At 47.2% G+C, this 144,179-nt stretch overlaps 3 protein-coding genes across 4 annotated transcripts in view; all 3 read left to right on the top strand.

The window, feature by feature from the left end:
- The first annotated feature begins 2,262 nt into the window (after positions 1-2,262).
- Positions 2,263-13,357, top strand: LOC120944308 (E3 ubiquitin-protein ligase DTX3L-like). The gene is made up of 2 exons (XM_040358342.1): positions 2,263-3,108; positions 12,621-13,357. Exons 1-2 carry the CDS (start codon positions 2,859-2,861, stop codon positions 13,340-13,342), a joined length of 972 nt encoding a protein of 323 aa, XP_040214276.1. The 5' UTR covers positions 2,263-2,858; the 3' UTR covers positions 13,343-13,357.
- A 24,996-nt stretch (positions 13,358-38,353) lies between these two features.
- On the top strand, positions 38,354-101,425 carry LOC120944302 (protein mono-ADP-ribosyltransferase PARP14-like). The gene is made up of 17 exons (XM_040358335.1): positions 38,354-38,625; positions 44,151-44,281; positions 54,262-54,292; positions 55,790-55,975; positions 61,708-61,944; positions 62,686-64,952; positions 66,801-67,034; positions 67,757-67,978; positions 80,964-81,045; positions 82,930-83,079; positions 84,757-84,819; positions 87,823-88,002; positions 88,288-88,494; positions 94,159-94,761; positions 96,447-96,589; positions 97,468-97,642; positions 101,009-101,425. Exons 1-17 carry the CDS (start codon positions 38,436-38,438, stop codon positions 101,287-101,289), a joined length of 5,382 nt encoding a protein of 1,793 aa, XP_040214269.1. The 5' UTR covers positions 38,354-38,435; the 3' UTR covers positions 101,290-101,425.
- Positions 101,426-115,593: 14,168 nt separating this feature from the next.
- LOC120944301 (protein mono-ADP-ribosyltransferase PARP14-like) overlaps positions 115,594-144,179 on the top strand; it is a 575,277-nt gene continuing 546,691 nt past the window's right edge. The window contains exons 1-6 of one of the 2 annotated variants that reach the window (XM_040358334.1): positions 115,594-115,900; positions 117,235-117,365; positions 123,909-123,942; positions 126,987-127,172; positions 134,397-134,633; positions 139,079-141,342. In XM_040358334.1, the coding sequence (XP_040214268.1) occupies positions 115,711-115,900; positions 117,235-117,365; positions 123,909-123,942; positions 126,987-127,172; positions 134,397-134,633; positions 139,079-141,342 (3,042 nt within the window). In that variant the 5' untranslated portion in view covers positions 115,594-115,710. The remainder of the gene's footprint in view (positions 115,901-117,234; positions 117,366-123,908; positions 123,943-126,986; positions 127,173-134,396; positions 134,634-139,078; positions 141,343-144,179) is intronic. The other variant, XM_040358333.1, reaches the window with a different exon arrangement.

Below are 144,179 nucleotides of genomic sequence, written 5' to 3'. Positions count from 1 at the left end.
ACCCCCCCTTATGTATTTATACATGGAGATCATATCCCCCCTTATGTATTATACATGGAGATCATACCCCCCCTTATGTATTTGTACATGTTGATCATATCCCCCCCCTTATGTATTTATACATGGAGATCATATCCCCCCCCCCTTATGTATTTATACATGGAGATCATATCCCCCCTTATGTATTTATACATGGAGATCATATCCCCCCCTTATGTATTTATACATGGAGATCATATCCCCCCCTTATGTATTTATACATGGAGATCATATCCCCCCTTATGTATTGATACATGGAGATCATATCCCCCCTTATGTATTTATACATGGAGATCATATCCCCCCCTTATGTATTTATACATGGAGATCATATCCCCCCTTATGTATTTATACATGGAGATCATAGCCCCCTTATGTATTTATACATGGAGATCATACCCCCCCTTATGTATTTATACATGGAGATCATATCCCCCCTTATGTATTATACATGGAGATCATACCCCCCCTTATGTATTTGTACATGTTGATCATATCCCCCCTTATGTATTTATACATGGAGATCATATCCCCCCCCTAATTCTCCTCTTCTCAGGAGAGAATAAATTCAGTTCCTCTAATCTTCCCTCATAGCTGAGCTCCTCCATGCCTCTTATCAGTTTGGTTGCCCTTCCCCCCTCCCCCCCCCCCCATATAATAATAAAAGTTGTACTTTGGGATTTCTAGGTAAATATTTTGAAACTTTTAGAAACAAATTATCAAACACTTTGTATTACTTTGTTTACATCTATCAGTGACACCAGAGAGGAGAATTCAGGGGGTCTGTATACCCCGGAGGGTAATAATCTGTGATTTTAGGGTGTGGTGGGGGGGGGTGCTCAGGGGGGTTTAGGGTGGGGGTGGGGGGGTGCTCAGGCCGGGTGATCCGGGTGTGCAGGAAGTTCGGGTGACTCGGGACTTGAAGGAGGAATTTTACTTTCTGTTTCTGTTCTCCTCCCCCAACCCGACCGACCCCGCCCTTTACTGGAAATAGAAAGTAAAGTCACACCGATAGAGAGGAGGGCAGCCTGGCACAGAGAGGAGGGCAGCCTGGCACAGAGAGGATAGAGAGGAGGGCAGCCTGGCACAGAGAGGATAGATAGGAGGGCAGCCTGGCACAGAGAGGATAGAGAGGAGGGCAGCCTGGCACAGGGAGGAGAGAGAGGAGGACAGCCTGGCACAGAGAGGATAGAGAGGAGGGCAGCCTGGCACAGAGAGGAGGGCAGCCTGGCACAGAGAGGATAGAGAGGAGGGCAGCCTGGCACAGAGAGGATAGAGAGGAGGGCAGCCTGGCACAGAGAGGATAGAGAGGAGGACAGCCTGGCACAGAGAGGATAGAGAGGAGGACAGCCTGGCACAGGGAGGAGAGAGAGGAGGACAGCCTGGCACAGAGAGGAGAGAGAGGAGGACAGCCTTGCACAGAGAGGAGAGAGAGGAGGACAGCCTGGCACAGAGGGGATAGAGAGGAGGACAGCCTGGCACAGAGAGGAGGACAGCCTGGCTCAGAGAGGATAGAGAGGAGGACAGCCTGGCACAGGGAGGAGAGAGAGGAGGACAGCCTTGCACAGAGAGGAGAGAGAGGAGGACAGCCTGGCACAGAGGGGATAGAGAGGAGGACAGCCTGGCACAGAGAGGAGGACAGCCTGGCTCAGAGGGGATAGAGAGGAGGACAGCCTGGCACAGGGAGGAGGACAGCCTGGCACAGAGAGGAGGATAGCCTGGCACAGAGGGGATAGAGAGGAGGACAGCCTGGCACAGAGAGGAGGATAGCCTGGCACAGAGAGGATAGAGAAGAGGGCAGCCTGGCACAGGGAGGAGGACAGCCTGGCACAGAGAGGAGAGAGAAGAGGGCAGCCTGACACAGAGAGGACAGAGAGGAGGACAGCCTGGCACAGAGAGGAGGATAGCCTGGTACAGAGAGGAGAGAGAGGAGGACAGCCTGGCACAGAGAGGAGGATAGCCTGGCACAGAGAGGATAGAGAGGAGGGCAGCCTGGTACAGGGAGGAGAGAGAGGAGGACAGCCTGGCACAGAGAGGAGGAAAGCCTGGCACAGAGAGGAGAGAGAAGAGGGCAGCCTGGCACAGAGAGGAGGATAGCCTGGCACAGAGAGGAGGGCAGCCTGGCACAGAGAGGAGGATAGAGAGGAGGGCAGCCTGGCACAGAGAGGATAGAGAGGAGGGCAGCCTGACACAGAGAGGATAGAGAGGAGGGCAGCCTGGCACAGAGAGGAGGATAGCCTGGCACAGAGAGGAGAGAGAAGAGGGCAGCCTGGCACAGAGAGGAGGATAGCCTGGCACAGAGGGGATAGAGAGGAGGGCAGCCTGGCACAGAGAGGATAGAGAGGAGGGCAGCCTGGCACAGAGGGGATAGAGAGGAGGGCAGCCTGGCACAGAGAGGAGGACAGCCTGGCACAGAGAGGATAGAGAGGAGGGCAGCCTGGCACAGAGAGGATAGAGAAGAGGGCAGCCTGGCACAGAGAGGAGGATAGCCTGGCACAGAGAGGATAGAGAAGAGGGCAGCCTGGCACAGAGAGGAGGACAGCCTGGCACAGAGAGGATAGAGAGGAGGGCAGCCTGGCAGAGAGAGGAGGACAGCCTGGCACAGAGAGGATAGCCTGGCATAGAGAGGAGGATAGCCTGGCATAGAGAGGAGGATAGCCTGGCACAGAGAGGAGGATAGCCTGGCACAGAGAGGAGGATAGCCTGGCACAGAGAGGAGGATAGCCTGGCACAGAGAGGAGGATAGCCTGGTACAGATATTAGGTGGAGCAGCAGAGACAGTCTTAGACAGAGTGAGAGGAACTTCTAAAGCAGGTCTAATGTCTAGTAAAGGAGTTCTGGGAAAACCGGGATATGATATTGGGGAGGAGGGATATCCTGATCAGGAGGAAGAGGAGAAATTCATGGACAGGGGACACCCCATCCTGGTGAGAACTTTACCTTCAGAGAAAAATTTATCACTAAAACTGATGAGATATTTTGGATCCAATTCGAAGTCTGGCGGAGGAGAGTGCGAAGTGACCCGGGTGGATGGACAGACATACTGCGCCGTCTTCCAGAATCAGGATGGTGAGTCCCGTTATCTGCCACCATAGAAGATGCCAACACTGACCAACATACGTGACCTGACAGCATATTGACCACTGAGAAGTAACCAGTTAGATGTGAGGCCCCGTACACACGACCGAGTTTCTCGGCAGAATTCAGCCAGAAACTCGATCGGAGCTGGATTCTGCCGAGAAACTCGGTCGTGTGTACACTTTTCAGCGAGGAAGCCGACGAGGAACTCGTCGGGCCAAATAGAGAACATGTTCTCTATTTCCTCGTTGTTCAATGAGGAAAGTTGGCTCGCCGAGATCCTCGGCGGCTTCACACAGAACTCGACGAGGAACTCGATGTGTTTGGCACGTCGAGTTCCTCGGACGTGTGTACGGGGACATAGACTTCTACGGAGGCTTTGAAGCACCACTAACTAGACATGCAGTATCATTTTTTAAGTGAGGCAAAGCAAACACAAGGGCCCATATTCTCTGTAAAAATCCGCGGGCTGCGCTTAAGGCACTTACACTCCGCTGTCCCAACTTACAGGAGCAGGTGTTGTATTCCTCAAACACTTGCTCCATAAGTTGGGACGGCGGAGTGTAAGTGTCCCGGCGTAGCCTGGCGGATCTCCAAGGGGGCGGCTTGCATTCAAATTAAGCGCGCCCCCGATTCTAATGAACTGCGCATGCGCCGGGCTTCAAAAAGCCCAGTGCGCATGCTCCAGTTCTCGGCGGAAAACGTCAATGACGCCGACGTGTGCGTCATTGACGTAAAGTCGTATTCAAGAACGACTTACGGAAACGACGTACCCGACGAAAAAACACGACGCGGACCCGACGCCATCCGTAACATGGCCTACGCGAGACTTGCGGAAACTTAATCCTCATATAGCAGGACTAAATTTCCGCTTACGCAAATGACGTTAGCGACGGTTACGCGACGCGAACTCGTTCGGGAATCGGCGTAGAAGGATCATTTGCATATGCAAATGAGTCCTTCACGTAAATGCCATCTAGCGGCGGCCGGCGTCATTGCATTTAAGATCCGCCAGTGTAAGTGACTTACAGATGGCGGATCTTAAGTGTATCTATGCGAAAATTATTCTAAGAATCAGGAGCATAGATACACGGGCCAAAAAAGGGAGATACGATGGAGTATCCTGAGTTACTCCATCGTAACTTCACTGAGAATATGGGCCAAGGTGTAAACAGGACTGTAAGGTAACCATTTTATTTAGTGGCAGGGGCTTTGATTGGCGTTCAGAGAGCTTTAAAAAAGCCTGTCCGAAGCTTTGTTTTGAAGCAAAGTGTAAATGAGCCCCCTACCTTATCATTTGTATGGAAGGTTTGAAAGCTGGAATCTGATTGGTTGTTCTCAGGGCTGGACTGGGACAGAAATTTGGCCCTGGACTTCATCCAGACTGGCCCACTTTGACAGGTCTCTCCCATGGCGGCCGGACAACTCCCGCACCCCCCCTTCCACCCAAGCCCCCCCCCTCTCCCCCTTCACTAGCCACTAGCCGTTCTACTTTATTAGAGTAGAACGGCTGGTACTGGTACTCTTATAGGCAGTACCAGTGGGGAAGCTAGACATTATTTCTCCCGGGGCAAAGAATCAGTTTGGTGCCCCCCCCCCCCTTATGGGACAAGATTAGGCAGAAGTGAGAAACTCCCAGACCATAGCTGTTGAGTCAGCTGTCTGTCCCCTCCCCCATGCTCCTCTGGTCCCCCCCATGCTCCCCTGTCATCCCCCCTGCTCCTCTGTTCCTCCCCCCTGCTTCTTTGTTTCCCCCAGGTGAGCACTGCGGGAAGGGAGAGACAGAGGAGCGGAGGGGGGCGGCAGTCCGCTGTCACTGAAGCCGGCCCCCTGAGCCATCGGCCCACCGGGAAACTCCCTGTAGTCCCAATGGCCAGTCCATCCCTGGTTGTTCTGGAATCCAGGTAATGCAATCGGAGGAGCAAGCATGTGGCTGGATGTTAGGACATCGGGCGGTCCTAGCAACCAACCACAGTTCTTTATTGTCCTCACAAATGTATTGGAACACTAGTGGGGGGCAGCGGCGATGGGTGGAATCTGTATTGCAGGATATTCCACTCACTGCACTGTCAACCCTGACTGGGCTCTGGAATTCCTGCCTGGATCTGCGGGATGTTTGGGATTTAGTTGAAATCTCGGGACAGTCCAGCAGGATCCGGGACGGTTGGGAGGTTTGAGTTCATGAAAACGTGCCACATTGTTAAACAGGAAGAAATGCAGAATTACCAAACAAAAAACCAAAACCAAACAAAAAAATAAATAAAAACAAAGGGGGGTTGCCATCCGGGCCCCTGGAGACCTCCGGGCCCCTTACAGGTGTACTGCCTGTACCCCCCTGATGGCGGCCCTGGGAGTATGTAACATACAACATACATTGTGAACCCCCCGCGAGCCCAAAGTGACTCCCGTCACACACTGATAATTGGCACACAGCGGAGAGATGCGGTAATAATTTGGAGGTCCATGGAGAAGTGTCCTGTAATGGGACGGTAGCCTGATCACCTCCTGTCATTTAGCAGCCCCTGGAACTCTGATGCCAGATCCATATCTCCGCCGGGGTGACCGAAGTCTGCTATCCTGATCCTGGATCCTGGTGGAGGTTTGGACGTGTTCAGAGCCAGGAAGCACGATCCCACCGCTGCTAACCAATTGTGACGGACCCTCGTCCTCAACAGGACTATGTCCGCTGTAAATGCTTCCTTTGTCCAGAACCAGCGCCATCCAATACCCTTTAGCCCCCCCAAGTCACTAGTCGTAATACAGTGTAGGGTTAAATATCAGACTCTTTTATCCAAGCACATGTTACTACAGATATACAACTCAGGGATATTACCCCCCTCCCTCGGATTCAGGGCGGGGTAAACTGTCCAATAACAATAGACACACAGGTCAGGTGTATTCAAAATTCTCATCAGTAAACAGTCTTATCAGCAGGGAGAGCTGTTTCCAGGAATCCCCCCTCTACATACATCCCATAATATCCAGGGCAGACAGACACTATAACACAATAGAATACAGCCACACCCCAAACAATCCCAGCAGAGTACACAACAAAATGAGACAACACACATTGGGCTAGATTCACAGAGAGATACGATGGTGTATCTCCTGATACGCCGTCGTATCTCTGCGTCCGGCCGGTCGTATCTATGCGCCTGATTCATAGAATCAGGTTACGCATAGATATGCCTAAGATCCGACAGGTGTAACTGTGTTACACCGTCGGATCTTAGGCTGCAATTTAAAAATGGCCGCGGGGGGCGTTCTCGCTGATTTACGCTGAGAAATATGTAAATCAGCGAGATACGCCAATTCACGAACATACGCGGGCCCGACGCAGTGTTGGTACGATGTTTCCGTAGCGTTTTTCCCGGCGTATACTTACCCCTGCTTCTATGAGGCGCGGCCAATGTTAAGTATAGCCGTCGTTCCCGCGTCGATTTTGAATTTTTTTACATCATTTGCGTACGCCGATTCAGAAACACACGCGCCGCAAGTTACGCTCACGCCAAAACCACTGACGTCCTAGCGACGTCAGTGGGAGCAATGCACGCCGGGAAATTTCGCGGACGGCGCATGCTCATTTAAATCGGCCTGATTTAATTAGTACACTCCCCCTAGCCGCGGAATTTGAATTCCGCCGGGGGATTTACAATCCGCCGCCGCAAGTTTGGAGGTAAGTGTTTAGTGAATTAGCCACTTGCCTCGCAAACATGCAGCAGCGGATCATAAATCACATAGATCACGCGGATCTATGTGAATCTAGCCCAATATATATATATATATATACCGTATTTGCCGGCGTATAAGACAAACCCTGAATTTTCCAGCTAAAATTTTGGGATATACTCACTGTATAAGACGACCCCCTTCCTACTAGTCATGCCTCGCCTCACCTCACTGTGCCATTACATGCCAGACTGTGCCACCATTACATGCCTCACTGTGCCATCATTACATGCCAGACTGTGCCACCATTACATGCCTCACTGTGCCATCATTACATGCCAGACTGTGCCACCATTACATGCCTCACTGTGCCATCATTACATGCCAGACTGTGCCACCATTACATGCCTCACTGTGCCATCATTACATGCCAGACTGTGCCACCATTACATGCCTCACTGTGCCATCATTACATGCCTCACTGTGCCACCATTACATGCCTCACTGTGCCACCATTACATGCCAGACTGTGCCACCATTACATGCCTCACTGTGCCACCATTACATGCCTCACTGTGCCACCATTACATGCCAGACTGTGCCACCATTACATGCCTCACTGTGCCACCATTACATGCCTCACTGTGCCACCATTACATGCCTCACTGTGCCACCATTACATGCCTCACTGTGTCACTGCATGTCTCGACGATCCCTTACCTTATCCCTGACATGCAGAATCTGTCAGACCGCAGCCGTCCATTTTTCAAAAGCCGCGCCTCCTCCTCGTGCTGTTCCGTGATAGGCGGAACACTCAGCTTCCCAGGAGACACTGTGTTCAGTGTTCCGCCTATCACGGATGCCCTCTTGTCAGAGACCAAGGACGAGAGGGCATCCGTGATAGGCGGAACACTGAACAGAGGCTCTGCTGGGAAGCTGAGTGTTCCGCCTATCACGGAACAGCACGAGGAGGAGGCGCGGCTTTTGAAAAATGGACGGCCGCGGTCTGCGTGTTAGGTTACCGGCGTATAAGACGACCCCCGACTTAATTGAACAATTTCATAGGTTAAAAAGTCGTCTTATACGCCGGAAAATACGGTATATAACATTCCGGTGTGGCTGTACAGTGAGTCCAATTAGTACAGATCATAATGGGGTTCTCAGTCACCCTGTACCCCTAATGGACACAGGGTGATGTACACATAAGAGGTTCGGGGAAGCTTGGCTCAGAGTTTCCAGAGCTCTCCAAGGTAAGCTGAGTTAGCGATGTAGCGATGCAGTGGGTGTCAGATGACCCCCCCCCCGCTCTCCTGAGTGATACCCCGTCAATGTCAGCAGCATGATCCTGTAAGCCCGGATTTCACAGAGCAAACTTTGCGCTCCTGCTTACTTCATTTGCCATCTACAGGCCACTGTAGTGGTATCCCTTCAACTCTGAACCAACAAAGACACTGCCACGTCTCAGGACACGTTCTCAGTCATTGGTTATGCCTACCAGGACTTTCAAGTTCCCCGGCAATTACAGCCCCCATGGCATGCCTTGCAGGCGTGGGACATAGGGCACGACCACAGACACAAACCTCAGGAAGGGTAAGATTCCCTCACGGACTTGCTTTATATACCTGTGCTCCCTTTGAACGTGTCCCTATACTGAGACTGCCTGTGGGACCAGAGCACAACCTGTATTGCATGCATGAACTGTGATCGAATCAGCTATTAAAGGGTCACTAAAGGAAAAAAAAAATTTGCCTAAAATTAATGGCCCAGATTCAAGTAGAATCGCGCAATATTTGCGTGGGCAAAGAGCAAATTTTTTTCTCTGCGCCCACGCAAATATTGCGCTTTGCCCGCGATTCACGGAGCAGTTGCTCCGTAAATTGCGCGGGCAATATGCTAAGCAGCCGGGCGCAAGGCTGCCTAATGTAAATGATCCCGCCGGGGGCGGGAATCATTTAAATTAGGCGCGCTCCCGCGCCGAGCGAACAGCGCATGCTCCGTCGGGAAACTTTCCCGACGTGCATTGCGGCAAATGACGTCGCAAGGACGTCATTTGCTTGTAAGTGAACGTGAATGGCGTCCAGCGCCATTCACGGTTCACGTACGTAAACGACGTTAAATTTGAACGTCGCGAGCGGGAGGCGCAGCTATACTTTAGCATTGGCTGCGCCTGCTATTAGCAGGAGCAGCCTTATGCTAAAGGCGCCGTACGGAAACTCCGTACCTTGCGTAGGCAGGGCCCGCGCAACTTTTGTGAATCGGTGGTAGTATGCAATTTGCATACTACACGCCGATCACAAAGGCCGCGCCCCCTAGCGGCCAACGCAAGAATGCAGCCTGGGATGTGAAGGCATAAGGAGGCTTATGTCTGTCACATCCTAGGCTGCAGTCCGCGTAGCGAGGTTCCTGAATCAGGGGCATTCGCTACACCGGAGCAAGTAAGCCCTTGCGCCGCGCAACTATGGTTGCGCGGGCGCAAGTGCTTCTTGAATCTGGGCCAATGTCTGCAAGGTAGACAGACAGAATAGTGTAATGATTCTGTTAAAAAACGAGTAAATACCTATTAAATTCCTTCATCTATATCACCTCCGGCATTCTAGTTTCTGTTCTCTCATTCACTTCCTGGTTTGCATCGTTTGTTCATGTAAGAACTACATTTCCCAGTATGCATTGCGGCACGCCCAGTAATTCACACCTCCTTGAAGTCTCTAACACGTAGAGAGAGTCCTGCCGCACAGATGTAGTTCCCAGGAGGGGGCGGGGCACGTTACTGACCACCGCAGAAAAGCCTCCCGTCACGGTGGTGAGTAACAATCAGACAAACAGGAAGCGAACAGAACAGAGAAGAAATAGAGCAACTTCTGAGCAAAAACAAACAATGAGGAAGTGAAAAGAGGAATGTCTGCAGGTAAAGGATGCTCATTATGAAAACATTTTTTTTTCCTTTACAACCCCTTTAATGTGCTTCATTGTGGCATCTTAACCACTTCAGCCCCGGACCATATTGCTTGTCAAAGACCAGAGCACTTTTTGCGATTCGGCACTGCGTCGCTTTAACAAAATTGTCCTTTTTTTCCCACAAATAGAGCTTTCTTTTGGTGGTATTTGATCACCTCTGCGGTTTTTAGTTTTTGCGCTATAAACAAAAATAGAGCGACAATTTTGAAAAAAAAGTCAATATTTTTTTTACTTTTTTCTATAATAAATATCCCCCAAAAAAGATATAAAAATTTTTTTTTTTTCCTCAGTTTAGGGCGATGCGTATTCTTCTACATATTTTTTGTAAAAAAAATCGCAATAAGCCTTTATTGATTGGTTTGCGCAAAAGTTATAGCGTTTACAAAATAGGGGGTATTTTTATGGCATTTTTATTAATATTTTTTTTTTACTAGTAATGGCGGCGATCAGCGATTTTTTTTTTCTGGTACTGCGACATTATGGCGGACACTTCGGACACTTTTGACACATTTTTGGGACCATTGGCATTTTTATAGCGATCAGTGCTATAAAAATGAATTGGATTACTATAAAAATGCCTCTGGCAGGGAATTTCCAAAATGAAGAATTTTAGAATTTCCAAAATGAAGAATTTTAGAATTTCCAAAATGAAGAATTTTAGAATTTCCAAAATGAAGAATTTTAAAATTTCCAAAATGAAGAATTTTAGAATTTCCAAAATTCGAAATTTTGAAAATTTGAAAAATTTAAAAATTCGGATACACTAGGGGGCGGGGAAGGGGTTAAGTATGTTCCCTGGGTGTGTTCTAACTGTAGGGGGGGAGGGGACTCACTAGGGGAAATGACAGATCACTGGTCATACATTGTATAAACAGCCAATAAGGCATTTCTCCCCTGACAGGACCGGGAGCTGTGTGTTTACACACACAGCTCCCGGTCCTCGCTCTGTAACGAGCGATCGCGTGAGCCCGGCGGCGATCGCGCCCGCCGGGCACGCGCACGGGAGTCGGGGGCGAACGAGGGGCGCGCGCCTCTGGTGGTGCGCACGCGCCCCCTAGTGGCCGCGTCGAGAGCCGACGTATAGCTACGGCTCTCGCGCAGGGGAGCCAACCTGCCACCGTAGAACTGCGGCGGCTGGTCGGCAAGCAATTAATGTTCAATATCAGGTTTTTGATATTTTTATTGAACTATTGGAAAACGCTGGGATGAGGATGAGCGCCCCTAGTTTAGCGCTGTTGTATAGCTATTATGGGTGGATTTTTCTCAGCTACCTATATACCCAGCGGTCACATTCCACAATTTCGGGCATTTGCTGATTCGCTGCACACCTTGGAGATCATCCAGCCCACAGTCCTCATTAGAACGGGACTTATACATCATGTGATCTACAACAGCTAACAGCCTTTATTTCACAGGACTGCTACCTTTGAATTTTGCAATTTAGAATTTTCGAATCTTGAATTTTCAAAATTAAGAATTTTAGAATTTCCAAAATTCAGAATTTTAGAATTTCCAAAATTCAGAATTTTAGAATTTCCAAAATTCAGAATTTTAGAATTTCCAAAATTCAGAATTTTAGAATTTCCAAAATTCAGAATTTTAGAATTTCCAAAATTCAGAATTTTAGAATTTCGGAAATTCGAAATTTTGAAAATTTGAAAAATTAAAAAATTCGGATATTTGGAAATTAACGAATTTGTCAAAATTTGTAAAAAAAACTAATTAGAAACTAGACGAATTGTACATGTCTAGTTTTTAAAGATAATTGATACTCTGGAGGAACGTGTCTCATCTGGGGGGGGGGGGGGGGGGTCTAAGCACTACCCCAGTGGGACTTATTTATACTTTGTGTGCATTCATCAATAAAGTCTATTTATATTTCTGAATTACACTGCGGTTTATTCTCCCCTAGACTTTATTTTGAGACTTTCGTTTGCCCCTCTTCTTCATCAGTTTCCATTGTCATAATGGAGGTATCCCGTCTACAAGACGAATTCAGTGTTTCGGATATTATGTCATGTCACCCAAGCTTGGATTCCAGTACTTTTTATTATATTTACACAAAACCCCCCCACCCAAAGTGACTCCCGTCATAGGGCCAGATCCACAAAGAAGTTACGCTGGCGTATCTATTGATGCGCCGCGTAACTTCTACTTTGCTCCGGCGTATCTTTGTTTTGTATCCACAAAACAAGATACGCCTGAAGCTGGGCCTAGATCCGACTGGCGTACGTCTTAGTACGCCGTCGGATCTAAGGTGCATATTTACGCTGGCCACTAGGTGGCGTTTCCGTCGATTTCCGCGTTGAGTATGCAAATTAGCTAGATACGGTGATCCATGAACGTATGTCCGGCCGGCGCATTTTTTTACGTAGTTTCCGTAAGGCTTTTTTTGGCATATAGTTACCCCTGCTATATGAGGCGTATCCTATGTTAAGTATGGCCGTCGTTCCGGCGTCGAATTTTGATTTTTTTTTTACGCCGTTTGCGTAAGTCGTTCGCGAATAGGGCTTTGCGTAGAATGACGTTCACGTCGTAAGCATTGGCTTGTTGCGGGTTCATTTCGAGCATGCGTACTGGGATACCCCCACGGACGGCGCATGCGCCGTTAAAAAAAAACGTCATTTACGTCGGGTCACGACGTATTTACATAAAACACGCCCCCATCAGATCCATTTGAATTAGGCGCGCCCTTACGCCGCCAAAGTTACACTACGCCGCCGTAACTTACGGCGCAAATTCTTTGAGGATAAGGAAAATACGCTGTAAGTTACGGCGGCGTAGTGTATCAGAGATACGCTACGCCGGACGCAACAATGCGCCGCACTATGAGGATCTGGCCCAATGTGTTCTTCACCGATTATCTTTCCTTCTCGCAGATCCGAGAAGAGTTCTGGGAAGAGGAAACCATGTCATAGAGGTCACCGTGCCGGTGACGGTTCATGATATCGGAAGAGAAGATCTTGCCAGGATCCGGCAGTTGTCCGGTGATGAAGAGAGACTGAAGATGTTGCATCGATTGGCCGTCAGAATTCCCAGAATTTCCCGAAGTGCTTCCTCTGTAGAGAAAATGGACACCGGACGTTCCTCTGCCATGGACACCGATCGTTCCTCTGCCATGGACACCGGACGTTCCTCCGCCATGTACACCGATCGTTCCTCTGCCATGGACACCGGACGTTCCTCCGCCATGGACACCGATCGTTCCTCTGCCAATACACAGAAAGTGGAAGAGCCAGACTTGTGTCCCATCTGCCTGTGTGAGCCAGAAGATAAGGTGATATTGGAGAAGTGTAAGCATGCGTACTGTAAGGAATGTCTTAGACGAGCCACGGCCAAGAAACCTGTGTGTGCGATATGTGGAGACGCGTATGGGACAGTCACAGGAGACCAGCCTGATGGAACTATGAGTGTGCACACAAGCAAATACCAACACCTACCGGGATATCCTGGGTGTGGAATCATAGAGATCACCTATGACATCCCATCGGGCACCCAGCAGGTGAGTGCAGACCTCAGAGGTAATGATAGACTTCTCCTGAGAGACAGGGATGGATTCCATAGAGTTCTAGAGATCCTTCATTTTATCCATTCAGAGTAAAGTGAATGAACCCCCCCCCCCCAATAAATACTCACCTTTCCTTCACCCTCTGGCTGCAGGAGCTGAAGAAACCTCCAAGTATGGATGAGCATGTGACCCCCCCCCCCATGTGACAGCTCTGGTGCTCTGTAATTGGCCTAGCACTGTCACATGGGGGGCAGGGAGAGTCCTCGGTCCTGTGTAAGCTCTGATGAGTTGGAGCTTACACAGGGCTCTGCCCTCTTTCTCAGCAGCTGAACATAACAGCGGGGGATGGAGGGAAAGGTGGGTGATGTTGTGTATGGGTGGGGGGGGGGGGCAGTAAAATACCTGTAGGGGAATGAAAACTGTCAATTATAGCTGTGAGTGCAGCACTCCCTCCTCCCTTCTCATGACTCCCATTGTCTCATTATCCAGAAGAATCACCCTCATCCTGGTAGATCTTTCTCAGGTGCCAGACGTACGGCTTATTTACCGGGTAACAAGGAGGGGAATGAGATCCTTAGTCTGCTGAAAAGAGCCTTTAATCAGCGACTGATCTTCACTGTGGGAGATTCTCGTAGAACCGGCGCCACCGACACCGTCACCTGGAATGATGTCCACCATAAAACCAGTACCCACGGGGGCCCCCAGGAGTAAGATGAATGCATATCATATACAGAGAGATGTGTGTGTTATATACAGAGGGGGGTGTATGTGTGTTATATACAGAGGGGGGTGTATGTGTGTTATATACAGAGGGGGGTGTATGTGTGTTATATACAGAGGGGGGGGTGTGTGTTATATACAGAGGGGGGTGTATGTGTGTTATATACAGAGGAGGGTGTATGTGTGTTATATACAGAGGGGGTGTATGTGTGTTATATACAGAGGGGGGAGTATGTGTGTTATATACAGAGGGGGGTGTATGTGTGTTATATACAGAGGGGGGAGTATGTGTGTTATATACAGAGGGGGGTGTATGTGTGTTATATACAGAGGGGGGTGTATGTGTGTTATATACAGAGAGGGGGGTGTATGTGTGTTATATACAGAGGGGGGTGTATGTGTGTTATATACAGAGGGGGGTGTATGTGTGTTATATACAGAGGGGGGGGTGTATGTGTGTTATATACAGAGGGGGGTGTATGTGTGTTATATACAGAGGGGGGTGTATGTGTGTTATATACAGAGGGGGGGTGTATGTGTGTTATATACAGAGGGGGGTGTATGTGTGTTATATACAGAGAGGGGTGTATGTGTGTTATATACAGAGGGGGGTGTATGTGTGTTATATACAGAGGGGGGGTATGTGTGTTATATACAGAGGGGGGTGTATGTGTGTTATATACAGAGGGGGGTGTATGTGTGTTATATACAGAGAGGGTGTATGTGTGTTATATACAGAGGGGGTGTATGTGTGTTATATACAGAGGGGGGTGTATGTGTGTTATATACAGAGGGGGGAGTATGTGGGGTATATAGGAGGGGGGAGTGTGTGTTATATATGGGGGGGGTATGTGGGGTATATAGGAGGGAGGGGGGGTATGTGGGGTATATAGGAGGGGGGGAGTATGTAGGGTATATAGGAGGGGGGAGTATGTGGGGTATACAGTATACAGAGGGGGGTATGTGGGGTATACAGAGAGGGGGGTATGTGGGGTATACAGAGGGGGAATATGTGGGGTATGTGTTATATAGGGGTTGTATGTATATACAGGGTCGGGTATACAGAGGGGTATATGGGGTATATAGGAGGGAGGGGGGTATGTGGGGTATGTAGGAGGGAGGAGGGTGTGTGGGGTATATAGGAGGGAGGGGGGGTATGTGGGGTATATAGGAGGGAGGGGGGGGGGTATGTGGGGTATACAGTATACAGAGGGGGAGTATGTGGGGTATATAGGAGGGAGGGGGGTATGTGGGGTATATAGGAGGGAGGGAGGGGGGGTATATAGGAGGGAGGGGGGGTATACAGTATACAGAGGGGGTAATTGATGAGTATTGATTATTTTCCTCCGGTAGTTTCGGTTACCCGGATCCGGATTATCTGACCCGTGTGCGGGATGAGCTGAGAGCGAAGGGAATCCAGTGAATATTCCGGAATCGGATCTCCCCTCCTCCTCTGATGAATGGAGATTGGTGGGCGGAGTCAGGAGTGCGCTGAGATGATCGCGTCTTCCAATCACTTCCTGTTCTGTATTTGGACACATAATATCATCCTCATCATTTATAATCCATTAATAATGATAGGAGGGGGGAGGGGGAGGGGGCGGATCTTCATCGGGGGGATCCTCTGATAATCTTGTCCTATAAATGACGGCGATCGCTCTGATATTAGAAATGTAATAAATCGGCCGGATTGGAGGGTCTTTGTGTGATTTGTTATAAAATTAAAAATGCCAAATTATTTTTCTAAGTCAATTTAAAATCTGAGAAGAATTCACACAGATCTGCAGAGGAAATGACATTATATTAGAGGCGGAGATGGGGGGGGAGGGGGAGGGGGGCGACTGTCCAGGAATTGCACACAGGATACATCTGTTGGGGTATTTCTGTGTTTATAGATTACATTTTCTATCATTTATTTATTTTTTTTTTCATTTTTTTTTTTTTTCGGGGGAGGAATAATATATAAAAGGCGGAAATATTTTTTGCTTTTTTTTTTTTCATTTTTTTATTTCGTTTTTTTATTTTGGGGGGGGGGTAGGAACGATATATAAAAGGCGGAAATATTTTTTTTTTATTTTTTTATTTAGTTTTTTTGGGGGGAGGAACGATATATAAAGGGCAGAAATATTTTTTACTTTTTTATTTTTTTCATTTTTTATTTTTTTACTTTTTTTTTATTTAGTTTTTGGGATTTCATTGGGATTTCTATACTAAATGTACATTATGTGAGCTCATTGGGCCAGATCCACAAAAACCCGGCGCAACGTAACTTTTCCGATTTAAGTTACACCGCCGCAAAATTCCCAAGTTAGTGCCCGATCCACAAAGCACTGCGGAGGTGTAACTTAAATCCGTCCGGCGCAAGGCGTGCCTAATCCAATGGGGCGAGTCCCATTTAAATTAGGCGCGCTCCCGCGCCGGACGTACTGCGCATGCTCCGTCGGGTAACTTACCCGACGTGCATTGCGCTAACTGACGTCGCTCCGACGTCATTTGCTTAGACGTTAACGTAAATGGCGTCCAGCGCCATTCACGGACGTCTTACGCAAACGACGTAGAGTTTTAAATTTCGACGCGGGAACGACGGCCATACTTACCATGGCTTAGTCAAATAGGACTCAGCCCTAGTTTTAGGCGTAACTCGACGGAACGTTCGGGGATCGTCGTAAGTCTTCATTTGCATATTCTACCCCGGCCGCAATGGCCTCGCCACCTAGCGGCCGGCCTAGAATTGCATCCTTAAGATCCGGCAGTGTAAGTCCCTTACACATGTCGGATCTTCTGCCTATCTGTGGGAAACTGATTCTGTGGATCAGTTCCATAGATAGAAACAGGGATACGACGGCGTATCTCTTTTGAGGATCTGGCCCTTTATTTCCTTTTAATAAAGTTGTTTATAAGTGAGTTCACCACAGAGCTGGCTCTCTTCTATCTGAGGTCCTCTCTATGGTGGGGGGGGGGGGGAGGAGCTTTCTTGTTTGGGGACAGAGCTGTAACGCTTGTTTAAGTTTGTATTGGACCTTTTACAATTGGCTGGTCATATGTGGGGAGGAACAATTTGTAAAAGGCGGAAATATTTTTTGCTTTTTTTAATTTTTTTATTTTTTTTTTCTTGGGGAGGAACGATATATAAAAGGCGGAAATATTTTTTGTTTTTTTTTATTTTTTTATTTATTTTTTTCTTGGGGAGGAACGATATATAAAAGGCGGAAATATTTTTTGCTTTTTTTTATTTTTTTATTTATTTTTTTCTTGGGGAGGAACGATATATAAAAGGCGGAAAAAATATTTTTTGCTTTTTTTTGTATTTTTTTATTTAGTCATTTCTTGGGGAGGAACGATATATAAAAGGCGGAAATATTTTTTGCTTTTTTTAATTTTTTTTTTTTTTTTTTTTTTTTTGGGAAGGAACGATATATAAAAGGCGGAAATGTTTTTTGCTTTTTCTTTTCATATTTTTTTTTCTTGGGGAGGAACAATATATAAAAGGCGAAAATGTTTTTTGCTTTTTTTTTTCATTTTTTATTTAGTTTTTTCTTGGGGAGGAACGATATATATAAAAGGCGGAAATGTTTTTTTTTTTTTATTTAGTTTTTTTGGGGAGGAACGATATATAAAAGGCGGAAATATTTTTTGCTTTTTTTTTATTTTATTTTTGTGGTGGAACGATATATAAAAGGCGGAAATGTTTTTTTCTTTATTTTTTATTTTATTTTTGTGGTGGAACGATATATAAAAGGCGGAAATGTTTTTTTATTTTTTTTTATTTTATTTTTGGGGAGGAACGATATATAAAAGGCGGAAATATTTTTTGCTTTTTTTTTATTTTATTTTTGTGGTGGAACGATATATAAAAGGCGGAAATGTTTTTTTCTTTATTTTTTTCATTTTTTATTTATTTTTTTTGGGGAGGACCGATATATAAAAGGCGGAAATGTTTTTTTATTTTTTTTTATTTTTTTTATATTTGGGGAGGAACGATATATAAAAGGCGGAAATATTTTTTGCTTTTCTTTTTCATTTTTTATTTAGTTTTTTGGGGAGGAACGATATATAAAAGGCGGAAATATTTTTTGCTTTTTATTATTTTTTTTTTATTTTTTTTTGGGGAGGAACGATTTATAGAAGGCGGAAATGTTTTTTGCTTTTTTTTTCATTTTTTATTTCGTTTTTTCTTGGGGAGGAACGATATATAAAAGGCGGAAATGTTTTTTGCTTTTTTTTTTATTTTTTTATTTTTTCTTGGGGAGGAACGATATATAAAAGGCGGAAACGTTTTTTGCTTTTTTTTTTTTATTTTTTATTTCGTTTTTTCTTGGGGAGGAACGATATATAAAAGGCAGAAGGGGTAGATTTTTTTTTTTCTTTTTGAGAATGGATTTCAGTCTGACCAATGAGGGATCATCTCTGCAGGAATAATAATTCCCATAAGTTTGGATCTTTCTCCAGCTGACGTGTGAATCTATTTTCATTTTCTAGGAGAATCTTTTTATTCTGATTGCAGACATTATAAATAAAAGGTGTAAAATTCTGCGCTCAGGTAAAGTGAACAGAACTAAAATACAAAAAAGACAAAGCAGCCTGTGTTCTATCAGAAAGCCGCTACCCATCAGATAATGCAACGGAAGTGACGTTCTGTCGCGGGCATCTTGGTACACCCCTCACTCGTCCGCAGTAAGGATACAGTGAGAAGGGGCAAGCGGCCATCTTGGTACACCCCTCACTCGTCCGCAGTAAGGATACAGTGAGAAGGGGGAAAGCGGCCATCTTGGTACACCCAGCGCTCGTCCGCAGTAAGGATACAGTGAGAAGGGGGAAAGCGGCCATCTTGGTACACCCCTCACTCGTTCGCAGTAAGGATACAGTGAGAAGGGGGAAAGCGGCCATCTTGGTACACCCCTCACTCGTCCGCAGTAAGGATACAGTGAGAAGGGGGAAAGCGGCCATCTTGGTACACCCGGCACTCGTCCGCAGTAAGGATACAGTGAGAAGGGGAAAGCGGCCATCTTGGTACACCCAGCACTCGTCCGCAGTAAGGATACAGTAAGAAGGCGGCAAGCGGCCATCTTGGTACACCCAGCACTCGTCCGCAGTAAGGATACAGTGAGAAGGAGGAAAGCGGCCATCTTGGTACACCCCGCACTCGTCCGCGACCCGCCCCCTGCTGCTTGCGATTCCCGGTGTTCTGACAAGACAATTGGTTCTGACTCTTCTTGCTAGTAGGGGCGTGACGTCACGGGTGCGACCCGCCCCCTGCTACTCGCGGTTCCCGGGTCCTGTCTCCTTATCTTGCAGCTTCTGCCCCTTCTGTTGTGCCCTCATTCAAGGTATGTGGGCCACAGCAGTATATTCTAATATATCTCTTTACAGTTAAATACATGTTTTATTGTGTATGATTTATTATTATTGTTTACTAAATTTTCTTTTTACGTTTTTTGAGCTCTGAACTATTCCTTCAAATATGTGGAGGGTCCCTTGATGCGGGGGGAGGTCGGACTCTGCACAACCTTGGTGTGGCCAATCACAGGTCCCAACACAGGGGGCGCGCTTTCTCTGACGCCTCCCGTTCCCATCATTAACAACAGATGGGACGCGCGCGCACATCCAGCCAATCTCTCTTCTCTGGCTGGTTTGAGACTGTTAGTACATGTCTCCTCCCTATGCGCTCCGGCTTACGTCATCACGCTGGAGCGCATGGGGTGCGCGCGCAATTGTTTTGGGACACGTGGACCGGAGGTGATGCCAGGGGTCAATCTTGACTCTCTTCACTTCCGGTGGAGATGTTGCTTTTAAGGTCAGCGCTGACGCAATGTATGTCAGACGCTGACCTGGACGGCTTGAGGGAGGATATCACACCACATGCGGGACGCTGCTTCACTCAGCCTTATGTTGTTAGGATTCAACTAAGGTAATTACTTTCTAGTCTATCTTTTTAAGACTTAGTGCTCTACGCAGGCTTTTCTTGCTATATGCACAAATTTAATTCACCTACTGTTCTGTCTGTTTATAGAATTGGAAACAAAATATATATCATTGCCCTTGGACTATTCTGGCAGCATTTTCTTTAACCATAATACCACTGGGATAATATACCTTCCTAGGACAACAGCATATATCATTTTATGCTCCATGTCATTAATTATCTAAGGTAAATTCTCTTCCCTTTCTATTTTCTTCTAATAGACGGGTGCTACATTGTAATGTAATAGCCATCGGTACTGAGTTCATGTATTTTAAATCGAATTCATTTATATACATATATGCATACACATTTCTTACTTTACTTATTTATAGAACTTACTATAAATCCAGTATGAACTTCATTGGACTCTATTGGTAGTATTAACCCAATATCCAAACTTCACTACTATTAAGGTAATATTCTCTAAATATACTTTTTACACTTTATCTATACCCATTCAATACATAGATATTTACTCTGTCTATGTCCATTTAATACAAGATACTTACTCTTTTTAAAAATGTCTAAAAATATATATATATACCTCCTTAATCTACTTTATCATTTTTTCATTATTTCCTTAATTTTGTGACCTCTTCCTTAGGAGAGAAATAGATACAACGTACAGACACCTGTATCTCTTCCTCTTTAACTGTGGTGAACCCTTCATATACATCTCATTGTCCGCACCTGCTCAAATCAAGTGGATCTGGCTTCCACTGATTGAAAGTGTAGCAGTCAAAATCTCCTGTCCGCATCAGGTTCGCCTTCGCTATTTTCTAGGCAGCTCTCTTTGTTCTGCCGGGTTCTTTGAGCTTTTTAACGTAATTGGTAAGCGCATTATATTCTATTATATGTACATGTGTTGAACACTTATTTACAAAGTTTAAAGACATTTAATTGATTATACCTGCATTAATGATGAATTTCTATGTCATACACAGACCACCACATGTAATTAAGGAACAGAAGTATTATGCAAGCCCTGATGAAGCACATCTAGTGCGAAACTAGTTGGCAAAATCGCATCTGCTTTTCTTCTAATAATAACCCCTTTTCCTTTTTTGTGTAAATCATGTGAATCTGGTCGTGATCATGTATATTTCATTTTGCTAATTAATTTTATGAAATGTGAAACTTTATATTTATATAATTAAATTATTTTTGATATTACTAAAAACCTTGTGTTTTGTGCGCCTACCTTCGATACCAAGAGCAACACACCTCACGTAAAAATCCCTATATTTGGAGAGGAATTTTCTTTCTTCCCCTTATATAAGCCAACCTTTTTATTTTCTACAACTTTGATGGGATTGTGAGTGACTGTTGCTCGAGAGGAAGTCATTCATTCACCTACATACTTGTTTCTATGTGGGCCACATGTTAGCTGGTATTTACTGCTGGGCATATTTTTTTTATGTTAAGGGGCACTCTGATGGACATTTTTTTTTTTTTAAGGGGCACTCTGATGGGCACATTTTATTTTAAGGGGCATGCTAATGGGTATATTTTTAATGTGCACACTGATAGGCATATTTTGTTAAGGGGCACACCGATGGACACATTTTGTTGTGCCCATTAGAGTGTCCCTTAACATAAAATTTGCCCACCAGTGTGCACATTAAAAATATACCCATTAGCATGCCCCTTAAAATAAAATGTGCCCATCAGAGTGCCCCTTAAAATAACAGGTGCCCATCAGCGTGACCATTATTTTATGTTAAGAGTCACGCTGATGGGCATATTTTATGAGCAACACTGATGGGCACATTTTGAATTAAGGGGAACGTTTTGTTGTGCCCATCAGAGTGCTCCTAATATAAAATGTGTCCATTAGCGTTTCCCTTAACATAAAATGTGCCCATCAGCTTGACCCTTATTTTATGTTAAGGGGGACTCTGATGGGGCATCTGATGTAAGGAGGCATTCTGACGGGAATGCCTGATGTAAATTAGCACCGTGATTGGGGACCCCTGATGTAAAGGGGCACTGTGATGGGGACCCCCTGATGTAAAGGGGCACTGTGATGGGGACCCCCTGATGTAAAGGGGCACTGTGATGGGGACGCCTGATGTAAAGGGGCACCGTGATGGGGACGCCTGATGTAAAGGGGCACCGTGATGGGGATACATGGGGACTTGAGATTCGGACCTCGACCCCAAAAATTTTTTAGTGACCGGACCTCCTTGAATTTTAATTCAAGACCCCTGCTCTACACCATAGGCGTGCACGTGGGGTGTGCCGGGTGTGCCTGGGCACACCCTAATCCCATGCTGTCTCTCCCATTCACTGTCAAATGTCCCACTCAAGCAGTGTGTGGACCGCACTGCCTGTGAATCACTTTCACATACAGCAGATCCGATCGTGAGGAGAGAGCCGCTCACTGTGTGTAAAACTTCTTGCACGGTAGAGAGGAGCTGTCAAAGTGATTTCGGGGGTGGGCGTGCCCGAACAGCCATCAAACACCAGCCAATAGGCTGCTCCACCCCTCCACTACCTCCTTAGCCAATAGGAACATGGTGTACACGCCCCCCTTTCCCCCGCGCGGCTTCTTTGAATACAGAGCAGGAGAAGATTGCCGGTGACTTGTCCTCAATGTTCCCCTATGGGGGAAGTTCCTTCACTGACTGCGCAGGCGCAAACTTCCCGACGGAAATCCCCGAACCTCGCCCGGTGATCTGCCGTGCTGGTTCCAGGTATCACGGAAGTTCCAGCGCATGCGCGAACTGATGCGCAGAGATGGTTCCATCCATCGGGAAAGTTCCTTCAAGCACTGTGCAGGTGCAAACTTGCTGACGGAAATCCCCGAACGGCGGCCGGCATCCAGGGCGATGTGGACTTAGAGGAAAGTGGCCAGTCGGCCTCACGTCCTCGCTGCGCTCGGACGGCTCGCTTCGCTCGCTCGGCCTCCTGGCTCTTTTTATAACATCGTCCAATCAGCAGGGATGTTAAAGAATGAGCCTGGATGCCGGTGACTTGTCCTCAATGTTCCCCTAACGGGGAAGTTCCTTCACTGACTGCGCAGGCGCAAACTTCCTGACGGAAATCCCCGAACCTCGCCCCGGCATCCAGGCTCATTCTTTAACATCCCCGTGGATTGGAGGATGTTAAAAAAAGAGCCAGGAGGCCGAGCGAGCGCAGCGAGGACGTGAGGCCGACTGGCCACTTTCCTCTAAGTCCACATCGCCCTGGATACCGGCCGCCGTTCGGGGATTTCCGTCAGCAAGTTTGCACCTGCGCAGTGCTTGAAGGAACTTTCCCGATGGCTGGAACCATCTCTGCGCATCAGTTCGCGCATGCGCTGGAACTTCCGTGATACCTGGAACCAGCACGGCAGATCACCGACAGCTGGAGGAGAGGAGAGGGAGGGGGACGCAGCATGGAGTGTGGGATGGACTTCAGGCTGATCCAAGGTAAGTAAAATGTCATTTTATTATTATCAGTGCTTTCTCTGGTGAGGGGGAGGGGGTTATGTTTCCTCTAACAGAGCGCCTGTCTCTGAGACTGTTAGATGGTGTTTCTGTGTGTGAGATATGCACTTCTCCGGGGGGAAACATGGTCTGAACTTCTCCCCTAATCTCTGCTACATCTCCCTACTGACTGCCTGCCCATCAATACACAGGCTAACCCTCCACTCCTGTATTACAACTAAATGTGTCTGTATACTGCTGGGGAACTACAAGTCCCAGCATGCCAGGATATGGGGGCAGCAGAGTGTTCAATTAGGCAGATTTCTAGATGAAAATTGTGTATACTGTGTGTGTGTGTTTAATGTGTGTGTATGCTTAATGTGTGTGTGTGTGTGTGTGTGTATACTGTGTCTGTATACTGTGTGTGTCCGTGGCTGTATACTGGGTTTGTATACTGTGTGTCCGTGTCTGTATTTTGTGTCTTTATACTGGGTTTGTATACTATGTCTGTATACTGTGTGTGTGTCCCCGTATACTGTGTCTGTATACTGTGTGTCCGTGTTTGTATATTGTGTGTGTCTGTGTCTGTACCCACATACTCTGTACATTACACTGTACATAGACCTAACCAATGTGTTGTCCCAACAGTTGCTGGTTTTAATTAAAAGGATTGTAAAATCTTGTTTTTTTATTTATTTTTACAACTTCAGCTCCAGGCCATTTTGCTGGACAAAGACCGGGCCCCTTTTTGCGATTCGGCACTGCGTCGCTTTAACTGACAGTTGCGCGGTGGTGCGACGTGGCTCCCAAACAAAATTGACGTCCTTTTTTCCCACAAATAGAGCTTTCTTTTGGTGGTATTTGATCCCCTCTGCGGTTTTTATTTTTTGCGCTATAAACAAAAATAGAGCGACAATTTTGAAAAAAAAAATGCAATGTTTTTTACTTTTTTGCTATAATAAATATCCCCCCAAAAAAAAAAAAAAAATATATATATATATAAAAACTTTATTTTTCCTCAGTTTAGGCCGATACGTATTCTTTTACATATTTTTAGTTAAAAAAAAAATCACAATAAGCGTTTATTGATTGGTTTGCGCAAAAGTTATAACGTCTACAAAATAGGGGGTCGTTTTATGGCATTTTTATTAATATTTTTTTTTTACTAGTAATGGCGGCGATCAGCGATTTTTATCAGTACTGCGACCTTATGGCGGACACATCGGACACTTTTGATACATTTTGGGGACCATTGGCATTTTTATAACGATCAGTGCTATAAAAATGCATTGATTACTGTAAAAATGTCACTGACAGGGAAGGGGTTAACACTAGGGGGCGATCAAGGGGTTATTATGTTCTAACTGAAGGGGGGGTGGGACTGACTAGGGGAAATGACAGATCGCTGTTCATACTTTATGTCATTTGATCAGTCATTTCTCCCCCTGAAAGAACCGGGAGCTGTGTGTTCACACACACAGCTCCCTCCTATTGAGTGCCCCCACAGCATGCAGCTTGCTGGGGGGGCCCCATAATCTCCAATTCCCGGGGCCCCATGAGTTGTCAGTCCGCCCCTGGTTGGGAGCATGAAATTGTCCAAAATGTCTTGGTATACTAACGCCTTAAGAGTTCCCTTCAACTAAGAGGCCAAGCCCAACCCTTGAAAAACAACCCCCACCATAATCCACCTCCACAAAATGATTTGGGCCAGTGCACAAAGCAAGGTCCATAAAGACATGGATGAGCGAGTTTGGGGTGGAGGAACTTGACTGGCCTGCACAGAGTCCTGATGAATTAAAGTGGGGACTGTGAGCCAGGCCTTCTCGTCCAACATCAGTTCCTGACCTCACAAATGCTCTTCTAGAAGAATAGTCAAACATTCCCATAGACACCCTCCTAAACCTTGTGGACGGCCTTCCCAGAAGAGTTGAAGCTGTTATAGCTGCAAAGGGCGGAGCCAACTCAATATTGAACCCTCCGGAGTAAGACTGGGACGCCATTAAAGTTCGCATGTGTGTTTTACCTCTGGGGTGCACACCCTAATGCAATAGGCTGCGCACGCCTATGCTCTACACATTCATAAGAAGTCAAGCATTTCTCAAATGTTGATAAGTCAACTAATCCAAATTCCAAAGCCAGAAGGGTCTCCGATGATGTAATATATGATGAAATGCGTAGGGCAGAGCCAGGACATGTGACGTCATCACGCAAACCAGCGACCATTGGGATTTCTATACTGAATGATTTATTTATTTTTTTACTTGCAGCCGTACTAAATGTAGATTATGTGAGCTCATTATTTCCTTTTAATAAAGTTGTTTATAAGTTTGTACACCACAGAGCTGGTTCTCTTCTATCTGAGGTCCTCTCTATGGTGACGGGGGGGGGGGGGGGGGAGCTCCCAGCTGTAACGTTGGTTTTACCACTTTACCACCGAGCCAATTCTGGCACTTCTCTCCTTCATGTAAAAATCACATTTTTTTTGCTAGAAAATTAATCAGAACCCCCAAATATTATATATATTTTTTTAGCAGACACCCTAGGGAATAAAATGGCGGTCATTGCAACTTTTTTCCTTGCACGGTATTTGCGCAATCATTTTTCAAACGCCTTTTTTTTGAAAAAAAAAAATGGTTTCATGAATTAAAAAATAACCTACCAGTAAAGTTAGCCCAATTTTTTTGTATAATGTGAAAGATGATGTTACACCGAGTAAATAGATACCTAACATGTCACGCTTTAAAATTGCGCACACTCATGGAATGGCGCCAAACTTCGGTACTTAAAAATCTCCATAGGCGACGCTTTAACATTTTTTACAGGTTACCATTTTCAAATTGCAGAGGAGGCCTAGTGCTAGAATTGTTGCACGCGCTCTAACGCACGCGGCGATACCTCACATGTGGGGTTTGAACGGCGTTTACATATGTGGGCGGGACCTGAATGCGTGTTCGCTTCTGCGTGCGAGATAACGGGGACAGGGGCGTTTTGAAATATTTTTTTTTAATTTTATTTTTATTTTACTTAATTTTTTTAATTTTTACACTTTTTTTTACTTTTTTTTTTTGATCACTTTTATTCCTATTACAAGAAATGTAAACATTTCTAGATTGTAAGCTCTAACGAGCCGGGCCCTCTGATCCCTCCTGTATTGATTTGTATTGTGACTGTACTGTCTTCCCTGATGTAAAGCGCTGCGCAAACTGTTGGCGCTATATAAATCCTGTATAATAATAATAATAATAATAACATCCCTTGTAATAGGAATCAGAGTGACAGGTCCTCTTTATGGAGAGATGTGGGGTCAATAAGACCTCCCCCTCCCCCCACATCTCTCCTCCAGGATTACAAGCATGAGATCGGTGAAAAAAAAAAAATCACCGATCACATGCCGACAGCCGCGATTGCGGCTTTGTTTACTTCCGGGTACCGGGCGTGACATCATAACGTTGCGCCCGGGCCTCCGATGGTCATAGAGATGACTGGTGACCATCTGGTCACCAGTCATCTCTATGCTTGCCAGCAGCGCCGACCGATTCGCTCTCCGGGGCCCCCAATGGCACGGGAGAGCCCGGAGAAGCACAGGATGGCGGCGGGACGGCGGGAGGAGGGGGGACGTCCCCTCCCGCTGCCTATAAGAATGATTAAGTAGCAGGAACCGCCGCTTTGATCGTTCTTATTGTGCAGAGAATCGGCGGCTGAAGACGGTGATATCTGAATGATGCCTGTAGCTGCCCCCATCATTCAGATATCACCGCACAAAGTCCACCCGTATGATGAATGCCAACAACGCCCTACCCCCCACGCCAAAAAAAAAGTTTGTCTGGGTCAGAATTTGTCTTTTCACAAATTTGTTAATTCTGAAAATATCCGAATTAATGAAAACCCATTTAACAAATTTTTCCTAATATTCGTAAATTTAAAAACCCCGAAAATGTGAAATAATAACTTGACTATTACTATTTAATTCTAGGTATTGGAATTTCCTTTCAAATGTGGCTGTTAGTGAACATAAGGAATACGAATTTATCCGAAATAACTAATGTCGCAACTAAACGGAACAAACAAATAATAAAAAGGTTATTTATTATTATTAATTAGTTACGTTCCATTCGTTTAGATACGACATTCGTTATTCTGGATAATTCATAGCTTCGGATAAATTCGTATTTGTTACGTTCACTAAAAAACCCCCAAAAATGTCTTAAAGCGCCCCGTCCTGACGAGCTTGTGCGCAGAAGCGAACACATACGTGAGCAGCGCCGCATATGAAAACGGTGTTCAAACCGCACATGTGAGGTATCGCTGCAATCGTTAGAGCGAGAGCAATAATTCTAGCCCTAGACCTCCTCTGTAGCTCAAAACAGTTTTTTAAACGTCACCTATGGAGACTTTTAAGGGTAAAAGTTTGTCGTCATTCCACGAGCGGGGCGCGTGACACGTTGGGTATCAATTTACTCGGCTTAACATTATCTTTCACAATATAAAAATTGGGCTAACTTTACTGTTGTCTTATTTTTTAACAAAAAAAAAGTGTTTTTTTTTTCCCCAAAAAAAAAGTGCGCTTGTAAGACTGCTGCGCAAATACAGTGTGACAAAAAGTATTGCAACGACCGCCATTTTATTCTCTAGGGTGTTAGAAATTAAGGGCCAGATTCACGTAGAATAGCAGCGGCGTAACGTATCGCCGCAAGTTTTTATCGCAAGTGCCTGATTCACAGAGCACTTGCGATGAAAACTACGCCGGCGGCCTCCGGCGCAAGGCGGGCCAATTCAAATGGGCGTGTGCCATTTAAATTAGGCGCGCTCCCGCGCCGGACCTACTGTGCATGCTCCGTTTCGCAAATCCCGTCGTGCTTTGCGTGCCGTGACGTAATTTTTTCGAACGGCGACGCGCGTAGCGTACTTCCGTATTCCCGGATGTGTTACGCAAATGACGTTCATTTTTAAATTTCGACGCGGCAACGACGACCATACTTTAGACAGCAATACGTTTGCTGTCTAAAGTTAGGGCACCAAAAACGACGCCTAACTTTGCGACGGGAAACTAGACTAGCGGCGACGTAGCGAACGCGAAAATCCGTTGTGGATCCGCCGTAACTCCTAATTTGCATACCCGACGCTGGTTTACGACGCAAACTCCCCCCAGCGGCGGCCGCGGTACTGCATCCTAAGATCCGACAGTGTAAAACAATTACACCTGCCGGATCTTCTGGCTATCTATGCGTAATTCTATGAAACAGCCGCATAGATAGAAACAGAGAAACAACGGAAAATCTCCACTGTGAATCTGGCCCTAAATGTATAATGTTTGGGGGTTCTTAGTAATTTTTGAGCAAAAAATACTTGTTTTTAACAAATCTCAGAAAGAGGCTCGGTCCCAGGGGCTTCTCCTCTCCTATGACTGGGGCATGCGTACCTACAAACAGTTCAAATGTCCTACTTTATGAGTAGGAAGGGCACTTGGGGAAACTCTTATGTCCAATGTCAGTGTTCTAATCATAGTGTAGACAACCTGGCTGGGTCCGGGGTAAAATGAAATGCGGAGTCCAGTGTGGTTGTAGTGGGAAAAAAAGGGGGGGAAGGGTAGGGAACCAACGAAATAAAGGTACACATAGGGGTACCGCCGGGTAATTATCCACACACTCGAATCGAGTGGAATTTAGTGGCCAAAGGGAAGCATATGAAAATATTAGTGCACTATACCAAATATAAGGCAAGTGCTGTGTGCCACATGGAAAGAGCCCAGGGAAATAGTACCACAGATAATTGTTACGTTTAAATAATTTATTAGAAATATGAAAAAGAGTATACCAAATACCATAAAAAAATTATGTAGTGGTCAGTATAGGAATCAGGTAGGTCAGTGCAGTGGTCAGTTTAGAACTCAGGGAGGTCAGTGTAGTGGTCAGTGTAGGGATCAGGTAGGTCAGTGTAGGGATCAGGTAGGTCAGTGTAGTGGTCAATGTAAGGATCAGGTAGATCAGAGTTGGAATCAGGTAGGTCAGTGTAGTGGTCAGTATAGGAACCGGGTAGGTCAGTGTAGTGGTCAGTATAGGAATCAGGTAGGTCAGTGTAGTGGTCAGTATAGGAATCAGGTAGGTCAGTGTAGTGGTCAGTGTAGGAATCAGGGTAGGTCAGTGTAGTGATCAGTATAGGAATCAGGTAGGTCAGTGTAGTGGTCAGTATAGGAATCAGGTAGGTCAGTGTAGTGGTCAGTGTAGGAATCAGGGTAGGTCAGTGTAGTGATCAGTATAGGAATCAGGGAGGTCAGTGTAGTGATCAGTATAGGAATCAGGGAGGTCAGTGTAGTGGTCAGTGTAGGAATCAGGGAGGTCAGTGTAGTGGTCAGTATAGGAATCAGGTAGGTCAGTGTAGTGGTCAGTGTAGGAATCAGGTAGGTCAGTGTAGGAATCAGGGTAGGTCAGTGTAGTGATCAGTATAGGAATCAGGGAGGTCAGTGTAGTGATCAGTATAGGAATCAGGTAGGTCAGTGTAGTGGTCAGTGTAGGAATCAGGGAGGTCAGTGTAGTGGTCAGTATAGGAATCAGGTAGGTCAGTGTAGTGGTCAGTGTAGGAATCAGGTAGGTCAGTGTAGGAATCAGGGTAGGTCAGTGTAGTGATCAGTATAGGAATCAGGGAGGTCAGTGTAGTGGTCAGTATAGGAATCAGGTAGGTCAGTGCAGTGGTCAGTATAGGAATCAGGGAGGTCAGTGTAGTGGTCAGTATAGAACTCAGGTAGGTCAGTGTAGGGATCAGGTAGGTCAGTGTAGGGATCAGGTAGGTCAGTGTAGTGGTCAGTGTAGGAATCAGGGTAGGTCAGTGTAGTGGTCAGTGTGGGAATCAGGGAGGTCAGTGTAGGGATCAGGTAGATCAGAGTAGGAATCAGGTAGGTCGGTGTAGTGGTCAGTGTAGGAATCTGGGTAGGTCAGTGTAGGAATCAGTGTAGAAATCAGGGAGGTCAGTGTAGTGGTCAGTGTAGGGATCAGGTAGGTCAGTGTAGTGGTCAGTATAGGAATCAGGTAGGTCAGTGTAGTGGTCAGTGTAGGAATCAGGGAGGTCAGTGTAGGGATCACGTAGATCAGAGTAGGAATCAGGTAGGTCAGTGTAGTGGTCAGTATAGGAATCAGGTAGGTTAGTGTAGTGTTCAGTATAAAACTCAGGTAGGTCAGTGTAGGGATCAGGTAGGTCAGTGTAGTGGTCAGAGTAGGAATCAGGTAGGTCAGTGTAGTGGTCAGTGTAGGAATCAGGTAGGTCAGTGTAGTGGTCAGTGTAGGAATCAGGTAGGTCAGTGTAGGAATCAGGTAGGTCAGTGTAGTGGTCAGTGTAGGAATCAGGTAGGTCAGTGTAGTGGTCAGTGTAGGGATCAGGGAGGTCAGTGTAGTGGTCAGTGTAGGAATCAGGGAGGTCAGTGTAGGGATCACGTAGATCAGAGTAGGAATCAGGTAGGTCAGTGTAGTGGTCAGTATAGGACTCGGGTAGGTCAGAGTAGTGGTCAGTGTAGGGATCAGGTAGATCAGTATAGGAATCAGGGAGGTCAGTGTAGTGGTCAGTATAGAACTCAGGTAGGTCAGGGTAGGGATCAGGTAGGTCAGTGTAGTGGTCAATGTAAGGATCAGGTAGATCAGAGTTGGAATCGGGTAGGTCAGTGTAGTGGTCGGTATAGGAATCAGGTAGGTCAGTGTAGTGGTCAGTGTAGGAATCAGGGTAGGTCAGTGTAGTGGTCAGTATAGGAATCAGGTAGGTCAGTGTAGTGGTCAGTGTAGGAATCAGGTAGGTTAGTGTAGTGGTCAGAGTAGGAATCAGGTAGGTCAGTGTAGTGGTCAGTGTAGGAATCGGCGTAGGTCAGTGTAGGAATCAGGGAGGTCAGTGTAGTGGTCAGTATAGGAATCAGTGTAGAAATCAGGTAGGTCAGTATAGAAATCAGGGAGGTCAGTGTAGTGGTCAGTATAGGAATCAGGGAGGTCAGTGTAGTGGTCGGTGTAGGAATCAGGTAGGTCAGTGTAGGGATCAGGTAGATCAGAGTAGGAATCAGGGAGGTCAGTGCAGTGGTCAGTATAAAACTCAGGTAGGTCAGTGTAGTGGTCAGTGTAGGGATCAGGTAGGTCAGTGTAGTGGTCAGTGTAGGGATCAGGTAGGTCAGTGTAGTGGTCAGTGTAGGAATGAAGTTGGTCAGTACTACTGTACTAGTGGAAGAGACTCTGAGTGCTAAAAGTCTGGCGGGGGGGGGGGGGGCATGCAAATTTCTTGCCCTATCCCGGGCACTGACACCCCACGCCACACCACTGACTACATATATAATTTGAGGAAAATATGCATATAAAATAGTTTACTATTTGCCAATAAAAAAATATGTCCCCGGATTTCATTTAGAAAATCTGGTCACCTTAACATAGGAGGAGCCTGGGGAGCTGAAAAATATGTTTCCTGACTCCTCTAAGTAAGCTGGATTCCGTAAACCCCCCCCCCCCCCCGCCCAAAGTGACTCCCATCACACACTATATCTGGTGTAGCACCCTCTTATGTGCTAAAAGTGTAATTCGTTTTTTTTTTTCTGGTTAGCGTAAGTACATTTCCAGGCTTGGATGGGAGCCAAGCCTGTGTATTCTTCTGGGTCAGGGATTGAGTGACTCAGGGAGAGCTGGGTGACTCACAGGCAGCATCACTGAGACCCCCCCCCCCCTACATCTTGAATTTGCTAGAAGCCTCCAGAAGTATTGGAGGGTAGGTAAGGTGGAGCTGTCTGAAGTATTCTGAGGGTCCTGACCAATCCCCAATCTGGGTTGGCAGGGGGAAGGCCCCCTAAAATACTCTGGGTCAGCCCAGCTGGGGAGAAGTTGTTCAGGTGGAAGCTGGAGATGGAGTGTTAGGCTGTTGTGGCCTTTGAAGGAGCCCACCAGTCTGGGGGGGGGGGGGTGACCTTGGACCTGAGCTTTTGTGCAGACAGGACCCTCCCAAGTCACACGGAGGAGTCCTGGCCAAAAGGCATGGGAGCAAGAAGAGGACAGTGGGAGAACACTGCCAGGCAAGTCTCCAGGAGGAACAGCCAGGAGGGCTGGTGAGTGACACACAGTCAGGAGGACTGGGTGGCACGCCTGAGAGGGCTGGGATAGGTGCAGAGCCAGCCAGGGGGACTGTCGTGGCACGGGCAGTGGAAATGGGCAGCTGCAGCCAGGAGTGGTACTGGGAGCAGTAGCCACACATGGGGACAGCTAAAGGCTTCCATTTTTCTGCTACACCATAGGGGCCCACGGTCCCTGCCTGCAAAGGGCATTTCCACAGACTTAGCTGAGATTGTGCGAAGTCTGAAGCCTGTGCCAGCTGGTCCTGGGAGTGATAGTCTGCAAGCAAGTGTGTGCTGGAGGTAGAAGGGGAGGCAATGTATATACTGGACTGTATATAGTGGAGTCCCTACAAGTTCATTGATCCGGTGGGCATCCCATATTCACCCTCCCCCATCCAAGTTCTATTCCCTAAATAAACAAAAAACAAACAAAGCTGCAAGGATTTCTTCTCTGAGTGACTGGAAATTCCTGTGCCTGGCTGTGCAGGGTGGGAGATGACCACATTCCCCAGCAGCCCCTATGGGGTGGGGGGGGGGGTACCGCTACACTGCTCTCCCCACAGTACACGGAACATGGAAATGCAATTCTTTTCATAAATATAAACTGCTAAATACCTTTTCTCATTGGCAGTATAAAGCAGTCTTGTGACTTATATCAGTGTCTGGTTAAAGCTTGTAGGAGGAGTTTTCATTTTGTCAAAGAATTTAATGAATATATTATTATGCAACTAACTGCTAACCAGGATAAATTAATAATTCAAGGAGACTTCAACGTTTGGTTGGAGCAGACTGAAGAACCACACGCCAAGGACCTCCTAGAAGACCTGGAGGGTATGGGGTTCGAGCAGAAAGTTCAGGGGCCAACTCATATCCTTGGACATCAGCTTGACGCTATACTCTCTAATGATCTTCAAGTCACAAATCTATCTACAACAGTAACAGGATGGACGGACCATTATCTATTAAAATACACTCTGCCAGACTTAGCCCCCAGAAAAAATACCTCAGGCCCCCCGATGGAAAGATCAAAACCTTTCCGAAAACTTACAAAAATCAGCGATGAAACCTTTCATTCAGTCTATATTAACAGCCAAGGCAATTCAGAACAGAAGTTAGTCGACATTGAAAATGATTTGGAAAAATTAGAACAGGCCATGGACGCATTCGAACAAAAACTAAAAAACACCCTTGACAAAGTGGCGCCCATCACTACGTCATACAATAGGCCTAGGAAATCTAAATCATGCCCTTGGTATTCATCCTCACTGGGAGAGTTAAAATCCAAAAGACGTCAGCTTGAACGCAAATGGATCAGAACTAACCACCCGCAGGACAAATTGGCCTACAGGAACCAGTGCAGAGTGTATAGCAAGCACGTAAAATACCAAAAAATAAGCGATTATAATGCCCAAATAACCCAAGCAATTAATAAAGAGGCTGAACTATTCAAAATCACATCCAGCCTCTTTAACAACAAAAAATACTTTTCTTCCATACCATCTTCAGATAAAATGTGCTCCAGCCTTCTTCTGTCATTTGAAGCCAAAATACAGAAAATCCGGACATCTACCAACCAGGCTGTGCGACCCTTAGACCAACCAATATCATCTGGCTTCCATTCAGGTCTTATGCGATTTACAGATACTACCCCTGGGGAGATACTGAAAATTATGAGAGACTTAAAAGCTTCATCATATCCGGATGATATCTGTCCCAGGTGGCTCATGAAGGCCAACGCAAAAACATTGGCCCTGGACATCTGCAAAGTTATTAACCTTTCTCTGCAATTAGGCATCGTCCCAGGAAAAATGAAGCATGCCATAGTAACACCCCTTCTGAAAAAGATGACATAAATGACCCGCTCAATTTCAGGTCCATCTCCGCCAGGGCCGCTGATAGAAATCATGGGGCCCCATACAGCCTACCTGACGGGGCCCCCTTCAGCTCCACCCCTGGTCCCGCCTTTAGCTCCACCCCTGGCCCCACCTTGAAACTGTCGGGAGGGGGGGGCTGCCGCGAATTGAGAAGCGGAGGGGGGCCCTTTACAAATTATTAATAAAAATGAAAAAATAAAAATAAAATAATATATAAAATAAATAAATAAACATTTATTAAAAAAAAGGGGGGGGGGGTTGCCATTCAAGGCCCTGGGGACCTCTGGGCCCTTTAATTAAAAAAAAAAAAAAACATTTATAAAAAAAAGGGGGTTTGCCACATGGAGACCTCATGAGCCCTTTAATATATATATATACATATATAAGGAATAAAAAGAAAAAAAAATGAAATAAATTAATATGAAAATAAAAATAATTTATTAAAAAAAGGGGGATTGCCATCCGGGGCCCTGGGGACCTTTAATAATATATATATATATATATATATATATATATATATATATATATATATATATATATATAAAATAAAAAAATATATAAAAATGTATTTATTTTTTTTATAAAAAAAAGGGGTGTTTTCATCCCGGGCCCTGGGGATCTCTGGGCCCCTGGGGACCCCCGTACCCCTAAGAAAAAAAATTGTCCCTTTTAATAAAAAAAAATATATATTAGAAAAAATATATATTTTTTTTATAAAAAATAAATAAAAAAAAGGGGGGTTGCCATCCGGGGCCCTGGGGCCTTCGGACCCCTGCGGACCCCCGGACTTCTAAATTTTTTTAAAAAAAAATGGCCCTTTAATAAAAATTAAAATAAAAATATATTAAAAAAAATATATATTTTTTTTATAAAAAAAAAATAAAAAAAAGGGGAGTTGTCATCTGGGACCCTGTGGGCCTCCGGGCCCCTGGGGACCTCCGGACCCCTAAAGGGGGTTGCCATCCGGGCCCCTGCTGGCCCGGGGCCCCCTACAACAGGGCCAGTTGTACTGGCTTATCAGCGGCCCTGATCTCCGCCATCCTCTTCCTGGCAAAAATCCTAGAGCAAGTAGTCTTCAGGCAGCTACAAAACTATTTTGAGGGGGGTAACCTCTTCCATGACACCCAGTCAGGGTTTCGTCCGGGAAGAGGAACCGAGATATCTGTGCTGGCCATGCGAGAAAGACTATTGACAATCCGTGACGCAGGGGGGTCGGCAGCCCTGATTTTTCTAGACCTCTCCGCAGCATTCGACACTGTCGACTATGATATACTGTTGGACAGATTAAAAAATATTTTTGGTCTTAACGGGGTGGTCCTGAGCTGGATACGCTCGTTTCTCCATGAGAGAACACAATGTGTCAAGATGGGAACACACCGGTCTACCCCAAGACCTCTGACATGCGGAGTTCCACAGGGGAGTGCTCTATCGCCACTCCTCTTTAACTGCTATGTTCGTCCTCTTGCTGACATCATCCAGAACAATAACTTGGAGTGCCAGCTTTATGCCGATGACACACAAATTCTGGTTGATTCAGCAGGAGGACCTCAGCAGCCAGTTCAGTTGGCGAAATGCCTGGTAGAAATACAGGACTGGATGGCTGGCAATAAGCTTGGACTGAACGCAGCTAAAACTGAAGTTCTATTAATTGGTCCTACTAGCCCCCTATCGCTGGCTGCTTGGCCTCTGTCTTTCGGACCCACACCCATTCCAGCCAAGCAGGTAAAAAACCCAGGAGTCATAATTGATGACACCCTTTCGTTTGTGCCCCACTTCAGAAACATCCTGCGGAATGCCAATTACCATCTAAGGCTCCTCAGAAAAGTAAAACATCTATTCACGCAAAATAACAGATCACTACTTGCCCAGGCTTTTATCCATTCCCGGTTAGACGGGGCAAACGTATTCCTATTGGGTGCCCCGGAGAAATGGGCCCATAAGCTTCAGGTGGTTCAGAACCACACTGCTCTCTTTGTACTCGGTCTAGCGAGAAGAGGAGATCACTTCATTGGCTCCCTATCGAGCAGAGAGTGATCTTTAAAACGCTCTGTATCTTCTTCCGTGCATACTGGGGACAGGGTCCCAAGTACTTACACAGCTTGGTGGTGCACTATGAACCCTCGCGCCTATTAAAGCGGATGTGCCACGGGAACAAAATATTAAAAGCCAGCAGCTACAAATAGTGCAGCTGCTGACTTTTAATATAAGGACACTTACCTGTCCTGGAGTCCAGCGCCGATCGCAGCAGAGCACGAGCGATCGCTCGTCACTCTGCTGCTCCCCCCGCCATCCACGCTCAGGGAACCAGGAAGTGAAGCGCTGCGGCTTCACTGCCCGGTTCCCTACGGCGCATGCGCGAGTCGCGCTGCGCCCACCGATTGGCTCACACGCTGTGTGCTGGGAGCCGAGTGTTCCCAGCACACAACGGGCGAAAGACGGGATGTGACGGAATGCCCGTCTTTTGCCCGTAGCGTGTGGCCGGAAGTGGGTGCAAATACCTGTCTTTAGACAGGTATCTGCACCCCCCTCCCCCCTGAAAGGTGTCAAATGTGACGCCGGAGGGGGGGAGGGTTCGAATCAGCGGGACTTCACTTTAGGGTGGAGAACCGCTTTAAGATCCAAGACCCAACATTTAGCCACAGTCATTCCATCTAAACTTTCTTCCATGGGAGGCAAACGACTCCAGAGTAGGGGTGCCATGCTGTGGAATGCCCTCTCCTTGGAACTTAAGATGACACCCAACCTGCTCCTCTTCAGAAAGAAACTAAAGACGGAACTGTTCATCCAGGTCTATGGATAAATGTATATTCTTTTCCCTCTCACAGTCCGCCCCCTCATTGAAGGGGCCACTTGCCTCTCCTTCGGCCCCGTACACACGACCAAACATGTATGCTGAAACTGGTCCGCGGGCCAGTTTCAGCATACATGTTCGGTCGTGTGTAGGCGCGAGCGGGCCGAATTCCAGCAAACATTTGCCCGCCGGGCCTTTTCCCAGCGGGCAAATATTCGTGGACGTGTTTTAAAACCGTCCGCTGGAATCCTGCCCGCTCGGACATGTACGGTCGTCAGTACAGACCTACCGTACATGTCCAGGCGCCCGCCGTCCCTCGCATGCGTCGAATGACTTCGACGCATGCGTGGAAGCCTTTAAATGGCAGGCCTGCCCACGTCTCCGCGTCATCGCCGCGTCATCGTCGCGGCGACGACGCGGACACGCCCCGCGTATTGTTTATGCGCGGACTTCTGTACGATGGTGTGTACAACCATCGTACAGAAGCCCTCTGGCAGACATGTATGGTGAAAACGGTCCGACGGACCACTTTCACCATACATGTTTGTTCGTGTGTACCGGGCCTTATAACTATGATGTCTTCTACCCCTCCTCTAGTATCCCCACTGTTCCTTTTTTCTTTCATACACTTCACGGCTCTTTCCTTTTGCTCCCCTAAGGGCTGGATACCCTTTTCTTTCACCGCCCTCTCTTCTCTCTCTTCTTCACCACGGATAGATTCAAAGTTACATCTCACCAGCGGCGCTTAGACGCTCACTTCACAGTGGGCATTTGGCGCCAAACTAAGCTCAAAAATCAATCAATCATTCCCGTCCCACTGTCCTATGAGGCTGCAGGACCCCTGACCCTCTGCCTGCAGTGCTGATTGGCCCTGTGCAGATCACATCCAAGAAAATGAGCATGTGCAGAATGCCTCCAAGGATCTGTACTATCTGTACTATCAGCAGATGGATTGGGGGCTAAGGAAGAAGGGGGGGGGGGTTCAGAGAAGACAGGATCAAACAGCATTACACAATGTGGAGGAGGGTTAACCCTTTAGGTCATGGGTCTTCAAACTACGGCCCTCCAGGTGTTCAGGAACTACAATTCCCATCATGCCTAGTCATGTCATGGGATTTGTAGTTCCGCAACAGCTGGAGGGACGCAGTTTGAGGATCCCTGCTTTAGGTTCTACAGTGAGCATAACATGCAAGTTTTACTGTTGTGGGTTTGGTAACACTTTAAATAGGAGGAGAAATCTCAGTGAGAGCGAGAAATGAAACAGAAAGTAAAGAGCTCCGAGCCTTTCCCTCCCCCACACCCAGAACACCCAACGTACGTCTCACCGACCTTCATCTGGGCAGACCCACCGTCACCACCAGAGGGATGGGGGACCCCCAGTACCCGCACCCCGTCTCCCTCCAGTGGGGTGACGACCCCCAGAGGCTGAAGAAGCTAAAAAATAAAATTCTGCTGTATTTCCAGAAGAGGAGCGAATCTACCGGAGGAGAATGTGAGATCCGAGACACCGACTGCACCCGGGGATACATCCTCATACACTTCAAGGAGGAGGAAGGTAGGTACTGGGGGGGAGGAGGATACCCATATATTACAAGGAGGAGGGAGGTAAGTACTGAGGACTGGAGGGGGATCCTCATACACTACAAGGAGGAGGAAGGTAGGTACTGAGGACTGGAGGGGATCCTCATACACTACAAGGAGGAGGGAGGTAAGTACTGAGGACTGGAGGGGATCCTCATACACTACAAGGAGGAGGGAGGTAAGTACTGAGGACTGGAGGGAGATCCTCATACACTACAAGGAGGAGGGAGGTAAGTACTGAGGATAGGAGGGGGATCCTCATACACTACAAGGAGGAAGGAGGTAAGTACTGAGGACTGGAGGGAGATCCTCATACACTACAAGGAGGAGGGAGGTAAGTACTGAGGACTGGAGGGGATCCTCATACACTACAAGGAGGAGGGAGGTAAGTACTGAGGACTGGAGGGGGATCCTCATACACTACAAGGAGGAGGGAGGTAAGTACTGAGGACTGGAGGGGATCCTCATACACTACAAGGAGGAGGAAGGTAGGTACTGAGGACTGGAGGGGATCCTCATACACTACAAGGAGGAGGGAGGTAAGTACTGAGGATAGGAGGGGGATCCTCATACACTACAAGGAGGAGGGAGGTAAGTACTGAGGACTGGAGGGAGATCCTCATACACTACAAGGAGGAGGGAGGTAAGTACTGAGGACTGGAGGGAGATCCTCATACACTACAAGGAGGAGGGAGGTAAGTACTGAGGACTGGAGGGGATCCTCATACACTACAAGGAGGAGGGAGGTAAGTACTGAGGACTGGAGGGGAGATCCTCATACACTACAAGGAGGAGGGAGGTAAGTACTGAGGACTGGAGGGGGATCCTCATACACTACAAGGAGGAGGGAGGTAAGTACTGAGGACTGGAGGGGGATCCTCATACACTACAAGGAGGAGGGAGGTAAGTACTGAGGACTGGAGGGGGATCCTCATACACTACAAGTAGGAGGGAGGTAAGTACTGAGGACTGGAGGGGGATCCTCATACACTACAAGGAGGAGGGAGGTAAGTACTGAGGACTGGAGGGGGATCCTCATACACTACAAGGAGGAGGGAGGTAAGTACTAAGGACTGGAGGGGGATCCTCATACACTACAAGGAGGAGGGAGGTAAGTACTGAGGACTGGGGGGGGTCCTCATACACTACAAGGAGGAGGGAGGTAAGTACTGAGGACTGGAGGGAGACCCTCATACACTACAAGGAGGAGGGAGGTAAGTACTGAGGACTGGGGGGAGACCCTCATACACTACCATGAGGAGGGAGGTAAGTCTGATATTTCTGGTATGGGTGTTGCCTATCCCTGTATATAGTACTCTCTCTGTACAGATGATGGGGGTTGTTGTATCGGAGGTGTCAGGTGAATCTGGGGGTGTCACTTGTTGTCCCCCGAGGGAGGAATGAGAAGTTATAAATGTACTTTCTGTGACAAATGGAAGATATTGGTTTCTGGAAATTCCGGGTTGATAATTAGAGGAGAGGAATGAAAAGAGTCCATTGCTGAGCTGCCTCAGGGAATGCCGGTTGCCTGGCAGTGATGAAATGAACATTCCTGGGTTGGGTCGGGTTGGAGGCGGAGTCACAGAATACAATTAAAGCTCAGGTGCCGAATCCAAACCCACTGATGCCAAAAGCCAGGAAATCTTCTGCTTTTCTGCACTGCGCTAACTTAAAGGAGTTGTAAAGGAAAATGTTTTTTCACCTTAACCACTTAAGCCCCGGACCAATATGCTGCTACATGACCCAAGGGGTTTTTACAATTCGGCACTGCGTCGCTTTAACTGTCAATTGCGCGGTCGTGCGACGTGGCTCCCAAACAAAATTGGCGTCCTTTTTCCCCCACAAATAGAGCTTTCTTTTGGTGGTATTTGATCACCTCTGCGGCTTTTATTTTTTGCGCTATAAACAAAAATAAAGCGACAATTTTGAAAAAAATGCAATATTTTTTACTTTTTGCTGTAATAAATATCCCCCAAAAACATATATACATTTTTTTTTCTCAGTTTAGTCCGATACGTATTCTTCTACCTATTTTTGGTAAAAAAAAAAATCGCAATAAGCGTTTATCGGTTGGTTTGCGCAAAATGTATAGCGTTTACAAAATAGGGGATAGTTTTATTGCATTTTTATAAATTATTTTTTTTTTTACTACTAATGGCGGCGATCAGCGATTTTTTTCGTGACTGCGACATTATGGCGGGCACTTCGGACAATTTTGACACATTTTTGGGACCGTTGTCATTTTCACAGCAAAAAATGCATTTAAATTGCATTGTTTATTGTGAAAATGACAGTTGCAGTTTGGGAGTTAACCACTAGGGGCGCTGTAGGAGTTAGTGTTCACCTAGTGTGTGTTTACAACTGTAGGGGGGTGTGGCTGTAGGAGTGACATCATCGATCGAGTCTCCCTATAAAAGGGATCACTCGATCGATGCGCCGCCACAGTGAAGCACCGGGAAGGTGTGTTTACATACGGCTCTCCCTGTTCTTCAGCTCCGGGGAGCGATCGCGACGGAGCGGCTATAAACAAATAGCAGCGCCGTCGTCCCGGATCGATCCCAGAGGGAACCCGACTGCCGCATGTAGCGGGGGGGGGGGGGTCCCGATCGGACCCCCCACCCGCTAGAAGGCAGGGACATACATGTACGCCAATGTGCCCGTCCGTGCCATTCTGCCGACGTATATATACATGCGGCGGTCGGGAAGTGGTTAAAGCAATCTATGCATTAAGGTGAAAAAACATCACTGTATCACGAGAGCGCGCTCGCAATTACTCACCACCATGCGAGCTCTCTCGCATGACTGTGGTGACTAATTGCGGGGAGGACCAGAGACAGCCGCCGTATCTCTGAGATACGATTGTCGTATCTATGCGCCTGATTCATAGAATCAGGTTACGCATAGATAGCCCTAAGATCCGACAGGTGTAACTGTGTTACACCGTCGGATCTAAGGCTGCAATTCTAGGCCAGCCGCTAGGTGGCGATTCCATTGCGGTCGGCGTAGAATATGCAAATGACTGACCGATTCAAGAACGTCCGCTTTGCCCGTCGATCTAAACTTATGTCGTTTCCGTAGAGATGCGTCGCGTAAAACTAAAGCTGCCCTCTAGGTGGTGTAACCAATGTTAAGTATGGCCGTCGTTCCCGCGTCGAAATTTAAAATTTCACGTCGTTTGCGTAAGTCGTCCGTGAATGGCGCTGGACACCATTTACGTTAACGTCGAAACCAATGACGTCCTTGCGACGTCATTTAGCGCAATGCACGTCGGGTAATTTTACGGACGAAGCATGCGCAGTACGTTCGGCACGGGAACGCGCCTAATTTAAATGGTGCCCGCCCCATTTGAATTAGGCGGGCTTGCGCCAAGCGGATTTACGCTACGCCACCGCAAGTTTACTGGTAAGCGCTTTGTGAATCAGGCACTTACGCTGTAAACTTGCAGCGGTCTCACGTAAATGGGATACGTTACGCCGCAGCGTAACAGATTTCTACGTGAATCTGCCCCTATATTTTCAATTTTCTGTTCTAAAACATTCAATAAAATTAAATTTCTTCATAAATTTAGGCCAAAATATTTTCTCCTATTTGCCTTTGGTAAAAAAAAAAAAAAAAAAAAAAACACAATAAGTGTATATGGATTGTTTTTTGTGAAAGTTATAGTGTCTAACCTCTATGGTATACAGTATATACTGGAGTTTTTATTTACATATTTCTTTATACTAGTAATGGTGGTGATCAGCGACTTATAATGAGACTGTGATAGTGTGGTGGACAATCTGACACTAACCATCGCTGCAATCTCAAATACTATGAATAATTTACTAGCTAGCTGCTGTCACTCAGAGTACAGGTACTGAGGACTCCAGTGATAAATGTAGCTTTTTCCTTTCCAATCACTTCCTGTTCCAGTGATAAATGTAACATTTTCATTTCCAATCACTTCCTGTTCCAGTGATAAATGTAACATTTTCATTTCCAATCACTTCCTGTTCCAGTGATAAATGGAACATTTTCATTTCCAATCACTTCCTGTTTTGGTGATAAATGTAACAATTTGATTTCCAATCACTTCCTGTTCTGGTGATAAATGTAACATTTTCATTTCCAATCACTTCCTGTTCCAGTGATAAATGTAACATTTTAGATTCTCATCACTTCCTGTTCCAGTGATAAATGTAACATTTTCATTTCCAATCACTTCCTGTTCCGGTGATAAATGTAACATTTTCATTTCCAATCATTTCCTGTTCCAGTGATAAATGTAACATTTTCATTTCCAATCACTTCCTGTTCTGGTGATAAATGTAACATTTTCATTTCCAATCACTTCCTGTTCCAGTGATAAATGTAACATTTTCATTTCCAATCACTTCCTGTTTTGGTGATAAATGTAACATTTTCATTTCCAATCACTTCCTGTTTTGGTGATAAATGTAACATTTTCATTTCCAATCACTTCCTGTTTTGGTGATAAATGTAACAATTTGATTTCCAATCACTTCCTGTTCCAGTGATAAATGTAACATTTTCATTTCCAATCACTTCCTGTTCCGGTGATAAATGTAACATTTTCATTTCCAATCACTTCCTGCTCCGGTGATAAATGTAACATTTTCATTTCCAATCACTTCCTGTTCCAGTGATAAATGTAACATTTTCATTTCCAATCACTTCCTGTTCTGGTGATAAATGTAACATTTTCATTTCCAATCACTTCCTGTTCTGGTGATAAATGTAACATTTTCATTTCCAATCACTTCCTGTTCCAGTGATAAATGTAACATTTTCATTTCCAATCACTTCCTGCTCCGGTGATAAATGTAACATTTTCATTTCCAATCACTTCCTGTTCCAGTGATAAATGTAACATTTTCATTTCCAATCACTTCCTGTTCTGGTGATAAATGTAACATTTTCATTTCCAATCACTTCCTGTTCTGGTGATAAATGTAACATTTTCATTTCCAATCACTTCCTGTTCCAGTGATAAATGTAACATTTTCATTTCCAATCACTTCCTGCTCCGGTGATAAATGTAACATTTTCATTTCCAATCACTTCCTGTTTTGGTGATAAATGTAACAATTTGATTTCCAATCACTTCCTGTTCCAGTGATAAATGTAACATTTTCATTTCCAATCACTTCCTGTTCCAGTGATAAATGTAACATTTTCATTTCCAATCACTTCCTGTTCTGGGTGACAATGGTGATCGGGGTCGGTAGTGACGGTTCTCTCTGTATTACACTCCATCCAACACTACAAGGAAAAGTTTGACCTTTACATACATGTTATCATTGATGTTATACAATTTTCAATATTTATCAATGTGGGTGGAGCTGTGACACCATGAGGAGGTGTGGCCTATGGCATGGCACAGTTATCCTAATGTGGGGGGAGGGGCACACCTGACAGGCAGCCCTATGGATATAGGTGGTCATGTGACCGGTGACATTCCCAAAGAAAATCCTCATCATGGTTCTCCTTGTCTTCCAGTCCGGGATCGGGTCCTCCAGAAAGGGCGCCATCTGCTGAAACTGCCCAATGGGGAGGAATTACCTCTGACCGTCTCACTGCCCAACACTGAGAGTCCGGACACCGCGGGGAAAACACCGGGATCGGCAACTGTAAGTGAATCTGCCGGAGACCAGCTCCACATTGGGGTTCTAGAATTTTATGTCAAGTTCTCATAAAATGCATTTTCCATGAACTCTGCAATCACCTGAAGGGGCCCCTAAACACGGGGGGCCACAGTCACCCCATTCCAACATTTCCACCAATATTCCCATTTGTGTGTCTGCAGACGCCATCACCTCCCGCTCTTGGGGGGGGGGGGGGTAATTGATCAGATACATAAAGCTGTTCAGTCAGTATTGAACCCCCGAGATCAGCGACACTGGAAGCCCCCTCCCCCTCTGCATTAAAGAGGAACTCCGGGAAATATAAACTCTAAATATATTCTGTGTTTTTTTGAACAGATATAACAAAACACTCCCAATGGGATATTTAACAGACCAAATGGGAGGAAATGAGAGAAGATGATTGTTGGGTTGTGCATACACATTTACCCTACGTTCACACCTGTGCGTTTTTTTGTGTGTTTTGCAGTTCGCAGAAACGCACTGCAGTCCATGTAAAATGGTTTCCGATGGTACTAGTTCACATCTTTACGTTTTGCGGCTTGTGTGGAAAGGGTTGGGGAGTTTTTTCCCACGATTTGTGGCTAATAGACCAGAAACGCAAGTGGTGCATTTTTTATGTGTTTTGCGTTTTGCGGTTCTTATTTTACCACTGTATATAGCTGGTTGCTAAGAAGGAGGCCGGCCGCTGTGTCCTTAGCAACCGATGAGTCATTAGCTGTCAGGTTCCCGGCTAAAGCCGATTGTAACAAAAAAATTTGCCTGCAAAAATGTTTATTCTATACCAGGCCCTTCGGGTCTAGTATGGATTCAGAGGGGACCCCCATGCCAAAATGAAAAAAACATTGGCGTGGTGTCCCCCCCCCCCAGGTCTATACCAGGTCCTTCGGGTCTAGTATGGATTCAGAGGGGACCCCCATGCCATAATTAAAAAAACATTGGCTTGGGGTCCCCCCCCAGGTCTATACCAGGCCCTTTGGGTCTAGTATGCATTCGGAGGGAACCCCATTCCAAAATTAAAAAACATTGGTGTGGGGTCCCCCCCCCCCAGGTCTATACCAGGCCCTTTGGGTCTAGTATGGATTCAGAGGGGACCCCCATGCCAAAATTAAAAAACATTGGTGTGGGGTTCCCCCCCCCTCAGGTCTATACCAGGTCCTTCGGGTCTAGTATGGATTCGGAGGGGACCCCATTCCAAAATTAAAAAACATTGGTGTGGGGTTCCCCCCCCCCAGGTCTATACCAGGTCCTTCGGGTCTAGTATGGATCCGGAGGGGACCCCCACGCCAAAAAAACACAAATAAAAACCCATACCAGACCCTTATCAGAGAATGCCGCCCAGCAGGTCAGAAAAGGGAGGAGACAAGCAAGTCCCCCCCCCCGAACCATACCAGACTGCATGCCCTCAACATTGGGGGGATGGGTGCTCTGGAGAAGGGGGGCTTTGCTCCTCACGTCGCCATTTTCTTCTTCCTCTTCGCGCTGCCGTCTTCTTCTTCTTTCTCCTCACCGCCCAATCGGCAGCTATTGCTGGCAATGGCACCGTCTGAATCTTGTCGGAAATTCCGATCGTCTGTATGCAATTCCAACGCACAAAAACCCACGCACGCTCAGAATCAAGCAGAAGAGCCAAACTGCCTACTGAACTTCATAGGTCTTCTCGGCTCGTCGTACGTCTTGTACGTCACCGAGTTCTTGACGGTCAGAATTTCCGACTACATTTGTGTGACCGTGTGTATGCAACACAAATATCCACGGTTTTCTTGTCGGAATCTCTGATCGCGTGTATGCGGCATTAGAGTTTTTTTATCCAGCGTTTAGTGTGCATGGAGCCTAAATCAGCGGTGGTCAATTAATGAGGTACAGGGGGCTTCAACTGTGGCCTCTGACATCTCCAAGGGGTCACCACACATAGTATTCAACATATTATATTACAGAGGACTTCAGGAGAAGGTCAGGCTCTGTGGAAATGCTACAGGTGAGGTTGGAGAATGGAGACCTGCTGTAGGACGTGGACAAGGAATGGTGACACGTTATAATGGACCGCTAGAGATCAGTGAGATTACAGTCCATTTACAACTCAATGCTCCCACTACAGTCTGCCATGGGCCAAGGGCCACACAACAGGTACCAAAGGGCTGAGGGATGGTGTAACGGTCACCACCATTTACGATATTCCATCCCATCGCCCCACGACAGCTTATCCGACAATCCATGCCGACAGGACCCATTCCATTCCCCAGAATAAACGAGACAAGCAAGCTCTGTTCTTTCTGGTTTCAAAATGAATGAATCTTTTAATGGTAAAACTCAGGTTTTTATACAGTTCACAATCAAAAAGCGTGTTACAGGGACAATGAAACTCTCCACCCCCAAAACATCACACAATGAGGCTTCATACACATTCTTTTAGTTAATGACATTCAGATGAGTTAATTATCCCCCAGACGTCCTGACTCCGACAATAAGCGATTCACCTGCATAATACACATTCCTATGTCAGACGTTCTGTCTCCGACAATAAGCTATTCACACCTGATCATCAATAGGCTTTTCACACCATAAAGTGTCATAAGCATCCACAATGAAAGGTCTTTCAGAAGCCAGACTCAATTAACACCTCAAAGTTAGACATCTGACATTTACAGACTTAATTAGTACAATAGACACAAAACAGTATTAGCATCACACAGGTGTGATCACCCCCAGGAATCGCTAGTGACCGTCCTTTTCAGGACAGCCACTCCAGCGATCCAAATTGCGGCTCTCTTAGAGCCGCATGCACCCCAATCAGTCACCCATAATCACCCCGGCCACCCGCCGCGCACAGCAGCGCTTTTTTCTGGCGATCTGCGGCTCTTTCCCGCATCCGCGCCAGACCAGGCCTTATTCGCGGCCGCCGCAATTAGGAAAGACCGCGGCTTCAGCCGCGGCCTAGCGGTGCGCCGCAAAAAGGAGCACTGACAGCCTGGAAATTTTCCTGGAATTGTCAGGGATCATCCCCCTATCCCTGGAGGATCCCATCCTCCCCTGGATTAACAACCAGCTCATACCCACCAAGCCAAACAGCCCCCAAACCTGAGGCCTGTGGCCCGGTCGGCGGCCATCTTGGTACTCCTCAGCTACAGTGACACCCTTCTTCCCCCCCTTCCCCCCCATTCCAAACAGTACTTGATCCAGGGTTTCGTCCGATCGCCTTTCAGGGATCAGGAAGGAATTTTTTTCCCTGCGGCAGCAAATTGGCTTAGCACTGCCAGGGTTTTTTTGCCTTCCTCTGGACCAAGGCCAAGCGAGAGGATTCAGCGAATCTTCCCTCTATTGCAATTAATCCCCCCCCCCCCGGTGACTGGCAACAATGGTTAAACTGCGATACTCTGCAGAAACGATTTGGGGTCTGAGACAATTCGCAACAGTATTACCAGCCGTCACCAAAAAGGCCTTAAAAATAGACCAACTTTTGAGATTCGATCAACGATCGACCATCAAAAATTTCAACCATTTAACCCAGCTCAAGCACATATCATGTGCTTTGATCAACACAAGATCGGCAGTAAAACACCGATCAGAAATCCACGATTTCTTACTACAAAACGATCTAGACTGCCTCTTTATCACAGAAAGCTGGCTTTCAGACGACTGCAACACCATTCTTGGAGAATTGGTGCCAGAAAATTATCGAATTATAACGGAAAACAGAATAGGGCAAAGAGGAGGAGGCCTGGCGGTGATCCATAAGTTTCATATTGCAATCACTAAGCCGGTCCTTCAAAATCCTCTTCCATTTATGGAAACCCTTACTCTTCAACTTCAAACTAACCCCCAGGAGACTGTTCACATTCTCCTCTGCTATAGGCCACCTGGGCCAAAATCGCAGCTTCTACCATCATTAACGGAGTTCATATCCACTTATACCCTTAACAGCAAACATCTTTTGCTGCTCGGGGACTTCAATCTGTGGGCCAACTCCTCACAGGATCCCATTGCGGATGCCTGCATCGATCACCTGGAAGGATTAGGACTACAGCAACTTATATGCGGTCCCACGCATGCTTCAGGTCACACACTCGACCTAATTTTCAGACAAAATCTGAAAATAAACATTTTGGGAAATGAACCTTTGCCATGGACAGACCACCATGCAATTAGTTTCATAATTTCCAAAATTCCACCAGTTATAAAAGCACCCAAGCCGGTGACAATACACTGGGCTAGATCTCAGAAGAAGCTCCTTTCGGAACTCTTCAAATCTACCTTGGGAAACCGAATCGAAACTATTCATCCTCAGTTGACAGCCTCAGATACACTGGATGCCATAAATGCAGCTCTGCTACAATCAGCCGACTTAGTAGCACCGAAACGCAAAGTCCGCATCCGGAAAAAAAAGTCCGGCTGGTTCAACAACCAGCTGTCCCTACTGAAGCAAGAGCGCAGAAGGGCGGAAGCCGCCTGGAAAAGAAGCCCTTCAGAAGATCACCTCATCATCTACAAGGCAATAACAACACAATACCATAAAGAAATCTTCAAAGCAAAGAAACATCATTTTTCTATGACGATTAACAGCGCCATGAACCGCCCCCGAGAACTATTCAAGATGGCCACCCAGACCATGAATCCAGGATGTCTTGAAGTCCCCAATTTAGACACCCAAGAGTTCTGTAATGAACTATCGGATTTCTTCATCGACAAAATCGAAAGAATCCGGGTAAGTATTCTGCAAAATAATACCCCCCTCAGCCCCCTCTTCAATCAACTACAAAACACCAACAGAAACCTTCTACAATCAACTAAGTTCACTCTGGAACCCATCTCCATCGATACCACCAAAAATATCATTGGTGCGTTGCGGAACAGCACAGCACCCAATGACATCATTCCCACCAAGCTGCTGAAGGAATGCGCCGACATTCTGGCGCCTCCCATCACACAGCTTATAAATCAGTCATTTAAGGAAGGCATAGTGCCATCCCTGCTGAAAGAGGGCACAATCCAGCCCATCCTGAAAAAACCTAACTTGGATCCCAAGGACCCAACTCACCGCCGCCCCATAACAGGCCTAAATATTCTCTCCAAGATAATGGAGAAAATAGTGGTACAACAGCTGCAACAGCATCTGGATACCCACAATCTACTCGATCCATTTCAATCAGGTTTCCGTCCCGGACACGGGACAGAAACGGCCTTACTCAAAATATGGGACGATGCCCTCGAGGCCGCAGACGAGGGAGAATCCTGTCTCCTGGTTCTGCTGGACCTAAGCGCAGCCTTTGACACAGTAGACCACAAAATGTTACTGATGCGACTGGCCGAGGTAGCCAGAATCGCAGAAGGTGATTTACCATGGTTTTCCTCCTTTCTTGAAAACCGTTCACAAACAGTGAAACTGGGATCTTTCACGTCGGAAAAACGCACGGTGCCATGTGGAGTCCCCCAAGGATCCCCCCTGTCACCGGTACTGTTCAACATCTATCTTCGCCCTCTCTTTGATATTATCAGTAGCCAAGAACTACTTTATCACTCTTATGCAGACGATACGCAATTGTATTTTCGCATCTGCAACAAAAAGGATCATCATCTCAGTTTAGAGAAATGTCTCTCTTCGATAGAAAACTGGATGACTAAGAGTTATCTTAAACTCAACAGTTCCAAAACAGAACTTCTTATGTTTCACGCCAGCCGCAAGAGTCAACTGGCAACAACCTGGACACCGCCGCCCATTCTGGGCCAAAGCATCACCCCTAGCTCCAAAGTCAAAAGTCTAGGAGTCATTTTTGACACCTTCATGACAATGGACGCACAAATAGGGTCAGTAGTCAGCGGATCGCACCATTTGTTGCGCCTACTACGCAGACTCATTCCATTTATTCCCAAAGAAGACGTAGCAGTCGTGGTGGGAACAATCGTGAATTCCAGACTGGACTATGCAAATGCCCTTTACCTCGGGCTCCCAAAGTACCAAATCGCTCGTCTGCAAGTCGTACAGAATACGGCCGCCAGACTGGTGACTGGGAAAAGGACATGGGAATCAATCTCACCTTCGCTGAGAACCCTTCACTGGCTGCCAGTAAAAGACAGAATTGCATTTAAAGCACTCTGCCTGACACATAAGTGCATCTATGGGAAGGCGCCGCAATATCTTTGCGACAAGATAGAACCTCACAATTCTAATCGCGTTCTGCGATCCAGCGACCAAAATCTGGTCAAGGTGCCAAAAACCAAATACAAGTCCAAAGGAGAAAGAAGGTTTGCTTTTCAAGGTCCGAGACTATGGAACGCTTTACCAACCAGCGTTCGGTTGGAGGAAAACCACCTGACTTTCAGAAGACAGATTAAAACTCTGCTCTTTTGATGTCATGAGACACGAAACATCAAGCGCCCAGAGGCGATTCAGTTCGCATGTGCCGCGCTATATAAGTTTTTCATTCATTCATTCATTCATTCATTCACACAATGTACAATGGAATATCTTAGGAGTCTATTGACCTGTTCTGGGTCAGCATGAAATCACCTGTAATATGTCCAGATCTCCTGCAATACATGAATTATCATTTCTCAGCCATCCTATGCCCAAAAGGGGCACAGGATGACCCTAGACCCAATAGTCATTAGTGACACTGGCACAGGAGTACCCCACATCCTTCAAAGTACTCTGGGTGTCACAGGCCATTCCGTTACAGATGGGAGCCAGGACTTTAAAGTGAACCCTCCATGTTAAATGAAAGGCTTGCTTTTTTGACAGCCCCCGGCCCCTCAACATAAATGGTTTTGGAAAGTCATCTGTAATCATCCTGTTTGTCTTTTTCGAAGGGAATGGTGTGTTTACAGATGGCTTTTTAATGCTATTAATTAGGGTTGTCCCGTTACCGATACTAGTATCGGTATCGGGACCGATTCCGAGTTTTTTCGGCGGTACTCAGACGCCGATACCCCGCCCCGATACACAAATAGAATACTTGCCACCCCCCGTCGCCTCCCGCCGCCGCCGCCACCGAAGCCGCAATCCGCCGCCATTCGCCGCATCCCCGCTGCCGCCGACTGTGAATAGCTGTAATGATTCGCATCGCGCATAGACACTCCCCCTTGCTTGGGTGAACTGTCCAATCCCGAGCAAGGGGGAGTGTCTATACGTAGCGCGAATCATTACAGCTTTAGCTGTTATGTTCCCGCACGTATTACCAGTCGGCGCTCGGCGGCAGCGGGACACAGGTAAGGGGGACATCGCTGGATATGGGGGAGACGATGGCTGCATATGGGGGACGATGTCTGCATATGGGGGACAATGTCTGCATATGGGGGACAATGTCTGCATATGGGAGACAATGGCTGTATATGGGGGAGACGATGGCTGCATATGGGAGACAATGGCTGTATATGGGGGGGACAATGGCTGGATATGGGGGAGACAATGGCTGTATATGGGAGACAATGGCTGGATATGGGGGAGACAATGGCTGCATATGGGAGACAATGGCTGTATATGGGGGAGACGATGGCTGCATATGGGGGACAATGGCTGTATATGGGGGGGACAATGGCTGTATATGGGAGACAATGGCTGGATATGGGGGAGACAATGGCTGCATATGGGGGACATGGCTGCATATGGGGGACAATGGCTGGATATGGGGGAGACAATGGCTGCATATATGTGGGGGGACAATGGCTGTATATGGGGGGGACAATGGCTGGATATGGGGGAGACAATGGCTGCATTTGGGGACACATTTAAAAAAAAGTATCGGTATTCGGTATCGGCGACTACTTGAAAAAAGTATTGGTACTTGTACTCAGTCCTAAAAAAGTGGTATCGGGACAACCCTACTATTAATGTTGGGGGGGGGGGTATCATAGAAGTGGGCCTTTCGTTTTCCATGGGAGGTCCTCTTCATATAATCGTGTCACGTACAGGGGCGGACTGACCATTCAGGCACTCGAGCACTGCCCAAGGGCCCCATGCCACTAGGGGGCCCCATCAGGGTTGCCAGCCCCAGCAAAACCAGGTACAGCATGTAAAAATCTTTTTCTTTTTATTTTACATCTGTCCCTGAAATGTCCCTTACCGACATCCTTTTGGTCAAAAAATCCCAAGATTATAGCTGCCCCACCTCTCCAGTACCTTCTCAGTGTGTGTATGTGTATTCTGTGTGTGTGTATACTGTGTATGAGTACTGTATGTGTGTGTGTGTGTATACTGTGTCATTGCCCGGGGGCCCCATAATGTCCAATTGCCCGGGGGCCCCATAAACTTCTATTGCCTGGGGGCCCCGTAATCTCCTATTACCCTGAGGCCCCATGAGTTATCAGTCCACCCCTGGTCACATACCTAGTAGATGAGCCCGGTATGCAGAGGGAGGCGTCTCTTACGCCCCTGACTCACGGCCCATGATAGAGTGGACAGGAGGCGCGGGAGTAGGTAGGCAAGGTAGCACGAGTGCTTGGCAGGATCAACAGCTGTAAGGTAGATCTGGAGGTTCCAGGGGATGCTGTAGCTGGATCAGCAGACTTGGCTGGAGACAGGAGCAGGCTTGTATCCACTCACTGGAAACAGGTAGGTAGCTCCAGGAACTGGTGCACAGGAAGGTCAGGCAAGCCAGGTCAAACGCAGACAGATGGTACAGGAACAGGTGCAGGCCACAGGAATAGAGTCACTGCACAAGCCGGGTCGGTAACAGGCAGGCACGGATGGAACCAGGGCTGATCCTAGGCAGGGTGCGCAGGGTGCTTTGCACCCAGGCGCCTGCAGAGGTGGGGGCGCCAAAGTGCCAGAGTTCTCCCCTCCTTCTGGCAGTGCTCGGGGGAGGGGCCGTTCCTCTTCCTGACAGGAGGGTTTTAGTTTTCAGTGCTGATGGGCATGGAATGAATTCCTCACACTGGGAGTCTGGGATCCCGCACTGTCTCTACCAACTCTATTTTGAATGCCTCCCCCTCCCATCTCTATCTCGGACTGCAGAGAGAACCGAGGTGAGTCACAGTGTTCAGTATGCTGGAGGATGGCATCCCCTGCATCCCTTTACACGTGCTCTGGGCTGCCCCTACTCTAGATGTTTTATGGCATGATAGATTGCATAGTCTCTGATCATCTCCTGTACTATGTCTGTAGTCTCTGATCATCTCCTGTACTATGTATGCAGTCTCCGATCATCTCCTGTACTATGTCTGCAGTCTCTGACCAACTCCTGTATCATGTCTGTAGTGTGTCTAGGGGTCTTTCTAACAGACTCTCTAACAGAAGCCCTCTCTGTGTCCATCAGAGAGGCCCCCCTCCAGGTCCCAATAAAGTACTCTGCTTCTCTTCCTGTATTTTGTTTATTGTTAAGAGATCGTGTAAGGATCCCAGGGTAACGAAGACTTTGTGGGGGAGCATTCCTGTGGTTGAGTCGTTGCCATAGAAACATTTGTAAAGGGGAGGAGTTAGTAAAATAGCCATGTCCATGTGGGGGCGCCAGAAATATTTCTGCACCCAGGCACCTGTGACCCTAGGATCGGCCCTGGATGGAACAGAGGACAAGGCAGGTGCAAGGTCGTAGAATAGCCGGGGTCAGATGAAGGCGGATAGCAGAGGTAGTCACAGGGCAAGCCGGGTAATCACAGGATCAGATCAGACTAACAGGTAATGCTCTGGAACGCTGCAGATCAGACAGCAAAGCTTGGGTGAAACAGCTGCGTTTAAATAGCCCGCCTGGTGCTGGTAACTGAGCGCACGCGCGCTCCTGCGCGCACGCGTACACGTGTGCACAGGCACCCGCAAGCACACACTGACATGTGTGGAACTACTGTTCCCAGCCAACCTTTCCTGACAAATAGACTCAATTCACTGATCTATAATGTGTGTGTTATTTGCAGTAACAATTTTCTGTTCTCAGCTCTCATTGGTTGTCTCTGCCGGAAATATCAGTTGTTGTGGAAATAAGAATTGTTCTAATAAACAGAAATGTCTAGAAATGACTCAGCGATTTATCTTCTATTCTCAGAGTTCCCAGCCCTGCAGTGCTGATGACAAATGTAAGAAATCATTTATTGGATGTTCAGAGTAATACATGTCTTTTAGATCACAATGGCGGGAGTGGGGGAGGGGGAGAGAGGAATACGGCGATCTTCCCGTACATCCTCCCTCTGGCCCAGCCAATACGAACGCTTCTCCTCTCAGCCAATCATCCTCCAGCTTCCTGATTGGTCGGGAGGAGAAGCAGGAAAAACAATAGCGAATATTAATTTGCTATAGTCACACAACTGGGTGTGCTTAGGGCACAGAGCTCTGCGCCCTGAGCCCACCCTTTTTTGAAGCCAATTAGAGCCTCAGACTCCAATCATGTGCTTAAAAAAAAAGAAAAAAAAAAAACTCCATTGGAATCTATGCATCCGGCGCCCTACATGTAGAATAGGGGGCCAGATGCATGGATGGGGGGGCTATGCGTCCTTGCGCCCCCTTATTACGGACCGCCACTGCAAAGAATTCCCGCAAAGACAAATTAGTCAAAATGTCTAGCCAAAAACCTTTTTCTAATTTTGGATGGAGTGGGGGAAGGATTAGAACCCCTGTGTGAATTTAAGTGCAATCTGGAGAGAGAGATTTCCCCTTATGTCCCTGTAGTGCTCACCCCCTGACGGGGGCCACTGATTTGGTCCCAATGTTCTTTCCCGAGTCAATGTATCAGCAGCCAGGCACACAGTCACTCTTCTGGCTCATTAAACAGTCTAGGGACACCCGTCTCTTCCTCAAATTTCCTAGTACCGTCCATGCGGCAGCAAATGGTGAACTGGGCTACACAGAGACACCAGAGGGAATGTCCACCTTTATGTCCAGCCTGACACTGATTCCAGAGGGATCCTGATTCATTGGGATCTTACACTCAGGTCTGTACTCACAAATGTCTTGGGATATATGGATGCCTCCTTCCAATATATGCCAGGCATGCCTCCTGTGAACTCTTTAGACCAGATTAAAAAAAGAAATCCCTTGATCAGCTCCAGCACCTTCAGTAGAATAGGCCCCCCAGCTAACCCAGCAAGGGCCTCAGACGAAGAGCACAGCTAGACTTACTAGAAGGGCAGCAGCTCTTCAGGCTGGGAACTTCTCCTCCTGGACAAGAACCCCTCTGCTCCAGGCCTCAAACTATTTATGCACTCCCCAGCCACCAACTGGGCATCCTCCCCCAGGGATTAGCTGGAAGAATGTAAATCTGACTCTCCCAGCCCACTACTTTCCAGAACCATCCAGAAGTCAGGGGGAAGCAGTCAAACCCACAGCCTGAGATATATTCCCTCCTGTGTGTTCAGGGTCAGTCCTTGGACGGAGATATATTCCCTCCAGTGTGTTCAGGGTCAGTCCTTGGACGGAGATATATTACCTCCAGAGTGTTCAGGATCAGTCCTGGGATAGAGATATATTATCTCCAGTGTGTTCAGCTCTCAGAATGTTATTCTTTAAGTCATTATGTTTACCATGATGTAGATTAAAATAATCACTATTCCCCCGGGAATATATTTACTGTGTTACAGCCGTACCAGACGAGGAAGTCTCCCTGTCCTCTCTGGTTCTGATTGAGAACGTCAAGGACAGCCACCCTCCTGAGATGTTAAACCTCTTGGTGGAGAATACCAGTGAGAAGGTTGAAGAAACTGACTTCTATGTGGAGATAATTCCGGAGATCCGATCTGCTGTTGTCACCTTCACATGTGATATCGGTGAGTCCAATCTTTGTGATTTAGACGCAGGGCCTGAAATGAGGCTCACAGCTTCTAGTCTGGTCCTTCAAGCTCCATCGTGTTCTATCATCCAATGGACCTTGTAATAGAATGTTGTTGTCACGGTCTGGAGTCAGGCTCTGAGGCCAGTAGCTGTAGCAGTTGATGACAGATGTACAGACAGTCACTTCTGGCAGATGACACAGGGTCACCTGAGGTGCGGAGTCTAAGCGCTAACCGGTGTTCACCAGAGCTCCTGAAGGTGGAGATGGATTTTGCTGCGTGTTAGCACCAGGTCACGGTACTCAGGATTGCCCCACCAGGAGGTGAGCAAGCCGGGGTACAATAGAGGATGAGCAGGTAAGGATCAAACAGAAGCGTGGTCGGTAAACAAGCCAAAAGGTCGGTAATGAGTATTTGCAGGTTGGGATCAAGCAGAAGCGTAGTCGATGAACAAGCCAAGGGTCGATAACGAGCAGTAGAAAATATGGACGGCAGCAGGGAAGACAGGAGTGAGATACAGGCTGGAGATAGCACAATATTCTGGCAATCAGGAAGTGCAGGGACATGGCTTTTATAGGAAGTTCATGGGAGGAGCAAAGGGTTCAAGGTTCAAGGCAAACAAGATTCAAGACAAGATCATTCAAGGAACTAGCCAAGGAAATGTCTAAGGAGCTGTCCAGCATTCCAGGTGGCTCAGCAAGCAGAGTCACCACCAGACACACCAGAGGTCCCAGGTTCGAGTCCAGGTCCTAACAGTTGTTTACCAAATGCCAAAAAATGGGGTGCTACCATGAGGCCCACACTCTACAGAATCACTGACATCTTTATCTACTGAGGGCTGAAGAGCAATAGATGTAAAATCTTCCATGTACAGATTCACTTTCCAAAAATGTGCTCACTGTACAATAAAGTCATTTCAAGAAAAATGTAAATAATCCAGTGAAGAGTTATGTCAAAAAGAGCGAGGGACCATCATTCTCTTCTCGTGGGCTCTGGCACTGAAACTTCTTATTTGTTGATTTGCTGTACAACCTCTCTCCCATGCCCTCGTGTTTGTGGGTACAATGTGTTTGTGGGCAAGGCAGCCATCAGAAATTGGGGGGCACCTTACACAGCTTTATGCCCGGGCCCCCCGAGGCCTGACCACCAACATTCTTCAGGGCCCTCCCACTGGCTGTCCCACCGAATCTGCCTACTGGCAATCCTAGGTCCTCCTCCTTCTCCATCCCATGTCTTCCTCCTCCAGTCCCATCTCCTCCATCCCATTCCTCCTCCAGCCCCATCTCCTCCATCCCATTCCTCCTCCAGTCCCATCTCTTCCATCCCATTCCTCCTCCAGCCCCATCTCCTCCATCCCATTCCTCCTCCAGTCCCATCTCCTCCATCCCATTCCTCCTCCAGTCCCATCTACTCCATCCCATTCCTCCTCCTTCTCCAATCCCATCTTCTCTTACCACAGAAGGGGGGAAGTGGGACAGGAAGGCAGCAGGGGGACAGGTGGGGGGCAGTGGGTTAAGAGGGGGGGTGTCACAAGGGAAGAGCAGCGTGACAGGAGGGGGGAGCCGGATAAAAGCGGGCAGCAGAACTAGAGGGGGAAGTGTCATGGGAGAAGGTCAGTGGGACAGGAGGGGGAAGTGCCATGGAAGGTGGGCAGCGTGACAGGTGGGGGGCAGTGGAAAAGGTGGGGGGCAGCATCACACATTAGAGGCAATGTCTCAGGTGGGGGCAGCGGGGGACAGGTGGAAGGCAGTGTCACATACACCTAAGGAAGCATCAGTCTTCTGTCAAGCAGTGCCAGGTGGGGTAACTGAACCTATGTCCCATCTCCACCAGGATCTCCGGCTGCAGCTGCAAGAAAGAGCGGGGGGCTTCTCCACCCTGACCTCTTCTATGGGGCTGTATGCTGACACAAACAGGTCTCACCCACCCCACAAAGCCAGGAGCAGACTGGTACCTGAGCGGAGCCTGCCTGACTGTGACAGCAGGCCCCGACCTGCATGCACAAAAGAGCAGGCAGGGGGCTCCTCCCCCTTATGTCCTCCTTCATGGGTCCCTCTGACCTAGCAGTTGACTTCACCCCATCGTGCACAGCGCCTGACAGCGGGCCCCAATCTGCACACACATGGGATCCACCCACCTCTCCATCCTCCCCCTGCACCCTGGCAGCCTGTTCGTTCTGACAGCAGATGCCTCCTGTTAAAGATGGCCCAGATTGTGACCCATTGTCTGGGCCCCCTACTTGTGTACTGGCTGTACTCCCCTGATGGGGGCTGTGACGGTATCGGTATGATATCCCCGTCAAGCATTCCCTCCTCTCCATACAAGAACATCACAGGATTCCCCACACATGAGTCAAGACTGGATGCTGGAACCAAGACACTTTATTGACACAAAAACTCAGCTTATATGTGGTTACAGCCTGTTAGGAACGCCCCCCTCACACAGTGGGGTTTCCCATACAGATTATAGGAGACAAGTCGGAGCCGACCCTGCAGACACGTTTCTTTAGATAAAGACATCACTGGAGTTAATTAATACACTGAAGCAATCAGAATAATTAACATACTACTTCTCTAATCATTTAGCCTGATGATACAATACACATCTTTTAAGGGTAAACACAGATCTTCTTTACACAACACAATAGATCAATTAACGTTTAGAATAGTGAGGGGACATTAGCACGTCAATAACCTGTCAGAGGAATGAATCACACATGAAATTCCTTTCTACCTCTACCCATGGCTAGCAGGGAGCAGTACACTGAGACATATAGGCAAATGTATCACAATGGCCCCCCTTTTGCTCCCTGCTCCGGCAAATCCGGTTGGACCTTCCCTGGTCCAGTAGGGTTGACGGGTTCAGAGCTTTTAGTCCGAGGTTAACTCCGTTTGGCATGACTGACCTCCCTTGACAACTGCTTCAGACTCAGGTATGTCACGGGTCGTCAGATCACACGCCGGTCAGTCCCCAAGTCTTTGTGCGATCTGCAAAGTCACCAGAAGTCAGTGTGAAGACAGCGAATGGGTCTGTGCGCCGCCGTCTAGGTGTCCCGCTATGGGAGGGGGCAGGTTATGGCTCTGAAGTGACAATCACAGGAGATTCATAAAAAGGAAAAGTTATATTTGTTGTAGCACTGGTGCTCAGAGTCCGGGGGGGGGGGAGAGAGGGGACTTAGAGCCCCATAAGGTCAGCCACCCCCTGCTCCCTCCGCAGCCGCCGGTTCTCCTCTTGGAGCTTCTCCAGCTCCATCTCCAGTTCATGGAGCCTGGGGGGGTCAGCCTGCTGTGACCTCAGGTGGTTGTTCTCCTCCTCCATGCGGCTTATGCACTCCTCCAGCTCTATGTACTCATGGATCAGCTCCTGCTTGCTCATGTCCTGCAGGCTCTCCACGTGGTCCTTCATCATCAGGAACTGGGTGGTGGTGTAAGGGGCCACCGGTGGGCCCTTGGCGAACATCTCGGCCCGCATCTGGGACGCCCGCTGCGACTCCCTCTCCTCCAGTCGCTTCTTCTCCTCCCAGGTCCGCTGGTTATATGACTTCCAGGACCTCTTCTTCTTGAAGGGTGGCCGGCGGTGCCTCTTTCTGCCCAGCTCCCTCCAGGGCCCCTCCGGCTCAGGGCTGGAGCCCATGACCAGCTGACAATGGTGTTCCCTGTTGTCCGTAATAGCAGATTGTACCATGAGGGCTTCGTAAGGGGTGCCCAATGGTTCTTCCCGACCCCGCTCCTGGGGATCCCAAGCCGAGTCTACACAATGGGCTGCTGCTGGTGGGCGGTACCCAGGTTGAGACCAATTTGACCTGGTGTTGTCATTCATGGGGCAATTCTGCTTGAAGTGACCCAACTGTTTGCACCGGAAGCAGCGTTGTTCGTTGTCATCCTGGCGTGGATAGCGAGGGCTAGATGTCACCGGTCTGTTAGGAGGTTGGTATCTAGCGGCTGGTGGGTGTGAGGGCGCCGTTGGTCGTGGAGGTTGTACCCGTGGTGTGACCTGGTTTGTCTTGCGAGTATCCGCATATTCATCCGCCAACTTCGCGGCCTCTGGTAGAGTCATGGGCCTGCGATCTCTCACCCAATCTTTGACATCCGTCTGGATGTGATTGTAAAATTGCTCCAGGAGCATTAGTTGCAAAATGTCCTCTGCGGTGGTGGCCTGGCTGCTGTTAACCCAGTTAGAGGCCGACAGGGACAGCTGGCATGCCCATTCTGCGTAAGAGTCTTTCGTGGTTTTGCGTGAGTCCCTGAACTTCTGTCGGTGGGACTCTGGGGTTACTGCATAACGAGCCAGGAGCACTTCTTTAACCCGGGCGTAGCTATGGATATCCTGATCTGGCACGGTCCGGAAAGCATCAGAAGCTTTGCCTGACAGTTTGCCTGACAATATTGCAACCCACTCTCTTCTAGCTATTCGGTGCAGGTTACATTGTCGCTCAAAATCCGCCAGGTAGTTATCAATTTCACAGTCCTTTTCATCAAAAGCTTTAAAAGCGCTAAACGGAATCTTCCTTGCGTCTGCTGTGCTGTACTCACTGTTCGGAGAAGGTGCGGCTGCTTGTTGGACTGCTGCCAGTTTTAACTGTAGTTCTGCGTCCCTTATTTGTTTATCCTTCTGTAGTTCTGCGTCCCTTATTTGTTTAGCCTTCTGTAGTTCTGCGTCCCTTATTTGTTTATCCTTCTGTAGCTCTGCGTCTCTTATTTCTTTAGCCTCCTCCGCTAACAGGTCCATCACTTTCAGCACCACATCCGGCGTTGGGTTCGGGCCGAACCACGCTAGCTTCTCTCTCATTAGCTTGTTGGCTGGCGATTCCTCCTCCTGAATCACTGGTGTATCCATCTCTTGTACTGCTGGCGTTGCTGCAATCCCGTCCTCCTGGTCTATCTCCATTGATTCCGCTATGATGACCCACTTGGTTTTGTTGCTAGCAATCCTTCCAGTAGTTCTTCCAGTGTCTGCTTGGAATCCGGGTGTGAAGGAGAGTAGAAGGGAAGATCCCGCTGCTGCCAACCAATTCGTGACGGTATCGGTATGATATCCCCGTCAAGCATTCCCTCCTCTCCATACAAGAACATCACAGGATTCCCCACACATGAGTCAAGACTGGATGCTGGAACCAAGACACTTTATTGACACAAAAACTCAGCTTATATGTGGTTACAGCCTGTTAGGAACGCCCCCCTCACACAGTGGGGTTTCCCATACAGATTATAGGAGACAAGTCGGAGCCGACCATGCAGACACGTTTCTTTAGATAAAGACATCACTGGAGTTAATTACTACACTGAAGCAATCAGAATAATTAACATACTACTTCTCTAATCATTTAGCCTGATGATACAATACACATCTTTTAAGGGTAAACACAGATCTTCTTTACACAACACAATAGATCAATTAACGTTTAGAATAGTGAGGGGACATTAGCACGTCAATAACCTGTCAGAGGAATGAATCACACATGAAATTCCTTTCTACCTCTACCCATGGCTAGCAGGGAGCAGTACACTGAGACATATAGGCAAATGTATCACAGGGGCCCTGTTTGTGAGTACAATGGGCATGGCAAGACGACAGTGCTGGAATCAGGGAACACACTGGCTCCATGTTCATAAAGTTCATTCATAAGTCATTCAGCAGAGAGGCTCTGTGTTCCCTTAGTTAGTAACATTTTATCACAGGTGTACTAATGCCATTAAGATTGGGGAAAATTTCCTCTTGTTTTTCTCCAGATATTCCGAGATTCATCAGAACGTTCTCCGGTAAGCTCAGAGCGGTTCACAACAAGCTAACAGTGAAGCCTCTGGAAGAATCCCAAAGTGTCCGGGTGGAGAATGTCCCGGAGAACACATCTGAGATGCATCTGGCAGCTTTCTTTGAGAACCCAAAACAGGGAGGAGGAAGAGTAGAAGAAATGATGATGTTACCTGAGGAAAGAGCCGCACTGATCACATTTCGGGACACAGCAGGTGAGTTCACAGAGTTGATACCGAGTGGACCTTCATACATTGAGTTGAGTTGAGAGGAATCTTAATATAGCGTGGTCTTACCCCAAAGGGTCCCGACGCGCATAGCAGAGTTCCTGGGAAAAGAGGAACATACGTTGGAAGTGCTTGTTGGTTGGTACCACTTAGGCACATATCTGAATGGTTTGGCACCGTCCCAAGTGGCACATCAAGGAAGGACAGAACCACTTGTGGCCAACATGAGAGAGTTCAAACAATGGTCCCATTTGGGCATGAACACATCTGGCCATGGGATTGGTTATGACCAGCCTTCATTTGATGGCAATGCCAATCTTTCATCAGACAAATGATCTACTGTGTAATATTCATTGTTGACCAACAGATTACAAAAACCTTTTTAGTTTTGTTCACTTCAGAAACTTATTATTGCTGAAATGTATTTAGTGATGTCAGATGTATTCAGCAGCAAATTCCGGAGTACATAGGTCACCAAAATAGTACCTACTAAACTAAAATGTTATTGAATTGGGAGATGAAAGCCATGCAAACACAGAAAGGACAACCACACATTATTCACACCTCTCCACTCCAAAGTCGCCACTAAGCCACGGCATTGTCCTGTTGTGTCACCAATTGTTCTAAATTCTGAAATTAATGATTTTTGGTCAACAACTTCAAATAACTTAATGTGAGAATTAAGTGAAACATCACTGTGAACCTTATGCCTGTTTCCTTCTCTTCCAGATGTTAAAAGAGTTTTGAAGAAGGATCACGTGTTTTCCAAGAAAAAGATATCCGTATACCCTTACTACCCATTGTTGGGTATAGCACTGTATGGAAAGCACAGACCTGGTATAGAAATACCAAAGCCTATAGAATTTAATATCAGTCCATACATATTGGAACATATCTGTAATAATGAAGGACTAAAGAACAACATAGATGTGAAGATGAAGGATAAACACTGTGAGATCAAATGGCCAGATCAAGACTGCCAGGATCCTGTCCTTCAACTCGTCTTCCCTCCCACATTGTCCACCAATCTCAGGTCTGTGACAAAGATTGTACCAAAATGGAAGGAAGATGTTTCTAATGAATTCTCAAGTCTTGTATCAAAGTTCACAGTAATAGAATATAAAATGGATGAGTCGGTCTGGGAAGCTATTAGAGAACATGTCAGCAGCTCCACCTATGATGGAGTACTCATCAGACCGGATTTTGGTTTAGAGAAAGTTTTCTTGGCTGGAAAGTCTGAGGATGTTACAAAGATCGACCCAACATTCAGACAACTGATAGAGGAAACCACCAAACAGGTAGAAAGAAAGAAAGAAACCAAGACTGTGACCTTACCCATGTCTCCAGCCCTCTATCAGATTATGTGTAACAGCGGTCTGAAGAGGAAGATCCTGGACCAGGTTCCAGAGCTGAAGATGGACTATGATGTGCCAACAAAGAAAGCCCGTCTATCGGGACTGAGAGAAGAAGTGCTTACCGCCAAATGTGAAATACTCGACATCAAACAACAAATGAAAAGCAAACTCATCCAGATGAATCCGCACCTCGTCCAGTTCCTGATATCCACCGATAATGAGGAGATGTCCTCTCTGCTCTTTGTACGTCACAACATCAACGCAATGCTGGAAATTGAAGATGGCGTTGTAAAACTGATGGCTCATTCGAAAGAAGACTTGACTTCTGCAGAAAAGCAAATTAAGGAAAAACTGCATCACAGACAACTTTTAGTTAAAGAAAAAAGTCTTCTGAAATCTCCCGAGTGGAGACGTCTCCAGTCACATCTACTTCAGGTATTTAATGCAGAGAAAATCACAGTCCTGATACAAGAATCTTCTGGAACGGAGGACAATGTGGTCATCGCCGGCCTGACTTCAAATGTTATAACGTGTTACCAACAAGTCAGCGACTTTCTGGAGAAAAACTCTACTATAGAGACCGAAATTCCAGTTCAACCTTCAGCAAAGATAATGTTCCTCATGGAGGAAAGGAAGGAGATCTTGGAGAAGATAAAGAAAAATGTAAATGTAACAAAGAACCAGAACGGTATCCGCCTGTCGGGACCACGGGTGAAGGTACAAGAGGCAGCAAATACCATTAGGGGCATTCTGCACTCACTTCACAGTGATACTCTGCGTATTGAGAAACCGGGAGCCAAAAAGTTTTGTAAGGTCAATCAAGAAGTTCATTCTACAACCGCAAGGACAAAATACCATTGTGTGATACTTTTAGAGGAGGCTGGTGTAGAAAATGATCCATTTGGTAAATGCAGATTCCAAGTAACTCTTCCAAATGGAATGACCCTCTCTGTATATAAAGATAACATGTGCCGTCACAATGTAGATGTGATTGTTAATGCAGCCAATGAAGATCTGAAACATATTGGGGGTTTGGCAAAAGCTATTCTGGAAGCAGCAGGACGTAAAGTCCAAGATGACTGCGATCAGATTATCAGGAAAGATGGTAAATTGTCCACTGGAGATTCAGTAATTACTGACGCAGGGAAATTGCTGTGCAAACAAATAATACATACAGTGGGTCCCCGATGGGGGGCAACTCCACCCTCCACATGTGAACGGCTTCTAAGGAAGGCGATTACCACCAGTTTACAGCTGGCCTCCGAGAAGAGTCACAGCTCAATAGCAATTCCAGCTGTCAGTTCTGGAATTTATGGATTTCCCTTAAAATTATGTGCTGAAAACATAGTGGAAGCCATACGGGACTATGTAGAGACGCCGGGACAACAGAGCACTTTACAGAGAATCCATCTTGTAGACATGAAGGAGGAAACTGTCAGCATTTTCTCTGAGGTTGCAAAGGCCAAATTTGGTAACCAAACAAGCACTTTGCCATCTACAGCAATGGCACCCCAGCCGGTCACAAGAGCTGCACAGAGCCCACCAGCACCGGCACCAGTGAATAGAGGTAATGACAACACCGTGATGACCAAGGAAGGACTGAAGATCAAGCTGCTTCAGAAGAACATTGAGGACTGCTCGGTATGTAGATTCCCCAGCATTTTCCTGCTACACTGGGACTTCACCAACAACATTTTAAGATTCAGATGGAGGTAGGAAGGGTTAGAACCCTTCAGTCTTTCTTCTTGTCCACGTTCGATGGTAGGAGCGGTGGGGAATCCGATAACCAGTGACCTTTTTAGCTAATGAACCTTCTTCCCACTGTTTGCCAACGTAAAGTTCATATGTAGATATAGTAATTATTAGCTAGGGTTCCCTCAGACCTCAGACTTATTTCAAGGGTTCCTCCATGAAAAAAAGGTTGAGAATGACTTCTCTGGTGTAGTATAGGGTTGAGCCCGATGTTCGAGTCGAACGTAAGTTCGACACGAACATTGGGTGTTCGCAGAATAGCAAACAATTTGCGGTGTTCGCGGCAAATTCAAAAGCCGCGGAACACCCTTTAAAAGTCTATGGGAGATTAACATGAAAAATCAAAAGTGGTAATTTTAAAGGCTAATATGCAAGTTATTGCCATAAAAAGTGTTTGGAGACCCGGGTCCTGCCCCAGGGGACATGTATCAATGCATTTTTTTTTTAAACTTACGTTTATACTTTAATAATGTTTAAAGTGAAACAATAAAAGTTGTTAAATTTTCGTGCCTGGGTGGTTTCTATAGTATGCCTGTAAAGTGGCACATTTTTCCCATGTTTAAAACTGTCCCGCAACAAAATGACATTTCTAAAGGAAAAAAAGTCATACAGATAAAAGTCATTGAAAAAAAACGTCATGGGTTTCCTCCCAGTCCATTACCAGGCCTTTTGGGTCTGGTATGAATATTAAGGGGAACCCTGAACCAAAAAAATAATTGCGTGGGGGTCCCCCCAAATTCCATACCAGGCCCTTCAGGTCTGGTATGGATTTTAAGGGGAACCCTGTGCCAAAATAAAAAAAAATGGCGTAGGTTCCCTCCAAAAATTCACACCCTTATGCAAGCACGCAACCCTGAAGGCCGCAGGAAAAGGGGGGTAACCCCCCCCCCTGAACCGTACCAGGCCACATGCCCTCAACATGGGGGGATGGGTGCTTTGGGGCAGGGGGGGCACCTTGACACTTTTTTGGTGAAATGGTAGGGGTACAATGTACCCATTACCAATTCACATGGGGGAGGTGGGATCTGGGGGTCTCCTTGTTAAAGGGGGCTTCCAGATTCTGATAAGCCCCCTGTCTGCGGACCCCCACAACCACCGGGCAAGGGTTGTGGGGATGAGGCCCTTGTTCCCATCAACATGGGGACAAGGTGCTTTGGGGTGGGGGGCACAGAGCCCCACCGGCCCCAAAGCACCCATCACACACAATGTTGAGGGCAGGGGGGGTGACTTCCTGTGGCCTGCCAGGTTGCGTCCTCGGATAAGGGTCTGGTATGGATTTTTAGGGGACCCCTACGCCAGTTTTTTTGGTGAAGGGTTCCCCTTAATATCCATACCAGACCTGAAGAGCCTGGTATGGAATTTGGGGGGACCCCCATGCAATTTCTTTTTTTATTTTGGTTCGGGGTTCCCCTTAATATTCATAGAAGACCCAAAGGGCCTGGTAATGGACTGGGGGGGGGGGGATCCATGCCGTTTTTTTTCCAATCAGTTTTATCGGTATTGCCGGGACCCAACAATTCATGAATAGCCACTATTAGTTTTAAATGACTTTTTTTCCTGCGGGAAGTAATTTTCTGCGGGACAGTTCTAAACACGGGAAAAATGCGCCACTTTACAGGCATACTATAGACACCCCCCAGGTACGGCATTTAAAGGAATAATTTACTTTTATTGTTTCACTTTAAGCATCATTAAAATAACTTCTCCCGGAAAACTGATCTTCTCTTTCCATGGCAGACGGATGTCATTGTGAACAGTGTAGGAGCCGATCTGAACCTGAATGCTGGTGTCATATCCAAAGCCTTGCTGAGTCGGGCCGGCTCTAATTTGCAGAAGCTCCTGAACGATGCAAGTCTCGGCACTCCAGCTCCAGGATCCGTGTTTAGCACCGACGGCTGCAATCTCAACTGTCAAGAGGTTCTTCATGTTGTGACCATTCGGTGGGACAACGGACAAGGAACTTCGGAAAAGGTACCTTCAGCCCCCACAGAGTGTGGTGGGGAATATACTGGAGCCGAGTTACAAAAGGACTAAAGTCTGTTCACTTTGTAAAGGGGATTTTCACTTAGCTTAGTGAAGGTGGCCAAAAATAAAATCACTTTAGAAAGAATACCCAATCACGTGGAAGAAAACTAAAAAACTGGGGTTTGGCTTGCACATGATTGGATGATGGAAGCCAACACACCTTCACCTCATTCACAAAGCTAAGTGAAAATTCCTTTGGAAAGTAAAAATGTATTGAATAGAAGGAATATTTTTTTTCATCTGGATTTTAAGAGGAAATCAGGCCACACTTCAGAGGTTCTCACCCTTCCATACTAAATTTAGAAAAGTTATGTCTGGAGTTCCTCTTTGTGTTTTAAGAAGTGCATTTTATATACTTCCCATGGAACCACATAGACATACATTTGGGCCATTTTGTGTTGCAGCACTGGGGTCCTCAGGTTGAATCTCAACCAGGACACTCTTTGCATTGAGTTTCTCCCTGTGTGTGTGGGGGCTCTGGTTTCCTCCCATACTTCAAAGTCATGCTGGTAGGTCAGTTGGCTCAAATGAGTGAACCCAAAATGGCTGCCTCAGCTCCTAAACCCTTTTTGGTCCCCAGGAATTAAAGCACTTTAGAATTACAAATTAAATATATGTCATGTTTTTACCTCTCCCAGAGTTGCACAATCTTGAATTCTCTGTTTCAGGTTCTTCGCACAATTATTAAAAACTGTTTGGCGCTGGCAGAGCAGAACCTGCGGAAGTCAATATCTTTCCCAGCGATTGGAACCGGCAATCTCGGCTTTCCAAAGGATTTGGTGGCAAATGTGATGTTTGATGAGATTTTCCAGTTTAGCTGCAAAAATAAAGTGCAGAGTCTTCAAGAAGTTCATTTGGTCCTTCACCCCAGTGACAGGGACACCATCAAGGTAATGGAGATCTCATGTTTGTAGTCTAGAGGTTGAATATTACTACATGGCCATCGGGGGTTGGCGAGGTGTCCAATTCCTCGTCCCCAGCTGGCACAAAGCCATCAATAGGTGCAGGGCAGCCATCATAAATGTTTGGGCCCCTCACACAGCTTTATACCCGGGTCCTCGCCCCAGCCCCCCCCCCCCGAGCCTGACCACCAACATTCCCCAGGGCTCACCTATGGGCCATCCTACTGAATCCGCACACTGGCCACCTCACCTGTACGCACTTAGCCCCCCTCAATCCTGTATATATTTCAGCCCACCCACACACCTGTATATATTTCAGCCCCCCACACACCTGTATATATTTCAGCCCCCCACACACACCTGTATATATATCAGTGCCCCCCTCACCTGTATATATGTCAGCACCCCACACCTGTATATATGTCAGCGTCCCGCCACACACCTGTATATATGGAAGCCCCACATGCACAAATCTGTAAACACACAAGCCTCTGGCCCCTCCCTGTACACAAACAGCCCCCCTCCCTTCCCTTCACAGCCCTTACTTGTAAAGAAGATCTCTTCCCACCTAGTCCCAGCCCGTTTTCACAAAGCTGACATGTTGTGTGATGGAAGTTACTAAAATGAATATTTTGTGTTTATGCTATTTTATACTAAAACCACTCAAATGTTGCTTTTCTTTCCTTATATTGTTGTATTTGTTTTATTTCTTGATATATATATATATATATATATATATATATATATATATATATATATATATATATATATATATATATATATATGGGTATATACTACAAGTGTTATTATCCTTAAATTAAGTACCAGATTATAGAGTTGAATCTTGCCTCAAAAATTAGAGTGAAAACATATGTCTTCAAACACCTCCCTTGTACTCTTCACTCCAAAAAGCCCCCTCCATCGAAGGAAGGAAAATGGCCCCCAAAGACTTTGAAATGAGAGTGCCACGAGGACTCCGTGCCAAGAATAGACTCACAGGAAGAGACCCTTATATGGACTAAGCCAATCCGTTGTGCTCATGTGAATGATGTCATTTTGTCTATAAAGCTTTAGGAATAAAGGGTTCGGTCTCTCTTGACGATCGGGCACAAAAGCAAGCAGTTCGTTCTTGTCTTTCTGCCTGCTTTCATAATCTGGATCAACGGCAGAATAGTTATGCTCTAGAGTTGTGCTAGGGGCCTATCTATTTCAATTTGGCGCCCAACGTGGGGCTTTGTTTTCTTGACCAGTCGCTGCAGACCGAGGTGTAAATGGAATGCTTCTATGCGAAAAGCAGAGCTTGATCACCTCTTCAGAATGCGGTAAGAGAAGTTTATATATACTCTTTGCCCGTATTTTTCTCTTCCGTTCATGGACGGACACAGCAGCATTGACCTAAGGTTTATATTTCCTTCCTTTCAGACAGAAAAAACAGCACTTCAAGTGTTAAAACACTTCTCTCAGTACAGCACCTCCCAGGGGGCGGGTCCCCGGGTACATCCCACTCTCTTGCATCATGCAACCTCAGTTTTTTTTTCTGCCTAGCATTAGGAGAAGACATGGCCCTTCTGGAGCCCATGTGCTCTGGAGATTTTTTGCATTTTTTTCGCTTTTATTTGAATTTTTCCTGCATTTTTGAATTCTGGGATCTACAATCAACTGCCGACTGGGTGACAGGCTGGATCTTGATCCTTGTAGTCCCCCTTGTTCGGCCATCGAGCGTGTGCCGGCCTTTTGCTACGTGCTGGGCCGTCCACGGCATGCCCCGTTTCTCCAGGGGCGGCCGGTGAGCTATATGCTACAGGGCACACATATGACCGGTCTCTATGGCCGAGTCACAGTGTGCCGGGCCGACAGTCATGCCGTATCTGCTGCTGTGGACGTTGGGTCTGTCTGGAATGCCTCCAGCCGGTGGTCGCAGAATGGGTAAGTAGTATCCCTGCTTTCCTCTCCCTCTTTCCCCATTCTGGGTGGCGGCTGTGAGGTGGGGGGTCCGCCTGGGGGGGCTCAGTTACCACTGGGGGGCTGTGCTGCTGTAAGGTGCTATTTTTTATTGTATTTATGGTGCTGTGTGTGCTGGACTGTGTTCTGCTGTGTTGTTACTGGGTTTTTAAACACGTGTATGGCTGCCATTTTGCCGGTGACGCGGTTCTATGTATCAACGGCCATTTTCTTGTAGCCCACATGCTGTTTTTCTGCATGTCGGCGGCCATCTTGGAAACGTTTTTGGCCTCTAGTGCCTGAAATAACGGCGCAAAAACCCGCAGAATACTTCCTGAGGGACGGCACAGCACGGACATCGCTCTCAGCTCTTCAGCAGCACCACAGTCTGGTCGGGGTGGTGAGTCTCCTGGGGGGTCCCCTGCTCTCTGTTGCGGCCAGGAGGGTGACCTGTGGGTCCTGTCTTGCAGCACAAGGGCGGCATATACGGTGGGTCAATATGGAGTCTGAACCGGAGGCTTCTACCGCAACCATGCCAGAGTTAACCCTTAGTGTCCCTGCTCCTGCGACCTCGGTGGATGCTATGGCGGCAGTCCTTGAGGTGTTTGTTGCCAGGATTGAAGCGGCAAGTGGCCAGAAGGGGGGTAAAAAGCGCCCCCTCCCTGCGCCTGCTTCTGGGAATGTCTCTGACATGAAATCAGGCCCTGCTTCTGCGTCTGGCCCTGGTTCCATCATGTCAGATGATGCAGGCCTAGCCCACACGGACAGTGAGGATGACTCTGCTTCAGGGTCAGCGCATGATAAGGAATTTGTTGGAGCTCTTATCACTGCGGTGCGGGATACTCAGAAACTTGAGGATTTGGCGGAGGCATCAGACATGTGTTCCATATCTGGACAAATTGTTGTACAAGGAATGGGATCGGCCGCAGAAAGTTTTTGCTGTGCCAAAATACTTTGCCGACCGTTATCCTTTTGGGGAGGACTTTTTGAAAAAGTGGGTCTCTCCTCCGTCAGTGGACCCCCCTGTGTCCAGGCTGAACAAGGCCACCGCGTTGCCTGTGGAAGGGGCTCCTGCTTTTAAGGATCCCGCAGATAGGAGAACTGAGGCTGTGGCCCGCACCAAGTTCACAATGGTGGGGTCGGCGGTGAGACCGGTTTTGGCCGGAGCTCTGGTGTTGCAGACAATTACCGAACGGGCAAAGTCCTTGCTGCAGGAGCTGGAGGCGCAGAATGTCTCTGAGACCTGTGTGGACCTGGCCGACCAGTTGGTGCAGGGACTAAAGTTTGTCTGTGAGTCGGCCCTGGATACGCTCCCCTTGCTCTCCAGGGCCTCCGCCTACGTGGTGGTACTACGTCGCCTCGTGTGGCTGAAGTGTTGGTCGGCGGACCAGTCTTCTAAAAAGGCTTTGGTGGACTTACCCTTTAAGGGTGAATGGCTTTTTGGGGCATCCCTAGATGACATCATAAAGGATGCCACAGGCGGTAAGAGCACTCTGCTCCCACAATCTGGGAAGGAAAAGGAGCCTCGCCGTAAGCAAGGGCCCTCCTTTACGGCCCCCAATCGTTTTTTTTCGCCTGCCAAGTGCGTCAGGAAAATGTTTTCAGGGAGCAAAAGCACCCGCTAAAGGGTAAAAACGCCCCTGGTACCGCAAGCCCAACAAGCCTGCGGACAAGCTTGCTTCTGCATGAAGGTCTGCCCCCGCCCGCATCTCGGGTGGGGGGCCGGCTTCGCGAATTCGCGGCTCGGTGGAGGTCTCTTCTTTCCGACCGTTGGGTTTGCGAAGTAGTTTCCTCGGGGTACAAGATAGAGTTTCTCTCTTGCCCACCAAACAGTTTTTTTCCCTCCAACCTCCAGCTTCCTCCGGAACGCCGGAAGGATCTGTCAGGGGCTGTCCAGGATCTGCTGGTCAGGGGAGTGATTGTACCAGTTTCCTCAACGGAATGGTTTTTAGGGGTTTTACTCCAATCTGTTTGTACTCCCCAAGAAGGAAGGGGTCCGCCCAATACTGGACCTCAAGGCCCTCAATTGTTTTGTCAAAGTGCAAAAATTCAGGATGGAATGGAGTCGATTCGCTCAGTTGTAGCAGTGCTCCATCAGGGGGATTTCCTAGCATCCTTGGATATCAAGGATGCGTACCTGCATATGCCCATATGCACAAAACACCAGAGATTCTGCGTTTTGCGATCGGAGAGGACCACTTTCAATTTGTGGCCCTCCCGTTCGGCCTGGCCCCGGCACCACAGGTTTTCACCAAGGTGCTCGCTCCGATTCTGGCCCTGCTGCAGCAGTGTGGGATCGCTATCGTAGGATACCTGGACGACCTTCTTCTGAGAGCTTCTTCAAGCTCAGAATTAGAAGAGGACGTGTCTATCACCTGTCAAACCCTACGAGAATTTGGTTGGCCATTGAATACCCAGAAATTGGTACTGGTACTGTCTCAGCAGCTGGAATACCTGGGGTTAGTCCTGGACTCCTCAGAGGCGAGAGTTTTCCTCCCAACGGAAAAACTACAGACATTGCAGTCTGCGGTGCAGCGGTTGACGACCCAGAAATAGCCTTCGCTTTGCTTTTGCATGAGCGTGCTGGGTCCGATGGTGGCCTCTTTCGAGGCAGTGCCATATGCCCAATTTCACACTCGAGTATTGCAAAAAGAGATTTTGTCACGTTGGGACAAGCTCCCTTCGTCTCTGGATTACCAGATTCGGGTGAGTTGCCTGGTCAGGTCCTCCCTAGTGTGGGTGTGGTGGCTGACATCTCCGGCACTTTGGGCCGGAAAATCATTTCTGCCATGCCATCGGACAGTGATCATCATGACGGATGCCAGCCTCTCCGGCTGGGGGGTGTCTGGGGTGTCCAGTCAGCCCAGGGGTGCTGGACTCAGGAGGAGTCCCGCCTACCAATCAATGTACTGGAGCTCCGAGCGATCAAGTTGTGTCTCTCCAAGTGGTCTCTGGGTCTACAGGACCGACCGGTCAGGATCCAGTCTGACAACACCACAGCCGTGGCGTACGTCAATCATCAGGGGGGCACACAGAGCTCAGCTGCAGCGGCGGAAGTCGCGCACTTCCTCCGGTGGGCCGAAAGGTACATTCCGGCTCTGTCGGCCGTGTACATTCCGGGGGTACTGAACTGGCAAACCGACTACCTAAGTCGCCAAACGCTAGACCAAGGAGAATGGTCACTACACCCGGAGGTGTTTCAGAGCCTGTGCCAAAAATAGGGCACTCTAGACGTGGATCTTCTGGCGTCCCGTCTCAATCGGAAGGTGTCATGGTTCGTGGCCAGGTCAAGGGATCTGTGGGCGGACAAGTCAGACGCATTGGTGGAAGCTGCAGAGTGGAAGCCGAGGGGATAACAACAATCCTGTACCTGGTGCGTCTGGTGGCAGACGTCCCCTGGCGTCTACCCCTGATAGAAGATCTTCTGTCGCAGGGTCCGATCTTTCACCCTGCTTTACAGTCGCTAGCTTTAACGGTGTGGCTGTTGAGAGCCAGGTGCAGAAGGATCAAGGCCTGTCAGGCTCGGTGGTCTCTACCATGTTACGAGCACGGAAGTCTACTTCACGAAAGATTTACCATCGTACGTGGAAGGCCTACATCGCCATGTGTGAAGAGATGAAATGGCACCCCCGTACATACGTGATGTCCCGGATTTTGCTGTTCTTACAGCGTGGAGTGGATCAGGCCCTCGCCTTAAGTACGGTTAAGAGTCAGATTTCGGCTCTAGCTGTCTACTTTCAGCGACCCTTGGCGGCGCACTCCCTGGTGCGTACGTTTGGGCAGGGGGTTCGGTATGTAGCCCCTCCTGTGCGCCCTCCACTGCCTCCATGGGACTTGAATTTAGTCCTTTCGGTGCTTCAAGAAGCTCCACTTGAGGACATTCAGAAGATTCCTTTGTTGACTCTGTCCCAGAAAGTGTTTTTTCTGGTGGCAATTACCTCGGTCAGATGGTCCTGCAAGGCTCCTTACTTGGTCATCCATAAGGATAAGGTGGTGCTGCAGCCGCAGCCGTCATTCCTTCCAAAGGTGGTTTCGGCTTTTCACATTACTGAGGACATTGTTATTCCATCCTTATGTCCTCGGCCGAAAAACCCGAAGGAGGCCACTTTACATTCCTTGGACTTGGTTTGGGCCCTACGGGTGTACTTGTCTGCTACGGCTCCGTTTCGGAAGTCGGACTCACTGTTCGTGTCGGTGACTGGTCCTAAGAAGGGTCTGGCGGTCTCGTCGGCCACCATTTCTAGGTGGATCAGACAGGTCGTGCTCCAGGCCTATGCCCTAAAGGGGCGGGCGCCTCCCTTTCAGGTTACGGCGCATTGGTGCCTCTTGGGTTTTCCTCCATCAAGCGTCTGTTTTACAGGTGTGTAAGGCAGCGACCTGGTCGTCAATCCACACCTTCTCAAAGTTTTACAAGGTGGATGTGAGTGCATCTTCGGATGCCTCCTTTGGCCGCAAGGTTTTACAGGCGGCTGTTTAAGGTTGAAGTTCCTCCATTGAGGAACTCTGGTTTGTTTGGGGTGAAGCTTGGTTTGCTGTGTTTTTCCCACCCCTCGAAAAAAATTGACACTGCTTGGGGACGTCCCTAGGGTCAATGCTGCTGTGTTCGTCCATGAACGGAAGAGAAAATAGGATTTTTGTACTCACTGTAAAATCCATTTCTCTGAGTTCATGGACGGACACAGCACCCACCCCTCCTTTGTTTGTACTGCTTGTTTACGAACTGAGGTTGCATGATGCAAGAGAGTGGGATGTACCCGGGGGACCCGCCCCCTGGGAGGTGCTGTACTGAGAGAAGTGATTTAACACTTGAAGTGCTGTTTTTTCTGCCTAGTCTTTCCTGAAAGGAAGGGAATATAACCCCAAGGTCAATGCTGCTGTGTCCGTCCATGAACTCAGAGAAATTGATTTTACGGTGAGTACAAAAATCCAATTTTTCCGCATATAGGCTCTCTCATCATTCACGGTCTGTCTGCCGCTCCTTGGCTAAGCAAAGACGGGTAATTTCTTGAACAAAGTCTTTTTAAAGAGAACCTGTCGCCCTATTCTGCCGGTTGATAATTTTATGTTCTGTCGTGTTCTATGTTGACTTGAATGAGGCTATTTCAGCGGTTGTCTGTATGGAAAGGGGGTGACACAGTTACCTTGTCTGGCTTTTTGCACAGAGTGGTTTAAAGAGGGTGAACCATAAGAGTCACAGATGCCTCGCCATCTCTGTGTGTGTGTGTGTGTGAATAAAAAAAACAAAGGAAAAAAGCAGATTAACCACTTAAGACCCGGACCTTTATGCAGGTAAAAGACCCGGACAGTTTTTCGATTCGGCACTGCGTTGATTTAACTGACAATTGCACGGTCGTGCGACTTGGCTCCAAAACAAAATTGGCGTCCTTTTTTTCCCACAAATAGAGCTTTCTTTTGGTGGTATTTGATCACCTCTGCGGTTTTTATTTTGCTATAAACAAAAATAGAGCGACAATTGTGAAAAAAAAAATCTATATTTTTTACTTTTTGCTATAATAAATATCCCCAAAAAAGATATAAAAAAACATATTTTTTCTCAGTTTAGGCTGATACGTATTCTTCTACCTATTTTTGGTAAAAAAAATCGCAATAAGCGTTTATCGTTGGGTTTGCGCAAAATTTATAGCGTTTACAAAATAGGAGATAGTTTTATTGCATTTTTATTAATATTTTTTTTTTACTACTAATGGCGGCGAACAGCAATTTTTTTTGTGACTGCGACATTATGGCGGACACATCTGACAATTTTGATACATTTTTGGGACCAGTGTCATTTTCACAGCAAAAAATGCTATAAAAATGCATTGTTTACTGTGAAAATGACAATTGCAGTTTGGGAGTTAACCACTAGGGGGCGCTGAAGGGGTTAAGTGTGACCTCCTATGTGTTTCTAACTGTAGGGGGGCAGGGCTGGACGTGTGACGTCATTGATCGTGTTTCCCTATATCAGGGAACACACGGTTAATGACACTGCCACAATGAAGAACAGGGAAGGTGTGTTTACACTCACCTCTCCCCGATCTTCAGCTCCGGAGGACCGTTTGCGGGACCCTTGCGGCGATCGGGTCCGCGGGCGCGGTCATGAAGCTTCGGACCGGGTTGCGTGCACGCGTGACCCCACAGCTGGGCTTAAAGGGCCACGTACAGGTACGTGGATGTGCCCAGCCGTGCTATTCTGCTGACGTATATCGGCGTGAAGGGGTCTTTAAGTGGTTAATAGATGGTGTACAAACTATTATAAATACAAATATGTAATATAGAGATCAGCTTCTTTTTGCACAGAGAGATTTAGAGAGGGTGAACCGTAAGAGTCACAGATGCCTTGTCATCTCTGTGTTTTAATAATATAAAAAAAATAAAGCAAATTTATGGTGTCAATGCATGTTTGTGTATATAATACTTACCTCCATACAGACAAAGGGGCACAGAGAGACTTAGGCCGTGTACACACGGGCAAACATGTACGATGAAACCGGTCCGCCAGACCGTTTTCACCGTACATGTCTGCCCGGGGATTTCTGTACGATGGCTGTACTAACCATCGTACAGAAATCCGCGCGTAAACAATACGCGGGGCGTGTCCGCGATGTCGCCACGACGATGACGCGGCGACGTGGGCGGGCCTGCCAGTTAAATGCTTCCACGCATGCGTCGAAGTCATTCGACGCATGCGAGGGATGGCGGGCGCTCGGACATGTACAGTAGGTCTGTACAGACGACCGAACATGTCCGAGCGGGCAGGATTCCAGCGGACTGTTTTAAAACAAGTCCAGGAATATTTGTCCGCTGGGAAAAGGCCCGGCGGGCAAATGTTTGCTGGAATCCTGCACGCTCGGGCCTACACACGACCGAACATGTCTGCTGAAACTGGCCCGCGGACCAGTTTCAGCAGACATGTTTGGTCGTGTGTACGGGGCCTTAGAGAGAGTGAAAAGAGTCACAGATGCCTTGTCATCTCTGTGTGTTAAAATTATCGCTGAAATAGTGTGTTATATTCTACCTGTGTGTGTGTAGCTTAATGTTTGTTCGACTGTGTGTCTAGTCTACAGTTTGTTTATGTTATCAGCTAATGTTGATGCATAAGAAGGAGTTTTAGTAACTCACAATGCTTATCTTTGAAGCTTATTTTTTTATTTTTTTTAAGCTGTGCTTAATTTAGATGTTGAATGATGACCAGCCTACACTGATTTTTTATCGTTTTATCAGTCAGATTGTGTGATCTGTGGGGCCCTGCCTGTAGAGTTCCAGACCACCCTTCCCCTTATGCCCCAGCCATCTCAGCTGAGAAAGCCTCACATGTGCTACCTACCCTGATGGTGAAATGTGACCCATGACATGATAAATATATGGCTTGTTGCCTGTTATACTGTGATGTGGTGCCCAAGGGCTGTTGCTGCGGCTATTGCCCCTTCAAGACCATGTCTGATGTTCAGTTTATGGACTGGTGCCCCTACTGCTTTCACTGTTGGTATTACCTATCGAACACCGGCTGTTGTACCGAGTGGTGATCTGACCAAGGTTTAAACTGCTGTGTGTATGCTGAGCAACACCACTGCTATTGTGGAAGCATGGGCTCTGCCCAAATGCTGTTCTATGCTGGAGGTCTCTCCCCCTGCACACAGGCCTTGCTCCAGCCTGCCCCATCCTGCCCCAACCCATCTGCCCAGTATTGCACTACCCCCTCTACCCCCTGTGTATGCAGATGGCATCCTATCCTGCCCACTGCCCATACTGGATTCTGTGTTCCGTGACCCACCGACCCTTCTTCTCTCCTTCGTTTTGTCCAAGGGGGGTATCATGCCATGTCTCTGGACAAAACAGAAAGAAGAGAATGGCGCAGACCTACCTGCTCCTACCCTGGATGGACATAATTGCTCTGAACTCATGAAGGTGGAATCCGATCACCTACCCTCTGTCCTGTGTGCCCCGACCCCAATGCCTTAACTCACCTTGTATGTTGATGGCTCCAGATTCGGATATGGGGTAACTGAGGTGATAGAGAGTGACCAAGGTCCTGGGTACCACATACCACGTTTCACACACCTTACCACCCTCAGAGTAGTGGGAAAGTGGCCCCAAGGGGGAAGCATTCATTATCCCCTTTTTGTAATCTTGTTTGAAACAGCCTCTAGATTAGTTTGTTATTTACCCATGACAGTTGCAATTACAGTCTGATACTTTGAGAAATGATGTGACCGCTCTTGCAAAATAATAACTAATATCCATGTACGAGTATTTTCTCGCCTTCCAGATCCTGGGTTAGGCACAGATATTCACAGCATACTCCCTGGTGATTGGGTGATGGTTAAGAAGTTCCTTCGAAAACATTCTCTGGAGATGAGATATGATGGACCGTGCCACCCGCATCAGAATGAAACTATATATCTTTTTCTTATATTTGATTACTGTACTATACTCTCCTTCCCTCCATTAGACTGGAAGGGTAATACATTCAGGAACTATATATAAATGTGTGATATAGGTGATGATTGTGACCACTGGGAATCTGTGGGTTGGAATATAGTTGATGACTGGGGATATAGGCTCTGATATATAGATGCCAGAGGGGCCCCAAGGGTTTAAAGCAAGAGACCAAGTAGCTGCAGGTTTTGAGTCCCTGATTCTTATAATCACTATAAATAAGAATGTAGATTGGATTCATTATATTTACTATAATCAACAGAGGTTTGTTAACTATACCAGGGATGCACTCCAGGGAATAGCTGAACAACTAGAGGCCACATCACAATGACATTCCAAAATCGCATGGCCCTAGACATGATTTTAGCTGAGAAGGGGGGTGTATGTAAAATGTTACCTGGAACAAGTACATGTTGTACGTACATTCCGGACAATACAGGTCCGAATGGTAAGGTGACCTTGGCCATTAGGAAATTAGATGATCTCTCAAAAGAGTTAAAAAGAAATTCAGAGCTGACAGATCCCTGGGACCAGTATTTTGGGTAGATGAGTGGGTGGCAACGCATTTGTACTCAAATAGGTATAGCAATTTTATTTCTGCTTATTTTGGTTAGCTGTTAGGAAAAGCAGCTGAAGAGGTAGCTCCTACTTTTTTGAATTTAGGTGATATTGGAGATCCAATGAAGGAGGAAGAAGAGGGACCGTATCCTCCATTACAGTCCTTACCTGTTAAAAACACATACAACATTCTCAAGTGAGGGAAAGAACAAAGAGAGCATAGGGACAGTACTGATAAAATAGTCATTTTAAGGGGGGACTGTGATGGAAGTTACTAAAATGAATATTTTGTGTTTATGCTATTTTATACTAAAACCACTCAAATGTTGCTTTTCTTTCCTTATATTGTTTTATTTATTTTATTTCTTGATCTATATATATATATATATATATATATATATATATATATATATATATATATACATATGTATTAGGGTTGTCCCGATACCGATACTAGTATCGGTATCGGGACCGATACTGAGCATTTGCACGAGTACTTGTACTCACGCAAATGCTCCTGATGCCAGACCCGATACTTTTTTTTCTAGAGAGCGGGTGGAGAGGGGGCGGAGAGTGGGTGGAGAGGGGGTGGGGAGGGGGCGGAGAGTGGAGCCGAGCAGTTCAGGATTGTATGGGTGATCTGTCTATCAAAGTGCCCGGACAAGGGGGAGGGGCTATATATGACGTGGCGGGAAACACACAGCTATTCAAAGCTGTAATGTTCCCCGCACTGATCAACTAGGCGGCGGCGGCGGGGGGGAGGGCTTGGCTTGGCTTTCTCTGTGGGGACATGGCTGCATTTCTGGGGGGACATGGCTGCATCTCTGGGGGGACATGGCTGTATCTCTGGGGGGACATGGCTGCATTTCTGGGGGGACATGGCTGCATCTCTGGGGGGACATGGCTGCATTTCTGGGGGGACATGGCTGTATCTCTGGGGGGACATGGCTGCATTTCTGGGGGGACATGGCTGCATCTCTGGGGGGACATGGCTGCATTTCTGGGGGGACATGGCTGCATTTCTGGGGACATGGCTGCATTTCTGGGGGGACACATGGCTGCATTTCTGGGGACACATGGCTGCATTTTTGGGGACACGTGGCTGCATTTTTGGGGACACATGGCTGCATTTGTGGGGACACATGGCTGCATTTGTGGGGACACATGGCTGCATTTGTGGGGACACATTTAAAAAAAAGTATTGGTAATCGGTATCGGCGAGTACATGAAAAAAAGTATCGGTACTTGTACTCGGTCCTAAAAAAGTGGTATCGGGACAACCCTAATATGTATGTATGGGTATATACTACAAGTGCTATTATCCTTAAATTAAGTAACAGATTATAGAGTTTCGGTCTCTCTTGACGATCGAGCACAGAAGCAAGCAGTTCGTTCTTGTCTTTCTGCCTGCTTTCATAATCTGGATCAACGGCAGAATAGTTATGCTCTAGAGTTGTGCTAGGGGCCTATCTATTTCAGTTGCTGAGAAGCATAGTACAGATCACACGAGGGGTGCACATGCACATAATAGCCAGAGGTGGCAGTAAAGAGCTTGATGTGTGTGAGATTGTTTCTGTACTCCATGGCACGGCTCCCCTTCACCCATCCTGCCTTCTTCTGGCCCGAGCGGGTCCCTTACATTTGTGATGGCTTTACCAACTGATGGCGGCCCTGAATAGGTGCGTGGAGATGTGTAGGACCTGTCGGGAAGAGTTTCATCTGAATAACAATAAAGGGGTGATGAATTCCGGTCTTGCATTGTGCAGGAGTGTCAGATGACAAATAATGAGGGAGATGATAGTGCAGGCTTGGGCACGATATACAGACAAGACAATATGCATGGTGGCTACAAACAAAAACCTGGATTACTAGAGAGACTTTATAGAAGGTATCCTTGTGGTGCATACGATTATAGAAAGCCTCTCCACCATCCTACTAGACCCCGGCCACCTCACTTCCAAAGTCACATTAGATGTATCTCATAAATGTTTTTCTTGCTGTATAATGGACATTTTCTTGTGTTATGTATTTTCAGGCATTTACAAGTCAATTGGAAAACTGCACTGATGCTGCCACTAGCGGGGCCACCAACAGGCAATCCCCTGGGACGGGGTCAAGTACGTTTATGTAATATGAATCTATGTCTGCTATAAGGAGCTTATTTCCTCAAACTATTCCACATATTTTATAATATACAAAGGAAGCTCCATATCAGATGTATTTAATATACTGTATCAGATCATTTAATATACACTGTGTAACGGTCAGGGGTTAACGCCGTTTACGATATTCCATTCCACCAACCCACGACAGCTCTTTGACACTCCACAATCCAGCAGACACGATCCATTGGATTTCCCCCAGAATGGTAAACTCACAGGCCCGGATTCAGGTAGGAGATACAACGGCGTATCTCCAGATACGCCGTCGTATCTCTGAGTGTGCGGCGTCGTATCTATGCGCCTGATTCTTAGAATCAGTTACGCATAGATTTGACTAAGATCCGACCGGCGTAAGTCTCTTAAGCCGTCGTATCTTAGTTGCAATTTTACGCTGGCCGATAGGTGGCGCTTCCGTCTATTTCTGCGTCGAATATGCAAATTAGGTAGATATGCCGATTCAGAAACGTACGTTTGCCCGGCGCATTTTTTTACACTACAACTGAAAAGGTCAGACTTCTGACCTTTCAGACTGCCAACACATATCTATCATCAATAGAACTTTCACACAATACAGGGTTAGTTAGCATAGCACCATGAAATATCTTAGGAGCCAGGCTTAATTAACACAATAGACAATAGAATGTAATCACAGCTTTCATTACTACAGCCAGGTAGCTGGATGTGATTACCATCAATTAACATCTTAACAGTAGCAGACTTAATTAGCACCTCAACAGTCTATGTTCCACATTGAAGGAATACTGTCCTATTGACCTGTTGGGGTCAGAATAAACCACTTGTAATATTTCAAGATATCCTGCAATACATGAACTATCAGAAGGATGACGATAGAAGGGAGGACAGTTTGGATGAAGAGGAGAAGGATGGTGATAGAAGGGAGGACAGTGTGGATGAAGGATGGAAGAGGAGAAGGATGATGATAGAAGGGAGGACAGTTTGGATGAAGAGGAGAAGAAGGGTGGTGATAGAAGGGAGGACAGTGTGGATGAAGGATGGAAGAGGAGGAGAAGGAGGATGACAGAAGAGAGGACAGTGTGGATGAATAGGAGAAGAAGGATGGTGATAGAAGGGAGGACAGTGTGGATGAAGGATGGTAGAGGAGGAGAAGGATGGTGATAGAAGGGAGGACAGTGTGGATGAAGGATGGAAGAGGAGGAGAAGGATGGTGATAGAAGGGAGGACAGTGTGGATGAAGGATGGAAGAGGAGGAGAAGGATGGTGATAGAAGGGAGCACAGTGTGGATGAAGGATGGAAGAGGAGGAGAAGGATGGTGATAGAAGGGAGGACAGTGTGGATGAAGGATGGAAGAGGAGGAGAAGGATGGTGATAGAAGGGAGTACAGTTTGGATAAAGGATGGAAGAGGAGGAGAAGGATGGTGATAGAAGGGAGGACAGTGTGGATGAAGGATGGAAGAGGAGGAGAAGGATGGTGATAGAAGGGAGGACAGTGTGGATGAAGGATGGAAGAGGAGGAGAAGGATGGTGATAGAAGGGAGGACAGTTTGGATGAAGGATGGAAGAGGAGGAGAAGGATGGTGATAGAAGGGGGGGCGCTGGGGATGGATTGAAGAGGAGAAGTTGAGATGATAGCAAAGGAGAGAAGAGTGGGTGGGAAGAGGAGCAGGTGGATGATGACAGAGGTGGGATTGGATGGAAGAGAATGATCAGTGATCTCGGGGTGTCTCTGATTCTGGAGGTTGAACTTTCTGCAGTTGCCTGGCCATAATATTGTTACTCTTTGTACCTTTCCATGCACAGTTGGTTTTATTTCATCTCCTATTCTGCTTATTATTGTCCCTTTCCTTTCTGTCTTGCAGCGTTCTTTGGGGCGGTGACAAACCCGTCACTCGGGGTTCATGAAATGAAGATCGGATCTGTCACTTTTCAGGTGAAGACCGGCGATATAATCAAAGAGGAGGCCGAAGTCATTGTAAATTCTTCCAACCAAGACTTCACTCTGTGCACAGGTAATTCATTCTGAACACCAAAATCTGAATATCAAATTATACAACAATCAGCCACAGCCCTGACCCGTTGAGGCATGGACCCCAACGAGACCTCTGAAGGCATGGTGTGGTATGTGGCACCAAGCTGTCCTTTAGGTCCTATAGGTTGTGAGGTGGGGCTTCTATGGATCAGACTTCCCATAATGCATCCTGGTGCCACCTCTTTCCCTGGTAAGTGACGCACACACACACCTGGCCATCCACATGATGTAAAAGAAAATGTGACTTATCAGACCAGGCCACTTTCTTCCATTGCTCTGTGCTTCAGTTCTGATGCTCATTTGGCCATTGTTGGCATTTATGGCTGTGGACATGGGTCAGCATTAGGGTAGAACCGATACCGATAGCTGTATTGGTGCTGATGCCCAAGCATTTGCATCAGTATCGGTACTCATGCAAATGTTCCGATACCTGAAACCAATACTTTTGGGCTTGGTTCTTTTATCTGTCAGCGCGATTCCCCCACTGACAGCTGAAATGTAAAAACAAAAAAAAGAAGTATGCAATTATTGGTTGTTAAGGAGTGGGGCCGCCTTGTGCTTAACAACCAATAACTCATTCAGCTGTCAGTGGGGTTCTTCTGTTGACAGCTGAAGTGTAAACTAAGTTTTGGCAATTGGAGCTGAAACAGAAAGATAAGAAGAAACATTGTTTATTTTTATCTATCCTTCTGTATATTCAATTACAGATCAAAGGATGAACTTTGGTCTGCAGATGAAGTCAGTTTAGCCTCTGTCTTCATGGCCATCCAATGCATATATAATGCGGCAAGGCGGACTCTCTGCACTAGATAGCATAAAATACTACATCCTTGTCTGAGGAGAGGAGTGTAAATGGAGTATGATGCCTCATACACACATACGGGATTTCCGACGGGAAAAGTTCCTGTTGGAAATCCTGAGGGGAAAGTCGAGAACCTGCTCGGTTCAGTCTTTCCCCTACACATGGCCGGTTTTCCAGACAGGAAAACTGCGATGGAGCTTTGGCCGGGAATCCCGGCCGTGTGTATGCTCCATCACAGTTTTTCCCATAGGAAAACTGCCAAAAACCGGCAGACAAAAGTCCGCTGGTTTTCCCGGTGGGGAAAAAAGAGAACTGGTTCTCTTGTTTTGTCCGGCGGTTTTTGGGCAGTTTTCTCGTTGGAAAAACTGCGAGGAGCGTACACACGGCTGGGATTTCCAGCCAAAAGCTCTCCTCACAGTTTTCCCATCGGGAAAACCAGCCGTGTGTACGAGGCTTATGAAGGCTGTAGAGGTGATCGGGGTGGGGGAGGGGAATCCCAGAGAAGTTCTGGGTGAAGGAGAGTGAGGTCATGACTGGAGGGGGGGGGGGGGGGTCATGTGTGGTTGTATCTGGAAACTGGTGAGGGGATGTATAGAGGCATCAGATTGTGAGGGGCTTTGTAGGAGTTATAGATGGAATGTAGATGAGGGAATATGAATTTTGGTGGGACCAACTCTATATTAAGTTGAGAAAGTGAACACACCGGGATAGAGATACTTATTTTCAAAAAGTAATATTTCCGTTGAGTCTAATAAGATTTAAAATGACGCTCACGTGGATAAATAAGGACACATAACCTTGTGTTGAAGCTCTGTGAATTCAGCCTCATTGTGCTTTATATATTTTTATTTGTAGGAGTTTCTAAAGCGATTCTGGATGCGGCTGGACCATCTGTTGTATCATCTGCTGCGGCTCTGGGTAAATCTCTGCCCTCGACCATCCTTGTTTTATTCTTTGTTTTTGCGTGTGTAGAAGAATAGACATTGCAGCAACAGAATGAGACAGACATAGGGAAGGTATAGGGGGGATGGTCTTCAACCATTGGGGTTATTACGATTGATGGTGGCTGTAACGGTCACCACCGTTTACGACCTTCCATCCCATCCACGACAGCTCATCTGACACTCCAATCGTCCAACAGACATCAGACATCCCAGAATAACGAGACTTGCTCCATTACTGGTTTTAAAATGAAGACAACTTTAATGGGTTCTTCTCAGCTTATATACAGTACAAGGCATGGAAGTATTCAAAGGGACAATGAAATCTCCACCCCCCTAATCACACACTAAGGCTAATTGCTAAACATTCCTTCATTAACAGCATAACAAACAAAACACCATCACACAATGATCTCCTTCCAATCCACATCCCCAGACAGACGCTCTGTCTCCGACAAGTACATTCCACACATAAACAGTATTTAGCATACATAATTAGAGGTCTGGGAGCAGACCTGGATTAACACCTTTACACAAGGACAATGGAATGTCTTCCAGGCCCTGACTCAATTAGCATGTCACTAGTCAGGGCTAAGCATAGAAATGAGTCATAGAATATTCTTTGCAGGCATTAAGGAATATACTGTAAATCACTGTCCACGCCAAAACAATCCAACATGTGTACCCCATCTCCTGGCTCAATCTGTGCCCAAAAGTGACTGTTACAGTGGCCATCACCAGGTGCCAGTAAAGGCCATGCCATGTACATTGTATATATCTGTGAAGGTTCTCGTTTATCCATGTCGTGGTGTAGCTAGTAATAATTGGTCACATTCAGCTAGACTTGTTCTTGCAGCTTCTCCAAGTCACTACTTCAGTTATGATTGTCAGGAAATTACCCCCCAGTGTCTATACCCACACAGAAGACACCTTCTTCCAATCACCATTGAATGTGTCAAGACAGATATTGATTGTCCAAGAGCAGGATAGGAGGAGGGAAAGTTGTGGATTCCGCCTCCTTCTAGTAACATAATCTTGATGTCAGAAAGTCTCCCCACTTCTTCTCCTCCGCCCTGGAAAACAGCAGGGAACCCCCTCTCATCTGCCCCAGTGCATTATTGTTTCTGAAGTGACCCCCTTTCAACGCTCAGTCTGTCCAAACTACACCTCCCACAATCCTAGCAGTCCACATCCTTTGTGCCTTCCTATTGGGTAGTTGCGGGCTCATCACTGCCTGTACACGGCTCTACAATAAGAGTCTTCTCCTGTAGCCATGGGCATCCGCTGAAATTTTTTCAGGGGGGGGCACTTCGGCAGCGGCGATACACAGTCACATTTAACCCTTTCTTAAAACGCTAGCGGGGGTTAAAAGCACTAGCAGCCGAATTGCGCAGATATAATGATGGTAAAGCGCTGCTTTTTAGCACCGCTTTATGGATAATGCAGCCAGCTGGCAGTGTGAAATAGCTCTTGAAATAATTCAGCTTCACTCCATGCCCATATAAATATAGCCTAGAGAATGTACAGACCCCCCTTCAGCACAGATGGACCCCCCTTCATCACAGATGGACCCTCCCCCTTCAGCACAGATCCCCCCCATTCTTCCCAGACCCCTCCATTCAGCACAGATGGACCCCCCCCATTCTGCACAGACCCCTCCATTCAGCACATATGGACCCCCCTTCAGCACAGACCCCCCCATTCTGCATAGACCCCCTCCATTCAGCACAGATGGACCCTCCCTTCAGCACAGACCCTCCATTCCGCACAGACCCCTCCTTCAGCACAGATGGACCCCCTTTAAGCACAGACCCCCTTCAGCACAGATGGACCCCCCTTCAGCACAGATGGACCCCCTTAAAGCACAGACCCCCTTCAGCACAGATGGACCCCCCTTCAGCACAGATGGTCCCCCCATTCAGCACAAACCCTCCCTTCATCACAGACAGACCCCCCTCCCCCCATCCCATTTAGTACCCCAGATCAGTGTGGCACAGCAGGTTCCCTCCCCCTGTGTACACATAAACACTGGAGGGGGAGGCAGCTTCACTCAGCTCACTGTGCCTGTGTGACATCCGGCCCGGGACCGCTCAGACAGGGTGATGGTTGGTCAGGTGCAGTGGTGTCACCCCGCACCAGACCACCCCCTCCCCCCCTTGCAACGCCAAGGCCAGCAGCTCACCACTCTCTCCCTGTTCTAACCTGCCTGCCACCGCGGCGCTGTCACTGCTTCAGTCGCAGAGGGGTGTCTTCACCTTTCTCGATTTTCCAGGGGGGGTCAGTTGCCCCCCCTTGCTCCATGGAGCGGACGCCCATGCCTGTAGCTGTGCCTTTGTAGAGGTCTCCTCTGTTCCCAGACACAGGATTCTTCTCTTCTCAGTACTGCACCTGGGGTACACTCGATTTTGGGATTTATGTAACATGATATTTTACCTTTTTGGGGGTACCTTAAAGAGGTATTATCTAACCAGTTGTCTGTGTGGATATACAGTATATATATATATATATATATATATATATATATATATATTGCTAATAACACATCAGATTTATAACTATAATACATGTTTTGCCTTTTCTGTGATACTCTGGAATGGTGTATCTTTTTTTTGGTGTTTACTATATTCAGCCATCCCCAGTTCAGTCATGTGACTCGGCTCCCCTGTGTTAGTCAGTGGCAGCTGCAGGGAAGAGGAGGAAGTGCCGACAAGGGATGGACCATAGAAGCCTATGGATGATGTCACGGCTCCAGGCTTTACCAGCCATTATCGAGTGTTATCTCTTTTCCCCTGCAGCCGCCATTGGCTGGCATAGGAGATCACATGACTGGACCGGATCGGGCTGAAAATAGGTACGTTTATACTCCCCCCCCCCCCCCAATTTAGTCAGCAGAGGTAGCAGGAGGGGAGAGAGGACATTTTTAAGGGTAGTTAATATTAGGCAGGAACACATTACCAGCTAAAGTTTCCATCTCTGACAGGTTCCAAACCCCATACTGGATACGTCGTCACCGATTCTGGAAACATCACACAATGTAAATGGATTCTCCATGTGACAGGAGCAAATAATCCAACATCCATTCAGAAGATTGTCCTGGAGATCCTGCAGGAGTGTGAGAAGCGTCAGGCCTCTTCTGTCACCTTCCCCGCTCTGGGAACAGGTATGACCAATGCATCACAGACAGTTCTACTTCCATGTGAACCAAATAACCACCCGACTCAGTTCAAGATTTGCTAAAATGTACCTGTACACCTCACTCCAACCAGCATGAGGCCTACTCACCCAATGGGGGCGAGTGTTTCACCTCCATGCTGTGCCCTCCATGGCAATATTGCCCTCAGGATCACAAGGTTCTCTGAGAATTGTCTTTACATTTAATGAAATAAAAGTTACATTTTGTGGTCAGTAGATATCTTTGGTAAACATTTTTGTCTGGTTGATACAGGTGCGGCGGGACTAGATGCCTCCACAGTTGCCGACTCGATCCTCGATGGTTTGGTGGACTTCAGCAAATCTAAATCGGTCTGTTCTCTTCAGACGGTGAAAGTAGTTCTATTCCAGCAACCTATGCTGAACAATTTCTACATGAGCATGAAAAAGAGAGAGGGGAGCGCCCTTCCCGAAACCAAGTCCCTCTTAACTAGATTCACCGGTGAGTGGGGTGTGAGTTCAAGATGGCCGACTGGGCAAGGAAGGGGAAGAGATCATTCTGTCAGGTCACCTGTGGCCAGGTGACAAATGCACCCTGTTGGAGACAGGGTAGTGAACCCAATAGCGGACTGGTGAGGATGGACAGGAAGCGTGAGCCCAAGATTCCCCAGGGCACGGAGTCTAAGGTCCAGCAGGTGTTCACCAGAGCCTCTAGTGGTAAGGATGGCCTTCGCTGCAACTGAAACCAGGTCGCGGCCCCTGGAGTCCCCCAGGTCGTGCTCCATAGGGAGAGAGGGGAAGCAGCCACTCAGGACACAAGGGATAGTGATGGGTCGGGGCAACAGGCAGACAATGGTAACCAAGGGACAGGCCAAAGGTCAGGGCAACAGGCAAATGGGAGTAGTCAAAGACGAGCCAAAACTGGTACACAGAAAGGTTAACGTAGCACACAGCAAGCAGGAACACAAGCTAGCAAACAAAGTTGAACAGCAAAGCAGACCTGCAGTGCACTAGTTAATATAGAGTTCCTGGGATGGCCTGCGGTGGAGCCATACAGGCAGGAGAGATGATAAAAGCCAGCCAGATAAGAGAGTCAGGCCTCTAATGAACACATGGAGGAGAAGGTAAGCTGCCAGACATTATTGCATATCCATGACACATTCTGTATGTAGAAGGAGCTCAGGATCCTGGAAGAATGACCAACTGAAGCATCACAGCCTGATTTTCACGTACCTTGTGGCAGAGCCTGACGTGTAGAGGGAGGTCTCTCGTACAGCCCCAGCTCTGAGACCACTGATGTTGCAACAGTGGCCACGAGAGCACGGCAAGGTATGAGTGCCTGGAAGATGCCTGTCAGCCGTGGCATTGGGTGGCAGGTGCGTCACATGAGATGGGCCAGATCGCCGGAACAGGCAGATGGCAGCAGAGACAGCAGACCTCGGATTGGAAAAACAGCAGGCAGCAGGTGTATGACAGGCAGCTGGCAGGTAGCAGGTGCAGCACCAGCAGGGACCAGGTAGCTTTGCAGAACAGAATAACTGGATGGAAGGTCAGACGAGCCAAATCGGCAACAGACAGTCAGACACAGGCATAGGCGGCAGGCAGAGAATGATCAGGGTACAAGCAGAAGTCAGCAACGTAGAATCAGGCAGATGAGCAGAAGGCAGAGAAAATCCAGAGACAGGCCAAGGTCAGGGCAAGCTGGGTCAATAACAGAAGTCAGCGCAGGAACAGATGCAGAAGCACAGGAATTAGCTTTAGATCAGACAGCACTGGCTAATGGAACTTCAACAGTTTAAATAGTGCCATTGGCGTCAACAATAGCGACAGGCGCGTGCGTGTGCGTTCGTGCATGCGCATATGCATTCGCGAACGCCGAATGGGTATTGACAGGCAAACGGGCAACATCTGCGCCTGTGCAACTGTGTATCTCTTGAGGCTTCATCTTCACTATGATTAGTGCCTTCCAGACACTATACCTCCAAACAGTCCCGGATTGGGCGTTACTTTCCTGCATTTCAATCTTTGTCCCGCGGTCCCGGTGTACAGGGACTTTGTCCCACATTACTCCATTGCCGGCAGCCAAGCAGGACATGCAGCAGTGTGAACATCCATCCAGCACATTCTGAAGTGCAAAAGCTGGGAGGTATGCTGACACTGATATTCAATTCTAAATACAAATCTATTACAATGATAGATTGTTTACAAAGCCAACACGTTTTGAGGGCTGTAACTCCACCCCCTTCATCAGGGCTTAAAGAAGAGGTCTCACGAGCAATGAAAACTGCTGGTCTAATGAGTAAATACTTATCTCTGAATGCTGAAAGATGGTGCAGTAAATCTCTTTTTTTTATCTCTGCTATTACTGCCTGTCAGCTCTTCCCTTGTTAGAAGCCTGATTTGTGGGTGTTTCCTTATTGGTAGATCAAGCAGAGCACTGTTGCTCCCGCCCTCTCTGCTGTGACTGTGCATTTTAGGCACACCTGTTGAACATATTGATGTCATCGATATCATCACAGGTCTTGTCTGCTCTTTGATGCACCTGTCAGGCATTTTGAAGTCTCAATTATTGATTTAATTTGCTCCATCGCTCACGTCCCATCTATTTCCACCATGAATTTCGGGTGTTGCTGTTTGGTGTGCTGACGCCATCTATTTTGCTTCTGCCCCCACCGCTGTCACAGCCCATCTCAGGCACGCTTTTTGGTCGCTTTGATATCAACATCATTGATCTTGTCTGCTCTGTTGCCCTTGCCCAGTTTGCTATCACCATACGTATCCTGGGTGTATCTGTTGGGCACTCTGATGTCATCATCTCTGATCTTGTCTCCTCTGTTGCTCCTGCGTCCTCTACTGTCAGATTGCCTGAGCGTAGAGGTTTTCTATGAAATTGCATTAACATGCCCCCTCCCCCCTCTGCATGCATTTTGATGGTGCTGGTCTTGGGTAAGTTCCGGGTGAGTTCCGGGTGGCAGAGACATGTGCTGTCAATCAATGACAATTAGTTATTCATCTTCTACAGAGCAGTGTGGTCAGACAGCAGTAGGGGGAGGAGGGGTGTGCTGTCGATCATACTCGATCAGGATACACAATACCTATCAAAATGGGACAAAGTGCGACATGCACGTCCCACCCCTGAGGGGAAGGATGAAGAGAAGATATATTGTAAGACTTCCTCTTTAAAAGAATAAAACAAAGATCTAAGCCCAGATTCACAGAGAGCGGGCGCACATTATGCCGCCGTAGCGCAAATAATATACGCTACGCTGACGCAGCGCAGAGAGGCAAGCATGGAATTCACAAAGCCAGTGCTCCCAAAACTGCGCTGGGTTTCGAAGGCGTACGCCGGCGTAGGTGGAAGTGGGCGTGAGCCATGCAAATGAGGAGTGACCCCATGAAAATGATGGGCCGAGCGCCAGGCAGATACGTATCATGAATTGCGCATGCGCCGGGACGTGGACGCATCCCTCTGCGCATGCTCACAACCACGTCGGAAACAACTGCCTAAGATACGTCGGATCACTGCTTACGCCATGAACGTAACCTACGCCCAGCCAGACACACGTCCAACGTAAAATACGCCGGCTTGGCCGGCTTGTGTTTCCTGGTGCAGACCTTTGCATGTCTGCTGCTGGGTTACACCTCCTTTATGGGGCTTAACATTACGCCGGACGTACAACTTACGCGCACCTCTCGTAGCCTGCGTCGGGTGCACGCAGGTTCGTGAATCGCCGTATTTCCCTCATTTGCATGTTTGAATGACAATGTCAATGGGAGCGGCACCATGCTCCCAGCCTAAATGTGCGCCCACTCTACGCCGGCGTAAGCAAGATACGTCGGCGGGGTGTAGCCTTTTTTTTTTAGGCGCATCTCTGTTTGTGGGTCTTGCGCACAGATACGACGGCGCACATTTTCACTTACATTGGCGTAGCTTGTTATACGTCGGTGTAAGTGCTTTGTGAATCCGGGCCATAGTGTATGCAGAGTCAGTAATGAGCTTGAGTCAACTGCTAACTCCCAACAACATCCAACTATATACTGAATATTGAGTCCACATACACTATCTTTGCTTTATTCTCTTAGACCCTGATAAAGGGGATACAACCCCTGAAACATGCTTTTTTTTTTGCTCGCTTAAATTCTAAGCCCACTTATCCCTATCATAACCAAAGGTGATCATGGAAGCCCTTCAGTGTGCAGAAGATGCCAGACCAATATTCAGATTCCTTATATGTAGTACTACCCCCCCCCCCCCCCAGGGGGCGCTGGTAACTGACTCTCTTACTCCTGCGGAGCCAGGGAACACTCATTCACCGCTTGCATCAGAACACAAGAAGTCAGTCCCTTGACTTTGTTTTTATGTTTTATTAGGGGTAACAACTTGGATGGGGTGAAGGGATATATGGGATGCCCAACTTTAATCAAAAAACAAAAACCAGGGACAACTTCCTCCCTATGTACAAAGTCTTGAACTGTCCTTGACAGTCTCTTGAAAAAAAAAAAAAAAGCCTCTAATTAGGATCTCTCAGTCTCTTAGAAAGTAGCACAGTGTATTGTAGACTGCATACAGGAGTATCTCCAACTCCACTCCACTGTAGACATTGATCCCAGCTCTACTGTGGCAGTCTTTCCCCTTGTGAGTCCCTGACTGTGATGAGGCGCTCACACTGTTCTCCTTGCTCCTGCTGCTTCTTAGGTAAGATCCCTTTCAAACCACACTGCTATCAGGATCCTCCAAAGCCAGCCCGAGCTTCAACCAAAGACCCCCCCCCCCCCCCCCCCATAGCAGGTGTTCTCCTCAAGGGCCACCAACAGTTTTCTCATCACTCCATCTTCCACCCAACTCCCCTGCCAGCATGACACATTCACATTTAAAGGGGTGGTTCCCCCTAAAACAAATTTCTAACAATACATTTGGAAGACTGCTTACACTGCGGGTAGGCTGGCTTTTTTTTTTTTTCGTACATACCTCGATCATATCGCATATCGCCGTTTCATACCTCGGCTTCTGGGTATGAGTCTTGCTGGACCTAGTTGATTGACATTCCTCCGACCGGGGGAAATACTGCGCGTCACGACGTTCCAACAGAAGCCAAACATCATTGCGCAGGCGCCGTATAGAGTCGGCTCTATACGGCGCCTGCGCAGCGACGTTCGGCTTCTTTCCGAAAGTCGTGACGTCAAGTATGCGTCGGTCGGAGGAACGTCAATCAACTAGGAACGCCCACCGCCACAAGACTCATACCCGGAAGTCGAGGGATGAAACGGCGATATCGAGGTATGTACGAAAAAAAAAAAAAAAAAGCCAGCCTACCCGCAGTGTAAGCAGTCTTCCAAATGTATTGTTAGAAATGTGTTTTAAGGGGAAACCACCCCTTTAAGGGCTGGCTCAGCCACCATGCCAGACCCACTGCCTAGGGATTGGCCAAACTCCCCAAAGTATGCAGATCAACCCTCCTGGCCTCTGACCCTCAGCTTCTAGAAATATTTCCAAACTTCCAGAACCAGGGCAAGGCACCAGAGACCTGCCTTTATGAGTCATCCCAGCCTGACCTGCAGTAATCTCTTGACCCAGATTTAAGACTCATTTTGCCTTTGAGCCAATGCATTTGTCTGCACTATTCTTGCTACGTACAGAACATCCTCAGAGCCGGTTCACACAGGCGCAACACGACTTCCAGCGCGACTTTACGAGGCAACTTAGAGGCAACTTCGAGGCAACTTCAAGTTGCCTCCAGGACTGGTGACTTTGCCAGTGGCCAATTAAAGAATTATCAGCTCTGTGGGAGGGGTTTGCCTGAGAAAACTATTTTCTCTTCCTGTAAAGTTGCTTCAGTTAAGACAGAGATCCGACTTTGGAGGCGACTTCCATTGAAATCAATGGGTACAAGTCGCCTAGAAGTAGTACAGGAACCTTTTCTGAAGTCGGAGCGACTTCAGTAGTGTGCATTAAGATGGCTCTCATTCACTGCAATGGAATTTCTCATGTAGCGCGACTTGGGGCGACACAAGTCGGATCCCTAGTCGCGGTAGTGTGAACCGGCTCTCACAGTACCTCAGCCATGTTACTCAAACCTGGTCTACATTCCGTTTATAAACTTTTAGTTCACAATTTATATTTCCACTTTTAGAGCAGTTTGTGACGCCATTGTCTCTTGTCTTGTAGAATTTTTGATGCCATCAACAGCCCCAAAGCCGGCTCAGAAGCTCACCCCCTTCCAGTTGATGGACGGCATTGAGCCCGTGGTGTTCAGCTTGTGTGCCAAAGATAAAAGTAATGTGGACGAGACGAAGGATTGGCTACACAAGATGATCGACAGCGAGCAGGCAGAGAAGGTGATCACAGAGGAATGTATCTCCGAATTAGAAGAAGCCGAGGTGCAGAAGATCTCCGATCTCCAGAAAAAGTTTCAGGTCTCTATCATCTACAAACCACCCGACCCCTCCATCCGGATTGTGGGCCTCACCCGGGACGTCCTACCTGTGTCCGGGGAGATCGAAAAGATTATAAACCGGGTGAAAGACAGAAAGAACCGGGAGCGGGCAGCAGAGCTCACCGGGAAACTGGTGGAATGGAGTTATGACAATGGAGGAACTATGATTCCCTTCGACAAGATGACAAACCTGGAGCTGGAAGAGGCAAAAAATGACAAGAAGGCCCAGATCACAATCCAGATCCGAGGAAACCAATATACTGTCAGTGTACAAGGAGAAACGGCCACAGACCAGCATGGGAAGCAAATTCAGATCCAACGTGTTGTGAAACATGGTAATATGACTTTTATTGGTAATTCATCCATTGCATTATATAAACTAAAAACCACAGCTGGCAATGCGGGGAAGAGTCCCCGCAGTAAAGAAAGCTGTAGCGTTACTTCCACAGGAGATACTGGTTTGCCATGGGCTCCTCTACCCTTCCCATAGCTACACTCGATGGTACACCATGGGCGATAGTTAAGCTAAATTTAGTCAATTTCGTTTTTCTGAAGTTTATTTGCTCAACAACTTGTGGAGAGAGGGTTGGTGCTACAGAATACAGAAAAATGGCAAAATACCCAGGCCATCTTATTTCAGCAACACAATTGTTGGGTGTATTGGACGGTGGCTATAATTTTCTTAAGTAGTAGCCTCTCAGTAATATCAAAGTTAATAGTGACTCTGTTGTTTCAACCTCCCAGTAACAAATGAATTCTTTAGGAGTTGCTATTGGTGATCCTAAGACTTACCCTACCAATGACACTAGACATTTAAGATGTGGCTATTGGTGGGTCTAAAATTGGAATTGATCTTATGACCCTATGCAAGCAGTTGCATGTACCTTGAGAGGTTGAGTAATGGGGTCTCCATGTAATGACCATCCTGCAGCAGCTTACCCCAAGCTCTCTTGGATTTCTTTCTGCACAGCAGAATTCTCTGAAGACGCTCCAACAAGCAGCCACCTTCCTGATCCTCCAGGCCCTAACACAGGCTCAATAAACTCAATGGCAGCCAGATGTCTCATCATCCATCATTTCTGGTGACACATCTGCCTGTCTTTGGCTAGTTACCAATTCCGATGTAGCACTCTGATGTTTAGGCAGGGTTGCTCCTAAATTTACCAGCCAGGTGTATTTGCCTTGGCCAATTGTGAGGGATCAATTGATTTCACCCTAAGTCTGGAATTGCTGCACTTCTCTCTTCTGTCACTAGATGGCTGGTTATCTGGTGACATAAGACAAGGGGCGTTGCAAGGACAGATTAGGAATAGATGGGGTACCTCAGCCAATGGACAGGGATTTTCCTGGGTCCCTTGGTCTACTGGGAGAGCCTTTTTATTTGGGTGAGGTCAGGTGATCTGGGTTCTGTGCCACCTGGGCGGCTGTCTGGATGGACATGTGTTGTGCTGCCCGGGCTGCTAGGCCGTAGATTGGGCCTATTCCGGGGACATCTGGCTGTTAGGCTGTCTGATGGCCTATCCAGAAGCAAGAGAGCAGCGTTGGGGTTGGGATTGCGGCTTGCAGTCCAACCAAAAGTGACGGGTTTGCCGGCTGGAGAACCTGTCTTGGTCAGGGGGTAGATTGGAACCTGTCACTAACCACAGTGAGTATCTGAAGCAAGTACCGGATCAGTGTTCTCACCAACCGGGGATGGTGAAGAATCAGGAAACTTCAGCAGGTGCCAAGCCAAGGACCCAGCCAGTGGGGTGACACTTGAGGAGTATCTGGAGTGCCAAGTCAGGGACCCAGCCAGTGGGGTGACACTTGAGGAGTAATTGGAGTGCCAAGCCAAGGACCCAGCCAGTGGGGTGACACTTGAGGAGTATCTGGAGTGCCAATCCATTGACACGGGGGTGACCTGAGTGTACATTAAACTATTCTTATTGGCTGCCATGTCAAAGCTTCCAGCGAGGTTGTGCACCAAGGTTTTACTTGTCGGGTTTCTCTTCGGGTCCTGACTGCACGTCTTCTCTTTCAGAGGGGGATTCCAATAGATTACCGTCACACTGGAAGCCGATGGGTAAGACTCTTGTGATGGAAGTGGATGTTGCTCAGGGAACTCCTGAATACTCCACAGTAGAGCAGAAATTCCAGAAAACCTGTGGAAACACAATACTGAAGGTAACGTCTCTGATACATTGTGATGAAAGATGTCGGTGATAGAATCAGGGTTTAGGTTCAGGTTTGGTTATGATGGTGCAAATAACTGGGTGCTCCAATTACAGAATAATGACCGGCATGCCGACATTAACCTCCAATAGAATACTCCACCCATAACATCATGTTAGAGCTGTTTGATACTTGACCTCAAAATGTATGTGTGACAGCGATGGACCCGTCGGCACTCTGGTATCCCTGACGATGATCTGTAATGCGTTGTCTTTCAATGTGGACAATGAAGGCAAGACCTTGTTAGGGTCTCAGCTGCTTCCTCTCTGGTAGCAACCAAAGGGCACTCCTCAAGATAGATTCAGATTGGTGTAGAGGAAGGTCAAATTTGAGGTATTGTTAAAGATATTTATTTAAATTAACAGTCCACAGGTGATAAATAAAGCCAAAGGGATGGCTGTGATGGTTGGTATGGTTGACACTGACCAAGAACCAGAGTTCAAATACAACAAGAACCCACTAAGTGCTGTAAAATGACTGAGAACTTACATGCTGGTTCTCCATCATTTTACATAACCTAATGGGCTCTTATCTTGTTCAACCAGGTCAGTCCCGACCACGCCAACCATCACAGCTCTGACGAAGGAGGAGGCATTTCCCCGAAACGCGTTGTTTCTACTCATCATCACTTGTGGACTGTGAATTGCAATAATTATTTTTAATAACCTCAACTGTGACGACCTGACTTATTAAGCCATCCCTGTACACTCATCCGAGTGATACTTGTCACTATATTCTTCATAGAACAGGTCCTCTCCTGTGTAATAGTTGGAATATTGCAGTTCATTGGTGGAACATTGTATAATCCGAGCCTTTGTATGTCCTCCCAGATTCTGCGAGTACAGAACAGAGATCTCTGGCTCAACTACCAGATAAGGAAGCAGAACATCGACTCCAAGAACGGATCCACCACCAATGAGAAAGAGCTTTTCCATGGGACCGACTTCAACTCCATCCAACATGTCAATCAGAACGGATTCAACCGGAGCTACGCCGGGAGGAACGGTGAGAGGTTTCAGGGAAAGTAGCAGCTTAATAACCAACACTGCGATGATAAAAAAAGATCTGGATGTGTCTGTAAATGGGGAATATAAGGGGCCTTTTTTTATTGGTCTTTCTGTATGTAATATTCTAAATTTCTGAGATACTGAATTTGGGGTTTTCACTCGCTGTAAGCCATAATCATCAAAATTAAAAGAAAGAAATGCTTGAAATCTATCACTCTGTGTGTAACGCACCTATATATAAAATACATCAGTTTCACTTTTTGAATTGAATTAATGAAATTATTTAAGTTATTCTCAATTTATAAGATGCACCTTTTTTTTTGCATCATAGGTGTGTGCAGAGGGTGTGCCAGGTGCAGGCCTGCCATCAGGGGGTACAAGCAGTACACCTGTAAGGGGCCCGGAGGTCCCCAGGGCCCTGGATGGCAACCCCCCTTTTTTTTAATAAAAAATTAATTACATTTTTATTTAATATATTTTTTTTTATTAACCACTTCCCGACGGCCGTACGACTATATACGGCCGCAGGGTGGTTCTACTTCTCTGAGGGGGGCCGTCTTTTTACGGCCGCCCCTTTCCACGTTCCCCGTGCGCGCTCCCGAGCGCGCAGCGGGGAACTTTTGTGCTGGCCGTGTCCCTTGGACACAGCCAATCACAGATCGCCGTGAACGGCCAATCGGAGTGGCCGTTTCCTAGGCGATCTGTGCGGCCAATGAGAGATGATCTCATATGTTTACATATGAGATCATCTCTCATTCCCGGCTCTCGCAGACAGCGGTGCTGTCAGGGAGAGAGGAGACCGATCTGTGTCCCTTGAACATAGAGACACAGATCCGTCACCTCCCCAGTCACCCCCCTCCCCCCACAGTTAGAACACTATATAGGGAATACATTTAACCCCTTCCTCACCCCCTAGTGTTAACCCCTTCCCTGCCGGTCACATTTATACTGTAATAGGGCATATTTATAGCACTGATTGCAGTATAAATGTGAATGGTGCCAAAAATGTGTCAAAAGTGTCCGATGTGTCTGCCATAATGTCGCAGTCGCAATAAAAATCGCAGATCGCCGCCATTACTAGTAAAAAAAAAAAAATAATAATAATTCTGTCCCCTATTTTGTAGGCGCTATAACTTTTGCACAAACCAGTCGCTTATTGCGATTTTTTTTTTTTACTAAAAATATGTAGAATACGTATCGGCCTAGACTGAGGAAAAAATTATTATTTTTTTTAAAATGTAGCTATTTATTATAGCAACAAGTAAAAAATATATATTTTTTTTCAAAATTGTCGCTCTATTTTTGTTTATAGCGCAAAAAATAAAAACCGCAGAGGTGATCAAATACCACCAAAAGAAAGCTCTATTTGTGGGGAAAAAAGGACGTCAATTTTGTTTGGGAGCCACGTCGCACGACCGCGCAATTGTCAGTTAAAGCGACGCTGTGCCGAATCGCAAAAAGTCCTCTGGGCAGGAAGGGGGTTTAAGTGCCCAGTAAGGAAGTGGTTAAAGAGCACAGATGTCCCCAGGGCCCTGGAGGTCCCCAGGGCCCTGGATGGCAACCCCCCATTTAAAAAAAAAAATGTTATAACATTTTTTTATATATATATTTTTTTGTTTTTATTAAAGGGCCCATAGGTCCCCAGGGGCCTGGATGGCTACCCCCTTTTTTTATATATTTGTGTATATATATATATATATATATATATATATATATATATATATATATATATATATATATATTATTTTTATGTAAGGGGCCCAGAGGTCCCCAGTGCAACCCTCCCCTCGCTGCTCAATTTAATTTGAGGCAGCAGCCCCCCCCCCCCAGTTCTGTGTAAGGGGCCCCATAATTCCTGATGACGGCCCTGGCCAAGTGTACCCAGGCACACACTAATCACCCTGTGCAGTGCAAATTCACCCTACTGTCCTGGCTCTCCCCCCCCCCCACAGTGCCCCCGGCTTCCCTCCTCTCCTGACGACTGTTGCTGCGGGGATGTTTTAGGATAAGTGTGGGAAGGGCCCAGTAAACATGTAATTTACTGGCCCCTTCACTTTCTGAGTGAACATTGTGAGTGATCAATAGTGTGAGTGTGTTTGAGCTTTGGGGTGTACACCCTAATGCAATAGGCTGCGCACACCTATGTTTAGCATGACGGTCATTGGATGTCCCCCTTACAAATACCTAAAAAGATCATAAGTGTCAGTGGGAACTTATCTGAGAGGCTGTCAGGGACCTGCCAATAGGCTCCGGCGTGCACGCATGCGCACACATACTAATGGCTGGAATCAGCATCAGTCACCTACTACACGCGCACGTGCACGACGGCCGATTGGCGCCACTCAGCCTTTAAAAAACTAGCAGCTGCAGTGACACTTTGCTGTCTGATCTGCAGCGTTGTATCAGTGAAATCTGTGACCTGTTGTAACCTGTTACCTCAAACCGACCCGGCTCCGTCTGACCAATCTGACCCTCTCCACTCCGACCCCTGGCTTGCTCTGACTCCGCTCTGCTCTCCTGCCCACCGTTACCAGACCCTGTGCCTGAATCTGAATACGCTTGCTTAACCCACCTGATTATCTGCTAACCCGGTTTGCTTCGCCAGCTCCTGCTATCCAGTGCCTGTACCAGCTCCAGAGACGCTGTCTCCTGCAACCACCGTCCCGAAGGACCACCAACCGTGCCCAGCTGCTATCATCACCAGGCACTCCTACCTCGCCGCGCTCCCGAGCTTGCTGTCCCTACTCCAGCAGCTCCAGAGCCGGGGCTGTAAGAGAGGCCTCTTCCTGCACACTAGGCTCTGGCTACAAAGTACGTTCCATTCCATAACAGAGGCAGAAATAGCTCAATGCTCAATGAGCCCCTAGCAACCTCTGGAGGAACCCTTGAGTAAGTTGGTCTAGGCTGTTGCAAAAGTCCCATCATGCCTCTGCCTGTGGGAGTCATGCTTGTAACTGTCAGCCTTGCAATGCCTCATGGGACTTGTAGTTTCGCAACAGCTGGAGGCCCGCCAGTTTGAGACCCCTGTTCTAGACCAACTTACTCAAGGGTTCCTCCAGAGGTTGCTAGGGGCTCATTGAGCATTGAGCTATTTCTGCCTCACAACCTAGTTACTGTATCAGGTAATAAAAGCCAGACAGAGACCATAACCCTTCCCCATTCCATTCATAACTAAGCTGGGCTTACCAAGAGCTAGCATCAAATAGAGTACAGCTGGGCCCTTCCTTATCACGTCCGGTGTGTTGTGTCTTCGTGTCGTCTTCTCTCCCATGTTTCACTCGCACCTCCAGACCTTCTCTCCTGCTGCACCTCTCCTCTGGAACTCTCCCATATTAATGTGTGATGTGTTTTTATTTTCAAACAGGTACTCTTTATGGAAACGGCACATATTTCGCAGTCAATGCAAATTATTCTGTTACCTACGCCAGATCTGATGTAAATGGACAGAAGCACATGTACCTGGCCCGGGTTCTCACCGGACTCTACTGTGCAGGAAGTCAAGGGATGATAACACCTCCAGCCAAAAATAAAGCCAACGCCACCGACTTTTATAACAGCGTGACGGATAACGTCCAGAATCCTTCCATGTTTGTGATATTTAATGACATCCAGGCCTACCCCGAATATCACATCGTCTTCCAGTGATGACGGGCTGAGCATCGTATGACCCTTCACCTTCTGCAAACGTCAAGGGTTTTGTTATAATTACTAGGGTTGTCCCGATAACACTTTTTTAGGACTGAGTACAAGTATCGATACTTTTTTTTCAAGTACTCGCCGATACCGAATACCGATACTTTTTTTTAAATGTGTCCCCAAATGCAGCCATGTCCCCCCACAAATGCAGCCATGTCCCCCCCAGATGCAGCCATGTCCCCCCCCAGATGCAGCCATGTCCCCCCCAGATGCAGCCATGTCCCCCCCCAGATGCAGCCATGTCCCCCCCCCATATGCAGCCATGTCCCCCCCCATATGCAGCCATGTCCCCCCCCCATATCCAGCCATGTCCCCCCATATCCAGCCATGTCCCCCCATATCCAGCCATGTCCCCCCATATCCAGCCATGTCCCCCATATGCAGCCATGTCCCCCATATGCAGCCATGTCTCCCCCCCATATCCAGCCATGTCTCCCCCCCATATCCAGCCATGTCTCCCCCCCATGCAGCCATGTCTCCCCCCCATGCAGCCATGTCTCCCCCCCCATCCAGCCATGTCTCCCCCCCCCCATATCCAGCCATGTCCCCCATATGCAGCCATGTCTCCCCCCCCCCATCCAGCCATGTCTCCCCCCATGCAGCCATGTCTCCCCCCCCATCCAGCCATGTCTACCCCCATGCAGCCATGTCTGCCACCCCCATCCAGCCATGTCTCCCCACCATCCAGCCATGTCTCCCCCCCATGCAGCCAGGTCTCCCCCCCCATGCAGCCAGGTCTCCCCCCCATGCAGCCACGTCTCCCCCCCCATGCAGCCACGTCTCCCCCCCCATGCAGCCATGTCTCCCCCCCCATGCAGCCATGTCTCCCCCCCCATGCAGCCATGTCTCCCTCCCCCCATCCAGCCATGTCTCTCCCCCATCCAGCCATGTCTCCCCCCCCATCCAGCCATGTCTCCCCCCCATATCCAGCCATGTCCCCCTTATCTGCATCCCCGCTGCCGCCGACTGGTTAACATTACAGCTTTGAATAGCTGTAATGATTCGTGCCGCGTATAGACACTCCCCCTCGCTCGGGATTGGACAGTTCACCCGAGCAAGGGGGAGTGTCTATACGCGGCGTGAATCGGCGTGAATCATTACAGCTATTCAAAGCTGTAATGTTCCCTGCCCGTATTACCCAGTCGACGGTAGCGGGGATGCGGCGGGATGCGGCGTAACGGCGGGGGGGGGGGGAGTATTCTATTTCGGTATTGGGGGTATTTGCGGGAGTACAAGTACTCCCGCAAATACTCGGAATCGGTCCCGATACCGATACTAGTATCGGTATCGGGACAACCCTAATAATTACCAATAGGAAGTGGTTGCCAGTCTCCCACTCTCATCCTCGTACTGTACCCATATGTAATATGTTTTTTGTCATGCTTGTGTTTTTGTATTCTTAGGCCGCGTACACACGGTCGGACCGAACCGATGAGAATGGACCGAAGTTAATTTTCATCGGACCAAACCGACCGTGTGTATAGGCTATCGGTCTGGTTTCCTTCGGTCCAAAATTTCTAAACATGCTTCAAAACCGAACCGCTGGACCGCTTCCCCATCGGACCAAACCGAGGGTTAGTACAGAAAAGCATCGGTTCAAAACCCGCGCATGCTCAGAATCAAGTCGACGCATGCTTGGAAGCATTGAACTTCGTTTTTTTTCAGCACGTCGTGTGTTTTACGTCACCGCGTTCTGACCCGAATGGTTTTTGAAATGATGGTGTGTACACACATCAGACCATCAGGCCACTTCAGCGGTGATCCGATGAAAACGGTCCGTCGGACCATTCTCATCGGTTTTGTCCAACCGTGTGTACGGGGCCTTAGGCTGTCTTAGGAACGGCCTTATTTATGCAATCTGATAGGTAGATTCACAAAGAGTTAGGCCGGCTTATCAGTAGATAAGCCGGCCTAACTCAGAATCTACGCCGACGTTTGTTTAAGCGTATGCTCAAACAGAGATACGCTTAAACATATCTAAGATACGACGGCTTGCGCCGTTTTATCTTAGATTGCAATTTTTCGGATGGCCTCTAGGTGGCGCTTCCATTGCGGCCGGTGTAGAATATGTAAATGAGCTTCTACATCGATTCACGAACGTACGCCTGGCCGCCGCAGTCGCTTTACGCCGTTTCCGTAAGGCCTTAGGCGGCCTAAAGTTATTCCACCTATGAGGTGGAATAACAATGTTAAACTATGGCCGTCGTTCCCGCCGCGAGGTTCGAATTTTTTACGTCGTTTGCGTAAGTCGTCCGAAATCAATAGGCCCGTACGGCGTACTTAGCCGCAATGCGCCCTGGGAAATGTAGGCGCCCGGCGCATGCGCAGTGTAGAAAAAAACGTCAAAAACGTGAGGTCAAGCCTCATTTCCATACAACACGCCCCCCTCCAACCAATTTTAATTAGGCGCCCTTGCGCCCGCTCGTTTTAGGCTACGCCGCCGTAGATTAGCAGGTAAGTTGATTTAGAATCATTACTAGCCTAGCTAATTTATGGCGGCGTATCCTAAAAAGGCTAAGCTACGCCACCGCAAGTTTAATCCTATCTACCTGAATCTACCTATATGTTTTCAATCATTCTTATGTATTTTTCTCAATAAATATTCAATTTTTAACCCATGTACGCCTTTAAAGTCCATCATCTGCTCTATACATATATGTTTTATATATATATATATATTTTTTTTTCATAATCTAAGTTATCGGGACGTGGCACTGTATTACTTTTTTCTCATATCCACAGTTCCACTCTGTGATGATCTGATTTGTTATTTTTTTGTCTTCTAGTGATGACCCATGACTGGGGATCACCCAGACCTCCCGGACAGAGACTCCTGAAAATAACTGTATTAGTGTCACAGCGCCTTGAGGCGATTCAGTACGCATTTGTAGCGCTATATAAGTAATTCACTCACTCACTTGGTCAGATCGGGATGTAATATTGTTAGAGCGTGGCGCCATCACTTGTCTACAGCGGCCATAAAACACAGATAAATAATTCCAGAGGAAACAATCACACAGGGACTCATCAGTGAAGGAGCAGAGAGTGAGGGGGAGGGGAATGTCCTCGCCTCCCATTGTCTATATCAGGGGTCTCAAACTGGCGGCCCTCCAGATGTTGCGAAACTACAAGTCCCATGAGGCATTGCAAGGCTGACAGTTACAAGCATGACTCCCACAGGCAGTGGCATGATGGGACTTGTAGTTTCGCAACAGCTGGAGGGCCGCCAGTTTGAGACCCCTGGTCTATATCCTCTGGGATCTCCATGGGGCTCATTTCTCCACAACTTCTCATGTGCTGCACTCATTCTCTGGGACTCCGATCTTCACCCACTAAGGCCCCGTACACACGAGAGGATCCATCCGCTGGAATTGATCCGCGGACCGGCTCCAGCGGATAGATCCCCTGGTGTGTACAATCCAGCGGATCTGTTTCCGGGGATTTTTATCCCCTGGGATGGATTTCAAGCGGATAAAAATTTGAAGATATGCTTTCAAATCTATCCGCTTGAATCCATCCCAACGGATTGATCCGCTGGTCTGTACAGACTCACCGGATCAATCCGTCCGAATGGATCCCCCGCATGCGTCGTAATGATTCGACGCATGCGTGGAATTCCTTATATGACCGCGTCGCGCACGTCGCCGCGTCATCATCGCAGCGACGGCGCGACACGTCATCGCGATGGGATTTCGGCACGGATTTCGATCCTATGGTGAGTACACTCCATCGGATCCAAATCCGCGGAAATCCTCGAGAGGATTTATCCGCGGATACGGTCCGTTGGATCGTATCCGCGGATAAATCCTCTCGTGTGTACTAGGCCTAAGCCTCAGACAGGGGAGAGCCAGCCGCTGGCTGGGGTGGGGTGGAGATCAATCAAAGTTGACCCCTATGGTTTCACCAGTTGCACATTTCCAATAATAGTGTATTAGAGATGACATGGTGGTTCATCAGAACTTCATCCTCCTCTGAATACCATGTGACTACACGGCACCAACTCCATGTTGCATGGAGGAGCCATGATGGTCCATTGACCTTCCATAGAATAGTCATGGCTGGGGTTCTCTTCTTCCAGAAACTTAAAGCAATTACTTGAAACAAATAAATTACTGGGAAGGGCCGGGCATGACCATGCTGTCTTGGTCCAGGTTGGAACCAATGACAGAATATATGGAAGGTGGAGACTCCATTTAAAGAACTAGGCTGCAAGTTGAAGGGAAGGACCTCCAAGGTGAAATTCTCTGAAATATCGCCTGTGCCATGCGGGGAGATTAGAGAACTGAATGCATGGCTGAAGACCTGGTGTAAGAGGGAAGGATTTGGGTTTCTAGAGCACTGGGTTGACTTTTCATTGGAGTACAACCTACCGTATTTATCGCGGTATAACCCGCTCCCGCGTATACCGCGCACCCCTAAAGTTGCCCCGAATCCTGTGGAAAAAAAGTTTTTTTTGTACTTACAGTTTTGGTGTCTGCGCGGCGTCCATCGGCGGCCTCGTCGGTTCCGGCGTCCGTCTGCGGCTTCGGGTGTCCTCTTCGTCGGGTCCGGCGTCCTTCTGCAGCTTCGGGTGTCCTCTTCGTCGGGTCCGGCGTCCATCGGCGGCTTCGGGTGTCCTCTTCTTTGGGTCCGGCGTCCTTCTGCGGCGTTCTCGCGTCCTCCCCGCTCGTTTCCCGCGCCAAGTTTGAATACTGCGCCGACATATACAGAGCGCAGTACACTCGTGTATAGTCGGCAATTCTCGGCTACCCGCGATGATGTCCTGTACGTCCAGGACGTCAGCACGGGAGGAGCCGAGACTGCCCGACAATACACGAGTGTACTGCGCTCAGTATATGTCGGCGCAGTATTCAAACTCAGCGCGGGAAAGCGGGGTATCGGCGTATACCGCGCACCCACGATTTTGCCCTGATTTTCAGGGCAAAAAAGTGCGCGGTATACGCTGATAAATACGGTATATGCTAAAGATGGTTTGCACCTAAATGAAAGGGGGTCTGCTGTGCTGGGGGGGAGGGTTATGGGAAAGCTGGAGGAATATTTAAACTAGGATTGGGGGAGGGGAGGGTGTTGATTAAATTATAATGGGTCAGACAGGGATCAGTCCCTATGGGTGGGGTGGAATGGGGAAAGATGGGAGGAGGGCTATGGCAGGTGATAAGAAGGTTCCAATGTTACAAACAACTGTTGAAAATGTTACTATTTGTAATAAAATAAAAAAATATGCAAAATACGTGAGCAAAATGTCACAATGGATTGAAGTGTTTGTTCACCAATGCCAGGAGTCTGCCAAGCGAGATAGGTGAGTTGGAAGCTCTGGTGCACGAGGAGAACTAGGATGTAATTGGTATTGCTGAATCTTGGCTTCACTCTTCACATGACTGGGCTATTAATATTCCTGGCTATGCACTCTTTCGGAAAGACAGGGTAAAACAGAGGGGTGGTGGTGGCCCCTGCCTCAAAGCACCCCCCCCCCATGTTGAGGGCATGCCGCCCGTCCCCACCCCCTTTCCTGACCGGCCGGTCTGCGTGCTCGGATAAGGGCCTAGTATGCTCCTAGAAGGGGAACCCATGCTGTTTTTTTATTTAAAATTTGGCATCGAGTTCCCCCTCCCGGAGGCGACTTCAAGTCGCGTTGTGATTCATACTCAAGTCTTGTTCAAGTTGCCTCCCAAAGTCACGCTGAAAGTCGTGTTGCCTCTGTGTGAACCTCCTCTAAATGTAAACAATTGTCGGCGTCTTCCAGCCCAGGGCAGCTTGTGCAATCTCCACATACCATACATTGTAATGCAACCGGTTTGAGTTTTTCTAGATGCAACAGGAAATTATCTGTGTCTGCGGTATGTGTGATAGTTTCAACAACTCATTGTAAGGTGGGACTATTGTGAAAGGGCCCCTATGTCTCGTATGAAGACAGAAAAAGTTGTTAATTAGGTTTTAGCCGTTGAATATTCTCCACCTAAAACCACAGCAGTTGTTAAGAGACGCTTTTATACTTTACAAAGGATAACGTGCTTCGCTTGTGGGTTATTCGGCAACATTTCAACGTTTTTTGTTTGTCTTCTGGGGAAAAGATATTAAAACTAGAGGTGCACCGAAATGGAAATTTCAGAACCGAAACGAAACCGAAATAAAAAAAATGTCAGACCGAAAATTACTTTTCTTTTTTTTATATAATTGTATGTTAAAACACTACCCCCACAATCACCTCCTTCCCCCACCACCTCCTGCCCCCACCACCTCCTGCCAGCTCTTGCCACCATCACCTCCTGCTCCCACCACCTCCTGCCACCATCACCTCACCCACCCCCTGCCATGGTGCCACCATTACCTTTTCCACCATCACCTCATGCCCCCACCACCTCCTGCCAGCATAACCTTCCACCATCACCTCACCCACCTCCTGCCACAGTGCCAGCATAACCTTCCACCATCACCTCATGCCCCCACCACCTCCTGTCACCATCACCTACTGCCACCACCAGCTTCTTTATTACCTTAAAGCGGGACATGGCTGTGCTGTGCTGGACATGGCTGTGCTGTGCTGGGCTCAGGGCTGTGTTGTGCTGTACAGGACTGGGCTGTCACGGCTCCCTCCTCTGCCTATGGCGAGTGCACTGCACGAGCCAACGAGTGTCACTGCCAAAGTGTCCTTCCTGAGTCCTCCTGACTCGATCGGCTATTCAAAAATGGTGCCGGGTGGCTCCATTACGTAACTGCGCATTCGCCGCCCGGCCGAGCGGATACGAGCTTTGGCTCGGGAAAGTTTGTATCCGCCCGGCCGGGCGGCGAATTACGTAATGGCGCCAGCCGGCGCCATTTTTGAATAGCCGATCGAGTCAGGAGGACTCAGGGTTACTTTGGCAGTGACACTCTTTGGCTCATGCAGTGCACTCCAACGGAGCCGTGACAGCCCAGCGGACATCTTTTTTACAGGCACCGATGCCCATTATCGGCAATTTTTAAGCTGTTTCGGCATGACGCCAAAACAGCCGTTTTCGGCCGATATGTATCGGCACCGATATATTGGTGCATCCCTAATTAAAACAGAATCAATATACAACAAAGAGGCATGACGTGGAAATCATACATCCCTTTTCAACTATTAAGGCCGAGAATGAGGCTTTACAGCAGTGGTTCTCAACCTTACTAGTGCCGTGACCCCTTGATAAAATTTCCCTTGTCGTGGGGACCCCTAGCAGGAAAATTATTTTCATACCGTGGGTTGTCGGCACCCAAGACAAGTAATTTGCGCCCCTAAACCTCGGACATTTAGCGTTCCCTGAGTCCCTTCCACTCGTACAGTAAAACCCCTTATGGTACATTTTGGGATGTACCACTCTCTTTGTTCTCCTTTCTTTCCCTTTTATCTCTCTCTATCCTCATTTCTTTTTTTTTTTTTTTTTTTTTCCCATCCCTCTCTCTAGCTGTCTTTCTTGTTCGTTCTCTTATTCTTTGTTCCTATGCCGTAATCAGGAGATAGGGTCTTCCCAGCCCCTGCCACTTCACATTCCTCACCAGTCAGCTGACCTCTAGTCTCTGCCCCCCCACCCATGCCGTGAACTGAATGGGCGGCTGCGAAAAGGCTGAGTGGGTGGCCACGGGCTCCAGGAACAGCCCAGGATTCGGTGACCCCTGGCAAATTGCCATTCGACCCCCGAGGGGGTCCCGACCCCCAGGTTGAGAACCACTGCTTTACAGTATGAGATTAAATGAAACAGGAATGGGATGAGTTTGTGAAAGAATTCCAATCCTTTAACCACTTAAGGACCCCTTCATGCCGATATACGACTGCAGAAGGGCGTGGCTGGGCACAGGCACGTACAGATATATCGCCTTTAAGAGCCCAGCCGTGGATCACGCCGCGCTCGCGACCTGGTCCTGGTCCTTAACTAGGTAACTGAACCTTCAAGTCCTCATTTGGCCGGTGTCATAGTTGGCAACATGTGCGGCATCGCGTCAACTGCAGATCTAAATAGAGGCTAAAATGGTGACATCTTTGCATGTAAAAAATAGGAGGGTGTAAACACATTTTAACCACTTAAGGACCACCTAACGCCGATATACGTTGACAGAATGGCATGGCTGGGCACAGGCACGTACAGGTAGGTTGCCCTTTAAGTGCCCAGCCGTGGGTCGCACGCGCGCTGCTGCCGGCAGCACGCTCGCGACCCGGTCCGAAGCCCCGTGACCGCGCCCATGGGACCCGCGGACCAGATCGCTGCCGGTGTCCCGCGATCGGGTCACAGAGCTGAAGCCCGGGGAGAGGTGAGTGTAAACAAACCTTTTACCTGTTCTTTCTAGTGTGACTGTCACTGATCGCCTGTTCCCTTTCATGGGGAACGACGATCAGTGACGTCACACGCCAAGCCACGCCCCCCCACACAGTAAGAATCACTCCCTAGGAAACACTTAACCCCTTCCTCACCCCCTACAGGTTAACCCCTTCACTGCCAGTGTCATTTTCACAGTAATCGGCGCATTTTTATAGCACTGATCGCTGTATAAATGACAATGGCCCCAAAATAGTGTCAAAAATGTTCGCCATAATGTCGATAAAAATCGCTGATCGCCGGCATTACTAGTAAAAAAACGAATTATTAATAAAAATGCCATAAAACTATCCCCTATTTTGTAGACGCTATAACTTTTGCGCAAACCAATCAATAAACGCTTATTGCGATTTATTTATTTTTTACCACAAAAATGTAGAAGAATACGTATCGGCCTAAATTGAGGAATACATATTTTTTTATATATATTTTTGGGGGATATATATTACAGCAAAAAGTAAAAAATATTGCATTTTTTTTTTTCAAAATTGTCGCTCTGTTTTTGTTTATAGCGCAAAAAATAAAAACCTGCAGAGGTGATCAAATACCACCAAAAGAAAGCTCTATTTGTGGGGAAAAAAAGGTGTCAATTTTGTTTGGGAGCCACGTCGCACGACCGCGCAATTGTCAGTTATAGCGACGCAGTGCCGAAACGCAAAAAGGGGCCTGGTCCTTTAGCTACAAAATGGTCCGGGGCTGAAGTGGTTAAAAGAAACGCTATTGAGTCCTTGAATTGGAAAAATGGAGGAAGTAACTTGTCCATCGGGAAGGGAACCAAACCAGTATACTAAAACCGGGGATGAAATACAAGATATAAGTTATGATATAGAGGTCCAGGGCATTTTAGTTTCACTAAAGTGGAAATGTCATTGACCATTTACCAACGCACACGTGAGAATGTTTTATTGTTTGCTTTAAATAGGTTAAAGAAAAAAAAGAAAAGAAAAGGGGGATAGAGTAATAACAGTTTTTTCTACAAGTTATCTTTTTTCAGGTTAAGTGAGTTCCTGAAAGTATATTTACATATAAAGCAGCTGTATGTAGATAGCTGTACATATGCGTAAATACACACACCTAACAGAAGGTAAAGTATAGTATTCAATTTTTTTTTTCTTTTGTATTTTCACTCCGTGAGCCGTGTCGGGCGCCGGTCATATGAATTAAAGCGCCGGGTGTGTTTTGGAAGTGCCTGATTAGAGCCATAGATCAGGCGCATAGATACGCCGGCGTAACTCCTTTGAGAATCTGGGCCACAGTCTCTACCGGTGAGCTCAAACTTATAGGGTAGGGGGTCCTATAGCATTAGAGAGGAGGCGGGGTTAACCCACACGTAGGCTGCCATGGAGTCTGTCAGGAAAGGTGGTGTTCTCTCAGTCGTTGTAATACCTGCTTTACATGTGAGATGTGCTCTAGATGAGTCTTGGAAAAGATTAACCACTTAAGCCCCGGACCATTTTGCAGCTAAATGCCCAGGCCAGGTTTTGCGATTCGGCACTGCGTTGCTTTAACAGACAATTGCGCGGTCGTGCGACGTGGCTCCCAAACAAAATTGGCGTCCTTTTTTCCCCACAAATAGAGCTTTCTTTTCGTGGTATTTGATCACCTCTGCGGTTTTTATTTTTTGTGCTATAAACAAAAATAGAGCGACAATTTTGAAAAAAATGCAATATTTTTTACTTGTTGCTATAATAAATATCCCCCAAAAATATATAAAAAAAAATGTTTTCCTCAGTTTAGGCCGATACGTATTCTTCTACCTATTTTTGGTAAAAAAAATCTCAATAAGCATTTATCAATTGGTTTGTGCAAAATTTATAGCGTTTACAAAATAGGGGATAGTTTTATTGCATTTTTATTGATTTTTTTTTTTACTACTATTGGCGGCGATCAGCGATTTTTTTTGTGACTGCGACATTATGGCGGACACTTCGGACAATTTTGACACATTTTTGGGACCATTGTCATTTTCACAGCAAAAAGTGCATTTAAATTGCATTGTTTATTGTGAAAATGACAGTTGCAGTTTGGGAGTTAACCACAGGGGGCGCTGTAGGAGTTAGGGTTCACCTAGTGTGTGTTTACAACTGTAGGGGGGTGTGGCTGTAGGTCTGACGTCATCGATCGAGTCTCCCTTATAAAAAGGATCACTCGATCGATGCGCCGCCATAGTGAAGCACGGGGAAGCCGTGTTTACATATGGCTCTCCCCATTCTTCAGCTTCGGGGAGCGATCGCGAGGGGGCCCCGATCGGACCCCCCACCCGCTAGAAGGCAAGGACGTATATATACGCCCAAAAGTAGATCACAAAACTGTTGCTAAAATCGTGAAAAATGTCATTCATGAAACGTTGGAAGACAGCAGGGGCGTTACACAGCCCAAATGACATAACCAGATATGTAAAATGTCCATAACGAGTGTTGAATGCCGTCTTTCACTGGTCCTCTTCTTTAACCACTTCCGGACCGCCTCCTGCACATATACGTCGGCAGAATGGCACGGCTGGGCACAAGCACGTACAGGTACGTCCTGTACTAGTACCCAGCCGTGGGTCGCGGGCGCGCCCTCGCGGCGTGCTCCCGCGACCCGGTCCGAAGCTCCATGAACAGGACCGCGGGTCCCGCGGACCCGATCGCCGCTGGAGTGCGGCGATCGGTCCCCGGAGCTGAAGAACGGGGAGAGCCGTGTGTAAACACGGCTTCCCCGTTCTTCACTGTGGCGGCTGCATCGATCGTGTGATCCCTTTTATAGGGAGACATGATCGATGATGTCAGACCTACAGCCACACCCCCCTACAGTTGTAAACACACACTAAGTGAAACGAAACTCCTTCAGCGCCCCCTTGTGGTTAACTCCCAAACTGCAACTGTCATTTTCACAATAAACAATGCAATTTAAATGCATTTTTTGCTGTGAAATGGTCCCAAAAATGTGTCAAAATTGTCCGAAGTGTCCGCCATAATGTCGCAGTCACGAAAAAAAATCGCTGATCGCCGCCAATAGTAGTAAAAAAAAAAATATATAAAAATGCAATAAAACTATCACCTATTTTGTAAACGCTATAAATTTTGCGCAAACCAAACGATAAACGCTTATTGCGATTTTTTTTTACAAAAAATAGGTAGAAGAATACGTATCGGCCTAAACTGAGGAAAAAAATGTTTTTTTTATATATTTTTGGGGGATATTTATTATAGCAAAAAGGAAAAAATATAGAATTTTTTTCAAAATTGTCGGTTTATTTTTGTTTATAGCGCAAAAAATAAAAACCGCAGAGGTGATCAAATACCACCAAAAGAAATCTCTATTTGTGGGGGAAAAAGGACGCCAATTTTGTTTGGGAACCACGTCTGTTAAAGCGACGCAGTGCCGAATTGTAAAAACCCTTTGGGTCATTTAGCAGCATATTGGTCCGGGGCTTAAGTGGTTAATTCAAATCAGATTATAAGCCCCTCGGAGGTCCAGCTTAGAGAAGATGACAGCTCCGTTAAGTACATCAAACTAGAATGGGAGGCAAAGGTTAGGAGTCTTTTACTTTGATTTACCCCCCCCCCCCCGATAGTCTATGCATGGTCGAAGACCCCCATCTTTTTTTTCAACAAAGAAAAGTGGAGAAGAAGAGGGTCGGATAAAACCTCTTTGCAAGTTGTCTTTTACGTATCCCTCCATGGATTTGTGTTCAGGCAAAGGTCCTTCCTTTGGGAAGAGGTGCTCCAGGAATCAAATTTAATTGCGCAGTCAAAAGAACAATGGGGTAGATTCAGGTAGCAATTACACCTGCGTATCCATAGATACGCAGCCTAATTGCTAATTTGCGCCGGCGTATCGACTTCTGTATTCAGGAACCTCGATACGCCGACTGCAGCCTAAGATATGAATGGGATAAGGCTCTTATGCCGTCGTATCGTAGGCTGCATTCTTACGCTGGCCGCTAGGTGGCGTTCCCGTAGTGGTCAGCGTAGAGTATGCAAATTGCATACTCACGCCGATTCACAACCGTACGTGCGCCCGGCGTACGAATTTTACGTCGTTTGCGTTCGTCGGTTTCTGCGTAAGGCTGCTCCTGCTATTAGCAGGAGCAGCCAATGCTAAGTATACCTGTCGTTCCCGCGTCGCGATGTTTGAAAATTACGTCGTTTGCGTAAGTGAATCGTGAATGGCGCTGGACGCCATTTACGTTCACGTTGAAGCAAATGACGTCCTTGCGACGTCATTTACCGCAATGCACGTTGGGAAAGTTTCCCGACGGAGCATGTGCACTACGTTCGGCGCGGGAACGCGCCTAATTTAAATGATCCACGCCCCCTACGGGATCATTTAAATTACGCGCGCTTACGCCGGCCAGTTTTACGGAGCGCCCCCGCAAATTACGGAGCTACTGCTTCGTAAATGAAGCGTAGCGCAAGTAATTTACGGAGGCGTATCGTTAAAACGGTACGCTGCGCCTCCGTAAGAGTGCGCAGCCCTACCTGAATCTACCCCATTGTGGGTGTAAAACCTCTGCCTTTTGCTTGCAAAATACGTCTGCAAACTCATGGTATTCGTGAGGCAAGGAAGGTGGGATGGCCATGGAAGCTAAGGCCCCATGCACACGGGACGCCGGTGCAAACTCTGCTGGACACATTTTTAAAGGCTAAAACCGGCGTCTGCATGCAATTCCGACGGACTAAAAACCACGCATGCTCGGAATCAATTTGACGCATGCTCGGAATCATTGAACTTCATTTTTATCGGCTCGTCGTAGTGTTGTATGTCACCGCGTTCTTGGCAGTCGGAATTTGGTGTGACAGTGTGTATGCAAGACAAGCTTGAGCGGAATTCCGTCGGAAAAACCCGTCTGAGTTTATTGCGACGGAAAAACTGGTTGTGTGTACGCGGCATTACTCTAAATCGAACTGTGTGTGCAGAGAGCTGTGTGGAGGGACTTTCCTTAACCACTTAAGGACCCCTTCACGCCGATATACATTGGCAGACTGGCACGGCTGGGCACATCAATGTACCTGTACGTTGCCCTTTAAGCCCAGCGGTGGGGTCGCGAAGCTCCGTGACCGTGACCGTGGGACCCGCGGACCCGATCACCGCCGGTGTCCCGTGATCGGTCCTCCGGAGCGGAAGAACGAGGAGAGCTGTGTGTAAACACAGCTTCCCCGTTCTTCACTGTGGCGCTGTCATTGATCGTCTGTTCCCTGATATAGGGAAACACAATCAATGACGTCACACGTCCAGCCCCGCTCCCCCTACAGTTAGAAACACATATGAGGTCACGCTTAACCCCTACAGTGCCCCCTAGTGGTTAACTCCCAAACTGCAATTGTCATTTTCACAGTAAACAATGGATTTTTATAGCATTTTTTGCTGTGAAAATGACAATGGTCCCAAAAATGTGTCAAAATTGTCCGAAGTGTCCGCCATAATGTCGCAGTCACGAAAAAAAACGCTGATCGCCGCCATAAGTAGTAAAAAAACAAATATTAATAAAAATGCAATAAAACTATCTCCTATTTTGTAAACGCTATATATTTTGCGCAAATCAACCGATAAACGCTTATTGCGATTTTTTTTTTACCAAAAATATGTAGAAGAATACGTATCGGCCTAAACTGAGGGAAAAATATTTTTTATATATTTTTTGGGGGATATTTATTACAGCAAAAAGTAAAAAATATTGGTTTTTTTTTCAAAATTGTGGCTCTATTTTTGTTTATAGCGCAAAAAATAAAAACCGCAGAGGTGATCAAATACCACCAAAAGAAAGCTCTATTTGTGGGGAAAAAAGGACGGCAATTTTGTTTGGGAGCCACGTCGCACGACCGCGCAATTGTCAGTTAAAGCGACGCAGTGCCGAATTGCAAAAACTGGGCAGGTCCTTTACCTGCATAAAGGTCCGGGTCTTAAGTGGTTAAATAGGAGGTGAGAGCAAAAAAATGAAACAGAAAGTAATGAGCTCCGAGCCTTTCCCTCCCCACACCCAGAACACCCAACGTACGTCTCACCGACCTTCATCTGGCCAGACCAACCTTTTCCGACCTGTACTACCAGAGGGATGGGGGACCCCCAGTACCCGCACCCCGTCTCCCTCCAGTGGGGTGACGGCCCCCAGAAGCTGAAGAAGCTAAAAAATAAAATTCTGCTGTATTTCCAGAAGAGGAGCGAATCTACCGGAGGAGAGTGTGAGATCCGAGACACCGACTGCAGCCGGGGATATGTCCTCATACACTTCAAGGAGGAGGAAGGTAGGTACTGGGGGAGCAATAAGGGGTTCTTATATACTATAAATACTGAGGACTGGAGGGGATCCTCATACACTACAAGGAGGAGGGAGGTAAGTACTGAGGACTGGAGGGAGATCCTCATACACTACAAGGAGGAGGGAGGTAAGTACTGAGGACTGGAGGGGGTCCTCATACACTACAAGGAGGAGGGAGGTAAGTACTGAGGACTGGAGGGGGATCCTCATACACTACAAGGAGGAGGGAGGTAAGTACTGAGGACTGGAGGGGGATCCTCATACACTACAAGGAGGAGGGAGGTAAGTACTGAGGACTGGAGGGAGATCCTCATACACTACAAGGAGGAGGGAGGTAAGTACTGAGGACTGGAGGGGATCCTCATACACTACAAGGAGGAGGGAGGTAAGTACTGAGGACTGGAGGGAGATCCTCATACACTACAAGGAGGAGGGAGGTAAGTACTGAGGACTGGAGGAGATCCTCATACACTACAAGGAGGAGGGAGGTAAGTACTGAGGACTGGAGGGGATCCTCATACACTACAAGGAGGAGGGAGGTAAGTACTGAGGACTGGAGTGGGATCCTCATACACTACAAGGAGGAGGGAGGTAAGTACTGAGGACTGGAGGGGATCCTCATACACTACAAGGAGGAGGGAGGTAAGTACTGAGGACTGGAGGGGGATCCTCATACACTACAAGGAGGAGGGAGGTAAGTACTGAGGACTGGAGGGGGATCCTCATACACTACAAGGAGGGGGAGGTAAGTACTGAGGACTGGAGGGGATCCTCATACACTACAAGGAGGAGGGAGGTAAGTACTGAGGACTGGAGTGGGATCCTCATACACTACAAGGAGGAGGGAGGTAAGTACTGAGGACTGGAGGGGATCCTCATACACTACAAGGAGGAGGGAGGTAAGTACTGAGGACTGGAGGGAGATCCTCATACACTACAAGGAGGAGGGAGGTAAGTACTGAGGACTGGAGGGGATCCTCATACAAGGAGGAGGGAGGTAAGTACTGAGGACTGGAGGGGATCCTCATACACTACAAGGAGGAGGGAGGTAAGTACTGAGGACTGGAGGGATTTTTTGTGATGGACCAACACAAAGTATTGTAAAGTGGAAGGAAAATTAAACAAATAAATCTGTGAAAAGTGTGTAGGGGAGGGGCATTTGTATGGCGCCCCCCGGAGACAATACTTTGTAGAACCCCCTTTCTCTACAAGTCTTTTTGGGGGGTCTCTACCAGCTCTGCACATCTTTGGATATAGGTGGTCATGTGACCGGTGACATTCCCGTAGAAAATCCTTATCGTGGTTCTCCTTGTCTTCCAGCCCGGGATCGGGTCCTCCAGAAAGGGCGCCATCTGCTGACACTGCCCAATGGGGAGGAATTACCTCTGACCGTCTCACTGCCCAACACTGAGAGTCCGGACACCGCGGGGAAAACACCGGGATCGGCAACTGTAAGTAAATCTCTAAGTGAAGCTCCACATTGAGGTTATGGATCGTGTATCAGAATATCATTAAACATGTTTTCCATGAAATCTCTTCAGTCACCTGAAGGGGCCCCTGGACACGGGGGCCACAGTCACCCAATTCCAACATTTTCCACCAATAATCCCATTTGTGTGTCTGCAGAAACTATCACCACCCCACTGATCAAATGGATAAACCTCTTCGATCGGTATCGATCCCTGTGATCCGAGGCATGGGAAGCCTCCTTCCTTCTCTTTGACATTGAAGGGGAAATACAGCGGGGCAAAAAAAGTATTTAGTCCCCACCAATTGTGCAAGTTCTCCCCTTCTTCTATAAGAGGCTCCTCCTCCTCCACTCATTACCTGTATCTTCTTCTATAAGAGGCTCCTCCTCCTCCACTCATTACCTGTATCTTCTTCTATAAGAGGCTCCTCCTCCTCCTCCACTCATTACCTGTATCTTCTATAAGAGGCTCCTCCTCCTCCACTCATTACCTGTATATTCTCCTATAAGAGGCTCCTCCTCCTCCACTCATTACCTGTATCTTCTTCTATAAGAGGCTCCTCCTCCTCCACTCATTACCTGTATCTTCTTCTATAAGAGGCTCCTCCTCCTCCACTCATTACCTGTATCTTCTCCTATAAGAGGCTCCTCCTCCTCCCCTCATTACCTGTATCTTCTTCTATAAGAGGCTCCTCCCTCCTCCCCTCATTACCTGTATCTTCTTCTATAAGAGGCTCCTCCTCCTCCTCCACTCATTACCTGTATCTTCTTCTATAAGAGGCTCCTCCTCCACTCATTACCTGTATCTTCTTCTATAAGAGGCTCCTCCTCCACTCATTACCTGTATCTTCTTCTATAAGAGGCTCCTCCTCCTCCACTCATTACCTGTATCTTCTATAAGAGGCTCCACCTCCTCCACTCATTACCTGTATCTTCTTCTATAAGAGGCTCCTCCTCCTCCACTCATTGCCTGTATCTTCTTCTATAAGAGGCTCCTCCTCCTCCACTCATTACCTGTATCTTCTTCTATAAGAGGCTCCTCCTCCTCCACTCATTACCTGTATCTTCTTCTATAAGAGGCTCCTCCTCCACTCATTACCTGTATCTTCTTCTATAAGAGGCTCCTCCTCCTCCACTCATTACCTGTATCTTCTTCTATAAGAGGCTCCTCCTCCTCCACCCATTACCTGTATCTTCTTCTATAAGAGGCTCCTCCTCCTCCACTCATTACCTGTATCTTCTTCTATAAGAGGCTCCTCCTCCTCCACTCATTACCTGTATCTTCTTCTATAAGAGGCTCCTCCTCCTCCTCCACTCATTACCTGTATCTTCTATAAGAGGCTCCTCCTCCTCCACTCATTACCTGTATATTCTCCTATAAGAGGCTCCTCCTCCTCCACTCATTACCTGTATCTTCTTCTATAAGAGGCTCCTCCTCCTCCACTCATTACCTGTATCTTCTTCTATAAGAGGCTCCTCCTCCTCCACTCATTACCTGTATCTTCTCCTATAAGAGGCTCCTCCTCCTCCCCTCATTACCTGTATCTTCTTCTATAAGAGGCTCCTCCCTCCTCCCCTCATTACCTGTATCTTATTCTATAAGAGGCTCCTCCTCCTCCTCCACTCATTACCTGTATCTTCTTCTATAAGAGGCTCCTCCTCCACTCATTACCTGTATCTTCTTCTATAAGAGGCTCCTCCTCCTCCACTCATTGCCTGTATCTTCTTCTATAAGAGGCTCCTCCTCCTCCACTCATTACCTGTATCTTCTTCTATAAGAGGCTCCTCCTCCACTCATTACCTGTATCTTCTTCTATAAGAGGCTCCTCCTCCTCCACTCATTACCTGTATCTTCTTCTATAAGAGGCTCCTCCTCCTCCACCCATTACCTGTATCTTCTTCTATAAGAGGCTCCTCCTCCTCCACTCATTACCTGTATCTTCTTCTATAAGAGGCTCCTCCTCCTCCACTCATTACCTGTATCTTCTTCTATAAGAGGCTCCTCCTCCTCCTCCACTCATTACCTGTATCTTCTATAAGAGGCTCCTCCTCCTCCACTCATTACCTGTATATTCTCCTATAAGAGGCTCCTCCTCCTCCACTCATTACCTGTATCTTCTTCTATAAGAGGCTCCTCCTCCTCCACTCATTACCTGTATCTTCTTCTATAAGAGGCTCCTCCTCCTCCACTCATTACCTGTATCTTCTCCTATAAGAGGCTCCTCCTCCTCCCCTCATTACCTGTATCTTCTTCTATAAGAGGCTCCTCCCTCCTCCCCTCATTACCTGTATCTTATTCTATAAGAGGCTCCTCCTCCTCCTCCACTCATTACCTGTATCTTCTTCTATAAGAGGCTCCTCCTCCTCCACTCATTACCTGTATCTTCTTCTATAAGAGGCTCCTCCTCCTCCACTCATTACCTGTATCTTCTTCTATAAGAGGCTCCTCCTCCACTCATTACCTGTATCTTCTTCTATAAGAGGCTCCTCCTCCTCCACTCATTACCTGTATCTTCTTCTATAAGAGGCTCCTCCTCCTCCACCCATTACCTGTATCTTCTTCTATAAGAGGCTCCTCCTCCTCCACTCATTACCTGTATCTTCTTCTATAAGAGGCTCCTCCTCCTCCACTCATTACCTGTATCTTCTCCTATAAGAGGCTCCTCCTCCTCCACTCATTACCTGTATCTTCTCCTATAAGAGGCTCCTCCTCCTCCACTCATTACCTGTATCTTCTTCTATAAGAGGCTCCTCCTCCTCCACTCATTACCTGTATCTTCTTCTATAAGAGGCTCCTCCTCCACTCATTACCTCTATCTTCTTCTATAAGAGGTTCTTCCTCCTCCACTCATTACCTGTATCTTCTTCTATAAGAGGCTCCTCCTCCTCCACTCATTACCTGTATCTTCTCCTATAAGAGGCTCCTCCTCCTCCACTCCTTACCTGTATCTTCTTCTATAAGAGGCTCCTCCTCCTCCTCCACTCATTACCTGTATCTTCTTCTATAAGAGGCTCCTCCTCCTCCACTCATTACCTGTATCTTCTTCTATAAGAGGCTCCTCCTCCTCCACTCATTACCTGTATCTTCTTCTATAAGAGGCTCCTCCTCCTCCACTCATTACCTGTATCTTCTCCTATAAGAGGCTCCTCCTCCCCCACTCATTACCTGTATCTTCTTCTATAAGAGGCTCCTCCCCCTCCACTCATTACCTGTATCTTCTTCTATAAGAGGCTCCTCCTCCCCCACTCATTACCTGTATCTTCTTCTATAAGAGGCTCCTCCTCCTACTCATTACCTGTATCTTCTTCTATAACAGGCTCCTCCTCCCCCACCCATTACCTGTATCTTCTTCTATAAGAGGCTCCTCCCCCTCCACTCATTACCTGTATCTTCTTCTATAAGAGGCTCCTCCTCCTCCAATCATTACCTGTATCTTCTCCTATAAGAGGCTCCTCCTCCTCCACTCATTACCTGTATCTTCTCCTATAAGAGGCTCCTCCTCCTCCACTCATTACCTGTATCTTCTTCTATAAGAGGTTCCTCCTCCTCCACTCATTACCTGTATCTTCTTCTATAAGAGGCTCCTCCTCCACTCATTACCTGTATCTTCTCCTATAAGAGGCTCCTCCTCCTCCACTCCTTACCTGTATCTTCTTCTATAAGAGGCTCCTCCTCCTCCACTCATTACCTGTATCTTCTTCTATAAGAGGCTCCTCCTCCTCCACTCATTACCTGTATCTTCTTCTATAAGAGGCTGCTCCTCCTCCACTCATTACCTGTATCTTCTTCTATAAGAGGTTCCTCCTCCTCCACTCATTACCTGTATCTTCTCCTATAAGAGGCTCCTCCTCCTCCACTCATTACCTGTATCTTCTTCTATAGGAGGCTCCTCCTCCTCCACTCATTACCTGTATCTTCTTCTATAAGAGGCTCCCTCCTCCTCCTCCACTCATTACCTGTATCTTCTCCTATAAGATGCTCCTCCTCCTCCACTCATTACATGTATCTTCTCCTATAAGAGGCTCCTCCTCCTCCACTCATTACCTGTATCTTCTTCTATAAGAGGCTCCTCCTCCTCCACTCATTACCTGTATCTTCTTCTATAAGAGGCTCCTCCTCCTCCACTCATTACCTTTATCTTCTTCTATAAGAGGCTCCTCCTCCTCCACTCATTACCTGTATTTTCTTCTATAAGAGGCTCCTCCTCCTCCACTCATTACCTGTATCTTCTTCTATAAGAGGCTCCTCCTCCACTCATTACCTGTATCTTCTTCTATAAGAGGCTCCTCCTCCTCCACTCATTACCTGTATCTTCTTCTATAAGAGGCTTCTCCTCCTCCACTCATTACCTGTATCTTCTTCTATAAGAGGCTCCTCCTCCTCCACTCATTACCTGTATCTTCTTCTATAAGATTCTACTCCTCCTCCACTCATTACCTGTATCTTCTCCTATAAGAGGCTCCTCCTCCTCCACTCATTACCTGTATCTTCTTCTATAAGAGGCTCCTCCTCCTCCACTCATTACCTGTATCTTCTTCTATAGGTGGCTCCTCCTCCTCCACTCATTATCTGTATCTTCTCCTATAAGAGGCTCCTCCTCCTCCACTCATTACCTGTATCTTCTTCTATAAGAGGCTCCTCCTCCTCCACTCATTACCTGTATCTTCTTCTATAAGAGGCCCCTCCTCCTCCACTCATTACCTGTATCTTCTTCTATAAGAGGCTCCTCCTCCTCCACTCATTACCTGTATCTTCTCCTATAAGAGGCTCCTCCTCCTCCACTCATTACCTGTATCTTCTTCTATAAGAGGCTCCTCCTCCTCTCATTACCTGTATCTTCCTCTATAAGAGGCTCCTCCTCCTCCACTCATTACCTGTATTAATGGCTCCTGTGTGAACTTGTTATCAGTATAAAAGTCACCTGTCCACAACCTCAGACAGTCGCACTCCAAACTCCACTATGGTGAAGACCAAAGAGCTGTCCAAGGACCAGAAACAAAATGGTAGACCTGCAACAGGCTGGGAAGACTGAACCTGCAATAGGCAAGCAGCTTGGTGTGAAGAAATCAATAATTAGAAGATGGAAGACATACAAGACAGCTGATAATCTCCCTCTATCTGGGGCCCCACGCAAGATCTCACCCCGTGGGGTCACAATGATCCCAAAGAACGGTGAGCAAAAATCCCAGAACCACACGGGGGGACCTAGTGAATGACCTGCAGAGAGCTGGGACCAACGTAACAAAGGCTACCATCAGTAACACACTCCCCCGCCAGGGACTCAGATCCTGCAGTGCCAGACGTGTCCCCCGGCATAAGCCAGTACATGTCTGGGGCCCCTCTGAGGTTTGCTAGAGAGCATTTGGATGATCCAGAAGAGGATTGGGAGAATGTCATATGGTCAGATGAAACCAAAGTACAACTGTTTGGTAGAAACACAACTCGTCGTGTTTGGAGGAGAGAATGGTGAGTTGCAACCAAAGAACACCATACCTACTGTGAAGCATGGGGGTGGCGACATCATGCTTTGGGGCTGTTTCTCGGCAAAGGGAACAGGACGACTGATCCGTGTACATGAAAGAATGAATGGGGCCCTGTATCGTGAGATTTGGAGTGCAAACCTCCTCCCATCAGCCAAGGGCATTGAATATGAAACGTGGCTGGGCCTTTCAGCATGACAATGATCCCAAACACACCGCCCGGGCAACGAAGGAGGGGCTTCGTAAGAAAAGGTCCTGGAGTGGCCTAGTCAGTCTCCAGATCTCAACCCCATAGAGAACATTTGGAGAGAGTTGAAAGTCCGTGTTGCCCAGCGACAGCCCCAAAACATCACTGAGGAGATCTGCATGGAGGAGATCTGGGCCAACATACCCGCAACAGTGTGTGACAAATTTGTGAAGACTTACAGAAAACGTTTGACCTCTGTCATTGCCAACAAAGGATAGATAACAAAGTATTGAGATTAAATTTTCATATTCACCAAATACTTATTTTCCACCAGAATCTGCAAATAAATTCTTTCCAAATCAAACAATGGCCCCGGATTCACAAAGCACTTACGCTGCGTATCTCGTGATACGCCGCGTAAGTATAACTATGCGCCGTCGTATCTGTGCGCCGTGCCCACAGAACTAGATACGCCTGAAAATAGGCTTCCTACGACCGACGTAACTTTCCTACACCGGCGTATCGTGGGCGCATATTTACGCTGGCCGCCTCATTGCAAATATGCAAATGAGGGAGATACGCCGATTCACGAACGTAGTTCTCTAGTCAGGGCTTTGTTGCCGAGATCCCATGATCCACCCCAGGCAATATATCAATAAAGTCACCGGGGGATCGCCCCGCCCCGTCCGGGAGAAATAAGAGGAGGGGATCTGCAGCTCAGAGGGCAGTAACTATTTTCTATTCTCGGCTCCCATTGGTTGTCTCTGCTGGGAATATCGGTTGTTGTGGAAATAAGAATTGTTATAATGAGCAGAAATTTCTAGAAATGACTCATAGCGGTTTATCTTCTATTTTCAGGGTTCGCAGTCCGGCCGCGCCGAGGAGGACAAACGTAAGATTTATTGGACGTTTAGAGTCATTTCTGTCCTATAGATCGTAATGGTGGGAGCGGGGGAAGGGAGAGGATAAGGTGTCAGACCGGTCTGCCTTCTGGCGCTGATTGCTCAGGTGCTTCCATTGGGGAGGAGTCGCTGATTTTGCTCCAAATTTGCCAATTTCACTTTTACAGAGAATTCCTGCAAAGCAAAATTGGTTAAAGAGTCGAGATAAAAAAATATAGTTTTCTACATTTGGATGGAGTGGGGGAAGGATTAGCACCGCCGTCTCATTTTACCTGCAATCTGGGGCTCCATAAGAGATTTCCCCTCATTCCCCTTTCTGTGATGCCGCGTACACACAATAGTTTTTCGGCATAAAAAAAAACGAAGTTTTTCCAACTTCATCATTAACCACTTAAGCCCCGGACCATTTTGCAGCTAAATGCCCAGGCAAAGGTTTTGCGATTCGGCACTGCGTTGCTTTAACAGACAATTGCGCGGTCGTGCGACGTGGTTTCCAAACAAAATTGGCGTCCTTTTTCCCCCAGAAATAGAGATTTCTTTTGGTGGTATTTGATCACCTTTGCGGTTTTTATTTTTTGCGCTATAAACAAAAATAGAGCGACAATTTTGAAAAAAATGCAATATTTTTTACTTTTTTCTATAATAAATATCCCCCAAAAATATATAAAAAAACGTTTTTTTCCTCAGTTTAGGCCGATACGTATTCTTCTACCTATTTTTGGTAAAAAAAATATTGCAATAAGCGTTTATCGATTTTGTTTGCGCAAAATTTATAGAGTTTACAAAATAGGGGATAGTTTTATTGCATTTTTTTTTTTTTTTTAGGGCTGTGACTGATTAAAATTTTTGTGTTCGATTAATCGTTTTTTTTTTTAATCGATTAATCGACTAATTTCGATTAATTAACGCACATACAGATACAACTACTTTTAGCTGATCTCCTTGCATTGCAACTCTGCATTAGCCATTGGTAAATGTGGTGGGGGCAGTATGGGGGCAGATGTGTATATTACAGCATCTGCCCCCATGCTGTAATATACACATCTGCCCCCATGCTGTAATGTACACATCTGCCCCCATGCTGTAATGTACACATCTGCCTCCATGCTGTAATGTACACATCTGCCCCCATGCTGTAATGTACACATCTGCCTCCATGCTGTAATGTACACATCTGACCCCATACTGCAAGAATATACACATCTGCCCCCATGCTGTAATGTACACATCTGCCCCCATGCTGTAATATACACATCTGCCCCCATGCTGTAATGTACACATCTGACCCCATGCTGTAATATACACATCTGTCCCCATGCTGTAATGTACACATCTGACCCCATGCTGTAATATACACATCTGCCCCCATACTGCCCCCACCACATTTACCAGTGGCTAATGCAGAGTTGCAATGCAAGGAGATCAGCTAAAAGTAGTTGTGTGGCAGATGTGTACATTACAGCATGGGGCAGATGTGTATATTCTTGCAGTTTGGGGGCAGATGTGTACATTACAGCATGGGGGCAGATGTGTACATTACAGCATGGGGGCAGATGTGTACATTACAGCATGGGGGCAGATGTGTACATTACAGCATGGGGGCAGATGTGTACATTACAGCATGGGGGCAGATGTGTACATTACAGCATGGGGGCAGATGTGTATATTCTTGCAGTATGGGGTCAGATGTGTACATTACAGCATGGAGGCAGATGTGTACATTACAGCATGGGGGCAGATGTGTACATTACAGCATGGAGGCAGATGTGTACATTACAGCATGGGGGCAGATGTGTACATTACAGCATCTGCCTCCATGCTGTAATATACACATCTGCCCCCATGCTTTAATATACACATCTGCCTCCCATACTGCAAGAATATACACATCTGCCCCCATGTGTACATTACAGCATGGGGGCAGATGTGTATATTCTTGCAGTATGGGGGCAGATGTGTACATTACAGCATGGGGGCAGATTTGTACATTACAGCATGGGGGCAGATGTGTACATTACAGCATGGGGGCAGATGTGTACATTACAGCATGGGGGCAGATGTGTACATTACAGCATGGGGGCAGATGTGTACATTACAGCATGGGGGCAGATGTGTACATTACAGCATGGGGGCAGATGTGTACATTACAGCATGGGGGCAGATGTGTACATTACAGCATGGGGGCAGATGTGTATATTCTTGCAGTATGGGGGCAGATGTGTACATTACAGCATGGGGGCAGATTTGTACATTACAGCATGGGGGCAGATGTGTACATTACAGCATGGAGGCAGATGTGTACATTACAGCATGGGGGCAGATGTGTACATTACAGCATCTGCCCCCATGCTTTAATATACACATCTGTCCCCATACTCCAGGAATATATACATCTGCCCCATAATGTTACCACACACAGATGGTTGTCCTTTCTTACCTGACTATCAGGCAGGCAGACCCATCTGCAGCGTAGCCGATGGACACACGTGCGCAAGGGAAGAAGATACAAGCAGGCGGGCAGGTGATGATGACGTCAGCGCGCCGCGGCTCCGGAGCTAGGCCGAAGCCGCGGCCTTTCCTATGGGCGAGACCGCGGAGCTCACTCCGCGGATCGTCATCGATCAAAATTATTTTAATCGACCAAAGAAATTAACGATTAATCGACCAATTAATCGTTAATTTCCGCAGCCCTATTTTTTTTTACTACTATTGGCGGCGATCAGCGATTTTTTTCGTGACTGCGACATTATGGCGGACACTTCGGACAATTTTTGGGACCATTGTCATTTTCACACCAAAAAATGCATTTAAATTGCATTGTTTATTGTGAAAATGACAGTTGCAGTTTGGGAGTTAACCACAGGGGGCGCTGTAGGAGTTAGGGTTCACCTAGTGTGTGTTTACAACTGTAGGGGGTGTGGCTGGAGATACATCGGCGTAAGTGCTTTGTGAATCCGGGCCATTATGTTTATTTTGATGTAGATGAAAAAATTCCACTCAAAAAACGTTCCCCGGGAATATATTTGTGTTACAGCCTCACCGGATGATGAAGTCCCCCCGTCCTCTCGGGTTCTGATCGAGAACCTCCAGGACAGCGACGCTCCTGAGATGTTGAACCTCCTGGTGGAGAACATCAGTGAGAAGGTTGAGGACACCGACTTCTATGTGGAGATCATTCCGGAGATCCGATCTGCTGTTGTCACCTTCACATGTGATATCGGTGAGTCCAATCTTTATTTTTTCATGATTTAGATACAAAGTCTGGAATGAGGCTCACAGCTTCTAGTCTGGGCCTAAGGCCCCGTACACACGACCAAACATGTATGCTGAAACTGGTCCGCGGGCCAGTTTCAGCATACCTGTTCGGTCGTGTGTGGGCGCGAGCGGGCCGAATTCCAGCAAACATTTGCCCGCCGGGCCTTTTCCCAGCGGGCAAATATTCCTGGACGTGTTTTAAAACCGTCCGCTGGAATCCTGCCCGCTCGGACATGTACGGTCGTCAGTACAGACCTACCGTACATGTCCAGGCGCCCGCGGTCCCTCGCATGCGTCGAATGACTTCGACGCATGCGTGGAAGCCTTTAAATGGCAGGCCCGCCCACATCGCCGCGGCGACGACGCGGACACGCCCCGCGTATTGTTTACGCGCGGACTTCTGTACGATGGTGTGTACAACCATCGTACAGAAGCCCTCTGGCAGACATGTACGGTGAAAACGGTCTGACGGAACGCTTTCACCGTACATGTTTGTTCGTGTGTACCCGGCCTAAGAGCTCAACTGTGTACTACCAGCCAATGGCCCTTGTAAGAGAATGTTGTTTGCCATATGCCAAAAAACGGGGCGCTACCATGAGGCCCACACTCTACAGAATCACTGGCCCAGATTCAAAAAGCAATTGCGTCTGCGTAACCATAGTTACGCAGCGCAATTGCTTACTTGCTCCGGCGTAACGAGTGCTCCTGATTCAGGAACCTCGATACGCCGACTGCAGCCTAAGATATGCGTGGCATACGGCTCTTATGCCCGCATATCTTAGGCTGCATTCTTACGCCGCGCGCCCTGCGTACGCAGTTTACGTAGTTTGCGTACGTCGGTTTTTGCGTAAGGCTGACCCTGCTATTAGCAGGGGCAGCCAATGCTACGTATAACCCGTCGTTCCCGCGTCGCGTTTTTTAAAAATTACGTCGTTTGCGTAAGTGAATCGTGAATGGCGCTGGACGCCATTCACGTTCACTTTGAAGCAAATGACGTCCTTGCAACGTCATTTACCGAAATGCACGTCGGGTAAGTTTCCCGACGGAGCATGCGCACTACGCTCGGCGCGGGAACGCGCCTAATTAAAATGATCCACGCCCCCTACGGGATCATTTAAATTACGTGCCCTTACGCCGGGCAGTTTTCCGGAGCGCACACCCAATTTACGGAGCTACTGCTCCGTGAATCAAGCGTAGCGCAGGAAATTTACGGAGGCGCAGCGGCAAAACGGTGCACTGCGCCTCCGTAAAAAATAGGCAAACCTACCTGAATCTACCCCACTTTTATCTACTGAGTGCTGGAGAGCAATGGAGATTCACCTGACAAAAAATTTGTTCACTGTACAATGAAGTCATTTCAAGAAAAAATTCAAATAACCCCGTGAATGATTAATTATAGATAGGAACATTGGGACTGTATAATGCCGCATACACACGCTCGGAATTTCCGATGGAAAAAGTCAGACGGAATTTTTTCATCTGATATTTACGACCGTGGGGTAGATTCACGTAGCTGCGCTTTATGTTATGGCGGCGCAGCGTATCGTATTTACGCTACGCCGCCGTAACTTACAGGAGCAAGTGCAGTATTCACAAAGCACTTGCTCCGTACGTTGCGGCGGCGTAGCGTAAATGGGGCCGGCGCAAACGCGCGTAATTCAAATGTGGAAGGGGGGGCGTGTTTTATGTAAATGTATGGTGACCTGACGTGATTGACGTCCGTGTACATATCCCAGTGGGCATTGCTCCCAAGTACGGCGCAACGGCGTATTGGTTTCGACGTGAATGTAAATTACGTCCAGACCTATTCGCGAACGACTTACGCAAACGACGTAAAAAATTCAAATTTCGAAGCGGGAACGACGTCCATACTTAACATTGGCTGCGCCTCCTAATAGCAGGAGCAACCTTACGCAGAAAAATCCTTACGCAAACAACGTAAAAAACTACCGCCGGGCGCACGTACGTTTGTGAATCGGCGTATCTAGGTAATTTGCATTTTCTACGCCGAAAACAACGGAAGCGCCCCTAGCGGCCAACGTAATATTGCACACAATTCTACGCCGCCGCATTCAAGTTACGTCGGTGGAGGAAGCCTATTTTTAAAGTGTATCTGCCTTTGTGAATCGGCGTAAGGATACGCCGGCGCAGAATTCAAATTACGGCGGCGTATCTGGAGATACGCCGCCGTAAATGCTACGTGAATCTACCCCCGTGTGTATGCACCAATCAGACTTTTTCTGTCAGAAATTCCGACGGACTTTGAAAGAGAACACGGAAAAAATTTCCGTTCGTCTGGATGCAATTCTGACAGACAAAAAACCACGCATGCTCAGAATCAAGCCGACGCATGCTCGGAAGCATTGAACTTCATTTTTCTTGGCTCGTCGTAGTGTTGTACGTCACCACGTTCTTGAAGTTCGGTATTTGGTGTGACCGTGTGTATGTGAGACAGCTTGAACGGAATTCCGTTGGAAAAACCCGTTGTGTGTATGTGGCCTTAGAGTTAAAAAATGCACCAAATGTACCGTATTTATCGGCGTATACCGCGCACTTTTTTGCAAAATCGTGGGTGCGCGGTATACGCCGATACCCGCTTTCCCGCGCCGAGTTTGAATACTGCGCCCGACATATACAGAGCGCAGTACACTCGGGTATAGTCGGGCAGTCTCGGCTCCTTCCGCGCTCACGTCCTGGACGTACAGGACGTCAGCGCGAGAGGAGCCGAGACTGCCCGACTATACCCGAGTGTACTGCGCTCTGTATATGTCGGCGCAGTATTCAAACTCGGCACGGGAAACGAGCGGGGAGGACACGAGGACGCCGCAGAAGGACGCCGGACCCGACGAAGAGGACACCCGAAGCCGAAGGAGGCTGGACCCGACGAAGAGGACACCCGAAGCCGCAGACGGACGCCGGACCCGACGAGGCCGCCGATGGACGCCGCGCAAGACACCAAAACTGTAAGTACAAAAAAAACTTTTTTTCCACAGGATTCGGGGCTACTTTAGGGGTGCGCGGTATACGCGGGAGCGCGTTATACCGCGATAAATACGGTATATCATTATTAGTTATATAAAATGTTAAAACAGAGAGGTTCTATCATTCTCTTCCGTCGGCAAAGTTTTTACACAGTTGTACTTAAAGCGGAGTTCCACCCTAAAAAAAAAATACTTTTCATCAGCAGCTTACCTTTAACTGCTTGAGGACCGCCGCACGACGATATACGTCGGCAGAATGGCATGGCTGGGCACAAGGGCGTACATGTACGTCCCCTTTAAGAACCCAGCCGTGGGTCACGAGCATGCCACTGGCAGGGAGCTCGCGACCCGGTCCGAAGCTCCGTTAACGTGCCTGCGAGACCCGAGGACCCGATCGCTGCTGGTGTCCCGCGATCGGGTCACAGAGCTGAAGAACGGGGAGAGGTGAACCTTTCCCCGTTCTTCTCCGTGGCTTGTCACTGATCGTCTGTTCCCTGTCATAGGGAACGACGATCAGTGACGTCACACGCCCAGCCACACCCCCCCCTACAGTAAGAATCACACACTAGGGCACACTTAACCCCTACAGCGCCCCCCTAGTGGTTAACCCCTTCCCTGCCAGTGTCATTTACACAGTAATCAGTGCATTTTTATAGCACTGTTCGCTGTATGAATGACAATGGTCCCAAAAATGTGTCAAAAGTGTCCGATGTGTCCGCCATAATGTCGCAGTCACAATAAAAATCGCAGATCGCTGCCATTACTAGTAAAAAAAAAAAAATATTAAAAATGCAATAAAACTATCCCCTATTTTGTAGACGCTATAACTTTTGTGCAAACCAATCAATAAACGCTTATTGCGATATTTTGGAACCAAAAATAGGTAGAAGAATACGTATCGGCCTAAACTGAGGAAGAAATGTTTTTTTATATATTTTTGGGCATATTTATTATAGCAAATATATTTTTGTTTATAGCGCAAAAATTAAACACCGCAGAGGCGATCAAATACCACCAAAAGAAATCTCTATTTGTGGGGAAAAAAGGACGTCAATTTTGTTTGGGAGCCACGTCGCACCCCCGCGCAATTGACAGTTAAAGCGATGCAGTGTCGAATCGCAAAAAGGGGCCAGGTCCTTTTTTTTACCTTGTAAATAGCTATTACTAGGCAGATTTCCTAATCTGCCTAGTTCCTAGTCCGCGGTGGATGTAATTCCGTTCCTACCCCCCCCCATGGCCTCCTGGGAAATTATGATACTCATCTTTGGGCATTACTGTGCCTAAAAATCGCGTTATTCCATACAGGAAATGACGCAATTAAGGCGGATCACAGCTCCATTTTTGAAAAGGGAAGAACGCCCTGTGTGTTGATGGAGGAGAGAGAGGACTTCATAGGTGAGGGATTCATAGTTTTGTTATCTGCTGGATCATGTTATCTAGGTTGTCATGACAACTGGGCGGAACGTTCCTCCTTCGCCACTCGTTGTCATGGCAGCTATCCAAACGAACGGCTCTACGAGCGCCGTTATACTGCGCGTGCGCGAGTTCGAGAGGTGCATGCTGGTTACCCAGCATGCACCTCTCTCAGAAAATCCAGGAAGAGACATGAGCGGGGCTTCATAATGCCCACAGCTATTATGGAAGTGGCCACAAGATCCCTGAGATGATATCAGGTACAGTGCCTTGCGAAAGTTTTCGGCCCCCTTGAACTTTGCCACCTTTTGCCACATTTCAGGCTTCAAACATAAAGATATAAAACTGTCATTTTTTTTTGAAGAACCAACAACAAGTGGGACACAATCATGAAGTGGAACGAAATTTATTGGATATTTCAAACTTCTTTAACAAATAAAAAACTGAAAAATTGGGCGTGCAAAATTATTCAGCCCCCTGAAGTTAATACTTTGTAGCGCCCCCTTTTGCTGCGATTACAGCTGTAAGTCGCTTGGGGTATGTCTCTGCTGTAAGTCACTTGGGGTATGTCTCTGCTGTAAGTCGCTTGGGGTATGTCTCTGCTGTAAGTCACTTGGGGTATGTCTCTGCTGTAAGTCGCTTGGGGTATGTCTCTGCTGTAAGTCGCTTGGGGTATGTCTCTGCTGTAAGTCGCTTGGGGTATGTCTCTGCTGTAAGTCGCTTGGGGTATGTCTCTGCTGTAAGTGGCTTGGGGTGTCTCTGCTGTAAGTCGCTTGGGGTGTCTCTATCAGTTTTGCACATCGAGAGTCGGAAATTTTTGCCCATTCCTCCTTGCAGAACGGCTCGAGCTCAGTGAGGTTGGATGGAGAGCGTTTGTGAACAGCAGTTTTCAGTTCTTTCCACAGATTCTCGATTGGATTCAGGTCTGGACTGTGACTTGGCCATTCTAACACCTGGATATGTTTATTTGTGAACCATTCCATTGTAGATTTTGCTTTATGTTTTGGATCGTTGTCTTGTTGGAAGACAAATCTCCGTCCCAGTCTCAGGTCTTTTGCAGACTCCGTCAGGTTTTCTTCCAGAATGGTCCTGTATTTGGCTCCATCCATCTTCCCATCAATTTTAACCATCTTCCCTGTCCCTGCTGAAGAAAAGCAGGCCCAAACCATGATGCTGCCACCACCATGTTTCACAGTGGGGATCCCGGTGTGTTCAGGGTGATGAGCTGTGTTGCTTTTACGCCAAACATAACGTTTTGCATTGTTGCCAAAAAGTTGGATTTTGGTTTTATCTGAGCAGAGCACCTTCTTCCACATGTTTGGTGCGTCTCCCAGGTGGCTTGTGGCAAACTTTAAACGACACTTTTTATGGATATCTTTAAAAAATGTCTTTCTTCTTGCCACTCTTCTATAAAGGGCAGATTTGTGCAGTATACAGGGACTGATTGTTGTCCTATGGACAGAGTCTCCCACCTCAGATCTCTGCAGTTCCTCCAGAGTGATCATGGGCCTCTTGGCTGCATCTCTGATCAGTCTTCTCCTTGTATGAGATGAAGGTTTAGAGGGACGGCCGGGTCTTCGTAGATTTGCAGTGGTCTGATACTCCCATTTCAATATTATCGCTTGCACAGTGCTCCTTGGGATGTTTAAAGCTTGGGAAATCTTTTTGTATCCAAATCCGGCTTTAAACTTCTCCACAACAGTATCTCGGACCTGCCTGGTGTGTTCCTTGTTCTTCATGATGCTCTCTGCGCTTTAAACGGACCTCTGGGACTATCACAGTGCAGGTGCATTTATACAGAGACTTGATTACACACAGGTGGATTCTATTTACCGTATTTATCGGCGTATACCGCACACTATTTTGCCCTGAAAATCAGGGCAAAATCGTGGGTGCGCGGTATACGCCGATACCCGCTTTCCTGCGCTGAATTTGAATACTGCGCCGGCATATACCGAGCGCAGTACACTCGTGTATCTTCGGGCAGTTCCGACGCCTCTCGCGCTGACGTCCTGGACGTACAGGACGTCACCACGAGAGTAGCCGAGCCTGCCCAACGATACACGAGTGTACTGCGCTCGGTATATGTCGGCGCAGTATTCATACTCTGCGCGCGAAACGAGCGGGGAGGACGCGAGGACGCCGCAGAAGGACGCCGGACCCGACGAAGAGGACACCCAAAGCCGCAGACGGACGCCGGACCCGACGAGGCCGCCGATGGACGCCGCGGAAGACACCAAAACTGTAAGTACAAAAAATCTTTTTTTCACAGGAATCCGGGTCAAGTTTAGGGGTGCGCGCTATACGCGGGAGCTCGCTATACCCCGGTTAATACGGTATCATCATTAGTCATTTAGGTCAACATTGGATCATTCCGAGATCCTCACTGAACTTCTGGAGAGAGTTTGCTGCACTGAAAGTAAAGGGGCTGAATCATTTTGCACGCCCAATTTTTCAGTTTTTTATTTGTTAAAAAAGTTTGAAATATCCAATAAATTTCGTTCCACTTCATGATTGTGTCCCACTTGTTGTTGATTCTTCACAAAAAATTACAGTTTTATATCTTTATGTTTGAAGCCTGAAATGTGGCAAAAGGTCATTCAAGGGGGCCGAATACTTTGGCAAGGCACTGTAAGTGTTTGCAACTATTCATATACTGACCATGCTTTATTAATATGTTTTAATGATTATTTATAGTAATGTATTTGAGATTGCAAAAAATGTATGCCCAGAACCCCGCTTTAATGCCATTAAATTTGAGGGGGGGGGGGGGGGGATTTCCTGTTTTTCTCCAGATATTCAAAGATTCATCAGAACGTTCTCCAGTAACCTCAGAATGGCTCACAACAGGATGACAGCGAAGCCCCTGGAAGAATCCCGAAGTGTCCGGGTGGAGAATGTCCCGGAGAACACATCTGAGATGTATCTGGCAGCTTTCTTTGAGAACCCAAAACATGGAGGAGGAAGAGTAGAAGACGTTGTGATGTTACCTGAGGAAAGAGCCGCACTGATCACGTTTCGTGACACCGCAGGTGAGTTCACAGAGTGGCTACAGAGAAGACCTTCATACGTTGGAAATGATTGCTGGTTGATGATGCTTATGCTTTAATTGACTAGAATTGTCCCAAGTGGCACATCAAGGAAGGATAGAACCACTTGTGGTCAACATCAGAGTGTTCAAACATTGCTCCCACTCAAAGTGACTCCTGTCACAGGTACAGTACTGACAGGCAGGCAGGTGATTGTGCTATCTGCAGTATTTTCACGTGGTGTACTGCCTGTGTCCTCTGCACAGTGTGCACCTAAAGCTACGTCAATAGATTTGCTGGTGCTTCTCATATTAATTCCTAAAGGCAGTAGAGCTGCACGATTCTGGGAAAAATGAGAATCACAATTCTTTTGCTTAGAATGAAGATCACGATTCTCTCACGGTTCTCAAAAAAAAATGCATGGTGCTTTTGTTAGCACGCATTTTTGTGATTTATTTTTTTATTTTTTTTACACACACATTTTATATATATAATGTGTGTAAATAAAAAAAAAAATCCCAAAAATAAAAATGCATGCTAACAAAAGCACCATGCATTTTGGTGCAGCGGCATTAAAAAATTAATAAAAAAAAAGGCCCATGCACTTTGGTGCTATTGAGGGGGGGGGGGGGGGGGGGGCAGGCAGTTCATTCTCAAATTAATAGGCTGTTCTGCAGCAAGGCACATACTCTGATGCATCGCATAGATGTGAAGTTGAACCTTTAAAACACAGTCAGGAGGCCGAGGGGCACCAAAAAAAACAAATTTTCAAAAAATCATTTGTCATTGGGACAGAAAGTGAGGTGCAATCTTCTGAACAGATGCGCACAGACAGCAAAACAAATGTTACAGGGGTGATAACCCTTCTCTATGTTTTCAGAAAAGCTTAAAAAATTGATTTTTTTGTCTGGAGCTACACTTTAAAAAAGTACCAGTTCACAATTACAAACAGATTCTACTTAACAACAAACCTACAGTCCCGGTCTTGTTTGCACCGCCTGTATAATGCTGTTCAAAGTATATAGGGCCAAAGGGGCTGGTAATGACCTGGGGGGAGGGGGGCGGGGGAAACCCATGCTATTTTTCTCAATGATTTTCATCCATATTGCAGATATTATATTAACCACTTCAGATCCGTAGGACGTCCTCCACTTTAAGCGGTGATATCTGAATGATGGGGCAGCTGCAGGCATCATTCAGATATCGCCGTCTTCAGCTGGCGATTCTGTGCACCAGAAGAACGATCAAAGCGGCGGAACGGTTCCGCCGCTCGATCGTTCTTCTAGGCAGCGGGAGGGGACGTCCCCCCCCCCCTCCCGCCGCCGTCCGGTGCTTCTCCGGGCTCTCCCGTGCCATCGGGGGCCCGGAGAGCGAATCGGCCGGCGCTCGTTGGTGAACCATAGAGATGACTGGTGACCAGACGGTCACAGTCATCTCTATGACCGTCGGAGGGCCGGGCGCAACGTTATGACGTCACGCCCGCTACCCGGAAATAAACAAAGCCGCTATCGCGGCTGTCGGCATGTAATCGGTGAAATTTTTTTCACCGATTTCATGCTTGTAAGCCTGGAGGAGAGATGTGGGGTCTTATTGACCCCGCCTCTCTCCATAAAGAGGACCTGTCACAGTGATTACTATTACAAGGGATGTTTAAAAAAAAATGTCAAAAAAAGTGTAAAAATTAAGTAAAAAAATAAAATAAAATAATAAAAAAAAAAAATTTAAAACGCCCCTGTCCCGGTCGCTCGCGTGCAGAAGCGAACACAAGTCCCGCCCACATATGTAAACACCGTTCAAACCCCACATGTGAGGTATCATCGCGTGCGTTAGAGCGCGTGCAACAATTCTAGCACTAGACCTCCTCTGTAACTCAAAAATAGTAACCTGTAAAAAAAATTAAGGCATTGCCTATGGAGATTTTTAAGTACCGAAGTTTGGCGCCATTCCATGAGTGTGTGCAATTTTAAAGCGTGACATGTTAGGTATCTATTTACTCGGCGTAACATCGTCTTTCACATTATACAAAAAAATTGGGCTAACTTTACTGTTTTGTTATTTTTTAATTCATGAAACTGTTTTTTTCCCTAAAAAAAGGCGTTTGAAAAATTATTGCGCAAATACCATGCGAGAAAAAAAGTTGCAATGACTGCCATTTTATTCCCTAGGGTGTCTGCTAAAAAAAAAATATATAATGTTTGGGGGTTCTGATAAATTTTCTAGCAAAAAAAGTGTGATTTTTACATAAAGGAGAAAAGTGCCAAAATAGGCCCGGTAAAGCAAGCAGTTTTAAATGACTTTTTTCTTATAGTAAGACCCCTTTCACACTGGGGCGTTTTTCGGGCAGTTTTTAGGCGCTTTGGCGTTTAAAAAAAAGCCTGTAAAGCGCCTGAAAGAAGCCTCATCTGCAATCCCAATGTGAAAGCCCAAGTGCTTTCAGAGGCCTTTCACACTGCCAGCGCCCGAAAAACGCTGGTAAAGCGCTGCTAAGACCCCTTTCACACTGAGGCGCTTTTCAGGCGCTTTGGCGGTAAAAAAAGCTTCCTCAATGGGAAGGGGGCTTTAGGAGCGGTGTATTAACCGCTCCTAAAGCGCTGCAAAGAAGCTGCATGCAGGACTTTTTTTGACGCCCTGCCAGCTCAGCGCCTCAGTGTGAAAGCACTCAGGCTTTCACATTGGGATTGCAGATGCAGCTTCTTTCAGGCGCTTTTTTTAACGCTAAGACCACTTTCACACTGGGGTGTTTTTCAGGCGCTTTAGTGTGAAAGCACTCGAGCTTTCACATTGGGATTGCAGATGCAGCTTCTTTCAGGCGTTTTACAGGCGCTTTTTTTAACGCTAAAGCGCTTGAAAAATGCCCCAGTGTAAAAGGGCCCTAACACCCAGCAGGTACGATATTTAAAGGAATTTTTAAATTTTTTTTTTCACTTTAAGCATCATTAAAATCGCTGCTCCAGAAAAAAACGACCGTTTTTAAAACTTTTTTTTCCACTGATGCATGTTTCCTGGGGCAAGACCCGGGTTCTCAAACCCGTTTTCCCACAATAACTTGCATATTAGCCTTTAAAATGACCACTTTTGAATTCGAAGGTTCGAGTCCCATAGACTTCAATGGGGTTCTAAATGTTCGCGCGAACGTTCTGTCCGTTCGAAGGTTCTGGTGCGAACCGAACGGGGGGGTGTTCGGCTCATCCCTACACTATGCCCTAAATGTAACATACATAGGGGTGATTTAATACACATGATCTGGCGATGCCCAAAACTCACATGGTATTGGACTACGGTCCTACAGACTATCTCTAAGCTCGCCCAAGTTTCTGTACCTCTGACCCCTTTGGTGTGCCTACTTGGAGATGTGGACACTAAAATTTACCCACCGGGTGTATGAATTATGATAACTAGAGGAAGTTAATTGCTAGGTTTTGGATATCACCCACGGTACCTTGTAGAAAGAAATGGGTTGAGTATGTTAGTTCTCTACTACTTGGTAAAAATTGAATCCTATTTGGCAGAGCTGGTTGGATTCTCACTGCCTCGCCTCCTCACAGATAGTAATGGATAGACAAATTTAAAGCGGTGTCTCACCCTAAAAACAAATTTCTAGCATGCCATCAAGCATACTAGCGCGAGCTACAGTATGCCTTTCTTTTATTTTTTGGGGCCGTACTTAGGGTTTACTGCCGTAGTGAAGTTTCAGACTCCCCGCGGGGAATGGGCGTTCCTATGCACAGGGAAGATGATTGACAGCCGGCTACGGCTACTTCACGGTGCTATACGGCGCCTGCGCACAGACATCGGAGCTGACTGCGCAGGCGCCGTGAAGAGGCAAGTCCCATTTCGGCTATCTTCGGGCAGCGTGACGCGCCATAGCCGGCCGTCAATCATCTTCACTGTGCATAGGAACGCCCATTCCCCGCGGGGAGTCTGAAACTTCACTACAGCAGTAAACCGTAAGTAAGGCGCCAAAAAAAAAAAAAAAAAGGCGTACTGTAGATCGCGCTAGTATGCTTGATGGCATGCTAGAAAAAAACAATGTTTTTTTTTAGGGTGAACCCCCGCTTTTAGTTGGTACGGCTCCACTGTTAAGGGGCCCAAATTGTTTCATCCACCTAAAGCTTCAGTTATATTAGTCTTGTTCTGAGCTTATAGTACATTATTCTATGAAAACAGAAAGAAATGGTATTGTGCATAGCTTATTTAACTATGAGCTCTGGTTGATCTGTTTTGTTTTTGTTTACATTCTCTATCATTTTACGTTCTATTTGCACAGACTGATGACTGTCTTTTTTATGCATATTATGTATGATTCATAATGGCTAATGTCTTTGTACTTTTCAGATGCTTTTTCATATTATTAAAAAAGAGTTTGGATTTAAAAAAAAAAAAAAAAAAAGAACTGAATGTGAGTATTGAGTGGAAGATCATTGTGAATCTGTTTTCTTCTCTTCCAGATGTTAAAAGAGTTCTGAAGAAGGATCACGTGTTTTCCAAGACAAATATATCCGTATACCCTTACTACCCATTGCTGGGTATAGCACTGTATGGGAAGGACGGACCTTGTATAGAAATACCAAACCCTATAGAATTTAATATCAGTCCATACATATTGGAACATATCTGTAATAATGAAGGATTAAAGAACGACATAGATGTGAAGATGAAGGATAAACACTGTGAGATCAAATGGCCAGATCAAGACTGCCAGGATCCTGTCCTTCAACTCGTCTTCCCTCCCACCTTGTCCACCCATCTCAGGTCTGTGACAAAGATTGTACCGAGATGGAGTGACGACATTTATAATGAATTCTCACTTTTCATATCAAAGTTAAGAGTAATAGAGTATAAAATGGATGAGTCGGTCTGGGAAGCGATTAGAGAACAAGTCAGCAGCTCCACCTATGATGAAGTACTCATCAGACCGGACTTTGGTTTAGAGAAAGTTTTCTTGGCTGGAATGTCCAAGGATGTTACAAAGATCGACCCAACATTCAGACAACTGGTAGAGGAAACCACCAAACAGGTAGAAAGAAAGAAACAAACCAACACTGTGACCTTACCCATGTCTCCAATCCTCTATCAGATTATGTGTAACAGCGGCCTGAAGAAGAAGATCCTGGACCAGGTTCCAGAGCTGAAGATGGACTATGATGTGCCAACAAAGAAAGCCCGTCTATCGGGACTGAGAGAAGAAGTGCTCATGGCCAAATGTGAAATACTCAACATCAAGCAACAAATGAAAAGCAAACTCATCCAGATGGATCCGCACCTCGTCCAGTTCCTGGTATCCACCGATAATGAGGAGATGTCCACTCTGCTCTTTGTACGTCACAACATCAACGCAATGCTGGAAATTGAAGATGGCGTTGTTAAACTGATGGCTCATTCAATGGAAGACTTGATAGAAGCAGAAAAGCAAATTAAGGAAAAACTGCATCACAGACAACTTTTAGTTGAACACAAAAGTCTTCTGAAATCTCCTGAGTGGAAAAGTCTCCAGTTACATCTACTTCAGTTATTTAATGCAGAGAAAATCACCGTCCTGATACAGGAATCTTCGTCGGGAACGGAGGACAACGTGGTCATCGCCGGCCTGACTTCAAATGTTCAAAAGTGTTACGAACAAGTCTGCGACTTTCTGGAGAAGAACTCTACTATAGAGACAGGAATTCCAGTTCAACCTTCAGTAAAGATGACGTTTCTCATGGAGGAAAGGAAAGAGATCTTGGAGAAGATAAAGAAAAATGTAAATGTAACAAAGAACCAGAACGGTATCCACCTGTCGGGACCACGGGTGAAGGTTCAAGAGGCACAAAATGTAATTTGGGACATTTTGCACTCACTTCACAGTGATACTCTGCGTATTGAGAAACCGGGAGCCAAAAAGTTTTGTAAGGTCAATGAAGAAGTTCATGCTACAACCGCAAGGACAACTTACCATTGTCTGATACGTTTAGAGGAAGCTGGTGTAGAAAATAATCTATTTCATAAACCCAGATTCCAAGTAACTCTTCCAAATGGAATGACCCTCTCTGTATATAAAGATGACCTGTGCCGTCACAATGTAGATGTCATTGTTAATGCAGCCAATGAAGATCTGAAACATATTGGGGGTTTGCCAAAAGCTATTCTGGATGCAGCAGGACGTAAAGTCCAAGATGACTGCGATCAGATTATCAGGAAAGATGGTAAATTGTTAACTGGAGATTCAGTAATTACTGACGCAGGGAAATTGCCGTGCAAACAAATCATACATACAGTGGGTCCCCGATGGGACACAAATTCCCCCTCCAGATGTGAACGGCTTCTACGGAGGGCGATTACCACCAGTTTACAGCTGGCCTCTGAGAAGAGTCACAGCTCAATAGCAATTCCAGCTGTCAGTTCTGGAGTTTTTGGTTTTCCCATAAAATTATGTGCTGAAAACATAGTGGAAGCCATACGGGACTACGTAGAGACGCCGGGACAACAGAGCACTTTACAGAGAATACATCTTGTGGACACGAAGGAGGAAACCGTCAACATTTTCTCTGAGGTTACAAAGGCCAAATTTGGTAACCAAACAAGCAATGTGCCTTTTACAACAATGGCACCCCAGCCGGTCACAAGAGTGACACAGAACCCACCAGTGCCAATGAATAGAGGTAATGACAACACCGTGATGACTGAGGAAGGACTGGAGATCAAGCTGCTTCAGAAGAACATTGAGGACTGCTCGGTATGTAGATTCTCTAGCACTTTCCTACTAAAGTAGAACAGTTTACCTGTTGCAGCCAAAGGTCCCACCATGAGGGTTTTTCCATTTATATTCCTGCTAAAGTAGGACTCCACCAAAGACTTTTATGATTCAAATAGAGCAATAAAAATAGGATTTTTATAACAGCTTACCTGTAAAATCCTTTTCTTGGAGTACACCACGGGACACAGAGCAGCCATAGTAATTACTATGTGGGTTATATGCCACCTATAGGTGAATGGACACTGGTACACTCAAGACAGGAAGTCCCCCCTATATAACCCCTCCCACACAGGGAGTACCTCAGTTTTTGTAGCAAAGCAATATATATACTGTATATATATCCCACTAAGAGGGGAGGGACCTCTGTGTTCCGTGATGTCCTCCAAGAAAAGGATTTTGCAGGTAAGCTGTTATAAAAATCCTATTTTCTTTATCATACATCACGTGACACAGAGCAGCCATAGTAATTACTATGTTGGATGTCCCAAAGCAATGCCTCTGAGGGGAGGGAGACACAAATAAAAGCCATCAGACGTAAGGCCCTTCACTGCTGCCTGCAGAATACTGCGCCCAAAGCCGGCATCCTCTTGCCATCTTACATTCACCTGATAGAATTTTGTGAACGTATGCACTGACGACCAAGTTGCGGCCTTGCAAATCTGAGTCATAGAAGCCTGGTGATGCACTGCCCAAGAAGCGCCGACTGCCCTGGTAGAGTGCACCTTAACTTGAAAAGGTGGAACCTTCATTTTCAGGCCATAAGCCTGAATAATAACCTGACGAATCCATTTTGAAATAGTCGATATTGACGCTGATTGTCCTTGCCTGGGGCCATCTGGCAGCACAAACAAAACATCAGTTTTCCGTATCTGAGCTGTCGTCTTCAGATTTAGCTTTTACTGCTCTCACTACATCGAGAGAATGTAACAATCTTTCTTCCGCAGAACGAGGTTCTGGAAAAAAGGAAGGCAGGGCAACATCTTGATTCAGATGAAACAACCTTAGGCAGAAAGGTTGGGTGAGGATGCAACACCACCTTATCTTTATGAATAACTAAGTATGGCTCTTTACAAGAAAAAGCTGCCAATTCTGATACCCTTCTTGCGGAAGTTACTGCAACTAAGAACACCAATTTCCTTGTCAAAAGAACCAAGGAAATATCGGTTATCGGCTAAAAAGGCTGTCTTTGTAAAACTGACAGAACCAGATTCAAATCCCATGGGCACAAGGGTGTCCTAACCAGCTGAGCCATATGCATTACCCCTTGTATAAAGGCCCGGACTAAAGAATGCAAAGCAAGCGGCCTTTGAAAAAACATTGACAAGGCTGAAATCTGACCATTGATTGTACTCAAGGCCAGCTTCATTTCTACCCCCAATTGTAGGAAGGCAAGAATTCTACCTATGACATACTTCTGAGGATGCCATCTTTTGGTTTGACACCAAGAAATATAGGCCTTCCGGACCCTATAATAAATGGTCCTGGAAGCCGGCTTACTTGCATTAATCAGGCTGGTTACCACTGAACCTGAAAGCCCCCGACTCTTTAAAATGCGGGCTTCAATAGCCAAACCGTTAAATTCAGCGATTGTAAGGCAGGATGGAACACCGGCCCTTTCGACAGCAGGTCCAGACGATATGGAAGAGTCCATGGATTCCCTACTGTCATCCTTATGATCTTTGCATACTAGGATCTTCTGGGCCATGTTGGGGCTACTGTAAATCACTGGCTTTCGTTCCTCTTTGATTCTGTGAAGAAGCCGCGGTAGCAGTTGAACTGGAGGAAACGCATAAATCAGTGAAAACTGATCCCACGGGGTCACTAGCACATCTGTCCCGTATGCGAGTGGATCCCTTCTTTTAGAGAAGTCCATAAGTGAACCTAAGCTCCTTAGGATCTTCTTAACTTACCATTCCCGCCGCAGAATACTGCTGAAAAATCACAGACAGAACCCAATCTTCACCCAATCACGGCGGGCCATGTCATGACGAACCTTCAAGGACAGGGTCCCCTTTGTATATGGGGTCCTCCCCCTTGGACCTGTATAGCACCCTGCCAGAGAAACCTTTTGTATAGTATACGTGACCAAGGTGCTGGATCCCAGGGTCCAACCCTTAAAAGAGGAGCATTACAGGCAGGCAACCTCGTTCTTCTTCCTCGAGACTCGGGTACCATTCACTTTGGCCCTTTTTGGCACTTTGAACGGATCCGACAGCATAGCCGCTTGATCTTCTTAGCGGAGCCTACTCTTAGCACATCATTAACCGTGACCAACACCTTGGTACTGAGGTACTCCCTTTATAGGAGGGGTTATATAGGGGGGACTTCCTGTCTTGAATGTACCAGTGTCTATTCACCTATAGGTGATATATAACCCACATAGTAATTACTATGGCTGCTCTGTGTCCCGTGATGTACGATAAAGAAATGTAACAGAGGTTCTTACTCTTTCCAAATCTGTTTACATGCTTCTTTTGGAGATCTATTTCTCCAAACTGGACATCAAGGGGATTTCCACAGCGGAACCCAAACAGCAGAAGAAACCTGACAGATGTTTCAATTTCCCTACATTAAGGCAAAAATACACTACTGATTTTACAAGGTTTATATCAGCCTTTCTCAATCAGGATTTAGTGGATTCCTAGTGTTCTTTCAGAGGTTACTGGGGGTTCTTTGACCGTTGAGCAATTTCTTCCCCTGACAGTAACTCTTAACCAATGATCTTTTTAGCTGAGGTACATTCTTCTCACTGATCACCAATGTAAGGAACATTATTCTCACTGATCACCAATGTAAGGAACATTCTTCCCACTGAT

Source organism: Rana temporaria, chromosome 6, assembly GCF_905171775.1.
Source record: "Rana temporaria chromosome 6, aRanTem1.1, whole genome shotgun sequence".
Taxonomy (NCBI): domain Eukaryota; kingdom Metazoa; phylum Chordata; class Amphibia; order Anura; family Ranidae; genus Rana; species Rana temporaria.
This window is presented reverse-complemented; position numbering and strand designations above follow the sequence as displayed.

Coding starts and splice junctions, on each gene's coding strand:
- LOC120944302 (XM_040358335.1), top strand. CDS start 38,436: ATGGGGGACCCCCAGTACCCGCACCCCGTCTCCCTCCAGTGGGGTGAC. Junction 38,626..44,150: donor ACACTTCAAGGAGGAGGAAG/GTAGGTACTGGG, acceptor CTTGTCTTCCAG/TCCGGGATCGGGTCCTCCAG. Junction 67,979..80,963: donor GTGACAGGGACACCATCAAG/GTAATGGAGATC, acceptor ATGTATTTTCAG/GCATTTACAAGTCAATTGGA.
- LOC120944308 (XM_040358342.1), top strand. CDS start 2,859: ATGTCTAGTAAAGGAGTTCTGGGAAAACCGGGATATGATATTGGGGAG. Junction 3,109..12,620: donor CGTCTTCCAGAATCAGGATG/GTGAGTCCCGTT, acceptor TCCTTCTCGCAG/ATCCGAGAAGAGTTCTGGGA.